At 45.8% G+C, this 141,140-nt stretch overlaps 7 protein-coding genes and 2 pseudogenes across 7 annotated transcripts in view; 2 read left to right on the top strand and 7 right to left on the bottom strand.

Moving 5' to 3' along the window:
* PIFO (primary cilia formation) overlaps positions 1-5,604 on the bottom strand; it is a 5,858-nt gene extending 254 nt beyond the window's left edge. The window contains exons 1-5 of the mRNA XM_034768984.1: positions 5,528-5,604; positions 5,072-5,214; positions 4,390-4,488; positions 2,993-3,126; positions 761-878 (exon numbers count right to left, since the gene is read on the bottom strand). Of these exons, the coding sequence (XP_034624875.1) occupies positions 761-878; positions 2,993-3,126; positions 4,390-4,488; positions 5,072-5,214; positions 5,528-5,552 (519 nt within the window). The 5' untranslated portion in view covers positions 5,553-5,604. The remainder of the gene's footprint in view (positions 1-760; positions 879-2,992; positions 3,127-4,389; positions 4,489-5,071; positions 5,215-5,527) is intronic.
* A 2,400-nt stretch (positions 5,605-8,004) lies between these two features.
* Positions 8,005-16,185, bottom strand: LOC117875826 (acidic mammalian chitinase-like). Its single transcript, XM_034767314.1, has 11 exons — positions 16,161-16,185; positions 15,225-15,254; positions 13,464-13,665; positions 12,474-12,530; positions 12,202-12,367; positions 11,166-11,290; positions 10,574-10,697; positions 10,184-10,369; positions 9,437-9,556; positions 9,173-9,314; positions 8,005-8,354 (listed from the first exon to the last, which is right to left on the bottom strand). The coding sequence occupies exons 1-11, from the start codon at positions 16,183-16,185 to the stop codon at positions 8,062-8,064; spliced, it is 1,470 nt and encodes a 489-aa protein (XP_034623205.1). The 3' UTR covers positions 8,005-8,061.
* A 10,254-nt stretch (positions 16,186-26,439) lies between these two features.
* Positions 26,440-34,531, bottom strand: LOC117875828 (acidic mammalian chitinase-like). Its single transcript, XM_034767315.1, has 11 exons — positions 34,485-34,531; positions 32,713-32,742; positions 31,253-31,454; positions 30,668-30,724; positions 30,395-30,560; positions 29,670-29,794; positions 28,981-29,104; positions 28,659-28,844; positions 27,938-28,057; positions 27,699-27,840; positions 26,440-26,803 (listed from the first exon to the last, which is right to left on the bottom strand). Exons 1-11 carry the CDS (start codon positions 34,507-34,509, stop codon positions 26,520-26,522), a joined length of 1,461 nt encoding a protein of 486 aa, XP_034623206.1. The 5' UTR covers positions 34,510-34,531; the 3' UTR covers positions 26,440-26,519.
* Positions 34,532-46,865: 12,334 nt separating this feature from the next.
* Positions 46,866-54,425, bottom strand: LOC117876470 (acidic mammalian chitinase-like). The gene is made up of 11 exons (XM_034768698.1): positions 54,168-54,425; positions 52,632-52,661; positions 52,291-52,492; positions 51,816-51,872; positions 50,997-51,162; positions 50,646-50,770; positions 49,789-49,912; positions 49,338-49,523; positions 48,396-48,515; positions 47,671-47,812; positions 46,866-47,120 (listed from the first exon to the last, which is right to left on the bottom strand). Exons 1-11 carry the CDS (start codon positions 54,190-54,192, stop codon positions 46,867-46,869), a joined length of 1,431 nt encoding a protein of 476 aa, XP_034624589.1. The 5' UTR covers positions 54,193-54,425; the 3' UTR covers position 46,866.
* A 2,407-nt stretch (positions 54,426-56,832) lies between these two features.
* Positions 56,833-64,007, bottom strand: LOC117876537 (annotated as a pseudogene).
* Positions 64,008-76,959: 12,952 nt separating this feature from the next.
* LOC117875825 (chitotriosidase-1-like) lies at positions 76,960-89,945 on the bottom strand. Its single transcript, XM_034767313.1, has 10 exons — positions 89,800-89,945; positions 89,186-89,215; positions 87,640-87,841; positions 87,001-87,057; positions 86,502-86,652; positions 85,659-85,783; positions 82,587-82,713; positions 79,780-79,962; positions 79,438-79,554; positions 76,960-77,335 (listed from the first exon to the last, which is right to left on the bottom strand). The coding sequence occupies exons 1-10, from the start codon at positions 89,822-89,824 to the stop codon at positions 77,195-77,197; spliced, it is 1,158 nt and encodes a 385-aa protein (XP_034623204.1). The 5' UTR covers positions 89,825-89,945; the 3' UTR covers positions 76,960-77,194.
* A 2,362-nt stretch (positions 89,946-92,307) lies between these two features.
* On the bottom strand, positions 92,308-104,035 carry LOC117875824 (chitotriosidase-1-like). The gene is made up of 13 exons (XM_034767312.1): positions 103,924-104,035; positions 103,555-103,700; positions 102,551-102,952; positions 101,353-101,382; positions 100,234-100,435; positions 99,140-99,196; positions 97,260-97,425; positions 96,426-96,550; positions 96,164-96,287; positions 95,723-95,905; positions 95,407-95,523; positions 94,328-94,460; positions 92,308-92,944 (listed from the first exon to the last, which is right to left on the bottom strand). Exons 3-13 carry the CDS (start codon positions 102,573-102,575, stop codon positions 92,661-92,663), a joined length of 1,446 nt encoding a protein of 481 aa, XP_034623203.1. The 5' UTR covers positions 102,576-102,952; positions 103,555-103,700; positions 103,924-104,035; the 3' UTR covers positions 92,308-92,660.
* A 32,710-nt stretch (positions 104,036-136,745) lies between these two features.
* BTG2 (BTG anti-proliferation factor 2) overlaps positions 136,746-141,140 on the top strand; it is a 4,604-nt gene continuing 209 nt past the window's right edge. Inside the window, exons 1-2 of the mRNA XM_034767311.1 lie at positions 136,746-136,973; positions 138,859-141,140. The exon at positions 138,859-141,140 is cut by the window's right edge and continues 209 nt beyond it. Of these exons, the coding sequence (XP_034623202.1) occupies positions 136,817-136,973; positions 138,859-139,199 (498 nt within the window). The 5' untranslated portion in view covers positions 136,746-136,816 and the 3' untranslated portion in view covers positions 139,200-141,140. The remainder of the gene's footprint in view (positions 136,974-138,858) is intronic.
* Positions 138,195-138,396, top strand: LOC117877520 (annotated as a pseudogene).

Here is a 141,140-nt window from a genome sequence, read left to right as displayed (position 1 = left end):
GGATGTAACAGCTTTTAAAAGTCGAGCACATTGTAAAACAGCGTTGAAAGCAATAGGCAAGTTTAAGAAGTCCCAGTGTGGGTCACGAGTGCGGTTTGAACATTGAATCTCTATCACTTGAGTTACAGGACTAACTCTCATTAGCTGCTAGCAGTATTAGCCTCTATGTGGATTAGCATTAGAGGAAACATGAGACATTGCACTAGCATATAATTAAAAAAAATATATATATATGGAGGTATACCTATCTCAGAACTGGAAGGGACCAGTGAAAGGTTATGGAGTCCAGTCCCCTTCCTTCACTAGGAGGCCTAAGTACTGATTTTGCCCCAGATCCCTAAATGGCCCCCTCAAGGGCTGAACTCACAACGCTGGGTTTAGCAGGCTAATGCTCAAACCACTGAGCTATCCCTCCCCCCCTTTATGAGGTTCCTTATTTCCTTAGCCCAGAATTGTCCTGTCCTAGATAACTTACAGTTTACTGTTTCAGTCCTCTCTGCAGACCCATTCTTCATAAATTAGTCCCTGCATGCCCAACTGTAACTTCATTAACAGTCATGTTTCCTTCCCACTGCTTCCAAGCCCCTTGGATTTCTAGCAATTTTCCTCTCTTTCTGTACGTACAGCATGCTGCACAGGGAGAATGACATTAGTCCCTCTGGGTATCCATACGATTTCCTTTGTCTGATGCCTTGATCAACCAAGTCCCATCTCAAGAGTAAAGAATAATTATGTGGATACCTATACATAAATTCCATACCTCTGTTCTCAGAGTCCTCCTCTCCGGCATTGGTACTAAAGACCAATCTGGAGACCCAAACTTCATTGGCCAGGTGATTTTCTTATGTGGCAGCTTGTCTGCTTCATAAGTTCCAGGTCTAAAGGAAGATGAACACAAAATATATCTCATTTCTGCAACTGATTTAGACATGGAGTTTATACTCCGCTGATTTACAAGTGCCACATTGATCCACTGGGAGATGTGTATGATACAGTCTTTGGTTCATCATACTGGGATTCTAAATCTTGGGTAGTCATTACATAAGAATGGCCATACTGGGTCAGACCAAAGATCCATCTAGCTCAGGATCCTGTCTTCTGACAGTGGCCAATGCCAGGTGCTTTAGAGGGAATGAACAGAGCAGGTAATCATCAAGTAATCCGCCCCGTCATCCACTCTCAGCTTCTGGCAAACAGAGGCTAGGGACACCATCCTTGCCCATCCTGGCTAATAGCCATTGATGGGCCTATTCTCCATGAACTTATCTAGTTCTTTTTTGAACCCTGTAATAGTCTTGGCCTTCACAACATCCTCTGGCAAAGAGTTCCACAGGTTAACTGTGCGTTGTGTGAAAAAATACTTCCTTTTGTTTGTTTTAAACCTTCTGCTTATTAATTTCATTTGGTGACCCCTGGTTCTTGTGTTATGAGTAAATAACATTTCCTTATTTACTTTCTCCACATCAGTCATGATTTTATAGACCCCTATCATATGCCCCCTCGGTCATCTCTTTTCCAAGCTGAAAAGTCCAAGTTTTTTTAATCTCTCCTCATACGGAAGCCGTTCCATGCCCCTAATCATTTTTGTTACCTTTTTCTGACCCTTTTCCAATTCCAATATATCTTTTTTGAGATGGGGTGACCACATCTGCATGCAGTATTCAAGATGTGGGCATACTATGGATTTATATAGAGGCAATATAATATTTTCTGTATCTCTTTCTTAATGATTCCCAACATTCTGTTCATTTTTTTTGACTGCCGCGGATAGAAGTGTGGATGTTTTCAGAGAACTATCCACAATGACTCCAAGATCCCTTTCTTGAATGGTAATAGCTAATTTAGACCCCAACATTTTATATGTATAGTTGGGATTATGTTTTCCAATGTGCATTTATCAACATTGAATTTCATCTGCCATTTTGTTGCCCAGTCACCCAGTTTTGTGAAATCCTTTTGTAACTCTTTGCAGTCTGCCTGGGACTTAACCATCTTGAGTAGTTTTGGATTATCTGCAAATTTTGCCACCTCACTGTTTACCCCTTTTTCCAGATCATTTATGAAATATATTAGGCATTGCTATTGGGGCAGTCCCTGGTTACATTTCTGCTCTATGTATTTGACCTCTATGTATTCGATCTAGTCCTTCCACCAGACTCAAGGTACACTGCAAACATGTCAAAAGATGAAAAAAAATGAGGGATCCCTGCAACAAATTCATAGTGGAGAGAGGTTCATGGATGCTGATTTCTAACGGCATGCTTCTAAACATGCCATGTGAAAAGGAGATATGTAAAACAGACAACACAGTGTCTCTCTTTTGCTGTGAATATTTATTGTCTGACTATGATCTAAATAAAGCAACAGAAATCAGACTGTTCCGCTGCAGATTGTGGCTACAACCCACAAAAGCTGACTTTGTCCACTAAAATATATATATATGCAATAGCAGCTTTAACTTTAATCTTTTTCTGGTGCATAGTGTTTCTGTTTCCAGAAGTATTTTTTGGAGATCACCATAACCTTGCTATTTTTTCCCAATCTATTGGTGAATATGGGGCAGTTTTTTAATGCTCATGCAAATGAAGAACTTAAGACACTCACTAGAGCCTGATGTAGGTCAGTACTGATGCTGTGCAATTTCCTCTATCGTGCTCAATCAGTGGGCTTTAATGCTAACATGTTTAGCACCCTTGCTATTCGAGCCCTGAGCTTATCTTGAGTGGAGACTCGGTTTCACCAAGTTGTGCCAAAAGATTTTGTGGTTTTGTTCTGTGGTTAAATTGAAATTTACATTCTATTTTATGAAAGCAGGATTTTGGGCCTCATTCTCCACTGCTTTGCTCCTTGTAGGATTTTCAAGATACACAACACAAGGCAGTTCAAGCACGCAGTTGCCTACCTCCCATTTGTGCCTCTGCAATGCTATCCCTTAATGTCTAGGCGGGCTTTTACCTTGCTACTAAAGGAGTGAGAAACAGATTTATGGTACCCAGGGAAAAGCTCTCTATCCAGAGCCTTCTGTGGAAATCGTGATGACTTGACGGAAAATGGGGCGTAGGCAGGCTGGAACTTTCGGTCTTTGCCCCATGCTGATTGGTGTGTTCCAGGGCCAGGAGTCTCAGTCTATTTATAAGGCAGCAGATTAAAAAAGAAAAGAAAAAAAAAGTTAGCACCGGGGGCCTGATGCTCATTTACGGTCTGGCTGCTCTGACAATGTCAAGGGGCCTTAAAGTGATTGTAAATGTAAGTGTACGCACACTGCTAAAGCAGTTTAAAGTGATTTGAGTGTAAATAAGAATCAGGACAGGACCCATATATTTTGGGAATTCTGTAATTTTGTTCTGTTTTTGGATTGCTAGAGATGCTTTGGCCAAAAAGCACAAACCTTAAAGCCGGGCAGTTTTCTTGGGGGCATCTATGAAATTTTCCTACTAATCTTATATCGGTATGTGCCCTATCGCTCCTAAAATTATTATCTTCTGGGAGCAATGAAGGGATCTGAAGGTATGTAGGATATTTCTGTGGAAACCTGCAATTACCGAGCATCCAGAGTTTGGTCTGTGTTTGTCCCTTTAACTGAGCCACTCTATTTCTGAAGTGCCCATCACCATTGGTTCTAGACACCATCTGTAATTCATAAACAGCATCTATTTCTGATAAACATTCTCTTGGTTGAGGAAGGTAAGAACACAGAGCTACTTCAGCAGGTTAAGAAGTTCATGCAATCAAGGGGACAGAAGATTTCCTTGTATTTGGTTACTTTATCAGCTGTAGAGAGGGGATAGTTGAATAATTTCCCCACACTTCAGCATATCAGAGTAATCTATAATGAAATATATATATGCAACCGAGGGAGAAATTCAACACTGGGCAGAGGGTCAGCATAAGATCCATCCATCACTTAATTTCTGTTTCTTAGGTGGAATTTAAGTGGTGAATGGAGCTAGCCTTCAGCACAAGGGTGAATTTCACTCAGAGTGAATAAATTTCTAAACTAGCAATCCTTGTAGAACTCTCTCTTATTTTTATAGAGCTGTGACTAGTAAATGAAAATGTATTTTCTCCCCCCAAAATTTCAGAGACTCCTTTTAAATTTGGGTGAACCAGGGACCAGAATTGCCAAAGAGCTCAGCATTCAATGCGCACCCAGCATGCTCAGTGATTCTGAAAATTGGGCCACTTATTTAGGTGCTTAAATGGATGGAGGGATGCTTTGGAAAATCTGGTCCTACGTGCTTAATTCTGTCATCAAATATCTGCAGTAGCCAGCAAAGTGAATGGAAATTGGGCATACATATTGCAGGTACTTGTGATGGAATTACAGTGCATTCATTTTTTTAACCACCCACAGCAGCCTTGACGCACAGTAGAGAGTGCTTTCCTTACCTTGCAATCTGGTGGGAAACGTAGGGATGTTCTTGCTCCCAGTACGTAACCTTTGATGCTCTCTGGTTTATGAGTCAAGGCATATACCATGGTACTCCTCTGTATGTAAAAAGCAGAAGCGTGCTTAGTGCCAGTTACGATGTGATTCACATCAGTTTAAGGTTTAATGCGTTTGAGCAGCTAGAGACCAAATTGTTGTTAAAGTCTCTTATCTCAAGAAAAGGCCTTTTTTCAATTTTCACTGTCACAGGTGGGATGGTCTTGTGATTAAAGCAGGAGGCAGGGAATCAGATGTGGATTCAATTCCTGGCTGTGTCACAGCCTCTGTGTGTGACTCAGGGGAAGTCACTTAATTCTGCGCCTCCGCTGGAAAATAAGGGATAATAATGCCTTCTTTTGTTTCTATTGGGTACAATTTTTTAAAGTGTTTGACTTTCAGTGAGACTTAGGCTCCTTAAGTCACATTTGATTTGAAAATGGGACTTAGGAGTCTAAGTCACTTATGTGCTCTTGAAAAAAATTCCCCTTGTCTCTATAGACAGTTTTCCAGGGCCGGGACTGTCTAATTAAATATATGTGCAGCCCCCCAGCCCACGTGAGCCTCAATCTTGGTTCGTGACACAAGCTGCTACTTCATCCTACTACCCTGGGATGGGAATAGCTCTATTGCAGAACGACTCACCTCTTCATTGTCGTAACTCCCGGGCCCACGATAGGGGTCCCCAAGGATGGGGACCAGCTGGTTCCCCAATCTGTCTGGGGCATGGTGAAAGGGGAAAATTTTCCTCCCTTGACATGATCCAAACGAGTTTCGCTTCTGCACAGCTACAGATGCAAGAAACAACAAAGATGAAGTTAGAACAAGCAAGTGGGGACCTGCCTCCACTGCATGGGGTGTGATCTGCTCAGCAGTGACAGGGGAGCCCATGCTGGGCACTGCCAGGGGAGCCCCCCCGGGAATTGCCCAGGGCGGAGGTGGGCAGGGGAGCCCGTGCTGGGCATGGCCAGGGGAGCCCCCCCGGGGAGGTGCCAGGGCGGAGGCGGGCAGGGGAGCCCCCCGGCAGTGGCCAGCCCGGAGGTGGGCAGGGGAGCCGCACCCCGCCCCGGAGGTGCCCTGGCTGGACACGGCTCTGCTCACCTGTCAGCTCCCACTCCCAGATCATGCCGCGTGCCCGTGTGTACGGCCCGTTACCATGGACACGGGAGGGGGCGGGGCCCGCGCGAGCCGGCGGGCGGAGAATCCCGGGATCCGCGATCGGCTGGGACCGCGCGCGCGCGCGCCCCCCCCCCCCCCCCCCCGCGCTCCTGCAAGCGGGCGCCTAATGCCTCCACTCAGCGGCGCGCTGCAGCCCCAGGGACCGGGGGGCAACTAGCCGCGGCGCCCTGCTCGCAGCAGATCCGTCCCGCAGGGATGCACCGCAGACAGCAGATATTTGCAGGCGGAGCTGGGTCATTCATTCTCTGCCAGAGCCAAAAACAACGGCAGCCCCGGCGGGGCCCTGCAGCTCGGGGGCTGCCTACCCTCGGGGCACTGGTGCAGGTTCTGAGCTGAGGCAAGGCGTGTTTTGTGGCCCCCTGGTCCTGTCGTTAATTGGGTCGCTGCGCTGGTCTGGCGCTCGCAGTGAGGCTGGAGATGATGGGAGGCTGCTCTGACCTGACCCATTCGGATCCCCAGTCCGCAGCGTGCAGGGTTAGGCTGAGGTTACCCAGCAAAAAGGGACTCTCAATGAAGGGTCTGAATAATATGCATCCAAGCCACAAAACATTCAGATGAGAAATACCACATGAGGCCAGTTCCTATCAGCATAAAGCAAAGGTCCTGGAACAATGTGTGTAGTGTGGGGTGTGTGTGTGTGCTGAGAGCCATTGAACCATACTGTAAACCCTGTGTGTAATGGAAACCACTTCAAGCCAGGAGATGCAGCACCTATGTTTAAAAACATCCCTATCTGACACGTCTAACCCCCTGGCACACACAGTGTTGTAGATGCTTTCTGGATAGATAGAATCATAGAATATCAGGGTTGGAAAGGACCTAATGACCTCCTGAGGTCCCTTCCAACCCTGATATTCTATGATTCTATGATTCAGGAGGTCATCTAGTCCAACCCCCTGCTCAAAGCAGGACCAATTCCCAACTAAATCATCCCAGCCAGGGCTTTGTCAAGCCCGACCTTAAAAACCTCTAAGGAAGGAGATTCCACCACCTCCCTAGGTAACCCATTCCAGTGCTTCATCACCCTCTTAGTGAAAAAGTTTTTCCTAATATCCAACCTGAACCTCCCCCACTGCAACTTGAGACCATTGCTCCTTGTTCTGTTATCTGGTACCACTGAGAGCAGTCTAGATCCATCCTCTAGATCCATCCAATTGGTCTGGGGGGAGGGAGATTCTCCTCTTTTCTTCCCACCCCCAAGCCACTTTTAACTGGCAGTAGTTAGGCAGCTGGCATACTAAGACCACTGCCTATAATTCCAACCAATGTTGTTTCATTGTTTCCTTGTGCTTCCCCCACCTGGCTTTGTCTCCAGCTGCTGTCTCTTGTTTTATTAGATGGTCATCTCTCTGGGGGGAGGGGCAAGAATCGTCTTTTGGTTCTGTGTTTGTACAGCCCCTAGCACAATAGGGTCCCGGTCCATGCCCAGGGGTCCTAGGTGCTATCACAATACAAAAAAATAATGATAAAAGCAGAGCAGAATAGAATAGCACACCCCCAGCATGTCTTTTTTCCCCCAAGCACCAAAATAAATCTCAGTTCTTTCAAATTTTCTCATGTTTTCCCATCCCCCATGCTTAAAAATCCACCTTAGTCTGGGTTAACTCTGCCAGCATCTTATTTCTTATCTCACCTATGTTTGAGGCACTAGGAGCTGCTGTCATGGTTGTCAACGTGTGCAGTTGGGAGTAGTGGGCAGAATGCTGGATTTGGCTCCTTTTGGGAGGATTTCTTCACTCGACTTATTGGCCCAGAAATTTCCCACTGTTGTTAATGTGGGTGCTGCTCCATTGCTGGGAGCAACTATGGGAGAGCTAGACAAGACTCTCACGGCCTCTGGTGTTTTTACTGTTGTGTTTCGTTCTGCTCAGCAAAGGTCTAGCTGACAGTGTGATTAAAAAACACTGTTTTAAATGGCACATTTCACACTTTGGGACACACGCATTGTTCCTTGAGAACCATATTGGTTGATTGGTTTGTGATTAAGTCTTTGGTTTGGTATCTAAATACCAGTTCATTCCCGACTTTGCTATAGACTCCACTGTGTGACCTTGGGCATGTCACTCTGTCTCTCTAAGCTCCCCAAAATGGGGATAATAAACCTTCCTTTATCTTGTCTTGTGTGCTTGGCAGCTTGACTGTAAACTCTTCAGGGGCAGGGACTGTCTCTTATTGTGTACATGTACAGCGCCTACCACAATAGGGCCCCGATCTCAGTTGGTGATCCTTTAATATAAAGAATAAAATTTCTGTCCCTGGGGGCAAATTAAAAATGCCGCATTATCTAAGAAGAAATCTAAAACAATAAAAAGTGATGCTGAAGTCACTGTCCAGCAAAACAGACAAACACACTAGAGCTTATGCTACCGGCTTTTATTTCAGAATTTTGGGGCTTCGGGGATATGCATAAAGCAATAGGGAATTTGGATCGAGTTCATCTGCTTGGAGATCCTGGTTTATGCCCAGTTGCAGCAGCTGCAGCTCGTATCAAAGACCAGGCCGGTTTGGCAGTACTGCTCATAAGTGATGCCGTTCAGACAGTGCCAGAAAGCATTCCTGTTGTTGGCAACAGGGTAGAGGCCATTGGCTTTGCCAGCACAGTACCCACTGCCACCGGAGCTGCTGCCACTACCGGAGCTGCTGCCGCTACCGGAGTTGCTGCTGCCACTACCAGAGCTTCCACTGCCACTTCCTCCGCTACTGGGAGCCTCTGTGATTGGAGCAATGGGCTGAGCAGGAGCAGTGCAGCCTGAAACAGAAAATGATGATACTGAATACAGATCGGTCTATAACGATCCATTATTTTATAACATGCCCAATCACTCTAGTATGTGACCAGGGTATTAGATGCAGTGCTTAGAAGCAGGGCACTACCATGTACAGCCTGCTGTCTTTGAGAGGTACAAGTTTCAGAGTACAGTGTGCTGGCTGAGCCTCATGGTGACTGCATCAAAAACTGGAAGAAGGGCTTGATCCAATTCCCACTGAGATCCATGGGAATTTTTTCATTGGCGGAAGCGGGTTTTGGATTGGGTGATAAGTGGGTACCTCCGTGATGGATTCAGAGGTTCAGACTCATCTCTGTTGTAAACCTGTTGCAACTGATGGAATTACTGGGCAATCAGGGCCCAGAAATGTAAAATAATCAAACTTCAAGTAAAAGGAGATTGATCTCCAAGGGGACCCACTAGAACAGCTGTTAATTTTTTTCCAGAGTGGGCTGTTGTTTAGAACACAGATCTTTAAAAGGGACTGCCAGATGGCAGGGGCATCTGTAAACTAGCTCAGGCTATTTTAGCAACAGCAGTGAGTTCCCTTAGTAAACTAGTTTGTTTGTATCCCAGCAAATTTGGTCTCTCTAAAGAGCCATGATTTGACTGGAAGGTGGGGTGGGGAGTCACAAAAGGAGAACTTAATGGAGGGTGAATTGTGGGCAGGGATATAAAGTTGCTTCTCTTGAGAGGGTGTAGCTCAGCATTATATACACCAGTGGGAGTATTCAAATTCTCATCTACATCTGAGGGAAGGGTGTTAATTCTGGGAGCCCATCCTGCTGGAGTCACTCACTAGTGCTCTGCAGTCCAAGAACGTTCTTCAGCGTGTTGATCAAGGGGAATTTGCCCTGGTTGCAGAACGTGCCAGTGAAGTCATCCAGGTCAATTGTCCACACCATAGCACCACCAAAGTTGTTCTTCATTAACCACTGAGCCTGTTAAGGGCCAGGAAAGAAGCCAAGATCAGTCCAAACCCAACAAAAAAGGGACTCAGGGAACTACAGTGATGCAGAATGGGATCCTACTGGTTTTGATAGGTGAGAAGGTCCCATCGTACCTTGAGGTTGAAGCTCTTGATGTTGTCATATCCTACCCACTCAGTGCTTTGGTATGCATAGGGGACATCCTGAGGGGTATCCCATGCTTGAGTGGCTCCATTATTCAGGAAAGTGCAGATCTAAAAACAGTGAGGGTGAAACAGAAACAGAATCTTCCATCACTGCTGCAACCACATCGCCAATGGACAGAAAACGGAACAGCAGTTTTGAAGCAACAACTCTTGTACAAAGTAGATTCACTTGTTTTCATCTCATACTTTATCGGTGGCCTTGTGGGCTCCTATACTCTGGTGTCTGTTCTCTAGCACACAGTAAACAGATGTCAGCTTTTTATTGTCAATCAATGAGGAGCTAAGCTACGAAATTTAAATTCATGTTTCATACTCTGCTTCTAGAGGTCTGGGGTGTATGGTTCCTGAGTTTTGGTTTGGGCCTAATTCTAGCAGTAACTAAGCAGAAAGAGGAAAAACAGTTAATCCATGATTGATTAAGTATTCATTAATATTAGATGTCACAATTGATTTTCTGTATACTCAGTTACAATTATTCCAAGAGAAGTATTTATACTCTGATTTATATGCATTGTGGTGGCCTGAGATTGTTTTAACAAGCAGATACTTTTATTCAGTTGTGCACTGCAACTGCATAGCACACAAACCTTGTGGGCTGTAGTCCACGAAAGCTTATGCTCTAATAAATTTGTTAGTCTCTAAGGTGCCACAAGTACTCCTGTTCTTTTTACAAACCTCATAGTAAGCCCAGAACCCAGACTGTTTTGTGTAAGGTCCAGCAGGCCCGGGTCCTGAGGCTGGAGCACCGACAGCAGTGTTGGATGGGTTGCTCAGGATGAAGGTGTGTCCATAGGCTGGGAATCCAACAATGAGCTTTTCAGCTGGGGCACCGTTGTTCTTCCAGTAATTCATGGCATATTCCTATAAAAACAGTCAGTGAGTTATGGACTCTGGATCACAAGTGGCAGGTAAATTCTTCCATCACTGCAGTTTTCAAGGATCAGTTCTTTGTTATTAATTTCCTATCAGAAACCTTTGGATCCATTTAATTAAAATGTTGGGTTTTGGGCTTAGTTCAGTTATGTCATTATAGGCCTTAAAGGATCTTGGTCAAGATATACTTACAATATTGAGATAGATATTGCTGCCAGTGTCAGCGGGGCCTTGAAACAGGGGGCTGTTCTCTCCAGTGTACCCCTCCCAAGAGCCGTGGAAGTCGTAGGTCATCACGTGGAAATAGTCCAGATACCTGAGGAGATAAAATTACCGTCATTATTGTCTTCATCTTGGAATGGTTCATTTTCTCATCAACGGTGGCTTTTCAAAACCCGATAAGAAGCAGTGATCTAAACAGCCCCTGTATTTTTAGCATCTACTTTAAAGATTCTTTGTAGATAAAGGATGGATTTTGCTTTAAGTGCCAGAAGTTCACTACAGATGCCAAATTTTTCAAAATTTAGTGGCTTAAGTCTAGCACCTAAATCCATATTGGTCTGAGTTTTCAGAGGTGCTGAGCCCCAGAGCTCCCATAGGTTTTAGTGGGTGCCCAGCACCTTTGAAAATCAGGGCTTTCTTTATTTAGGTGCCTAATTCGGCAGCCAGGCTTGAGGCTTTTGGACGTGAAGCTGGTTTTCACAGTGAAATATATTCATTGTCTCGAATGTGGCCTGTGCTTTAAGCTAGGGATGATGAGTACATCTGAAAGCATGGTACTCACTGGCCGAGCTGAGGAATCTGGTAGCCTGACTCAATGTTAGAGAGCCCTGCAGCCACAGCAGCGGTGACCAGGAGCCTGGGTTTGTTAACCTGCTTGGCTTCCTGCTCGAAGGCTTCCAGCATTTCCTAAGGCAGATTAAAAAAACGACCCCATAATTGGTTAGGAGCAGCAACGCTGAGCACTGGTCACCCTCAATGTGCACCTGGTGAATTAGAAATGGCCCCGTTCCCTCCTTGAGAATTCTTACTGCAATAACTAGGCCCATTAGACTGCTCGGTTTTGTCCACCCATGTTTTGTTAATTCTGTCTGGCAATGTGAAGAAGACGGGTAAAATTTTCAAAAGTGTCTAAGTGAGTTAGGCTCCTAAGTTCCACTTTCAAAAGTGACTTAGGCACTTGAAAGCCCAAGTCCCATTGGTTTTTAAATGACATTTAGACTCCTAAGGGCAGATTTTCAAAGGCACTTAAGCACCTAAAGATGCAAATAGTTGCCTAGTCAGATTTTCAAAAGCACCTAAGTGGGTTAGGTGCATAATTCCCATTTAAATTAAGAGGAGTTAGATGTCTAATGTGCTCAGGTGTTTCTGAAAATCACACTAGGCACCTGTCGGCATTTTTACACACCTAGATACTTTTGAAAATTTGGGTCTAAGTGTTTAGGTCACCTTTGAAAATGGGGCTTTAGCTTCTAAGTCACTTACACACTTTTGAAAATGTCACCCCCCACCTTTAATATTCATCAGCTGTGAAATTACAAGTACTAAGGGCTCTTCCATATGATCATAAACCTACAGCTGATTTATGGTCAGATCCTGCATTCTTATCTATCCTATAGAATCCCATGCACATTTGCTGAGCTGAATATTAATTAATGAATAAATAATTATGCTAATATCACCAGCAGTTGGTATTATATATGCTTTTACATTTTACATGCATCTCTGGAGCATTTGTAGTGCATTGTACAAACAATGTGACTTTTTTCTTCTTCTTACTGAGGTTTCTTTCAGCACCGAGGAGCTGGCTTCCTCCTTACCTGAACAAGGACGGTGAAGAGGCTCTTATCCTGAGCTGTGCTGCCTCTGGAGCCAGGGTATTCCCAATCAAAGTCTATCCCATCGAATTCATACTGGCGCAGGAATGTGATGACGGAGCTGATGAAGGTCTGGCGAGTCTCAGGAGTGGAAACCATCGCAGTAAATCTAGGGAGGAAAAAAGGGAAAGGAGTCAGGTTGCTGCATGGCTCACTCCCTCAAGTGTTCAAAATACCAGGATGTAGTCAGAGAGAAAGGGATGGGTTGGACTTACGGAGCTGTTCCAAAATTCCATCCTCCGATAGCCAAGAGGGTCTTCAGTTGTCCGTTCCTACAAAGATTGAGATGGGGGGTATGAATAAAGAACAAACGGAGGAAGTCTGGTTTGGTATTTCCCACTGTATTGTAATTGCTGTCCTGAGACAGAAGAGAGACCAGTGTGCTCTGAGATTCGTTGTGTTGCCTTGCCTTACTCAGTAATACTTAGCTCTTTATAGTAGTTCTTTTATAGCCATAGAGCTCAACATACTTTACAGAGAGATAAGCATCTCATTATCCCTGTTTTACAGATGGGGACAATGAGGCAAAGAGAGTGGAAGTGACTTGCCCAAGGTCATACAGCACGTTATTGGCAGAGCCGGGAAAGGACCCCAGGCCTGATTCCTCTCCACTGTGTCACATTTTACCCCTAAGTGAGCCTTAGAAATTGATAGGCCATCTCCCACTTGATCACTCATTGTTGAAATTAGCTCCATTTGATTTAGATCTGTATTTAATGGGAACATATGATATATAATATACATAAATAGAATATACACTTGGGTATATTGCTTTAAGTTCCCAGAAATCTATTTTGGATATAGGTTCATAGTAACTGAAGGTAAATAATGATTTAGACATGGATTCTCTTGAGCTGCTGTACCATCTCCCTCTACAACAATACCTCAAATCTTCCAGGGCGGTTACTATGGTGTTTTGGGACTATATCTAGCACTTTGGAGCAGCCAAAGAAGACACTGTCTCTAGGTTTCATGCTGAGCCCAGTGCAGGCTGGTCAGGACTTTGGGGACTTAGCCAGCATTGTGCAGATGCCCCTGCAGTGCAGACATGATCCATAAAGCTAACAGTCATGTGTGCTTCACTCTGGAGTCTCAGTGCCTTGTTCATAATAATGCAGAGGTTTTCAAGGATCTCTAGTATATACAGTCAGGTGTTCGTTAACGCACAAATCTCTCTTTAGTCTCTTGCCATTTGGGTTACTCACTGGTTTTTCAAACCGTTGAAGGATTTGTAGAGAGTCAGGTCGTTCCATTCAATGGTAGTGATCTGATTGTTCTTCATGCCCGCAAAGGCATAGATCAGGTGAGTACAGAGGCATGGGTCGATGTTATCAGGCATGAAGCGCCCAAGGCCTGGTCTGTACTGGGCCCAGTTGGTGAAGTAGCATGTCAGCAGATAGGCAGAACCTGTTTTTGGCCGAGAGGAGGGGGAGATGTCACAGGGATATTTGTCATAATAAACTACCCCGGTTCATGAAAATGAAGCATGGCCACCAACTGGGACCTCAGGGTAGAGATGATGCTGATGTTCTAAAGAGGAGCATTCTAATCCTTTAAGACCCAACTCTGAAAACCAGACACAGTGATTACTACTTTAGTTTCAGTAAAGTCAATGCTGACAAAATAAACCCTCAGGAAAAATGCAGCATTTTTGCACAGCGTAGAAACATAGGAATAGAAGACAAGGAAGGATGCTGCATAGTTCCTTCAAACTCCCCCATTTAGGCCTGGTACCAGCGTTTGTGGAACCACAATTAATAAAATGTAGACGCTATGAATGAGCCCATGAATGTACAGTTAATGTCTGGATGATATAATCCAGATATCCTGATTTAACCCACTGAGGATACTAATGATGGAAGCAACCAAGCTCCTAATGGCAAGGTTGGATAACATTGCTAATTATGACAGGCAAACAGTATTATTTGAATTCTTAGGCACTGGTCTATTCTATTAATATGAGAGCTGATAAAAAAGGAGGGAATTAAAAAAAAACAGTTTTCCCCCTTTATTCAAATCTGAACATTTATCATTTTGAAAAGTCAACATTTTCAATTTCAAAAAGTGTCACCAGCTGTTTGGGTGATTTAAAAAACAACAACAACCCAAAAACAAAACTTTAAAATTTCAACCAGCTCTAGTCAATATCAATTATGGGCCCAATTCTCCGCTCACTCACAAGGGTGTAAATCAGAAGTGATGCCACTGAAGTTAGTAGTGTTACACTATTAGTAAAACTAGTGTAAGTGACAGGAGAATCAGAGCCTGTCAATTTTATGTGGATTTTATACCTTTACCTTTAAAACAACAGAACAGCTCATCAGTTTTGTCCGGTGGAGGAGGAAAATGGAGCTTGGTCACTGATTGAATGTGGTGGCTTAACGCACTGTTCTGAGTGCACTGATTAAATTATGAATGCCATGCATTTGAATTTTGAGCTCTCCTTAAAGCCCATCTTGCTCCTCATACAATTTAGGTCTGTAAGGAACCACGGGTTGGGTTATATCTAAGTGTTTATATTTATTTTATGCTTTCCTGTTTTTCTGTACTTGGCATTGTGGATGAGCTATCCTAAGAACATAAGCATGGCCATACTGGGTCAGACCAATGGGTCCTTCTAGCCCAGTATCCTGTCTTCCAACAGTGGCCAATACCAGGTGCCCCAGAGGGAATGAACAGAGCAGGTAATCATCAAGTGATCCATCCCCTGTCGCCCATTCCCAGCTTCACAGAATTGTTTGTTCACCATGCTCTGTGTATCTCTATCTGTTCAACTGCTATCTCCTGTAGAGGGGCTATGTGAGTGGGATGTAGACGGGACATCACTGCTTTGTTTGGATCCATTTTAAATGGGCCTCAGACATTGAAAATAGTTACATGGGGCTTAATTCATGGGTGGGCCACAATACAAGTAAGATATGGTAAATACCAAAGAAAGAGCAAAGCCATTTAAGAAAAATACTCACCCAGCTGAGCATTCAGCAAAAGTGCCAGACCTGTCAAGAAAAGCAAAAGTAAAGAAACTATCTGAATAAAATGCAAAATGCACAAACAGTTCACAAGCCTAGGGCTCAAATGCCTCCAATCAGTCCCAGTCATAAGATGCCATATTGCATTCATGAATAAGACCTTCCCAAGGACTTATCTTGCAAATAAGTGGTCAAATCCGGCCTATGAATAAGTAATATCAATGGAAGTGTAGATATTCAGGGATTGAATTTAGCAGGCGTCATTCACGGAAGATTGAATCAAATACTGTAGCTTTATTTATAAAGAAAGTCAGATAATTGACCGATAAGTCCTGAGGATAGGAGTGATCAAATATCATGTCTCAGGCTGTTAAACTGATGCCTTAGGTGGTCAGGAAGGAATTTTCCATCCTATGCACAGCATTGCGCAATTGGTTGGTGCATCATTGGGAAACTCTTTGACCTTCTTCCAAGCACAGGCATTGTCCACTGCTATGGGCAAAGTACTAGCCTAGATCAGTGGTTTTCAACCCTTTTGCATTTGCGGACCCCTAAAAAATTTTGAATGGAGGTGTGGACGCCTTTGGAAATCTTAGACGTAGTCTGTGCACCACAGATTGAAAACCACTGTTATAAGGGAATGACAACCTTTTGCAGACCCCTTAGACATAGTCTGCGAACCCCCAGGGATCCGCGGACCACAGGTTGAAAACCACTGGTCTAGATGGACTAAATGGCTTAATTTAGTATGGTGAATCTGATCTTTGGCACATGCTTGTATGCAGCACAGAATGAGTGCTCCATAAGGATCTACTGATGTGCTAAGTCGCTTTGCAGAATAGAACTGCAGCTTAAAGTGATCAAAAATATAGCTGCACAGTTCTTGTGAAAATAAGGTTACGCACCAATATAAAATAATATGCATGGACTTACCGGTGAGGAGGATCAGCTTGGCCATGATTTACTTCTGTACTGATCCAATGACGTTTCTCTTGTCCTTTTATACCATGTGCCTCCTTCTTTATCACACGGCCACCTTATCACCAAAGAGACCCGAATGATGCGGTATCTAACAAAGTTTAATGGTTAGCTAATGGATAAATCAACAAAACTTTCCAACCTCCCTTTGTAATACAATAGATGCCATTTTCTAAGTAACCTATATTATATAATAGTCCTGCCAACGTGGAAAGGGCAGACCTAAGGAGATATAAAAGATAAGCATCAATTTTCCAGTGCGCTGGTTCTTATACTATTTTAATGTCCCTAATTAAAATGTATTGTAATGTATTATTTGCAATGCAAACAACCTTTTAATAGGTTTGTTGAATGTTACTAGATAAAACAACTGTAAATATGGTTATTTGAATGAGATTGGGCATGCCAAGAGAACCAAAGCCTTTACGTAACTATTGTGGTGTATTTAAACACTGTTAAAATCATAGGCTGTCACTCTAAATGTCAGGGTTTTTCCCTAGTCCTGCTTACAAGCTAGGGGGCTCTGTAGGAAATGTGCAAACTAGGTCTAGCAGCAGTCAGTTTGCAACCAGCCAGCCTAAAGTAAGGTGGAGTGAGCTGAACATTGCTGTTTTAGGGAGCAGCCTGCTTTGTCTCTCTCTAGTGTTGGGTTCTTGTGTGTTATTGTTTTGAATTCTAAAAAATAAAGTCATGTTACGTTGCAACCTTCCAGCAAGAGTACTTATGTTTTTATATAACTTCTCTGTGTGTGTGCTATGGCATCTGCTAAGCCATCCTGCTTCCTTTAAGTGGGAGTGGGACTTGAGTCCCACTTCAGCCCAGAAATCAATGGAGTTAAGCAATTTACTAATTGTAAAATGAGATCAGAATTGGGCCCAGTATCTCCATCTCTTGTGCAAAGTGAATGGTCTCCCCATGTATTATATTTGGCTGAGTTAGAGTGTAGAAATAGGCAAAAACCAAAATGTGAACTGGATTAATAGATTATAAACCCACAAGGGACCATTGTGATTAGTCTGACTTCCTGTCTCACACAGGCCATTACACTGCCTTGAATTAATTCCTGTTTGAACTAGAGCAGATCTTCTAGAAAAACATCCAGTCTTGATTTAAATTTTGCCAGTGATGGAGAATCTATCACAGCCCTGGATAAATTGTTCCAATGGTTAATTACCCTCACCGTTAAAAATTTGCACCCTTATTTCTAATCTGAATTTGTCTGGCTTCAACTTCCAGCCATTTACCCTTGTTATAACTTTGTTTGCTGCACTGGTATTTATAAAGTGTGATTAAGTCACTCCTTAACTTTCTTGTTGATAAGTTAAATAGATCAAGCTCCATGAGTCTTTCACTCTATGGCTGGCATATATTCCAATCCTTTAATCAGTCTTGTGGCTCTTCTCTGAACCCTCTCCGATTTTTCAACATCCTTCTCGAATTGTGGACACCAGAATTGGCCTCAGTATTCCAGTAGTGGTTGCACCAGTGCCAAATGCAGAGATAATATAACTTCTCTACTCTTACTTGATATTCCCGTTTATACATCCAAGGATCACATTGGCCATAGTGTTGTACTGGGAGCTCATGTTTAGCTGATTATCTACCATGACCCCCAAGTCTTTTCCAGGAGACAGTGCCCCATCCGGTAAGTATGGTCTGCATTCTTTGTTCCTAGATGTTTGACTTTACACTTGGCCATACTGAAGTGCAGGTTGTTTGCTAGCTCCCAATTTACCAAGAGATCCAGATCACTCTGAATCAGTGACCTCTCATCCTATTTATTTACCACTCCCCCAATCTTTGTGTCATCTGTAAACTTCATCAGTGATAATTTGGTGTTTCCTTCCAGGTCACTGATACAAATGTTAAATAGCATAGGGGCAAGAACTGATCCTGGTGGCACCTTACAAGAAACACACCCACTCGATGATTCCCTGTTTACAGTTAAATTTTGAGACATATCAGTTAGCCAGGTTTTAATCCATGTTGATTCTAGTTTCTTAATCAAAATGTGGTGCAGTATGAAGTCAAAAGCCTTATAGAAATCTAAGGATCTTATATTAACACTACTTCCTTTATCAACCCAATTTGTAAGTTCATCAGAAAACGATATCAATGGAGGTTTTTTGAAATCTAGATTGGACCTGAATTTTGGGGTCTCAACCCATCTGTCTTGGACTTCAAGTTTGTCATGCCTAGAGCCTTGTATTTTTATATACTCTGTTAAATGTACGCTTTCAGGGCCATATCTTCAATTGGTGTACATCTGTGTGGTTCCATTTAAGTCAGTGGAGTTTATGTCCATTTACATTAGCCGAGGATTTGGCCCACCGTGCTCTGTAAGTGATAAACATTAATCCGCTGGTGCTCAGAATTTGTCTTCATTGTGTTTCATACATTAATGGAGGCAAAGATCATGTTTGTGCCTAGACTCTAAGGTGATGGGGAAAAGGGCAGGAGTGTAGAGAGAGAGAGGGAGACTCTTCTGCATTAAATTTGCTTGATATACTAAACAGAGTTGTCGTTACAGCACAATATAGTATAGTTAATTCTGCTCCTGGACTTTAACCACTTAGACTTATTTCTGATTTATTTAAAAAACTAGCCACTGACTTTCATTCTCTCTCTCCAGATGGGCGAGGTAGGAGTGATGTTTTCCACAACCAGACCTTACAATTTCCTGAGCCCCCAAAGCTCTGGAGGGTTAGCAGTAGCTCCCCTGGGTTCTGTTCTAATGGGGGGAAAAGAGGGCTTGGAGTCTCAAGGGCTTAGGGTGACATCTGCTAATAGTTAAGGGCTCTGCTGAGCGTGATTGACAGGCCCAGCCCAGGCCTGAGGGTAGTGGAGCCAACCTGTCCCCGTGATCCCTCCTGGAGCTCCCAGAATCAAGGTGGGACATACCTGCTAGTATGGCAACATGCTCCCCTCTCTGTGCTGGCCAGCTATACTGGCCAACACAGAGGAGTTGGGGTGAGGTATTGGTCCTGTCCACCCTCTGCCCATTTTGTCTGACTTGCGCTCTCTGTGGTGCTAGGAGTGAGTGAATTCCGTGCTCTGTGGACCATGGGGACTGCAGTTGTCCCTGGCTACAGAACAAAAGGTGTAAGGACAGGAGGCTTTTTGGTGGGCACACCCACACAAAAGTCAAGTCCTGTCTAACCCTATTGATCTATCTGCATTCTCATTTTGAGCCCATTTTGCCAGAGGGTTGATGATTTACTGGGCTATAAAATTGATTTACTGGATCGATATGCACCAGAAAGGCTCCTGGTCAGATGTACATTTTCTTCCTTTTTTATTTATTCCATGGCAGGTCAGAGTGCTGCCCTACAGAAAGTCAGGTAGAGGTATTTACAGACAAGCCTCAGCATTTGCAAAGGCTGGGATTGCAGCCTCATTGAAACTCCTGTCAGCAAGTCAATACAATTAGAGTGATAGACCAGATAACATCTCCTTTATGTGTTTTCCTTTCCTGATAGCCCAAATCACTTATTTCCCTGACAATTAATTCTCCAGATATTAGAGAGACAAAGTGGGGGAGGTAATATCTTTTATTGGACCAACTCTTGTTGGTGAGAGAGACAAGCTTTTGAGTTTATACAAAGCTCGTCTCTCTCACCAACAGAAGTTGGTTCAATAAAAGACATTACCTCACCTGCCTTGACTCTCTAATATCCTGGAACCAACGCGGCTACAACAACACTGCCTACATATCTCCAGCTACTGATATTTTCCAGCTAGCAGGAATACGAATATTCACTGGCCTGTGTATGTACTGGAATTGGACGAAACTTTTGTAAGAAAGTTTGGAAGCAAGCAAAACCAATCTGTTCACCCAACAGCTCACCCACTGGATTTGCAAACCTCTTGGGGAGCTTGGGCCTGAATTTCAAGTGGCAGTTGTCTAGAACGTCTCAGTTTTGGCTGAGGTTTGCTTTGAGGTGTCAAGTTCATTTGCAACCTTAGCTCATACTGGAAACGCATTGTCACAGTTCAGGGCAACTGCACGTTATGGCCCAGCAAGGGCACCCATGCTAGGCTCCCATCTCCTCAGCCGTCACCTCTCTTGGGTGGAGACACCTGAACAGGGTTTCCCCAGGCTGCACAGTCCCTAGCGTATGCTGTGAGTTCCCTCAGCAAGGCAGACTGTCCAAAGAGGCTTTGTTCCTGCACTTTGGGTTCTCCTCAGAGCCCATAAGCAGCTAGGGTTGCCAGCCATCCAGGATTGTCCTGGAGTCTCCAGGAATTAAGATTAATCTTTAATTAAAGATTATGTCATATGACGAGATCTCCAGGAATTCGGCCAACCAAAGTTGGCAACCCTATAAACAGCCCAGGGTTCTAAGTTACCACACAGCTTTTTCTAAGCAAGCACGTTTATTGTTAAGGTGAGAACATTGCAGAGAAAACAATTCAAAACAATTAAATAACCTATATAGATGCCAATAAGCTTCCCAGAGATCACCCTCTCAGTCTCCATAAGAGCTCTGGTCAGTGTCAGTCCTTCCAACCCTTCCTTAAAAATTGGGGTCCTCTTCTTGGTCACAAGGTCCTATCTGTTTGCTGGGTCAGGAAGCAGGCCCGGAGTAAGTTTAAACTCAGGCTATTTATCCATTCTGTTGGCCTCTGGAGAATCCAGTTTGAGCCAATATAGGTGAGCCTTCTCAGAGGTGGGACCTCTCAGATGTTACAGCCTGAGTTAATTTGCCTCATCACATCCCATTGTTCTTAGTTCCTGGATGGCTGTGTTTTCCTCTCCCCTATGGAATTATGTACAAACCCTGGCCCACAATGACACACAAACTTAATACGATAAGACCTCCCAAAGATACTTCGGGAAATTGCCCTATCTGTCACACCTATGTTAACTAAAATCAAAGAAAGGATTCCCTTGAACTTCTATGAACCGCGGTTCTGCCATCAAGCAGCCAACTTAACGTTGTTCACTGCAGGGCTGTGGCTCTTTGTCATATTATAATAGACCACACTGCTGAAATAAGTCTGTTGCGGGGAATGATGGGTGTGGTGTGGGGGATCACTTGGATTTTCAGATGGGAAGGTCTCTGTCAACCTTTAAATTAACGGATTTTCTCTACCTACCTACCTATCTTCCATCACTATAGCATCTGTTGGTGAGCTTGTTGTGTGTGTATTTTACCCACAGAGCAATATGTGCTGTATAAAGCTTTGATCTCCTTGTTAGACTCCACCTTTAAACTTAACTGTGTCAGTCTATATGCCGGAGGGGTGGTTGTGAGGGGTGGGGGCAGGGCTGCAAGGCAGCTGAAGGCAGAGGATCCTGCAGTGTGAGACACTCTGCCTTCTGTCACATGTGGCGATTTTTGTTGTTGTTCTTTCTTCATTGGTAGCTTTTTTTTTTAGCCCATAATAAAAATCCTTTGAAAGTGAATGGTTTGATCATTGGTTGTATGCTGTATTGTGTTCCTCTAACTGTGGCCCAGACACCACTAGGGGGGGACAGAGCACCACACTGAGTGGTGATGGATTACCTGTGGAGCAAGCAGAACAGGTCACACATAGAATTCCTTTGGGACCAGACCAAGGTCTTCTACTGATGATTTGATTTGACTGAGGTAGTTGAAGTATTAAAATAAGATGCTTAGCACCCCTAGCAATCTGTTAAACAACAATAATCCCTGATTTATTTGAAGGTACCATCAAAAAGACGTCCCTGCACGTCCGTGGAGATAATGTCATGTATGTGACCAAAGTGCAGTCAGCTACCATGACATAGGTAGTACATTGGCAGTGCATAGCTGGAAGTTTAGTGTGAGCTTGGTGAGGATGCTAGCTTGGGTCTTGGGAGATCTGGGTTCAATTTCTGCTCCACCACAGACTTCTTGAATGATCTGGGGCCAAGTCATTTAACCTCTCTGTGCCTCAGTTTCCCATCTATAACACAGGGACAATAGCCCCACCCTGCCTCACAGGGGTGTTGTGAGGCTAGCTATATTAAAGGTTGTGAGGCGCTTGGATATTACAGTAATGTGGGCAGATTGCTTAAGGAGACCCCCACTGCTCTTAAAGAAGATGCAGTTAGTCACACAATGGGGCTTTAAAGCAAATGTGCAAATCCACAAAGCACGGACGTTGTTACAACAGTGCCCGAACCCCGAGCTCAGGCATTACAGCTTCCTAGTACCCATTAATCGAAGGTCCCACACAGCTAAGGAAAATTCCACACAGTGCTTTACCATTGAGGAAGTATTTTACCAGTGCTGGTGAGGTGCTCCCGGTGTGAAATTCACTCGTGTGCAGAAGGCCAGCACAAGGCCTCTGACAAACCCTACTTAAGCCCTATTTTGAGGATTGCAGTGATGCATAAACCTTGTGCCAGGGCTCCTTTTCGCAGGAATTCAGCCTCTGTGAATGGGACCAAACACTGCACAAGATTATTGCTGTCTATTTTAAAAAGTGGACATTTGAAGCCATGTACATTTGCTCAGTAAAGGAGAAAAAGACTTCCCCTAACGAAAGCCAAGAAAGAGAGAGAGTGGCTGCATGGTCCATGGATTGTATTCCCAACTCTGCCACTGGCCGGCTTCTGTGACTTGGGGCAAGTCACTTCACCTCTCTCTGTACATGTCTCACTTTCTCTCTCTTGTCCTTTTAGATTGTAAGCTCTCTGGGGCAGGGTCTGTCTCTTACTCTGTGTATATACAGCACCCAGCGCAATGGGGCCCTCATCTCTGATGGTGTCTCTGGATATTACAGTGACACAAATAATACATAATGAAGGTATTTCATAATGCTGAAACTGACTCTAAGGCTACATCTACACTACGAGTAAGGGGTGTGATTACATTGCTCATGTACGCATATTTGTGCTAGCTCTCATCAAGCTAGCCTGAGTATAAACAGCAGTGTAACCCCGGTAGCTCCGGGGTTGGCAGCTGAGTACCCACCTGTGTTATGCAGGTTTGTGCACTTGGCACAGCTCTGGCGTGCTACCGCTGCTACTAAGGACACACTGCTATTAATACTCAGGCTAGCTTGATGAAGAGGGGAGGGGAATCACACCCTCGCTCCTCGTGTAGACATAGCCTAAATGCTAAAAGAAACGAGAGGCCGAGAGCGCAAAGACTTAGAAAAATAAGAGTGAAACTGGAATTCGGGTACAAATTCTTCCCAGCAAGATGGGTGGACCAAGGCTGTGGGTATAAGAGTATTTAAATGTTGGGTACTATTATGGAAAGAAAAGGGACAGAAGATGAGAAAGCGGGGATGTGGGAGTGAGAAAAGGGGAACTAGCTTATTGGGCCAATCTCTTCGTGCCCAGAAAATCCTTCTGTTCTTTTTTACTTCTGATGATGAAAGCTTCTTTGAGCCTTGTGGAGAACTGGGAAATATCTGTCAGATGGTTTATGAATATTGTGCAGGTGTCGGTGTATTTGTTTGTGGGGGGATTACTCGCTCTCTGGAGTGAGATCAAAAGAGGGGGCTGGTTAAGGAGACCAAGCAGGAAAGGCAACACGTTGGGCTAGAAAAGGAGCATCCCAACCAGCACAATCACCAGGTGAATAGTTTTTAAGAGGCAACTTCTGGGCCCCAACCCTGGTTATATCATAGCTGTTTTGCCAGGGCTCAGAAACTGGAGCTCAAAAGATACCAATCCGCCCTGTAGAAAGGGAGGGGGAAGTTGCCAGCTCTTGCATGCTGACATAGCTCTGATGGAGAATCAGTCTGCAGCAAGTAGGCTGTAACATGGCCCTCAAGAAAACAGGGGGGCACCAAGCCTAAGTGATGTCTCCCTAGAGGTTTGAGGGGAATGCCAAATATAGGTAACACAATATGCATCTAGCTTGTTTTAAATCCATTTCTCTGACAGCTTTGCACTTTTTGGCCAATAAATCATACTTGGTTTTGAACAAGCTGCTAATTTGTCATTGAAAACTAGTACTGTTCCCAGGCTCCTGAAAGGAAACTCTTGCAGGTTCCAAGCCCGTCGAGTCTGTGGGGAACACATTTGGCAACTAGCGGATGTAACCTGGACATGCAGCTGGAGAGTGGCTGAATTAAGGGGTCCCACCCCAAAAAGAAGTGGAAGCATGGACTTGTCATTTGAAAGGGGTACACTTGGGACTAGAAAAGGGTCTCAGAAGGGGCAGCCTATATAGGGACTGTGACTGGCTTTACTGCCCCTTCTGCAGGACTCAGGAGTGTGTCGGGGCCTGTGAGAATATTTACTGAAAAGACAACATTCAGGGAGTGCACAGTAATAATTTAACTGTGTTTAGATTATAGGTCTCTGTGACAGAATACACCACTGTATTCACACCTTACACAGTATTGTAATAATCTTTGTACAAAGTATGCCTTTTAAGGTATCATTTGAAAACTCATAATTTGCTGATCATTATTGTCCTGGTAAAATATGTGTGGCAACATTGTATGTGAAGTTATACAATTTCTCTGTATGGTGTTATTAACTTGTGTTCCAAACCCCACAGCCTTGCCCAAACAGAAGATGGCAAACAGGTCTGTCCTAAGCAAAGGAACGTGTGCTCTGCTTAATTTACATTTAAGCAGTAAACAGGGTCATCAAGCAGGAAGGGAAGACAAAGGAAGTTCAAACAGGTGAAAAAAAAAACAGTAGGGAACATCCTTCTACACAGACTCTGTCTCTTAGTGCCCAGCTGGAAATGTTTTTCAAGAAGGGGACTGAAATAATAAAAAGGAGGGGTAAACACTCCAAGGCACCGCCCTATCTCTCCCAGCCCATTGCATTCACTGCACCTGAAGAAGCAAAGGAAGAGTATGTTGGGCACTCAGGGAGGGGCCCTGACTGGACAGTTTGGTCAGTAAGACTGCTGAAAGCATGTGGTGAGAAACTTTGCTTGAATCTGATAAAATTTGTTAAGCTAGGCATTAGTAAGCATTTTATCTTTATTTTTCTTTTAACTATTTCTGATTTTTATGCCTCATTACTTGTGCTCACTTAAAATCTATCCCTCAGTAGTTAATAAACTTGTTTTACTGTTTTATCTAATCCAGTGTGTTTAAATGGAAGTATCTGAAGAAGTATTTCAGATAATAAGCTGGCGTATTATTCCATAAAGGAATAACAGACTTAAAATAGTTGCATTGTCTAGGAGGCAGTTGGGCCGTGCAGGACATATATTTCTGGGGGGAAATCTGCGACTGGTGGTGTGTTGGGGTCACCCTGCAGTAGAACTAAGGCTGGTGAGAGCCAAAGTGTAGTCCAAGTGTGGCTGGCAGGCTGCTATTACACGCAGACTCTCAGGGCGTGGCTTGCATGCTGGAAGGCTGTTTAGGAGAGGCCCGGGTGGGAGTTACTTCAGCAAGGCATTGTAAACCACCCACGGTTGCAGGGTAGGGGTGACACAACTACTCATTAGTCTGCATTGTACCTTGGTATGTCACAGCCTCTTTCTCCTTGTCTCCAGTTATAGACTTTTTCATCCCAGGCAGGAACTGGGTTTTTTCCCCGCTACTGATCCTTGTCTGCTCTCATTAATCTTGTCTTTCCAGGTTATAGTGTTCATGCAGCTCAGTGGCCCAGTACCTTTAAAAGCCCCTTTCAAAGGCATTGCCTAGTGATATGGGAACCTAGTCACATGATTGTAAGTCTACGAATGCATCGCCCTGTGATGTAAATTTATATCCCTCTATAGGTGATTTTTCTTATACATAATAATAAATACTGTATAGGACTGTTTGATTGAACAGTCTCGCTCATGAATGCAGCCCTTCTGAGCTGTTGTAATGCTGAGCTGGTTTTGTTATGTTATCAGCAAGAATGCAACCAGCACAGGAAGTCAGCAATTTTCTTCCGATTTTATATGTTTGGTCAAACTGAAGGACTTTCCAAACCTGTTGATCAGAGGTGTTTCATCCCTGGTCTCTACGTGCAAAGGGAAGGCAAGTGACAAGGGAGGTGTTTTCAGGGGAGATCCACTTTGTTTTATTGTAATAGTTTCATGCCCTCGGTGTGACTGTCTGTCTACCTGCCTGTAAAGCGCCAGCCCAACTTTGGGTGCCATATAAATAAATATAGGAGACGTCCAGCTCCTGAACTGGGTCTGGGATCCAAATACCCTTGATGTCCGGGGCTGTGGAGATCCCATGGATGGGTTCGCAGCCATCCTTGTTTCAGGTGTCACTTCAAGTAGACCCCATAGCACTATGGAAGCACACAAAGTGCTAGAGGAGTTAACAAACCACAGAGGGGGCGGCTATTGTTTTTGCTGAATGCTTTATTTCATCATAATGAATTGGTGGAATTTTGGTCAGATTCCAGGATGGTTAATTAGTTATCATAACCTGATCGGTTCATGCCCAGTTGCAGCAGGAGCAGCTGGAGTCGAAGACCAGGCCAGCCTGGCAATTTTGCAGGTAGGTTTTCCCATTCACGCAGTGGTAGAAGCTGTTACTGTTAGATGGATCTGGATAGAGGCCACTGGCCTTGCTAGCACAGAAGCCAGTGCCACCGGAGCTGCTTGGGCTGCTGCCTGAACCACTGCTGGGGTTGCTACCGGAACTGCCACTCCCGCTTCCACTTCCGCTACTGGGAGCTTCTGTGATTGGAGAAATGGGCTGAGCAGGGGCGGTGCAGCCTGAAATAAAAGCAGATCATGACGATTCCATGATGATTCTACCAGGAAATGGGCCAGGTTTGCACTTCATTCAGGATGAGCTATCTATCTACCCACCCGTCTTCATGGCCCCCGCCATTTCAGCAGTGAAGGAGTCCCAAGAAACACATTTTAGTTCCTGAATTCATATTTGCTGAAGTTAGGTTAAAATCAGATCTGGGCTTCTGATTGCTTCATTATAAGCAGGAAACTAAACCCTTACATTCAGATTTGGATCCAGTTTCAGCTTCCCAAAGAATCCCAAAGTTTAGGTGTATTCACTCCTGATCTGCAGCAGGTCCGTCTTCCCCACTCCCACTTCCCCTCCCCACAGCTCTGTTAGTAGAGCTCAGTCTCAATCCTGCTGTGTCAGCCCCTGTCTAATCGCGGGCAGATACTAGCAATCATACTGAACTGTGAACTGTTTTTGCCCTGTGACCACATCTGAGAAGACTGAAAGCCATGTTTCCATATCATTAATCATGACGTGGATTGAACTAAGTCTCAGGGAGATGACAAGCTGTAGAGTTAGTCCCCTGTGTCACTTTACCATCTGACTTTGCACCTAACTCGATGGCATTCCCGCAAAGGGGAAAGGGTAGAAATGTTCTAAAATAAGGAGTTGTGGATGCATCTGAAGAAGTGAGTTTTTTTACCCACGAAAGCTTATGCCCAAATAAATCTGTTAGTCTTTAAGGTGCCACCGGACTCCTTGTTGTTTTATCTATATCTTATTAGTCTTGAGAAAGTGGCTATTCAGGGGTACATTGAATAAGGCCAAAAGCAATATTATACACCCCTGCTAGCGTGCAGATTCTCATCTCTATGTGTGAACAGGGAGTTAATTCTGGGAGCCCGTCCTGCTGGAGTCACTCACTAGTGCTCTGCAGTCCAAGAGCGGTCTTCAGAGTGTTGATCAGGGGGAATTTGCCCTGGTTGCAGAACGTGCCAGTGAAGTCATCCAGGTCCAGAGACCAAACCATAGCGCCTCCAAAGTTATTCTTCATCAGCCACTGAGCCTGTTAAGTGCCAGGAAAGAAGCTAAAATCAGCCCAGATGCTAATGCTGAATGGAAGCCTCACCTGGCACTAGTTACACCAGAAGGTCTCACCATACCTTGATGTTGAAGCTCTTGATGTTGTCATATCCAAGCCACTCATTGCCCTTGTAGGCATAGGGGACATCCTGAGGAGTATCCCAAGCCTGGGTGGCTCCATTCTTCAGGAAAGTGCAGATCTAAGCAAGGTGGAAGTGAGAATTTTAACAAGTGTCCCATAAAAAAAGAACAAGTCCAAAGTGTGACAATTTCTTTGACTTACTCATTAATTATGACCATAAGTATTGTCTCTAAGGATTTGTACTCCTTAATCAGCTTCATTTAAATTAATTTAAATAACGCCAAGAGGTGATGTGGAAGAATTAGACACACTGCAGGAATTAGAGTAGGCTCCCTGATTGCTTTACCTTGTGGACTCAGTAATTAATAATCAGTTAATTTACGCATTGTGTCTAATAAGGCATTTATGGTGTGCAAGGATGAGGGTGCATTTTATTCTGTTTCTGACACATTCAGCTGAAATTAGCTAGTGTAATATAGTCTATTTTTAAATCAGGCAGAATAAATCACTAAAAATAAGGTATTCTGTGAATCTAGATCCTTGTTTCTCTTCTCTTTGTCCATGAACAAACTAATTTTTTTTCATGAATTAATTAGCTAGTTGCAATTAGTCAATGGGATCTTTTGTTAGAATTCATTTCAGCCTATGACTCACTGGCTAACAGTTCTCCGTGAGTATTAGTGATTTAATATTTGTGTGAGATGAGCGAGCACACATACCTCATAGTAAGCCCAGAACCCAGATTGTCTTGTGTAAGGTCCAGCAGGCCCTGGTCCTGAGGCTGGAGCACCGACAGCAGTGTTGGATGGGTTGCTCAGGATGAAGGTGTGTCCGTAGGTTGGGAATCCAACAATGAGCTTCTCAGCTGGAGCACCGTTGTCCTTCCAGTAATTCATGGCATAATCCTATAGGCAACAGACGAGTTAGTCTCTCCAAGGAATTGCAGACTGCAATGTTAATTCCTACATCTCTGCAATTGTAAAGGCTGATGTCATTACAGACCGAAAGGACCCTGGCCCTAAGCTTTCAAGATATACTTACAACATTGAAGTAGACATTGCTACCGGTGTCAACCGGGCCTTTGTAGAGAGGGCTGTTCTCGCCAGTGTATCCTTCCCAGGAGCCATGGAAGTCGTAGGTCATCACATGGAAGTAGTCCAGATACCTGTGGGGATCATTACATACATTTATCTCCAATCCTTTTTAACCGCGGAATGGTTCATTGACCTGTTAGTGCTGGCTCCACAGTGGTGCCACTGGTCATGCTCCCACTTCCTGCATGCATGGCTTCTCCACAGCCTACCCCTCTTCTCCTGCACAGTGGTTCTACTCCTCTTTGGGTCTTGTGCGCCCTTAGGATGGGATGAGGATTTAACCCATAGTGCCAATGAGTGCTTAGAACTAGGTGGTAGGTACAATTGTGTGCTCTGAGGAAACCCTTCATAGGCTCAGTGCACATACCAAAACAGGGGTGACCCAATGACTTGCCCTGCTATTCAACATCTGAACATCAGATCCTTGTGCCGATGTCTAGGATGTTAATTTATCTTCTGAAGTGGAACTGTCCCCATAACAGTATCCAAGTGTTGGTAATGACTAAGATAGAGGCCAAGTTCTGACCTACCTCCCCCTGCTTGGGAGCAGCCATAGGATGGGTATTTGCCTTTATCAGATGTTAAAAGAAGATTTAAAAAGGAGACAACCTAGCCATCTGAGAGTGTGGTACTCACTGGCCGAGCTGAGGAATCTGGTAGCCTGACTCAATGTTAGAGAGCCCTGCAGCCACAGCAGCCGTCACCAGGAGCCTGGGTTTGTTAATCTGCTTGGCTTCCTGCTCGAAGGCTTCCAGCATTTCCTAGGAGATGGCAAGGAAAAGGTTAATGACTCCCTACCACCACCAAGGCTGAGTCCTCATGGCCTTCAAAGTTCTGAACAGAGAAGTGCGCAAACAGCCTCCAACCCCCTTTCTGTCTCCAGTTTGTGTTCTTGAGACCCTCCCATCCAGTGCATCCAAAGGAAAGCCTGTTTCATACGGTGATATTGGGGATGGAATTAAAGTAATTTGTCTGCTCTTAAGAACTTTTAATACATTAAGTGAAGGAACCTTGTTACTGTCAAATATACTGAAATTGTGACTCTCGATGCTTTCAGCTATTTTTGTTGGAGTCTCTTACACTAAGGACCAGATAGTCCGCTAATGGAAACATCAGGTGAGGATATGTTATTTGTATTGTAGTGGAGTGTGCTGCAATGAGATTGTCTCAGTGGTCTCCCTCATGAAAAGCAGATGTGTACCTTGTCTTAAATCAATAAATCTAACTCATCCAAGGTTTCTTCCGAATTAACACAGAATCTGGTTCACTGTGATTCTGATCAGCTGTGCCTTACCCTGAATGTCATTCCACATGAATTTCCTTCTGGCTTCTCATTAGCTAATATCTGATTTCCACCTTACCTGGACCAGGACGGTGAAGAGAGCCTTGTCCTGAGCTGTGCTGCCTCTGGAGCCAGGGTATTCCCAGTCAAAGTCCAGTCCGTCAAATTCATACTGGCGCAGGAATGTGATGACAGAGTTGATGAAGGTCTGGCGGTTTTGAGGTGTGGAAACCATTGCACTAAATCTAGGGAAGCAGAGGAGAAAAGGGTCAGTGGAAGAAGCTGTTGATTGTTTCCATCTATCTTTGCAATACTGTGATGCAGCCACAGGAAGTGGATGGGTTGGACTTACGGTGCTGTTCCGAAATTCCAGCCTCCGATAGCCAGGAGAGTCTTCAGTTGTCCGTTCCTGCAAAGGGAGGGATTAAAAAAAAAAAGTTTCACAACAGGTAAAAATATTTAAGCCTATTTCTAGTCATAGAGGAAGGGCCAATTTAAACGATTGCCCTCTTGCTACTCTTAATAATGAATGACCTATTTGCCGCCTTAAGCTGTATTCCCTTGTTACATGGTCTGATGACTAAACCAAGACTAGATTTAGGCCCACCCTTTAATCCACAGTGGCTCAATACTTGTGAGCTGACATGTATTCTCATCTTCGCTGCCTGCTTCTTTTCTTTGTATTCTCTCAACCAGTGCCTGAGCTAGAAATGTCATTGATCTGCACTTGGTCAAGCTGCTCTCTCTGTCTATGTGGAGAGCGGTTTGTTGCCTATGGTCCTCTAGACTTGGACCATTTTGGAACATGGATGTTGCTACATGAACTTCACTGGACATCTATGGGTGGGTATTATTGCTGTCCACTGTAGAGTTGGTCTGTGACTTGCTTGCCCCTAAGAAGCAAGACAAGGGATTCCTCTTTATTCTAGATACCTACTGGTTTTTCAAGCCATTGAAGGATTTGTAGAGTGTCACATCATTCCATTCAATGGTGGTGATCTGATTGTTGGACATTCCAGCGAAGGCATAGATCAGGTGAGTACACAGGCATGGGTCAATGTTGTCAGGTTTGAACTTCCCAAGGCCTGGTCTATATTGGCCCCAGTTGGTGAAATAACATGTCAGCAGATAAGCAGAGCCTGAAGAGAAGAGGGGGAGATGTCATAGGGGAGTTTGCCATAAAGAGCAGAACAAAATAATATGAGAAAACTCAACCCTGTAAAAAACTGTAGAGTGTTCTTCTTCACTATACTAGACAGAAGGTACCAATTGGGTCTTAGTGTATGTTGCAAATCTTCCATGATCATTTTATGTTGTACTCAGAGAGAGTGCCACTGGGGTAAGTTGTTTTAAGAATATAGTAAACAAAGATAGACAGTCCTAGCTGCAGATTATCTAAATTGACTGATGGAAAATTTCCTTGTGATCTAAGAAGTCACTCAGGCTAACCTAGGGTGTTCAACCTTACATGAGAATCGGCTTTCTGAGAAAAAGTTTTGATTTCATCTTCCTTCTACTTTTCTTTCATTAAACCCTTCAAGCTAGGAGCTTGTCAGAAATTAAGAGTGTTGGTTTGGGATTTGGAATTGACCTTTCTATGAGGCTACTGCTGAGTGGCTTAGCAAAATGCCAACTTTCTTTATTTTTTTTTTTTAAATCAGGGGTAGGCAACCTATGGCACGTGTGCCAAAGGCGGCACACGAGCTGATTTTCAGTGGCACTCACACTGCCCGGGTCCTGGTCACCGGTCCGGGGGGCTCTGCGTTTTAATTTAATTTTAAGTGAAGCTTCTTAAACATTTTAAAAACCTTATTTACTTTACATACAACAATAGTTTAGTTATATATTATAGACTTATAGAAAGAGATCTTCTAAAAACGTTAAAATGTATTACTGGCACGCGAAACCTTAAATTAAAGTGATTAAATGAAGACTTGGCACACCACTTCTGAAAGGTTGCTGACCCCTGATTTAAATGGTGGATTCCTCTTCTTGTTCTACAACGTAACAGGCCACATTCATTCCTGATGGGACACCACTGAAGCCTGCAGAGATTTGGGGAAGCCCCCTTAGTTTGTCAATGGTACCTGTTTCTTTTATACCTTTTCTTAATCTGCCTTAGAAAGAAAGCTACTCAGTACTCTAGTGTTTTATTAAAAGCTGATTAACAACCAGGTTCTAGTATGAGCCTTACATAATGCTTTAATAAGTTAAATACATTAACTTAAATAGATAGAAAGGGCATACATTGATTGTATGCTATCTATCTATCTATCTATCTACTTTAAGGCACATAAAAGAGTAAACTAAAAGAATACAGAATATATTAAAATATCCTCCGTTCCCAAAGGGGAAACAAAAATCATAATATGTTTTCAGAATAAAAAAACCTCATACCTATCTGTGCATTCAGCAGGAGTGCCAAACCTTTAAAGAAAAAGAGAATAATTACAACATTAAACCTGGGAATATGCAACTACTTGACTGGTATCAGGGCTGCACCTAAAATATCTCCTGTGTCCCATTACTGTGCATTTTAAAGAATGTGAGTAGTAAAGAAAGCAACTCTTTTTGGTTCATTGACAACTTTTGAGTCTTTGAAGTGTATTTTACATTTCAGCAGCTGTGGAAACAACACTGGGAATGCATATAAAAACAATGGGAATATCAAGAAGTGTGTTTATTTTTGCTTTCTAATGTTTGCTTTCTAACAGCAAGTGTTTAATAAATATATATAACTCATATCACAGATTATTATAAGGTATCATTATTATAATACCTAGCTCTTATAAAGCACTTTTCGTCCATAGAGCTCAAAGTGCTTTCCAAAGGTGGTCACTATAAGAGCACAGAACGAGGAGGTGACTTGCTCAAGGTCACTCAGCAGGCCATGGCAGGGCTATGAATGGAACCCAGGTCTCTTGAATGCCGTGCTGGTGCTCTATCCACTAGGAGACACTACCTCCCTCTTTGTCCCTTGCAATAGACAGTTTTCTCTCCAATTATGCATGTGAGAAAACATCTTGCTGTGTTTTTAATTAACATTTATATTTACAAACTTCCATTTTCCTTTAACTAGTCTCTTTGTAAGTCTTTTAAAACATCTCTCTCTCTCTCTCTCTTTTCACATTTTAGCTTTGCTCAGAATTTTTGCTGCACTTGTTTTTAAATTCTAGGGGTGGTGCTACTTATCATTCCTGATACAGGGGTTCTGGGCCATACATCAAATCATGTGAGTTTCCCTCCCCAGGTCAGGTAGGCCTTCTGGTTGCGGGACAGGGATGACAGATAGCCAGTGTGAAAAATCGGGACACTTTTTTTTTCCGGAAGGGTGGGGGTATAGGTAGATAAGACAAACCCCCTAATATCGGGATGCCTGGTCACCCTCGTCAGGTATCAAAAGGGGCAGACTGCTGAAAGGCAAAGGCTTAGGCCATAACATCATGGCAGGTGACACCATCATTTCCAGTGCATTGTCACTGCCTGTGACATCAAGGTGAGTGAGGCAGGACTTCCGGCTAAGGTGCTTCCAATGACATCATGCTCATTGTCTCATCCACCAATCTCCTGGTCATTTAGCGGGAGGTCAATATACTACTCACATAATAATACAATAAAACCCCAGCAGTATTAAATGAATCATTTCACAGGAACTCAGCTAGCTAGGCACCTACGGTTACTCCATCCCCCCCACCCCTTTAACTTTGTAGGAAAGACACCCGAGCCCTCTCTCAAAACCAATCAAATTGTTGTCCTTCGTGTCTCAGTATGCAGTGTTGTTGTAGCTGTGTTGGCTATTAGAGAGACAAGGTGGGTGAAGTAATATCTTTTATTGGACCAACTGCTGTTGGTGAGAGAGCCAAGCTTTTGAGCTTACACATTGCTCTTCTTCAGGACTAGGAAAGGAAAGCTTTTCTCTCTCTCTAACAGCAGCGGATCCAATAAAAGATATTACCTCACTCACCTTGTCTCTCTTTGCATCTCAGGTCATTTTGGGTGTGTCTACACTTTGAGCTGCGAGTGCGATTCTCAGCTGGAGGAGACACGCTCGTGTTCACTTGGATAGAGCGAGCACACTAAAAACAGCGCTAGCTCTATGATGAGCGGTGGGAGTGGTTAGCTGTCCCAAGTACATGCCACTACAAGAGAAGTTACAGAGCTGGACTTACCGGTAAGAAGCATCAACTTGGCCATCTTGCCTCTGTACTGATCCAGCCTTGCCTCTCTCTGGCTTTTATGTCATGCTTCCCTCTGGGCCGTGTGATCCTACTATCACCAAAGCCAGGGGAAGGTTGTGGCACTTGATGATTAGCCGCATGTAACACATTCTAAAATGGAAACCAATATCTGCGGTACAATGGACCCGTCTGAGAATCTGAGTCTAAGAAAATAGTGTTATCATTCTTTATATTTTACAGAGCTGCTGGACCCCGGTAGAAATAGATTACAGTGTTACAGTTGTTGGGAATGCTTGTTCTACTGATTAATTTTAGATTATATAAAAGATTACACAGTACTAAATAGTTACTGTACAACCACACTTTGCGCGGGTAGTAGATATTGTGTTATATAATCTGCGTATCCAAGGATTTTCTAGTCTTGGTTCTAGTCTGGCTGGAATCAAGAAGGTGTAGGATTTTTATACCCAATTTAGTTAACCAGCTCACCTGAACCATTTTTGCCAGCTAAAGGCACTTAGGGTCTGGTTCTGCTCTCAGTTATATCAATTTAAGACAAGAATAATGTTATGAGCTGGGTGACACTTTGTTGTGGGTTGAGTTAAAACCTCTCTCAAACTGATGTGTGATTGCGCCATTCATTTAAGATAGTTGTAAGAAAGCTTTGGGGGCGGGCACAGCTAAAACAAGGCCCAGAAGCTATCTCCACCTAGGTCAGCGGTTGTCAGCAGGACTGAGTGTGTGGGAGGTGTGCGAGAACACACAGAAACTGAGAACAGACAAGAAGAGAGAGAGACAAGGTGGGTGAGGGGTAATATCTTTTATTGGACCAGCTTCTGTTGGTGAGAGAGACAGAGCTCTTTGTTAGGTCTGGGAAAGGTACCCCGAGGGTCACAGCTAAATGCAAGGTGGAACAGATTGTTGAGCATACCTACTAAGCCCATATTCTAAGGGATCATTCAAGGTTAGAGTGACCAGATGTCCCGATTTTATAGGGACAGTCCTGATTTTGGGGTCTTTTTCTTATATAGGCTCCTATTACCCCCCACCCCGTCCCGATTTTTCACACTTGTTGTCTTGTCACCCTATTCAAAGTAGAGTGGCCTGTTAACACCTCTGCAGTCAAGAGGGGGTTAGTGGGTTACAGACTGTTGTAATAAGTTGTAAATCCAGTGTCTCTGTTCAATCCATGATTCTTCACGTCCCAGAGCGGAGGGAGAGCTCCGTGTGGTTCGAAAGCTTGTCTCTCTCACCAACAGAAGTTGGTTGAGTAAAAGATATTACCTCCCCCACTGTGTCTGTCTAATATCCTGGGACCCACACGGCTACAACTACACTGCATACAAGAACAGAAAGAGGCAAAAAGCAAGGAAGCCAAGCAGTAGCTCGTGAGCACAGTGGGTATGTCTACACTGGGATAATAAACCCGCAGCTGGCCCAACTCAGGTGGAGGGTCCCAAGCGTTCAGGCGCTAGCCTGAGCCTAAACATCCACACAGCTATTTCTAGCCCCACCGCCCAAGCCCCGCCAGCCTGTGTCAGCTGACCCGGGCCAGCAGCGGCCATGCCATAGATCTTTTCCAATGTGACCCTAGAAAAAGCTAGAGAGAACGCTTTGGGGTCTGTTGGCTAAAGAGGCTTGAGCCTGTGAGCTCAGAAATTGCTCCTTTCATTCGTGGTTCCTCCTGCACTCGGAGAAGCAGGACTTTGTCCATTCCGTGTGTGGGGGTGTGTGCTCCCCACACTCACCATGAAGGGGTTAACATAGGCCAGAGGGGCCAATTAACCTATTAGGCTGCAAGCTCGGGGACATTTAGGCTGAGAGTTGAGCCCTAATTAATTGAAGCTCATCTATGCAGGCACACGGGGGGCTGCTGTGAAAGCAGGGAGCTGGTAGGAGGAAAGGGGCTGCAATCACTTTTCCTACAACAAAGGAGAGAAAGGGATTTGGACCCAAAAGGAGGGGTTTGTCTAGCAGATCCAGAGGAAAGGGGATTGACCAGAATGGTGGAGAATGAGAGCCTGGAGTAAGCAAGGTTAGAAGTACTCCAGGGGAGGTGCAGGAAGGTTTGTGGTTGCCCAGACCTTTGCTGCTGGAGACAGGGCTCTGGACTGGAACCCTGAGTAGAGGATGGACCTGGGTTCCCCTACCAGCCACTGAGTGAGTGGCACAAGCTGGCCAGTGAACTTGGAGGCTGTCTGGGGCCATGCTTTCTAGCTGCTAAGGGAGTGGCCCGGCCAGGGCAGTGGGCTTAAGGACTGCCTGGGATGGCGAGGAAGATGATGATGTTCCTCTGGAAGGGGAGGAATCTTGTAACTTGGCCAGAGGGCTAAGCCATGAAGTCGAGATGCTGCAGCTCCGGAGGAGCAAGAGAGAGCCTGCAGACCGAGAAAGTGAGACGACGGGCTGAGGAACTACAAGGAGAGGGCATCAGGCAGAAAGAGCTAATCCCCAGAGTGGCCAGGAGGAGGTGCTGACAAAGCGGTGAGTAGAGGCCCCCATGACACCTTGTTAAAAAATAAGATTGCATCAAAGAGATTACCAGACTTCCAATGGGAACATCCCCATGGCCCGGAAATCTGATTAACCACTTGTGTCAAAAAAAGGGCAACAATGACTTCATTGATGTAAACAGAGCTACCCTGGTGTCAAACTGGTATAAACGTCAGCAGAATCAGGCCCTCTATTGCAGACATTAAAAAAAAATTAAAAAAATCCTTGAAAATATTTCTTTAAATGATCAATTTCTTGCTGGAGGAATGGGGACCAATTGGCAGGCCTGGAGACTGAAGTCCCGTATTGGTCCACAGACCAGGACATGGGAAGCAGCAGGGCAAGATTTAACCACATGACCCAACAGGATGCCTCAGAGCTATCCTGGACGGAGCATCTTCAGCAGCGACAGGGTAGCGTTCAAGAATGAAAAAAGAGGCTATTTTTTATTTTGTGAATGCACAAGTGATCCAATAAAGGTGAAAAATGTTTCAGAAGGCCATAAGTAGACATCACACACATTTTAGCCCTTCAACAGCATTGGGGTCAGCAGTGTGGAGTCTAGGAAGTCCTCCTGATAAACCAACACGAGATGAGCACCCAAAAGGAAGCGCCAAGTTGTGCAATGTTTGCACATCAGCTCCCCAAGTTGAGTCCACAAGATTATTTAAGAGGCCATTTCTGCTCTTAATCTTCTGAGCTACCTTGGTGAAGTGTTCTTTGTTAAGTGTATGAGCTAGATTACTCCTAAATATACTGGCTTTGGATCATAGACCAGTTGTTCTCTATTTAAGATGTTGAATTCTCATGAAGCATTGGCATGACTCAGATGGAAGCATGACAACACTGTCTTTGACACACTGGGCTTACGTCTCTGCTTCTTACAACAGCCACTGATGGCTGCTATGTCTTAGTTCAGGTTGTCTTCAATCTTTTTGAAGGCTCTGTCTCTTGAAGCTAGGCAGTTGCCTTCTGCATACTTGAATGGCCTTGAGATTGTTGAGGGCCCCTCATTCGTCAATATGTTGAAAAAAGTTGGGGCAAGAACAGATTCCGGAGGGAGTCCCTTCTTCTGGATCCTCTGTGTACTCAATTTATTATGGAGCATCTCTTGGAATTGTCTGTTTTTGAAGCATCTTTTTTGTAACTGTAACAAGCCAACTATGACATCTTGACCAGCAAGCCAGGCGGTATCATAGGTGGCGGGCAAATAAAAAAACACAGCCCTGTCTTTTCCTTTTGCTGGAAGCTGTTTTCTATACAGGTGGCAAGAGCAAGAACTTGGTCACAAGTGTTCCTATTAGGTCTAAATCCTGCCTGGTCATCACCCAGAGTCTGCTCTGCTGTGGGAAAGATTCATTGCAGAATTAGTCTCTCGAGAAGTTTGTAAGCACAGCTCAGAATTTATATCTGCCAGGAGTTAGCTGTGAGGGAATGGTCCTTTCCTAGTTTTTGGTATAGCTATTGCCCTAGTTTTCTGCCATAGCTTGGGCATCAAGTAGGGCTGGAAGGGACCTCTAAGTCATCTAGTCCAGCCCTCTGCACGGAAGAAGGACCAAGTGAACATAGACCATCCCTGACAAGTTTGTCCAACCTGTTTTTAAAAACCTCCAATGTTGGGAATTCCAAACCCTCCCTTGGAAGCCTATTCCAGCACTAAACTATCCTTATAATAGAAAGATTATCCTAATATCTATCTTCAGTCTTCCTTGCTGAAGATTGTGCCAATTTTACTACTAGTCCTACCTTCAACGTACATGGAGAACAATTGATTGCTGTCCTCTTTATAACAGCCCTTACCTTATTTCACTATCAGATCCCCCCTCAGTCTTCTTTTCTCAAGACTAAACATGCCCAGTATATTTACGCATTCCTCATTAGTCAGGTTTTTTAACCCTTTTTTTTTTTTATCATTTGGGTTGCTGTCCTCTGGACTCTTTCCGATTTTGTCCACATCTTTCTTAAGGTGTGGTGCCCCAAACAGGACACAATAACCTAGCTGAGGCCTCACCCCAGTGTGAAGTAGAGCCAGACAATTACTTCCCATGTCTTACCTACGACACGCCTGTTAATACACCCCAGAATGATATTAGTCTTTTTTACAACTGTATCACATTGCTGACTCATATTCAGTTTGTAATTTATAACCCGCAGGTCCTTTCCAGCAGTGCTAGCACCTAGCCAATTATTCCCCACTTTGTGCATTTGATTTGTCCTTCCTAAGTGTAGAATGTTGCATTTGTCTTTATTGAATGTCATTTTATTGATTTCAGACCAATTCTCCAATTTGTCAAGGTAGTTTTAAATTCTTATCCTGTCCTCTAAAGTGTTTGCCACTCCCTCTCAGCTTGGGGGTCATTCACAAATGTTATAAGCACACTCTTCGCTCCATTATCCAAGTCATTTATGAAAATATAGAATAGTACTGGATCCAGGAATGACCTCTGCAGGATCCCAATAGATACACCCTCCCAGTTTGCCAGCGAGTCAGTGATAACTACTTTGTGAGTATGGACCAGTTTTGCACCTTATAGTAATTTCATCTAGATCGCTTTCCCTAGTTTGCTCTGAGTGTGGTTTGCAGTGAAAAGATCTATTCCTACTTTGCTCCAAGGTCTGTGGGGGATGCAGTGTATTTTAATGGTCCCTTTTTGGTGCTTGGCCTGCGTTTCCCCAGATGTATCACAACTGCTCTCCAAGTGTCAGATATCCTTCATCGTGTTTGACTGGTACATGATGTCTTTGGCATCCCAGATACAGGCTGCTGGTTCAGAGTGGCTCTGGATTCTTGACAGAGTTTTTGGTCTCAAAAATCTGGGCATTATGATGCTATCTTGGATGCTCAGCTCAGCTCCTTAGCTCTAGCATTCTTGGGTGGTAGGTGGCGCTTCTCTCCTGGTGTCTGGCCATCCTGACAGAACAGCGGACATGAGTACTTCCAAGTCTTGTAAAGTTTGTTTGCCGCCTTGAAACTAACACATGCCTTGCTTGGTCAATGCTTTCTGTGTCTTTCCATGATTTTTGTATTGCTCTCAGATTGAGGATTTCACATTCTTGTTCAGTGACCATATTTTCATGCTCCAAGGCTTGCTCTGGATAAGAAGCTAGCTATAAACATCTAAGTCCCTTTCTTGTGGCTTGCAATGCTACAATTTACATGTATTTTCAGTAGCAGAGGTGAAGGCATTTTAAGGCCACTAGAAATGATTTTTTTAAAATGCTCTCCAGTGGTTTATGGTCGTTTTCTACTTGAATGGTTTCCCATCCTTGAACATACTGGTCAAACTCTCGACCCGAAAACACTATTGCAATACATTGCTTTTCAATTTAGGCACATCTCTGCTCAGTTGGGGATACTGACCATGACACAGAGCTACCAGCTGTCCCTTCTATATGTGTGATGTTCCAAGCCTCATCTCACTGGCCTCACATTGTATGGTTGCCTCTTCATTCACACTGGGGTATTTCAGGATGGGATAACTGGTCACCAACTCCTTGTGGTGACTGCAGTAGCCATGTGCATAATGTTTCCTTGCCCAATAGCCACCAATGTCCAAGCTCAGACACTGGAACACGAAACACAAGCAATAATAGTGAAAATAGTGGTGTAAAAACACAGCATAGACACTCTCAACCCTGTACTATGCAGTGTTTTGTAATAAAACGAAGTGACAGAGAATTTTCACCGGGTCACCTAGACTTAGTTTGAGACCCCGGGGGAAAAAAACACAAAGGAATTTTCAAACTATCCCATATGACACGCGATTCTGAACACACTCAAAAACACATTCATAAGATGAAGTTATTTTTATGTAACGGAGGTAAGAGAGCAGAGCGGCCTGCGAAATTTTTTCCAACATGCTTTTCGAGTAGTGCGATAACAAAAGCGATTCAGAAACAAAAATTGGGAAAATACCAGTAACCTTAGCATATACGGTCTGTTTCTTTATATAAATCCTTTGTTCTACATGCCCTTGTTACTGAGATTAGTCTGGACGTTGTGGGAAGGGACATGCAGGGAAATGTAAAGCTCAGTCACCATAGCAATGGCTTTGTTCTATGAAGGAGACGGCGTGATAGGGAATATTGTTTTTCAGACTTGAAAAGGTCAGAATGAAAAGCCAACGTATGCATTTGAAGGTGGTGTTGAAATAGGCGTCTTTCATGTTTGTAACACAGAAACTTATTGTAGAGAGATGTGACTTTTGCTTGATTTATTGGAAGCCAGATTCTCATCGACACTAAGCCCACTTGATACCACATGGCCGGTATAAAGGGGCCTTAAAGTGAGTATAAAGTAGGATGACTCGATGTCCCAATTTTATAGGGACAGTCCTGATTTTTGGATCTTTTTCTTATATAGGCTCCTATTACCCCCCACCTCCTGTCCCGATTTTTCACATTTGCAGTCTGGTCACCCTAGTATAAAGAACATTTGTATTAACTACCCTACTGGGCTAGTCCATTGCTAAATACATCTCCTTTTCTGTTCCTGTGCTCAGGGACAGGACTCTGGTATGCTGCCATGAGGATTATGATGACTTTCTCTTTGTTTGACCCCCAACACACAATATTCTATGGCTCTGATTTCATGGACCTGCAGGAGCCATCTCATTTTTGGCACCATGTTCAGTGTTCGAGCATAAAAAAAGAGAGCCAAGACAGTGCAACTTTCAGGCTTTATTTTTCTTATTGAGCATTTTCTTAAAGTTCTCTAAGTTCCTAGACATAAGCATACAGTCTTACCATAACATTCCTATTGGAAAGCGATGGAAATAGCCCTTTTCTCACATTTGAGATAGCAACATTAAACATGAACACCGTAATAGAATGTTAAATATTGATGCATAGTTTGCTTTCTTAATCTCTCTCTCATCATATATATAACTTAAAACAACTCCTTTTCTCTTAGGTTGGGAACTAAGGTATTTTCCTCTTATTGCACAAAGTCCTGTGTATACTTGCAGGCAGTTTGATGTTAGAGTCGGGGTGTGTTTTGCGATGACAAGAGATTGCCCTGCACTTGGTTCTTCTGGTGGAGTGGTGTTTTAAGAGTCTGTTCCAATACTTATTGGTCACTTGGCCTGTATTCCTCCTGATCAAGTCTCAGCTGTGTGTGTATTTCACTGTACTTTGTGTCCATTTTTATGTCTTGTGATCATAATGGGTGTATGTATTTGCAGCATCTGTGAAAGACATGCCCCTTCACTGCTATGCCATATGAACAAAGATTTACCTGCTCAACACCTGTAGCTTATTTCCAGCTTCATTATGGCCCAGTCAACCCTGGGCTAGTCTGCTAGTTAATGTTTCAGATGGTGCCATAAAAATCCACAGGACTAGAACCTGGGTCTTTAGAGCCTAGGACAGCTGATATTCCTACAGCACCACAAGGAGGCTACATAGAGCTCTCTACAAGGAGCACTATAGAATTAGGTCCCTCAGGAAGTCCCGCCCAAAGGGTTGAGAGAGACAGCACCCTGCAGCCTTCTAATTGGCCCATGCACACTATTTAACCCTGCACAGTGCTCCAGGAAGCTGTTTGGGCAGCCATACAGATCATGGGCTTGCCGTGACTTCAGAGTTCACCTTGTTTTCTGGTCTCTGACTCTTGCCTCTGATTTGAGCATGGTAACCACCTCTGGTTTCTGACCCTGGCCCTTACCTGTTGATCCTGGCTCTAGTAATTACTCTGATCCCTGCCCCTACTGCCTGGTGGCTACCCTTGACTACTTGTGGACACCAGTCCAGCTGTGACTGCTAGGCCAGACCACACCACCTATGTCCCGATACTTTACAAGTGCCAGTTGAGATGGTGCTTTTGTGAGAGGAATTAGGCTGAGACCTGCTAATTCATTTCACACAGGCTACCAAAAAACCTGTTAGAGAGGTCATACGACATACTCGATGTCACCCAGCAAATCAGTGCCAGAGCTGGAAACAGAACCAGGAGTGTAGAAGCCCAATTTTCAGCTGGTGTTATAAGTGCATTTCTATTGACTTCAGTGACGTTTTTCCCATTTGCCCCAGCAAAGAATTTGGAGTTTGACTCCTTGTCCCCTACTCCACACGTTTCCCAACATCCCCCTATTAGACCAGATGGCACCATTGGTCTTTGTTTTCTGGCCAAGTTTAGACACTGGGAGTGTGAAACACTAGCAGTGCTAGTGAAAATGGTGTTGTCAAAGCATAGCATAGAGATCCCCAAGTCCCTATGCCCCGAAACATTTTGTAACAACCTGTAAAATTAAATTACAGAGAATTTCCACCAGGTCATCTAGATTTAGTTTCATGAGACTCTGGAAAAGATCACAAAGGACCATATCACACGCTGGGTCTGAACTCACTCAAGAGCAGATGAATAAGATGTAGGCAATTGTTTCAAATTATTTTTATCTAATGGATGTGAGAGGGCAGAGCCTCCTGGGAAATTTTTCCCAACATGCTTCTCAGGCAGTGTAGTAACAAAAGCAGCGTGCAAAAAGATGTACTGGAGAAAATACCAGTAACCTTAATGTATAAGGTCTGTTGCTTTATGTAAGTCCTTTGTTCCACCTGCCCCTGGTACTGAGATTAGTCTGGGAATCCATTGATCTCCACGTCCACTGCAGGTAGAACAAGAAGTAATGGCCTTAATCTACAGCAAGGGAGACTTAGGTTAGATATTAAGAAAAGCTTTCTAGCTATCAGGGTAGTTAAGCTTTGGAATAAGCTTCCAAGGGAGGTTGTGGAATCTCTGACATTGGAGGTTAAGAACAGGTTGGACAAACACCTGTCAGGGATAGTCTAGGTTTATTTGGTCCTGCGTCAGTGCAGAGGGCTGGACTAGATGACATCTTGACGTCCCTTCCAGCCCTGCATTTCTATGATTTTATGATTGTGGGAAAGAAAATGAGGAGAGATATGAAGGTCAGTGAAGGCAACAGTGGCTTTGTACAATGAAGGATACAGAGTGATATGAAATATTGTTTTTCAGGCTTGGATAGGTCAGAATTCAAAGCCAATCTATACATGTGAAGGTGGTACTGATACAGGTGCTATCAAACAGATATAGCACAGACCAGAACTTTTACCCAAATGCCCCTATGATGAGCCCAATAACTTTAGTTAAACTAAAACTTTTTAATCCTCGGGAAATGAAACTGTGGTGTGCCACAGGCAGAGACGAAAGCATCACCATTGCCTATGATTCCTGCAACGGCAAGAAATTGATTAGGTGAGACATGCCTAGCTGTTCCCCACAGGTGATCCACACCCCATGCTGCAGAGGAAGGTGGAAATGTGAAGCATGGCTTCTACTATCAATAATATTGTAATCATGCTTAGAGGACTCAGTCAGGACTTAGGCACTGGTTGCACATTGAGGACAAAGACAAAAAGGCAGTGCTTGAATCAGTATTTAACTTTAATCCTTTTTTCCCCTTCCAAAAATAAATGGTAACAGACAGAGAACAAGTTATGTGGAGTCTTATTAAGAATGCATCCACAGTAGTTATTAGAGATCGGCCCAAGCTGTGGAGTTCAGTAACCAGACCAGAATCTAAATCTCCCCAAGGTTTAGGTGATCTTTGGAGTTCATAGCCCAGCCCAGCCCAGCAAGAGCTGAAATAAAGTCTGGGTCTGAATCTAATTTCCAACTTCCTCCGTGCTCAAAGGGTGTTCAGATCTGAAATTGCGCACACTCAGGATACACCGTTTCACTTGCAAAATAGGTCACTGCCGAGTGTGCAAAGTATTCAGCTTCTTGCACTGCAGTTACCTTTTGTCTGCCCATCTGCATTACAGGGGCCAGTGAGTACGCTGGACGGGCTGGAACGAGGCATGGGGCAAGCCAACATTTTTCTGTGTAATATGCCACTCCACTAAGAAATCCTTTTGCTTTGCTCGGGTGTTCATCTCATTTCAGATCCATCAGGCAGACTTTCTCCACGGCCCCAAAATGGTGAGGAAGAGAAACAATAAGGTGTTGGCCCTACTGAGGTACAGTATAGATAATTCTGAAGGGAAAAAGAGGAGAGATGCCACAGGACTGTTTGACTGGGCATTGAGTATTGGAACAAGGGGTACGCACTGATTCTATAAAAGGGCCAGACTTATGGAAGGAGAGTGATGTTTCTTTCCACTGAGAATAATCAAGTCATAGAGCAGAAGCTCCAAGTCAGCCAGGGAGCACATGGGGTATGTCAATGTATCTTCATAGAAAGGAGTTAAAAAATTATTGACATGATTGAAATCCTGCTTGGTACGATGGCTAGCTGCACTCGTGGAGGAGGAGCCAACATTGGTTTCCTGGTGATTTTCTGTGTTCTTGGTATAAAGACAATTGTAAGCTGCATAACTAGAGTCTGGTATGGCTTTGTGATGTACTTTTGGAGATAAGAATTCCTCTTTCTCTTTTGCACTTCTTGCCCATTCTGCCACTCTCTGCTTTCTCCCATCAATATTTCTTAGTTTTATCCATTATCTGCTGACTTTTTGCTTCATTTTTATATATAGTAGATTTCAAGCCTAGATTTTCATCAGCAAATGTACCATGCCATGGGTACATAGGGCACTATATTAATAACATGTAATAAATATTATTGCTATGCTGGGGTTTGGTTGAAATTGTTGGGTGTGATAGCAGGCTTCCATTCAGGCTAAACCAGGGAACAAATGTCCCTTTGTTTAGTGGTAGAAGGAACAATGGAAAACCAACACCCAGTGACTAGACTGCATGCTACCCTGGGCAGTGGCTGGGCCATGTGGTCCAAGGGCTTTCTCATGGATCTGAGAACAAACACAGAGTTGGAGATTACTTGGATTGCAGTTGTGTGTGAGAGAAGCAGCAGAAATACCAGTGGAGCAGACAGAGAAGGAAGCAAGGACACAGCCAGAGACACGTGTGTGCTGTGACTGTGGAAAAAGATCAGACAGCTTTTGGGCAGAGTGCTTGTTGGAAAGAGGCTTGGGACTGGGAGCAGAGAAACCGACTCATGCTGTTTTGAGTCCTACTCTATTTAAGGAAACAGAACTTTGTATATAAGCATGAAAGGTACATGACTCTATCATAAATTTCTCCTCCTAACCGAAACAACCTGTCAGACCCTGAATTTTGGCTAACTGCTTGGGCCAAAAGGAGCAACATTATTAATAATAAAGCTTTCTCTGTTCATTCCCAGGTCTAACCATATAATGGTGAAGCCTGCCAGTATTCCTAGTGTTCCAGTTCTTTAGGCAGGTAGTGTTGCATGGAGATTTCATGAACGCTTTAATTCAGCCTGGAACATACTGGGAGTAAGTGAAGAAGGACTAGTGGAATTACTTTTATTGTCTATTTCCAAGGAGGCTTTTAAAGATATAATGTTATTGTGTGCAAAGAGGGTGTCTACTTGTTCCGGGCTGAATCTTAATGCCATAATGCAAAACAACACCTAGCTCTTACATAGCACTTTTCATCTGTAGCTCTCAAAGCACTTTACAAAGGAGGCCAGGATCATTATCCCCATTTTACAGATGGCGAAATGGAGGCTGGGGGAGGTGGGGTGACTTGCCTAAGGCCACACAAAAAGTCAGTGGCAGAGCTGGAAACAGAGCCTGGCCAGTGTTATATCCAGTAGGCCAGAGTGTCTCCTTTAAGCTCCCTTCTCAGCAAGCCAGGAAAGGGGAGCAATCTCCCTCTTTCATTTCAGGTACCATAATAGTGGGAAGGTGTATTACAAAACTGTTTATCTAATGGCTGTTTAATCTATGTTGCCCAATAGGCCAAACTCTGCTCTGTTACCGCAGTGCTACCTTTGTGCGTATGCAGTGACAGAGACCACACATTGTTATTTTAATGCAATGCGCGTTTATTGATCATTCTCTCGTCTGAGGTCTGCGAATCTAGTGGGGGTTCTTTTCATGCCCAGTTGCAGCAGGAGCAGCTGGAGTCGAAGACGAGGCTGGCCTGGCAGAACTGCAGGTAGGTTTTCCCGCTCACGCAGTGGTAGAATGCGTTGTTGTTACTGGGATCTGGGTAGAGGCCATTGGCTCTGCCTGAGCAGAAGTTGCTGCTGCTACTGCCGCCGCTGGAGCTTCCGCTGCCTTTGGAAGGGGCAGCCGTGGCTGGTTGGTTAGCACTGGTACCCAGGGTGGTTGCTGGAACCTTGCAGTCTGAAAGAAATAAATGCAAAGGGAGGCATTAGAACATGCTTTTTTCTAAGCATCTGATGCATGGTGGTAGACGTACCTCTCGAGGAGGAAGTTGAAGGAGGGCAAGGTAGCAGCTTCACAAAGGTGTTTGGGAAGGTTTTTCCTTGCACGGGGGATGTGGAAGCAAGTGCAAAGGTGCATATGGGATAAGGCAGTAAGCTGGTGCTGAAGGCTGGTTTCACTGGCCGAGCAGAGGGAGCAACACAACAGGATGCGAGAGCAGATAAGAAGATGAGGAACAGAGCCGTAAAGGGCCTTCAAGTGGAGGACAAAAAGCTTGAATTTGATGTAGTGGAGAAGGAAGAACTAGAGGAGGGATTCAGAGCAGGGGGCTGGCATGGTCAGAATGACGTGCCAGGAAGATGGTCTCAACAGCAGAGAGGGAGAGGTGGGTGTCAGCATGGCCAGAGAGGAGGAGATTGCAGGAGGTGAGACAGGAGGAGATGCAGGCCTGGAGAAGAGTTCAGAAGAGTGCTGATCATCTCATTCCATGCACTGGGGTGTTACTTACTAGGGGTGGTGACGCCCAAGGCAGATTTCAAGGAGTTCATCAGAGGGTATTTGCCTTCTCCACAGAATGTGCCAGTGAAGTCGTCCAGATCAATAGCCCAAACCATGGCACCTCCAAAATTGTTCTCCAACAGCCACTTTGCCTGTGAGGGAAGATTTTTAAGCAGAGTTGTAAACGCATCAGTAAAGCTACTCTAAACCATGTCTTATCTGAAGGTTTCAGGGCCTGAGCCTACAGTCTTTGCTCACATTAAAGACCGGACGTCAATGGGAATAGAATAAGGGCAGCAAGCTAAGTCTTTAAATAGCAACAGATCCTGATGCAAAGTCTATTCAATGGGCTTTGGGTCAGGGAACTAGAGCAATATGTACTGGATGTAAATTGTGCACTTTCTCCCAAGGTGTTAACACCGTACAGTGCTGGCACCCCGATCATTTCCTGCCTGAGCCTAGGAACCTGTAAGGAATATCAAGGGTCTCGGTTCACATCCAGTCCTGAGAAGTGTGACTAAACAGAGGGGAATTCACTCTTATCTTTGTAGATATTGGGATCCTCTAGGCTGAGGAAGAAGCAGTGTGGAGATCCTGTAAGACATGAACTGGCAAGGATCAGTATGGAATAGTGGCCTCTGTCCCACTCTCCAGAGAGCAGTGTAGCTCTGTAGCCCGATACAGGCGTGAAAGCCCTGACCCGGAGCACAAAGAGACGACAGACAACAGATTTACCTTGATGGCGAAGCTCTTAGGGTTGTCATAGCCGATCCACTGATTTCCTTTGTAGGCGTAAGGGACTTTCTGGGGAGCGTTCCACACGATGGTGGCTCCACTCTTCAAGAAGGTACAGACCTGGGACATAAAAATTGTTTGTTAAGATGGTCTATCCTAACTGATCTAGAGGCCTATATCTGACTGTCTCTTTGGACTGACCCAGCACACTGCATCCCATAGGTCCGACCAGGCTAGTTTGAATGTTCAGGAATACCACCAGCTGCAGACATTGACTGGAGGTCTCCCTCCTGCTGTCAAGAAGCCACTGTGATTCAGAACCTCATGTCACTAACATTGCATTAGGAAAAGGAGAGGGTCTCTTAAAAACCCTGGGCACTGTTTCCTGTCTCTTGTTCCCTGATTCCTGCTCCAACCACTAGGCCTGACTCCTGCCCCAGTCATTAGGCCTGACCACTCTCAACCGGGTTGTGACAGGGCAACAATTCTGCAGTCTCCGGTGGAATTGCAAGGCTGCCGGTGTGAATCAAGACTGAACATTATTATTTAGTAGTAGTTGTATTGTGGTAGCACCTAGGAGCACATTCATGGACCAGGGCCCCATTGTGTTAGATGCTGTATAAACACAAAGATGGTCCCTGCCCTAAACAACTTACAGCCAAAGTAAATATGATCATGGTTCCACCCAATGAAGGGGTTACCAGTCTGCTGGCAAAACTATCCGAACTCACCAGAGCAAACAACCCCTAGAGCATCTAAGTAACATTTTTGTGATGATGGCCTAAGCTCATGTGTGTTATAAAATGTGGCTGTGTCATTCTGTTCCCGAGTGTCTCCATCAGAAACGTTGTTTTTGCAGACACGTCCTCCAATAAATATACTGTGCGAACTCCCATAGCTAACAACCATTCTGATTTGCTGCACCCATTTTCATAGTTCTACCTCAAAATAGGCCAGAGTCCCGGCTGACTGGGTGTAGGCTCCCGCGGCACCTGGGCCGGAGGTTGGGGCATCCAGACCATGGTTGGAAGGGTCGCTGAGGGTGAAGGTGCGGGCATAGGCTCCGAATCCAACCATCAGCTTCTCAGCTGGGGCACCATTGTCCTTCCAGTAGTTCATGGCATAGTCCTAGAGGAGACAGCACAGTGATCCAGTCAGAAAGATGTTTCCAAACCATGGGAATCATAGAATCATAGAATATCAGAGTTGGAAGGGATCTCAGGAGGTCATCTAGTCCAACCCCCTGCTCAAAGCAGGCCAATCCCCAACTAAATCATCCCAGCCAGGGCTGTCAGGGAGATGTTCCCAAGACATGGGAACTAACCTCCTCCCCCAGTGGAATGATGTGATGGGAGAAAGAAAACAGCACCTGCCTTTCTGTGTCATTACTCACCACATTGAAGTAAATGTAAGAGCCTTGGTCAGCAGGCCCTGCAAAGAGAGGGCTGTTTTCCCCTGTGAACCCTTCCCAGGAGCCCCTCATGTCGTAGGTCATCACATTGATCAAGTCCATGTACCTTTTGAGGAAAAGCAAGTGATCAGAAATATCATTCTCGGGGTTTATTTCCCCACCTTTGAAGGCTGTGCGCTGAATAATGACCCCATCTAATGCCGTCAGCTAGGATGAATGGCTTCAGGGCTCCCAGGCAGTTGTATTTTAAAATTACAAACAGTGCATTTCTGAGTCCGAAGTCAGACTTCTCCTGTGTGTAACTCTGCTGAAGCTAGTGGATTTTCATCGTTGGTGAAATCTGTCACAGAGTGGGCCTAAGAAATGACAGATCATGGGGGCGGCGGGGGTGTGTGTGTCACAAATTGCATAGGTGAGAGCTGCTGAAACTGGATTGTACAGCTCTGTATTTTACTGTGAAACCTTATAGAAGAAAAGTGAGCACTTGTGCTGGCTAAAACAAGCAGAAGTTTGCAATTGATAGTACAACAGGAACTTGAAGTGAGAGGTGAAAGAGCACGTGTGAACTTTTACCATTGGCCAATTCTAGCCCCACATGCCCTATTAGAATCTCCCACTTAAACCTTATGTAGAATCTTCCCTGCTGTCCCGTGTAACTGCTACTTTCTTCCGTCTGCAAGAGCTGGATGGAACTCTCTGCCTGAAGTCACATTGTGACAAAGCACACATTACTGGTGTCAGGTGCTTTTCTCCTGATTTCCACGGCACCAGTTTCCCTTCATTGTTTGGTCTTGGCTGAGTGGTTTCCCACTGGGCTTAGGAATTAACGAGCCACTTACTTGGACATCTGTGGGATCTGGTAAGCGGTTTCGATAGTGCCTTTGCCACCCGACACAGCTGCGGAAATCAACAGCCTGGGTTTGTTGCTCTGAGCAGCCTCTTGCTCGAAAGCTTCATACATTTCCTGGAATACACCACACAAGGGTCTTAGCGCTAAGGAGAGGTCGAACATCGCCAGCTTTCACATGCTGAAGGTTGCGATAAAGAACTGACTGATTTTGGAGGAAAAGATTTCCCAAGTCACTCAATATTTGTCAGAGGAATGGATTTGGGTGTGTACGTGCTGTATCACTTGCTAACTTGGATGGCCTGGGAATTGGGATGAAATGCTAGCAAAAAGAAAGGCTGACCTGCAGCAAGACGGTGAAAAGTTGCTGGGTATCAGCAGGGCTGCCTCTGTTGCCAGGGTATTCCCAGTCAATGTCCAGCCCGTCAAAGTCGTACTTGCGCAGGAAGGTGATGGCGGATTGGATGAAGGTCTGGCGGTTCTCAGCAGAGGAAACCATGTCAGAAAACCTGAAAAGACAAAAAGGCAACAGCTAAATGGTGAATTTCAAACATGTGAAACAGCAAATGACAGTGTAACATGCTTGTAAAGCATGCTAGTGGCTAGTCTACAGAGAGGATAACAGGCTACTACTGTCACCAGTTAATAGAGCTACTCATTTAGCTGAAGTGGTAGAGGTCAAAGATTTGGTGCTGAAGGTCCGAGATTCTTACCATGCAGAAAGCCCATAGTGAAAGTTGTTAAAGTAATATAGGGGCTTCACATTGCTTGGCATATTACAGCGTCCAATAAAGAATGGGTGACGAGCATCATTATTTAATGTTGAAACTTCTCCGATTGTTTCTGCCTAATCCCTCTCCTTCCCACTACAGGAGAAATGGAAATTTAGCAGAACGTGATTTGGATGCAGAACCACTGTGCAATCTGGTTGCGGATAATTCAGTGAAAGGTCATCTCCTGAATGACCCCATTCCCAACCAATGTTTCTCATGCAGCACTCCATTATGGAGTGGAAGGTAGGAAGGACCTGGTTAGAGGTACGTGCTGTGTAACTATACAGGTCAGGAAGTAGAAATTAGTGGCAAGGAGGAAGGGACTGAGGTGCAAGAGAAAAAGAAAGAAGGGGGAAAACATAAATTCAGGCTGGATACAGGGTCCTTACTTTTGGGTCCCGAAATTCCAGCCTCCGACAGACAGCAGGGTTTTCAGGTCAGGATTGCTGTGAACAAATGATTTTAAAGGACATTCAATAGCAACAGAGATTATGGTAGTTACTCACAATCCTTTGGACATAATGGACCAGATTCTGCTTCAGTTACAGCCATGAAACCCCCCAGAAACCAATGGAATTACACAGGGGAATCTGAGAGCAAATTCGGAATAGTATTTTCTTTCCACTTCCTCTCCTAATCTGTTGTCCAGTGTTGAATAGTTGTTTCATTCCATCCCACCCCACCCTTGGCTGCATTTCAGTGGTGGATGCAGCGATCCCTGTGTATCGTTCGACTTAAAAACTGCTATACAATCTGCAGAGCTCTGTGGGATCCTTTGGGAGTGGGGTGTGTGTGTGTAAAAACACTGTGTAATTATTGTCATCACTGAGAACTCACAAACTCATTGAATAAAATAGCGCTTACTAGGTCTTGAGTCCATTGATGCCAGCATAGAGGGCCACATCATTCCATTCGATGGTCTGGATCTGGTTGTTGGCCATGCCAGCAAAGGCATAGATCACGTGAGTGCATAGGCATGGATCAAGATTTTCAGGCATGTAACGTGCAATTCCAGGTCTGTACTGGCACCAGTTGGTGAAGTAGCAGACAATGTTGGTAGATGAGCCTGGAATTTAGAAGGAGAAGATTGGGGCATGTGTCTTGGTTATTAGATAACATGCAGGGTGAGCAGGTGGGGCTAAGTTTTGCAGCCCCTTGTGAGTCAGACGTGAAAATTATGAGTAAAAACACACATGTGCACTTACCCAGCTGCACGTGCAGCAGAAGGGCCAGACCTAGTGAAGGAAAGGAGAAGTTCCATCATGAATTGCTCAGACACAAAACCAAGGTAGGTGATTCTCTAGCAGCCTGCTCTTACCCCAGGGAGCAAGCTGGAGCCCTTCAGAGTTAAGCAAGAGGTGGACAAGATAAGAATTCCATCAACTTGCAGCATTTTCAGCTGCCTGTGGTCCTTCCCCTGTGTATTGTGCTGCTGAGATGATCGACTGCCTACTAATTTCCAGTTCTTTTCAGCTCTTTGGGATATAAAGAGCCATCCCACTATCAAGCCTCCTGCAATGCTGAACACTTGCCACTGTATGCTGAGATCTCAGAACACTTGTCTTGCTTGCTACTTACAGGAGGTAGGGAAGGGTGGTACTGTAAGGCAGGATAGGGTCACAAGAGTTAGTGATGGACAAGGCCTACTAGATCATCAGGTCTACTCCCCTAGCTAGAGCTAGATCTAGGGCTAAGATCAGAGATGAGTCGAAGTTTGTCTAACTTATTCTTCCAGCCTCTTAGAGTTCCACCATTTTTGACTCTCTCTAGACTCCTTGGCACTGAGCAGTCTAACTCCATTACTCCTGACTTAAATGTATGCAACTGCGAGAGGAGTCAGGCTGCCCTAGACTTGCACCTAATTACTGAGGTGTAATTTTCACCTCTCCCTAATCGCTCTTCAGTTTGGCCCAGGGAATCAAACGGAGTCTTAATGTAACAAGGCATATCTTTGTCAATAGGAGTTGCATTCATTTAAACAAGGGAAGAATGGGGTCCAGGAAGTCTAAGTTACCTAATATATCACCTCTGAATTTGGCCTGGCAGAAGAAATATCCAATATTAAACTGATGCTAGATCTTATATATGTCTCTCATTTAATCACCTCTCTGTTTCTCATGCCTTTATCCACTGCACTGTGTTACCGACCCATAGTAGTGCAAGACTTTTCTATAATAATCAATAACAATAATTTTATTCATTAAGTGTTATGTCCTCCCCAGGCCTCTCCCAACCAAGAAAGAATTTACTCTGGTCCAACGCATTTTCTCTATTTCATCTGCTTTCTAGAAGAACATATGCTCTTAAATCTACAGAAATGAGGAGTAAGTAACTAAACAGATAGATGATAATACCTAGCTCTTGTACAGCACTTCTTATCAGAAGATCTCAAAGAGCTTTACCAAGAAGGTCAGTATCAATAGCCCCATTTTACAGATGGGGAAATCAAGGCACAGAGAGATGATGTGACTTGCCCAACGTCATCCAGCAGCACAGATGGGAGTAGAACCCAGGTCTCCCGAGTTCCAGAGCAGTGTTCTACTTTATCCACTAGGCCACACTGCCTCGCATAGCTAGCTTTGTGAGACTATCTAGGGAGATAATAGCTGGATAGACAAACAGACATGGATGGGAAAGAAATCTGTTTCATTACCGGAATTATTCTGTTTCTATAAATAACAATGAGAAGTAGAAGTCCTTCTCTAGACTCACTGTGTCACTGAGTCTCTCAGGATACTCACCGATCAGAAGGAATAGCTTGCCCATTTTGTTGCCTGTGTACTAGCTCGGTTGAGCACTTGCCTTCCTTTTATAAGATGGTCTCCGCTCCTCCTCAGCTACACATGTGACACCAGTATGTGTCCCCATCCCATACATTAAACAAAAGGTTAATCTGTAACTCCAGGTGGACTAAACTGAAGTAGTTACCTCACACCACCAGCTGCCTCCCACTGAGAGTAGTCCTTTTATTTCTAATCTCCAGTAATCAAGGTTGATGGATAAGAGGGTCTGGTTTGAAAGTGAAGTGCTGGATGCCCCCCCCCCCGCCCCCACCCGCCACATCCCGCCACTGGAAATCTCAACAAACCTCAGCATGCTGGGTATTATGTAAGGAAACCATAATAACCTCACAAATATATGTTACAGCAGGGAGCTTGCCAATGTAATTATAGGGGTCAGAATATCATGTAACCCAGGAGGAATGACATTGCAAAGGGCTCCGTAAGCCGATTTTCAGAGAGGATCGATAACAGAGCAGCCCGGCAAACATGTTTGCCCTCTGCTGAATTTACTCTGTGTCTATCCCTTTTCCCATTATTTTGTGGCACTCATTGGCTCGAGGGACCACTAGCTATGAGCCATTAGTAGGCTCTGAAGGGAGACCCAGACAGAAGATGATGGTTGGCTCCTGGTGGTTGGAAGATTCCCAGGGCTCCAACATGGGGGTGGGGGAAGGATGGAAGGGAGGAAATGGGGGAATAACCAACTCTACAATAACACTGGTCAAAAATTTTCAGATGGAACATTTTTCTCTCAGATCATGCCATTTCATCAAACTCAAAGCTTTCTGTGGGAACATATCAATTTTGGTGAAATTCCATCAAGAAAAGTCGTGTTTTGAGCTTATCAGAATGGAATGTTTCAATTTTTCATTTCAAAATGACTGAAAAAAGTCAAAAATAGAATGAAATTTTATTTAAAACGCAATGTTTCGAGTGACCTGAAATGAAATTAAAAAAAAAATCATTTCACGGGAAATTTCAATTTCCTTTTTATTTCCCCCCACATTTCAGAATGAAAACAAATATAAAAATGCCAGAATTTCCTGCAAAATGGAAATTCTGAGTTTGACCAGCTCTGTCCTTCAGCCACGGTTATCACTTACTTTCAGTGAGCTTGTGGAAGAGTTTTCATGTGCCTGATTTGTTATGAGTGTTATTTTTGAGCTGAATTTCAACCTGGCTCCCAGCTAAAACAGCAAATGCTAACAGGAGTTATTCCAGAAACATGGTTCCCCGTCTTTTGTCTATTGTATGTATGTGAATCTATCTCTCACTTTACAAGAAGATAAAACATGTTGTCCATTTACTTCTAAAGAGCCTTTCCGTGCAATATCACGATCCTTGGCAGAATTCGATATTTTTAAAATCATTTTGATATATATCAACTTTTATTTTTAAGCCTTTTTGCTATTTTTATCTATTTACATTTTCACAGTCGTGCAAAATTATGGGGTTTAAGCATTTTTTATTGTTATTGGTTTAAATTTTCACAGTTGTGGGAAGTCATGGGCAGGTCAGACAATAATTACTGATGCTGAGTGAGGGTGGTGGCATTTTCCATTTAAATTTCTGTTGCAATACATTGTTTTTCTCCAAGCCTGGAGTAGTGAGTATAGTTGGGTAGATGGAGTCTGCCCATTGAAAGGAGCACACGTGGCAAACCTCCCACTCAGCAGATCCACTGGCAACCAGAAGAGGTTAATATGACATACGGTTTCCCCCAGGTGAATTATAGTTTGCTAGTGGGTGACTGCTCCATAGATCTTTGATATACTGAACACAGAGAGCCATATCCCTGTTTTACCAGTAGCCTGCTAGCTGCTTACCTCCTGAGCTCTAGAAGGAGACTGATTAGCCACTGCTTTCAATGAAGTCGGTACTGGGGAACGGGAACTGCCAACATTCCTTTGCCTTTGGAAATCTCTTCCCAAGCATTCACTGAATGGACCAGGATAAGATTATGCTGAAGACCTTGATAAGATATAGTTATGGGCCAGCTGTGGAGTAACCCCAAATTGCAGAGAGGCAATGAAGCTTATCTGCGGGGGAGGGGGCGAATAATAATGGGGCTTGGGATGTGATAATCAGACTGCTTCAGCCCTTAATGAGCTTGTGTTTACAGAGCTGGAGGTTCCTGCTCCATTTACAATTGATTCTTGTGCTTTTCTGTGTTGGAGGCTTGAGGTGGACATTTTACCCACCATTATTTCTGAGGAAGAAGGAGGGGTAGGCGGGGAGGGGGGCAGTCCATCTCCTTTCCTACTGCTTCATTTAAATAGTTTTCACTCCCACTGTTTTGGTTCACTTGGGTGACACAATTCACAGTGTAAGGTGAAAAAGAGTGAGGAGGGTGTTTGTGGTGCTCTCTGCCTTGGGCAATTCTGAGGTGAAGGGGCCCTGTTCTCCATGGCTTTATTACAAAACGAGAGGAGAGGAAACCACCAGTGGATGTGCTGGTGAAAGAGAGCGGGTATGCCACACACGAGTGTTACTTTTGAGCTGCATGAACGTTCCCCAGCATGTCTTCAAACTCTTTCCCCATCCAAAGAAAGAAAGCGAGACGGTCTTCCTCATAGTGCATTCATAGCTTCATACTCTGCCAGCTCAATTGCCGGAGCTCAGCTTTGCTTTCACAGTTCCTATTAGAGGATATGGTTTCTTCTGGCTGCAGAACAAGCCATCAAAGTCATCCAGGTCCACTGCCCAAATCATGGCACCTCCCAACTTATTCTTCAAATACTGAACCTAACAGAGGGGGCAGGGAGAAAACGCACAAAGAACCTGATTAGGTGCAGATGAGACACAATATTTGGACCCCTCTGCACTATGGGTGAAATCCACCAGCCTCAGGCCTATGCGACTCTCAAGCAGCAGCATCATTTGCTATGGGGCCCTCCCCCCAGTTCTTAGTTTTCCCACCTCCCAGACTTTTCATAGGTCCATACTCCATTCCCCCTGCCCTTGCTGGATATAATACAATCACATATAATGCTCTATATGCTGACACAACTCTTCCCATCCCCCCGCCTTCCTGCCCCCCCCCCGCCCCAAATTTTTCTGAAATGACACCTTTGCTTTCAAGTCCTACTTCAGTCTTATTTTGGGAGCTTCAATGGAGTTAAATGTTAAGCCTCGGGCTGGCTCTGTGCACTGGGCGGCATCCCCTCCTCCCCCCTCCGTTTTCCTCTCTGAACACTAACCTTTTCTCTTTACCAAGGAAGGAAGCTGCGCCACTGGCGGCACTTCCCGGGCAATGTATATTGTTGCCCAGGCGACAGCGTGTGTCCCTGTGCGGGGGTGGGGAGGTGAAGGAGTGATGGAGTAATCTCCTCCATGAGCACTTTTCTAGTGAATTCCTGTGTCAAAGGGTGTCCTGCCCCTCGAAGAGCTGGAGGCCTGGGGCCAGCCAGCACTGTTCATTAAGCAGGTGCAGGTGCAGAAGGGACAGGTGTTCCCTAGAAAAAGCTGGGATGTCCGTGAGGAAGGAGGATTAGGAGCAACATGGAGTTCTTTGGGAGGGGAGGCAGTGGGAACCGGCTAGGGGAAAATGGCCTCCGGGGAGAATGTCCTGGGATGGGGAGGTCGGCAGAGAAGAATACTGCAGAAGGCCATGAAGCAGGAAGGACTGAGAGAGGCAACAGGGAAAAGCCCCTGGGTGCTGTGTGGGCTGAGGAATTGTTTTTTGTGCTTGTCACCTATGTTTGGTAAAGAAAACTGTGCCTAGAAAGAGACGCTGGGTTTGGCAGTGGGTCCTTGATGGGCTGGGGACGAGCCAGCATTTTGCGTCCCTCAAGCTGATGCATTCCGCAACTGTTCTCCCCAACGGAGACAGGGCAGGGAGCGCCTTGGTAGGATCCAGATGTGGATCCAGGTGTGTCTGACTCCATCAGCAGCTAGAAAAACCAACCCAACCTCCCTTCAATTTGGTGATGGGTTTTTAACCAGAGCCTGGAATAGATTATGTAGAGAGGGGAACGGGGGAGGAGGGGTCACAACCGTAAGAAGAGCATACTTTACCCCGCTCCTCCTTAAACACACTTACTTTGGTTGTAATGCTTTGCTCGTCGTCATACCCTAACCACTGGTTTCCTTTGTAGGAATATGGGACCTCTTGCTCCACAATCCGCTCGGTGGTGGCACCTGGTGTAAAACAAACAAACAAAACCACACCACCAGTTGGAGAGTGGAGAAGAATGTCAATGCTGGGTCCCTCTCAAGGTGTTGTTGGAAAGCCCGAAGGTCACCCGGAAATGACAGCCATTATGCCATATTCACGGTGCCTAAGGGTGATTTCCTGGGAGCGAGGGCAAACCCCTGTGAATTACTCCCAATGGCCGGTCCCAATAGAAACAGAGACACTGATTCAGCTGCATCCCGCAAGTCAGGGCAAGATTAAATAGAGCAGCATTCTCCCTACCTCATAATAGGCCAATAATCCTGCCTCTTGAGTGAATGGGCCGGGTGATCCAAGCCCAGAGATGGGCGCACCGATGCCTGTCCTGGAGGAGGAGAGAGTGAACGACCGTCCATAGGTGGGGATTCCCATGATGAGCTTCTCAGCTGGGGCACCCTTGCTCCTCCAGTATCTCACAGCATAGTCCTGTAGGAGGGGGTATTACATGTGGTTTATTATAATATATTTTGCACTGTAAGCTGATTTTACAGTATGGTAGCATTGCTGGCATTTGCTTAATGATTGGCTTCTTGTTCCGCTATGAAAAACCTCTCTACAGATCCTAATCAGAGCTCTATGACCGCTTGCATCTTAATATTTCTGGGCATGGATCCTCTTCATGGTGACAAATGGTTCCGTGGTCTGCGAGCACATTCCCTACAGGCTGAAGTGGCAAAGGGTTTCCTGTGCAGAGAGAATCCCACTGTCTCATGTGCCAGTTTGGTCTTTTTGTGCTGTGTGTTTGCATGGCTAATTATTCATCCAGCATGTGCAAACTCATCAACTTTGCATCGGCAAATTTTGCACGTGCCTTTTTGATGGGCCACTGATAACTTGCCCCTAGATGTTAATTCCACTCTGTAATGTTTATGGGATTTCTGGTTACTGGAGATAAAGAACTATTCTGCAGATGGGTGTCTGCACCCACGGAGATGGCACAAACAAACGCAGAATTTCCTCATTCATTTCTAATTGCTTGGGGTTGTGACACACAAAGTCCTAAGGATTTTAGAAGGGGATAGTCTCATAAATGTCGATTTATTGTTGGAACACTGATCACTCACGTTCCTGATCCCTCAACCCCCTGATCCATTTGTTATGGTACCAGAAATCTCCCATGAAATTCATAACTTACAACATTATAATAAGAAGAGGATTTGGAGTCTTCTTTACCCTGGAGAAATGGGCTGACATGTCCTGTGACTTTTTGCCAGGAACGATGGAAGTCAAAGGTCAAGAGGTTAAGGAAATCTACAGCCCTGCAGAGGAGAGCACAAAATAAGAAGGTATCCTGGGGAACAGTGCAAATGCAAAGCATCTTGGATAATGACTGAACATGTGGATTAATTACTCTGTGCAGAATCCAAGTGTGGCTGCCTATTATACTCACTCTGAGATTTTGTCGATTTCATAGCTTGCATCCACTAGCTCCCTCACAGCTCCCACTGTTGCACTCAGTATAAGCTTCTGCTTCCCTGTCTTTTGAGCTTTCTCCTGAAATGCTTTTGCCATCTCCTACAAGACATTGACAAATATCTCATTTGAATATCCAAAATGCCTTACAGCTATAGTCCTGCCCTAGACTTTCGGGAATTGCAAACAATGGTGCTTTTGCACCTGCAAACAGTGATTTTTTTCTGTGAAATTTCATGATATGGGATTTTTGCATTAAAAATGCTTTCATTGCACATCTATCTTTGCTGAATAATTAGCCTAATTTTGCTTGAAATTATCCATTTTTGAACAAAAAGTATCACAGGGTTTGAATTGGATTTATTTGCCATTTTTTGCAAAATGTTTTGTGATACCATGTACCAAAGAATTTATTGAAAACATTTTTGAAATCATTTCTGAAAATATGTTTAACAAAAACCTGGTTTTCAATAAGAAAAATTTCAGTAACACTTTTGAAAGCGATTTGATAAAATCTTGGGTAAAATATTATGGAAAAATTTGCCAAAACCAGAAAATGCCAACAACTTTTTCAAAGAGTTTCATTTTTAAAAGGCCACTTTTTAACCCAAAAAAAAAAAAAAATGCAGAAAATTTTGTCTATCTCTAGCAATAATCTATGTCTAAAAAATCAACTATAAACTGTGTGTGTGCGTGTGTGTGTGGGGGTAATGTGAGATAATGTACTTCTGTATTCACACCCTACACACTATTGTAATCATTTTTGTACAAAGTACACCTTGTTAAGGTGTCATCAGGGCCGGCTCCAGGGTTTTGTCCACCCCAGGCAGCCACACACACACACAAAAAAAAAGCTGCGATTGCAATTGTGATCGCGATCTGCGGCGGCAATTCGGCGGAAGGTCTTTCGCTCCTAGCGGGAGTGAGGGACCGTCCGCCGAATTGCCGCCGAATAGCTGGACCTGCCGCCCCCCTCCGGAGTGGCCGCCCCAAGCACCTGCTTGCCAAGCTGGTGCCTGGAGCCGGCCCTGGGTATCATTTGAAAACTCGTAATTTGCTGATCAGTCTCATCCCGATAACATATGTGTGGCAACACTGTATGTGAAGTTATAAGATTCCACTGTATGATGTTATTACCACATGTTCCAAACTCAGTTTGACAAACAGGTCTGTCTCAAACAAAGGATTGTGTGCTCTGCTTACTTTGCATTTAAGCAGTAAACAGAGTTATCAAGCAGGAAGAGAAACAAAAAAAGCTCAAAAAGGTGAGTAAAAAGCAGCAGGGGGCATCTTTCCACATAGAAGTTTTTTCTCCCGGTACCCAGCTGGAAATGTTTTTCAAGGGGGGGACTGAAACTATAAAAAGGAGGAAGAAACACCCTAAGGCCCCCACCCATCTGCCCAGGGATTCACTGCACCTGAAGGGATAAAGGAAACAGCCGCTGGACAGGGAGAAGAGTCCTGACCTAAGAAATGTTGTCGGTAAGACTGCTGAAACCATGTGGTGAGAACACTTTGCTTTGAATTTAATATAGTTTGTTAAGTTAGGCACCAGTAGTGTTTTATCTTTATTTTTCTTGTAACCATTTTTTACTTTTATGCCTAATTACTTATACTCACTGAAAATCTGTCTCTTGGTAGCTATCCAATTCAGTGTGTTTAGATTGAAGTGTCTGGGAAACTCCATTTGATGTGGCAAGTTGTATGCACATTATTTCTATTAAAGAAAGAATGGACTTTATATAACTTGTCCCTATAAAATTGGGACATCTGGTCACCCTACCTGTGATAGTTAAAACAATCCCAGTGTTTGTGGTATTTCCAAGTATAGGAGATTTTGCAAATGTAGCAGTAAAGTCTAATATCTCAGTATAGTGCATTTTAATGAAGTCGATTGCTCCACCTCTTCTGTACCTGTGTCCTTACCCCTACCAAGTAGGAGCATAGTTGGGTAAAGAGGATTTGACCCCTCAATTTTAACAAACCTGGATCAAGCTAGTGAAATATCCTTTATTCTTCCCCTCTGGATAGATCCAATAGAGATTGAAGCCATCAAATTTGTTCATCTTCAGGAATTCTATCACTGAGCGAATAAATGTCCAGTGATTGGCTGGAGAAGACACCATTGTGGAAAAGCTGGTACACATATGAGATATTGTCAGAGTTAAAGGAATGTTTTGACCCTCCCAGATTCCCAAAAAACAGTCCTGTCCCTTTAGCATTCCTCCTCTCCGACAGGAACAGGAGTGGCTCTTACAGGAATCCAGTGCTATTCAATGGAATTCACCATGCATAGACGGCCTTACTTAGGTGAAGAGAAGTTTACAAGGCCAGGACCATGTTGCAGTTTATATTTTCTGCAATCAAAATATAAACACACCAGCTCAAGCTATCATAGTACAGCCATGTCAAGGTTGATTCTCCTCTCACTTGCCTTAGTGTCTCCTGACATCAGTGGCATTATACTGCTGCAGAACTAGTTAGAGCGAGAAGAGAATCAGGCCCATTCACTTTTCTACAAGTGCTGATGCATTCAGGAGCGAACCACCCTTAGAATAGCATCTGCTATTGGGAAACCAGGAGCCTGAGAGCTATGAAGTGTGGTTAGAGGGGGAAGTTATGGTGGAGAGTATCTAGAGTGGGTGGAAGTCACCCACAACAGTTCTAGAATAACCTGATAACATTTCCAGGAAGTTCCCAACTTGATCAAACCATCTGTCAGCAAGGCCTTGTTTTGCAAGTACTTTCTATCTCAGCAACAGTGGAAGCTCATAGGATCCTCCCTACAATGATTATTTTTAACCAGATAATCCACATCTGCCCCAGATAATACCAACAGCATTTGGACAATACAAGGAGCTATCTGTCATGGGAAGATGGCCATCTGGACATGGCAGTTCTAAATACTTGACTCACCTTAAACATAAGGATCCAAATTTGTCCCTTGGCACATTTTGCCCAGAGATGGCAATAACTCTTTTAAGTGTGGGACATATGCCTCCTGCCAGCTGCAGCAGCATTTGGCCTTTATCTTCCCATGGCCAGGTATATTTGGAGCATCTCCCCAAGCAGAGACAGATCATTAAAACAGTCATGGGGGATCTGTCAACAACACAGTCATCTTCCTTTTCTGCACCTCTTGACTATTCTTGGACTGATTTGTCTTTCACTAGCATGGTCTTGAGCCAAACAGGAAGGGCGATCCTAGACTTACCTGTCGGAACCTGTTTTTCCTCCATCAATGGACAGGAGGGTCTTGAGGCTAGGATTCCTGAGGAGAAAAGGGCATGAAAGGAGCAGAAGTTGGTTACACTGTCTGGCTTCCACTTCCAATAAACAGTTAGTGGATTCTAATGCTGGGCCAAGCCTGCTCAGTTATGGATGGCAAGGCCTACACAGAGAATTCGGCACTCCCACCAGCATGACTGATTATTTTGTGCTGCGCTTTCTATTCAAACAAAAGCAAAAGGAAGAGACCGAAGTCCTAGATTTTATTCTTGTGCTTGCCAAGTTTTCTCTATCACTGACTGTCTCTGATCTAGTATTTCTATGCATATCTGTTTCTCATCCATCTCGGGTAGTTTTGTTTTGCAATAATCTAAGAATAGGTGTTTCTCATCCAGGACTTATGTATTTGATGAACCTCAAAAATGTGAGGCCATTTAGATAAATGATTCCAGTTTTGGCCTGTCTCTAATCACGCTCATCTTCCGGAGTGATGGATTTTTTTCAAAGGATTTTTTTCATTCCCTTCAACAATGCTGCAAACATGACCATCTTGGCTCCTATATCCAATGGACTTAGTCCTGGCTTTTGGATGTATCTGAGTGCTGGATTTGGCTCAATGGAAGTATTCCCACTTCAAAATAAGTCCCTCCATACATCCACAGAAGTTGCCGTGGATAGAAGAACATTGTAGTCAGGAAGAAGGAATCGCCCCTGTTACCGGCCTCACCTGCTTTTCAGTCCATTGAAAGTTTCATAGTGTGTGGCGTCGTTCTATGGAGGTAGTGATCTCATTTTCGCTTATGTTGGCAAAGGCATAAATGAGGTGGGTGCAGAGATGTGGGTCGATGTAATCAGGGACAAAGTGCCCCTCGCCTGTCCTGGGCCCAGTTTGTGAAGTAACAAACCATCTTATAGGCAGAATCTGTGCAGACAGATAGGAAGGAAGCAGAGAGGGAGTCATCAAAGGGTCTGTCTTCATGGCAGAGTTAGCTCAGACTCTTACCTGGGGGTTGCATGGAACCCTGCTCCCATCCACACACCCACAACCTTCTCATGTGAGTTTGGTGGTGCTTTTTACCCAGGCTAACTGGCTTGGCTGGTGGTATACCCTATAGCTTGGGTGCTACTTTCACTCGAGCTGGTAACCCTCTCACTTTGCAGTGAGGATGCCGGCTAAACCACCTGAGTGCTCATAGTCCTCCAATGCCTTCCCACAATTCCCTCCATGTGCTCATAAGGACAGACGGGTTCTCCTACAGCTCATTGGAAAGAATGATAGAGCAGTTCAGCTTAGTGCAGCACAAAGGGCCATATCCAATTGTGGAAGAAAACAAGTCCTCACTCTGCGTTTGTTAGTGATGCGTGTTGAGGGGGCACACAAACTTGGGCAGGGCTTTGCAGTGTGACTGTTCAGACCTGGGCTAGGCTAACCTCTGCGTTCAGACCTGGCTGCCAATCATCTGTGTTAATTCTGCAGGGAGAACAGACTCAGACATTGTTAAGAGGTGGACTGTGGGCCAAATCCGGACCGCCAGATGCTTTTGAATGGACTGTGACATCTTTTTATTGACGTATTATTATCATTATTGTTGTTTCTGTATTTTCTCTGGAGTCTGGACCTTGACTATACCTTGACTGAGGAATTTGGACCTTGACAAAAAATAATTGATTATCCCTGGTTTAGGGCCTGAATCAAAGCATTCGGCAACAGGTCTGCCCCCAAACTGGGTAGCAGCAATGCGGGCCACATAGGACTTCAAAGGTCCCAGTGTGTTTCTTCAGAACAAGCATTCTCTCTCAATCCAGCCTGAGCCTTTACCATGCAGCTGAGGACATAGCAACTCATCGCACTGAAGAAAGAGGAAGGCAGCTAAACCTAAAGCAAAACAACAGGAGAGAAGTAAGTGATTATCTAATCCTCTGAGGTCTCTGAATCTCTAATTTGCTGCTCCAGCAGTTCAGCACCTTGGCGAGATGCTGCCATGCATTAGATCTCAGGTCAGATATGCTCCTAGCAGCTAGCAATGTGTTGTGGCCAACAATTCCATACCCATGAGAATGGAGCTTTCAGAATGGAGCTGGCCAAAAAGGGTCCATCAAAACTTTTTTTTTCCAATGGAAAACTGTGGGTTTTTTTCACCCAACTGTCTGCTCTCCTTGGATCCCCCCCTCCCTTTTTGAAAGCTTTTCAGTTTTAGATTTTTTTAAATTATTATTAATTTTTTTTGGCTGAAAAGTCAAAATTTTCCATCGAAAAGTCCAACAAAATGATTTTTGTTTGGTTTTGTTGACATATTCTGCAGAAGCAAAACCCATTTTCCAACCAGCTTCACTCAATATTGATCTGACTAGAGATGGAAAAAAAATATAATATTGTGCAGCCCCCAGCTGCTCCTGGACTGGGGAGTTTCATTCTCAGAGACTGATTCTGCCTTCTTTTTTACACCAGTTTTAACCTGGAATAACTCCACTGGAATGAATGGAGCTGTACTGTGTCAAACAGGTGAGAGAGGAGAATGAGATCCAGCCATGGACAAAGGACACATCTCCCTTCCAAATGTGCCTGACATCTGGGTCATTTGAGAAACAGACATCTTTTTGAACACGCATCCCTTTCCCTTTGAAAAGGGACTGGGACCGATACTTCACTACCCTGCATCTTGAGTCGTCACTTTCACCTGTACAAGAGGGTGCACTGTTGGTTTCCAAGTTACAATTCCTTCCCAGCTCCCATTTCACCCTTAGCAACATCACCAGCATGGAATCCCTCTATAACATCTGACTTATCTAAATATCCTGTATGTCAAGAACTCTCCAGTAAAACCCACAGTTCCAAACCCTACTTCACCCTCACCAGACTTACCAGTCCAAACGAAGGTGTGACCCATGCTGGTTGCAATTGTTCTGCTTGTGGTGGCCCAGAGAATGGATCTGGGTTCTTCTACATTCCTTTTATGGATCTGGCTGTTACACCCACCCCAATTTACAGGAACTCAGCAGCCATGAAATAAAATAGGAGAGACAAGTTCTTCCTCTTTGCCATGAAGGGATTTTCCGATCTGGGAATGACGGCGCAATCTCCTTTCAGGATGGGCGGAGGTGTTGCCATCCTGTTTTGTTTCCATTCTCCACGTGCCTTTTGGGAAGTCACTCCCATAGGGAAAACCTGAAACAGAACATTGGTTACCTTGCAGATCAGCACCTTGCCTTGAGGTCACATTGTTAATCAGTAGCAGAGCTACAAACAGAAGCCAGGAGTGCTGATTCCACAGTCCCCTGCTGTAACCACTACACAATATTCCCTGCACAGGATGCATTTGTTCACTGTTATCGTCAACACTTTTCACTGTATATAATATTACACGCAAAAAAATACATCAAAAGGATCCGAAGGTTGCAAAGGCAAGCACTCAAAAGTGAGGAAATGTCAGAATTAAGGTGGACCTGGCAACCTTAACTCTGCCCTCTTGTGTGTATGCATTACATATAATCCTCAATGACACGCTCACATACTATTTTTCCCCGTGCCTCATTGAGTGCACAGGATGAATGGTGCTCACTGAATGCCCAGCTATTCAATATTTTGTTTTCTCCTCCTTACTCAGAGTGCGGCCTGAAGCCTTATTTACTTACCTTGCTCTGAATAGAGAATTATTAATTTCCTCACGGCCTTTTCTATGGTGTTCATCACAATAATAGCTGAGCATGTCACAAACATTAACTGATTGATTTTCACAATACCCTGTGCAGCGAGGTGATACTATTATCCCTGATTTATAGGTCTGGAAATGAGGCACAGAGAAATTAAGGTCAAAAGTGGCCACTAATTTTGGATGACCTACTTGAGGCATGTCACACCTCATACGTCAGAGTACTTAGCATTAAAAAGCACGGTGCATGCTCAAAGCACAGCTCCCAGTGACTTCAGTGGCAGCTGGGAATGCTCGCTCCCAGGGTCTCGAGTTGGGCATCTAGAACACATCGTTAACGGAGGTGTGCAAAGTTCAGTTTAAGGGAGTTGCCCAGCAACATATGGGAACTCTGTGGCAGAAGCAGGGATAGAGCCCAATTCTGCAGGGCAGCATACAGTTGACTTCCTCAAGAGACCGTCTTTTTCTCATCCTGAAGTCCCCTGCCTCATTCACACACACCTTCCGACTTCTACAACAAATGAGGCAGGGTTTCTCCAGGCATCAGCCCCCTTCACTACACCCCCAGAGCAGATCCATCCTGTGCACTGAATGAGGCAGAGGTCCTGTGGAAAATATAGTAGGTGATCATCAGGGCCGGCTCTAGGATTTTTGCCGCCCCAAGCAAAAACAATGTTGGCCGCCCTCCCCCCGCTTTTTTTCTTACCCCACCCCCGGCCCCACCTCAACTCCGCCCCTTCCCCAAATCCCCAGCCCTGCCTCCTCCTCCAGGCTCTCAAACCTGGGAGGGAGGGGGAGAAGCGGCGCGTGCGCCGTGGCCACTCAGAGTCTCCCCCTCCCTCCCAGGCTCTCAAACCTGGGAGGGAGGGTGAGCAGCGGTGCGCGAATCAGCTGTTTCACGCGCCGTGGCCGCTCGGGATCTCCCCGTCCCTTCCAGGTTTGAGAGCCTGGGAGGGAGGGCGAACAGCGGCGTGTGAGTGGCAGCAGTAGTGGAGGTGAGCTAGGGCGGCCAGGGCACATTTTTAGGGGCGGCAGGGGCAGCATTCTGACGCCAGCCATGCCGCCCCTAAAAATGTGCCGCCCCAAGCACCAGCTTGTTTTGCTGGTGCCTAGAGCCGGCCCTGGTGATCATGTCATTAAAGACTTATCATACATACAAGGGGGCCAAATTAAGGTCGCAATGGCTGCCTCTGACCATGGAGAAGTAGAACGGAGCCTTGAAAATCCCAGGGGTCCTCATTGTCAAGTAATTTAGACTGTAACATCTTTGGAGTAGGAACTAGAGCTGAGCAGGAACCAGAATTTCTGTACCGTGGACGAATCAAAGAAGGTTTGCCCAGAACTGTAACAAAACATCAGATATGCAAAAATTTTGACTGAATGGATATTTAAAAAAAAATTCTGTCTGGCCAGCCAGCTTCCGGACTCTCCTTGTGACCAGCTGCTGGGGAGCCAGTGCTCAGTAGAGCCCAGATGTCCTACATCCCTGGGCCAGCTGTAGTAGGGACCATGTCTATGTCTCCTGTAGTACAGCTCCTAGCACAATACCATAACATAGATATTTATTAATGTCACCCTAAAAGAGTGCCCCGTTAGGACCTTTGCAAATCCAGACTGCTGTCAGCGAATGCCAAAAGCACTGATGGTCTTCACATGGTATTTCCTTTACCCCAAACCATATGGGGCATATTAGTAAAATCCCTTGGGAAAATGAAGTTAGAGCCTGTTTCCTTGTTAAATCTGTTGTGGATTATTTACCAAGGGGAATCTTTACTGCGGAGATCTTAGGGTACGATCCTGAACTCAGGAGCTGCTGCCCTCTCAAGTCACAGTGCCAGCTGACAGATGTTAAAACACTGCAATCATTCCAGTTCTCCTGGAATAATGAAACAACAAAACTAGATTTTGTTCAGATCATTTCCTCTGCTGGTGTAAATGGACACAGCTACATTGAAGTCAATGGAGCACCGCCGCTGTTTGCCAGCTGAGAATCTGGCCCTTCTCATCTAACTGGCTATTTGTACGCATAAATAACCACGCTGGGAGTGTAGTCATGGCAATGACATATGCAAATTAGGTGTACACACTCACACACACTTCAGCAGTGCAATTATGCACCAACTTTTCTGGAAATCTGGCCCAGAATTTCATATGTCTATGCAACGTGACTAGACTGCAGAGCACGTAATCTAAAATATCAGACAATAATCATCACTGAGTGGTTTAGTTCATTTGAAGACACAGCTTGTTTCTTGAGAGAAAGGATTGGAAATTTCTTCTCACCATCCTACACTGCCAACCCGTGGAACCAGGAATTTTGTCTGCAAGTCCTTTAGGGGATCCAATATTAGACAGAAAGTCACAGCTCCAAGGGGTGGGTGCTTAGAAAGAGAAATCTTTTATCTGCAGCTTTTAGGATGAGACTGAGAATGCTGGTTTTGTTACCTTCTCAAAGAACAGCTTCAGCTTGCAGATTTCAACAAGTTACAGTAATTCTAGTTCTCTTGTATTCAGGAGTCCATGGAGACCTTCAGCAGCTAAATCAAATCTATTGTTCTCAGACCTTTAATTACTAACTAAAGAGCTGTGCTTGTTTACTTAGCTTGCAAACTCATCTGGAGAGGAAACTGAACAGAGCACTATACCAGATTTCATACAGGGTCCTGCAAATGACAGGGCAAGACACCCGTAAGAAATTACAGAGGAAAGTAGGCCTGGAATCCCATATCTGTCCACCCCATCACACCCTACTGAAAGCAGTTATAATTTCTCTGCGAGTATCTGCTTGTTGACTGTTGATCCCCTGACCTGATCTTGGAGGATTTATAGTTTTGGGTAACATATAATTTCTTTGCTAAGCTAGGGTTACCATATTCAAACATTTAAAAAAGAGGATACTCCACGGGGTCCCAGTCCCGCCCCAACTCCGCCCCTTCCGCGCCCCTGGCCCTGCCCCCGGCCCCGCCCCAACCCCATCCCTTCCCTGCCCCCATTCCAACCCCTTCCCCAAAGTCCCTGCCCCAACTCTGCCCCCTCCTCTGAGCACCCCGCATTCCCCCTCCTCCCTCCTGCTCTGATCTTGGTTGGGGGTTGCTAAGTGCTTTCCTGCTCCCCACTCGCCCTGCAGCCTCTGTGCCCCCTGCTCCCCACTGGCCCTGCAGCCCCTGCACCCCCCCACCCCTGCAGCCTCTGCGCCCCCTGCCTGCCCTGCCCCTGCATCCTCCTGCCCCTGCACCCTCTATGCCCCTGCCTGCCCTGCTCCTCCTCGCCCTGCAGCCTCTGCACCCCACCACCTGCCCTGTCCCTGCGTCCCCCTGCTCTTCCTCGCCCTGCAGCCCCTGCCCCCCCACCCCTGCAGCCTCTGCGCCCCCCCGCCTGCCCTGCCCCTGCACCCCCCTGCCCCTGCGCCCCCCTGCCCCTGCCTGCCCTGCTCCTCCTCGCCCTGCAGCCTCTCCCCCCTCCCGCCTGCCCTGCTCCCCTGCTCCCCTGGCAGCCTCTGCCTGGCGGGGGCTTCGGATGCTCAGCGGTGACCGGGGCAGCGCGGGTCCCTGCAGCCCCGGCACACGCCGCACTCCCTGCCCCGCTCCGCAGCCTCCTTCCTGCCGCGCGGGGTGACGGGGCCGCAGGAAGGGTCCCCCAGTGGCCGGGGAGTCCCTGCCCGCGAGGGAAGCCTGAGCCGCTGGCTGGGCCCGGCTTCCCCATGGTCCTGCGGGCTTGGTTGGGGTGTGCGGTCCGCCTGGCCTCCAGGGGCAGCAGCGGCCCCTTCACCGCCTTCTGCGGCTGCGCCCCTTCCCCCGCCCGAGCTCGCTACAATGTAGCCGGGTGGCTGGGCTGCACTGCGGACCCGACAGGTTGTGCTGGGGCCGGGCGGACCCTGGCTTATGCTGCCTCCCTATTTCCCCGGACATGTCCGGCTTTTTGGCAATTCCCCCCGGACGGGGATTTGAGCACCAAAAAGCCGGACATGTCCGGGGAAATCTGGACATATGGTAACCCTAGCTAAGCATGCTTAGCATGTTATGAAGTCTGTGACAGCAAGTAGGAGAACACACATAGTTGGGTTTTTAGGCTTTTCTATGGTTAAAGGCTTCGTTTTTTTAGTGGGAGGACTTGTGGGAGTAGTCATACCAAAGGCTGAATCTTAGCTAAAAGCTGGTAGGCCCAAGAAGATAAACCCAGATCACCAATTCTGAACTTTCATTACGAGACACAAACAAGTAACCACGAAAAATACAGTACACCACAGAATTCTGCAAGAAAGCAGTGTTGGGGGAGGCCTTTAGCAATCTGGTAACAAGGCAGTAACTAGGTAGTTAGACCACAATAACATATAGGAGTTATTAAGAAATGTGTGATGTCGTTTATCAATATTCACAATTAAAGGCATAGCTATGGAAAGCCAGAATGCCACATGTGAATAATGGGCAGGTATTAATCTTGTTATGGTCATGGAAATTGATCAGCTGTGGTTGTGTATCTGATAATGTACATAAAGGAGTATGGTATTTTCTGTATTATTAGAGCTAGTGGCTTGAGTCTATAGCAGGGGTCAGCAACTTTTCAGAAGTGGTGTGCCAAGTCTTCATTTATTCACTCTGATTTAAGGTTTCACGTGCCAGTAATACATTTTAACGTTTTTAGAAGATCTCTTTCTATAAGTCTATAATATATAACTAAACTATTGTTGTATGTAAAGTAAATAAGGTTTTTTAAATGTTTAAGAAGCTTCATTTAAAATTAAATTAAAATGCAGAGCCCCCCGGACCGGTGGCCAGGACCCGGGCAGTGTGAGTGCCACTGAAAATCAGCTCGCGTGCCGCCTTCGGCACACTCATAGACTTTAAGGTCAGAAGGGACCATTATGATCATCTGGTCTGACCCCCTGCATGCTGCAGGCCACAAAACCGTCCCTACCCCTTCCCTTGATTCTGCTGTTGAAGTCCCCAAATCCTGTGTTTTAGTGTGGGGCACATTGTGGCTCTGGCCCAAATCTACTCTCATCGGTCACTTAGAACAGTGGTTCTCAACCAGGGATACATGTACCCCTGGGGGTACGCAGAGGTCTTCCGGGGGTACATCAACTCATCTAGATATTTGCTTAGTTTTACAACAGGCTACATAAAAAGCACAAGTGAAGTCAGCCAAGCTAAAATTTGATACAGATAATGACTTATTTATTCTGCTCTATATACTATACACTGAAATGTAAGTACAATATTTATATTCCAAATTATTTATTTTTTAATTATATGGTAAAAATCCAAAAGTCAGCAATTTTTCAGTAATAGTGGCTGTGGCACTTTTGTATCTTTATGTCTGATTTTGTAAGCAAGTAGTTTTTAATTGAAGTGAAACTTGGAGGTATACAAGACAAATCAGACTCCTGAAGGCGGTACAGAAGTCTGGAAAAGTTGAGAGCCACTGACTTAGAAAATACTATTTCTCTAATTTACTTTTCACTTGTGTGTGTGTGTCTCTGTGTGTGCACACAGGCTTGAAGTGAGTGCCAGAGACCCTAATGGAAAACACCTGGGGTAAGTCTCATTACCTTCCCCAGCTGCAAAGGGATGGGTGAGGAAGCAGCTTGCAAACAGTGATTGGTGGAGAAGGTGGGTGTGTGAAATCATGGGCCCTTAAACACTGCATGTGGGGTGGGTGTGTCTTTTCTTCCTCCACATAGGTAGCCTGTTAGGGAAGCTTAGGGCAAGAGGTTGGAGCTGTGTTGCCCACAGCAAAATGGAATGTAGTTTAATGTTGGAGAAAACAGGCTGAGTTTTATTCTCTGCATTGCCAACAGGCATTTTCTTTCTAAATGTTATGGACTAATTTGTAAGTCTAGATGCTTACTCAGTATTTGGTTGGCTAGAAGCCTTTTTCCTCTTATTTCTTAAGTCAGGAGGTGGGGAACTATAGGCAAAACTCAGAATCCTATAAAACCACTGGAATCAATACACATAAAGCTTCTAAGAAAGAGAACAAGGATGGCAGGGGGGCTAATACTCAGGGCGGAGAGACAGAATCTAGGTCTATTTAGGGTCATTGAAAAAATAAGGGGATAACAGAGTAGCTGTGAGGCTTGAATCATCTGTGGATAGTACTTTGATTTCATCAAATAGAGGAGTCCACTCAGATGGCAAAATATGACCCTCTTTCTCTTTAAATTATTGTCCTGTACTGTCACTGGGGGATGTTTCAGATGCTGGAGGCAACTTGACAGTTACTTATTGATTCAAAGATTTTCCCATCTCCATTCACAGGGGAAGTTTGTGAGGGAAAGCCAGCTATACAAAACTAATCTCATTTGTAGCCAGAGGTGTATTGAGTGCCCTGAAAACCCAGCATGATCCATCACCTGATCTAAAACCCAGGTTTGTCTGGGTTGGTGGTCTATACAAACAAAACAAGTATCCAGCTTTACTCTGTTTTATCAGTCCACTTGCAAGATAGGCTCAGCATTACTGCAAATAACAATCTCAGGGTCCACCCAACCTAATTCTAAGGGGGAAAGGGAAAGTTCCTTTGTCTGTGTGCTTCCTGGGTTTGTATTTGAAATGCATGCTGATCTATCACCACAGGAGACAAAATGAAAGCACAAATGCAGTTTGAATCTGGAGGGGGTGGTGGTATGTGTGGGGGAGGAGGATGGCGGCTTTGAAGTTGTTGAGTATGGAGATGAACAATCTGAGTCTCAAAATATGAGCAATCCATAAAACACTCTTGCAGAATGTGATTCTACTCTTGAGGGACATCCCCAGAATCTGGGGCAAGGGACCCCACATTTTCCTAAATTACACAGATTTCAGAGTAGCAGCTGTGTTAGTCTGTATCCTCAAAAAGAACAGGAGTACTTGTGGCACCTTAGAGACTAACAAATTTATTAGAGCATACGCTTTCGTGGGCTACAACCCACTTCTTCTGATGCATCTGAAGAAGTGGGTTGTAGCCCACGAAAGCTTACGCTCTAATAAATTTGTTAGTCTCTAAGGTGCCACAAGTACTCCTGTTCTAAATTACACAAACACTTTTAAATTGACTTTAAAAAAAATTGGGTCTCTTTTAAAAGCTAGGGAAGGGGGGGAAATAACTGGATAAAACAGGGAGGACTCACTGCCAGGGGGAGGATTTAAGACTCCTGTGAACACTTGGAGAAAGAAGCAAGGAAAAGGAATGTTTCTATGTGCATAGGGGAAGTAAACTATCTACCAACAAGCCGGTGAAAAGGTTGATGTTGCCACAATGATGAAGAATCATAAAGCCACTTTTTTATAACCCTAAACAGACACACTTACTGGGATAAGGAAAACAGTATTATTCCTAGAGACTTATTTTTCTTTTTCTTTCACTTAACTGTAAAGTTTCTGCCTTCAACCCTCCCCAGTCCCCGCCTGCCTGGCTTTTGCTACAGATTGAAAGAAATGGAAAACAGATGGGTCTATCCATGCAATTCAAGTCACCAACCAGTAGGTGTCAGTGTTGCTTGCTTTTCTATATCAATGTGGCAAAGAGGTGCTTCCCTAGCAGGTAGAAGAAATGTTCTGTAATATACTAGAAACAGTGGTTCAAGTCCTAGCTTTGGCTCCCTGGAAGCTGCACCTCTAGAGGTTGCTAACTATTCATTGTTCCAAAGCAAATCAAGATCTTGAAGTTGTCCAGGGCCCTCTGTAGATTTACAAATGCCAAGTTGTGTATATTAGTCTTTATAAAAGATCAGTGGGACAAGACAAATGCAAGTCACATCTAGGTCAGTAATAATCTATTTATTACTGACCTCGGAACCAATTGTAGGAGTGGGCTGATAAAGTTTGTGGATGACACAAAGCTGGGAGGTATTGCCAATTCGGAGGAGGATCGGGATATTCTGCAGGGAGACTTGAATGACCTTGTGAATTGGAGTAACAGAAATAGGATGAAATTTAATAGTGAAAAGTGTAAGGTGATGCATTTAGGGATGACTAACAACAATTTTAGTTACAAGCTGGGGACGCATTGGTTAGAAGTAACGAAAGAGGAGAAGGACCTAGGGGTCCTTGTAGACCGCAGGATGACTATGAGTCGACAATGTGACGTGGCGGTGAAAAAAGCCAATGTGGTCTTGGGATGCATTAGGCGAGGTATATCTAGTAGGGATAAGGAGGTCCTGCTTCCGTTGTACAAGGCGCTGGTGAGACCTCATTTGGAGTACTGTGTGCAGTTCTGGTCTCCCATGTTTAAAAAAGATGAACTCAAACTGGAACGGGTACAGAGAAGGGCCACTAGGATGATCTGAGGAATGGAAAACCTGTCGTATGAAAGGAGACTCGAGGAGCTCGGGTTGTTTAGCCTGACCAAACGAAGGCTGAGGGGGGATATGATTGCTCTCTTTAAATATATCAGAGGGATAAACACCAGGGAGGGAGAGGAATTATTCCAGCTCAGTACTAATGTGGACATGAGAACGAATGGATATAAACTGGCCGTGGGGAAGTTTAGGCTTGAAATTAGCTGAAGGTTTCTGACCGTCAGAGGGGTGAAATATTGGAACAGCCTTCCGAGGGAAACGGTGGGGGCGAAGGACCTGTCTGATTTTAAGATTAAGCTAGATAAGTTTATGGAGAGAATGGTTTAATGGGATAACATGATTTTAGTCAAAGGAACAGCGTGCCATGGCAGGTAAATAGTATAATGGCTAATGAGGGTCAGGCTGGAGAATCTTGCCTACGTGCTCGGGGTTTTACTGATCGCTATATTTGGGGTCGGGAAGGAATTTTCCTCCAGGGTAGATTGGCAGAGGCCCTGGAGGTTTTTCGCCTTCCTCTGCAGCATGGGGCAGGGATCGCTAGCTGGAGGATTCTCTGCTAATTGAAGTCTCTAAACCACAGGATTTGGGGACTTCAACAGCAGAGTCAAGGGAAAGGGTAGGGATGGCTTTGTGGCCTGCATCATGCGGGAGGTCAGACCAGATGATCATAATGGTCCCTTCTGACCTTAAAGTCTATGAGTCTATGAGAATGCAGTGTCAGTAGGCAGCTATAGTACCATGTGAACTTTATCCATAGTTGATATAAGGGAAACGAAGAGCTACCAAATGGACCTTATCTCCCAGCCAGATCCTGAGTTTTGTCTCCTTCAGAAATACAGTCATGATATGAGGCCCCTAATGTTTATACTTGACCTAATTTCTCTCATAAAATGGCCTGCAGAATGAAAACTCTGGAAAATAGCTATGCTAAGCCATTGACTAGAGATGAGACATAAATCTTGAAATATTAAGCTGTTAGTTTTAGCAGCCGTGATAAGGGCCGGACTTCTTTGTAATCCGTGAATGTTTCTCTTTCTAGGCTAGATCCTCAAAATGTGTTTGAGGAAATGCAGGTACAGACAGGAAACCTACATGGCCTAATAAACTTATCATTGGCACAACCGACTGTATTCACGGCCAATTGCACCAGTTAGGAATGAAAAGGTTTTCCTTTGGACAATCACTCCTTTGATATATTGGACAAAGTTTGTGATGGGGAGAGTGTCAATTGTAATAGCATCAGATTATTACAAACACTGACTTCTGTGTCATGTTTCCTGTGAGCCATAAAAAAAGTGTCTTTTGTGGCATATCTCTGTACGTCCCGCCTCTTAATCTACCAATGTTTGTAAAGTACCTATCATCCTATCCGTGCAATACGAAGGAGCAGTGAAAGTCGGTCAGAAGGGACAGTCAGTTTTCTCTTTATCCTGCTTTGTGACATGGTCACTGGCTTCTACCTTAGAGTGCATTGCAAGATATTCTGTTTCATGGAAGAATGGTTTGATGAAGAGAGGTGTGTGTGTGTGTGTGTGTCTCATTCTTGTAACCTTCAGTTCAAAGTGCAAGGGTCACCTTGCAAGTGTGCAAGGATCATCCTATCTCCTATTAGTGAGTTCAGCGCCTAGGACTTGCTACTGAGAAGGCTCCTCTGGCTTCGTTAAATCTTTGACAGCTGCATCCATCATGAGTTAGATTTTTAATCCCCCAAAGGAAATTTTGTCCTATGGGAAATTGTGCTCAGTTGATCAGATCGGATAAGAGGCAAAGTCTCTATCTCTGATCCCATTTTGTGGGTGTGGCCTTCAGATGCTGATTTTTACTCAAGTGGTTCTGTGTTAAGCAAGTATAGATCTTTGGGCTTCTTAGCATATAGTTTATTAATCTATATAAGTAGGAAAATGTAAACCCAGATTCAGTGTTTGTGGTCCCCACCTTTCTCTTTATGGTGGATAGTTTTAGCTGTAAAGCAACCCCTTAACACTTAAAAATATGAAAATAAGCAGCCACTCGTACACATATTTAATAACAAATGTTACTGTCTCTGGTTAACAGGGTTTTTTTCTCATGTCCCGAGGAGACTGCTGCTGCCATTCGAGTTTTATACAATTGTTATCTTAACGACACCCAAGCAAAGCTAACTCAGATCTACTGTCAAAGTAAATCAATATGCTTCCAAAACCTACAGTGATCACTTCCCTTGTATATATTGGAAACTTTTGCACTTCAATGCAATCACTCATTATCTACCAGCATTCAGCTCACTCTTCAGTGTCTGTGTGAGAGGGTAAGCTCCTTGATGGCAGAAAGAGCCGCTGAAATCATCCAGATCAAGGGACCAAACCATGGCCCCTCCCAAAGCACCACGCTTCAAATATTTAACCTAAACGAGGGAAAGGGAAAAAACAGATGGCGTGAAATGAGGCACAGACATTTAAATGCCCCTGTGCTATTTGAGCTCCGTCAGTGGGCATCTCCTTTCAACATGTTACTAAAGTGAGAAATAGCCCCGAAGAGGCAAGAGGGGTGAACGGGACAGCTTCTCTCCAAACTTTTTCTAAGATCTTGAACTCTCTTTCTATTTGGGCAACAGGCTTTCTTGTGAATCGTATTTAACACTTGTTCCCTGCTTGACCTTCCTCTGGGACCTAAGGGAGGGATTTCATTGTGTTAGTGCAGGGAGTCTCAAACTTGACTGCACCGTGACCCCCTTCTGACAAAAATTACCACATGACCCCAGGATGGGGGACCAAAGCCCAAGCCCCACCGCCCCAAGTGTGTGTATGTGCGGGGGGGAGGGGGAGGCAAGCCCAAGGGCCTCAGCCCCAGCCAGGGGGCCTGTAACCTGAGCCCCGCCACCTAGGGCTGAAACCCAAGGGTTTCAGCTTCGGCCCCCGGGGAATGGGGCTCAGGCTTTGGCTTCAGCCCTGGGCCGCAGCAAATCTAAGCCAGCCTTGGCAACCCCATTAAAACAGGGTCATGACCCACTTTGGGGTCCCGACCCACAGTTTGAGAACCCCTGTGTTAGTGAGTACTCAGCATAAGAACGGCCATACTGGGTCAGACCAATGGTCCATCCAGCCCGGTATCTTGTCTTCTGAGAGCAGCCAGTGGCAGATGCTTCCGAGAGAATGAACAGAACAGGGAAATTATCGAGTGATCCCCCTGTTGTTCAGTCCCAGCCTCTGGCAGTCAGAGACTTAGGGACACCCAGAGCATGGGGTTGCATCCCCGACCATCTTGGCTGGGTCCTGTCTGGTACCCACATGTTGCGGGGGGTATTGGGAGCTGTCTCCAGCATCTGCTTTTTATGCTTAAACACCGGCTCTGAGAGCTGCATTATTTCCCTGGGCAATTTATCTTGTAAAATAGGGCTTCCGATCCCAGATCCCAGTGTGGTGGTGGGGCCTGGCTACAGCACAACGTCCCTTGGCAAAACACAACGGAGAGCTCCAAAGTGCAGTCTGGAGTGTGATCCCGGTTTAATTGACTGGGAAAAAGAATATTCCCCCTAAACGTAATGGGTGGAAATACATAGCTCAGTCTGACACTGATCCTAAGCAGTCACTGCTGCACTGTGTGTGTGTGTGTGTGTGTGTGTGTGTGTGGTGGGAGACTAACTCCTCATTCAGTGGAGAGTTGCCTTCTCTCAGGACAGCAAGAAAAGAATGACCCTTCCTCCCTGCATGGCTCTCAGCTGACCTATCTGTGGTAGGTGTAGCCTACTTTTCATCAAGCTAGGCTGTTTTTTTGTTGCCTGTCCTTAGAGAGCTGTGTGGCCTCATACTTGATACTGACAGTCCTCCTCATGTTGCACTGTGTGTGTCATGCACACAGCCACCCCTGCCGTTCCCTTGCCCCAGATGCTTAGAACTTGTTTCCTCAGTTCTGATTTGAATACTCGATCCAAGGCAAGTTGGAAGATTTAGAAGTATTCATGCCTGCGAGCACCTGCACAATTTTTACGATATGTTTTGGGGAGGAGGGTGCTGACAATTCTTTCTCCCCCCTGCAGAATTCAAACAGGTAAACTCTTGATTTCTGTTCGTTTTTATGCTGCCTTTTGGGCTGAGAACACAAGAAGCTGTGGCCCAGAAGAACAACATTTTCCCTGAAATGCGTTGTAAGCACATGAAAGCTTAGAATGGAAAAGTGGGAACGGGCAGCTTCCACCACCCCAATGGTGTTTGCTTGTCGTAGCAATAGAGCTATGATAATACAGCTGTTCAAATAGTCACATTCCTCCAGCTACTTTTGTTTAATGTTCCCATATAGAATTGGCTGGGAGAACCTCAGCCTGAGTGGCGATGGGAGCCAGATACGGTGGATGAAACCCCATGCACGTTTCCCAAAATGAAGCTGTTACTCTTGCCATATGACTTGGGCGAGTGGCCATACCTCTCAGCGGAAAGTAGGTGTCATGCTTATTGGCGCCAGACGTTGGGTCGTTCTCGGCCCAAAGCAAATGGTTGAGACCCTCCTTACCTTGGCTTTAATGCTCTCCGTGTCATCGTACCCTACCCACTGGTTCCCTTTATAGGAGTAAGGAACCTTCTGCTCCTCGATCAGCTCCGTGGTGGCACCTTGTTTAAAGGTGCAGATCTAAAACAAAACACATTGGAGGTAGGATGAGGCTATGGGTATTGGTCGGAGCCAGTGTGATCGGGATGAAATGAAAAGTAGCCTTTTTCTCCTTGGCATGCAGACTGAAACCATTTTCATGTTAGAAAACTGAGCACGGCTTCCCTTTGATTATGCAAAATCACAGATTATTCTTATGGCTGCTTCCCCCAAAGTAAGCCCAGATGGAACAAATATGCTCCTTACCTCATAATAGGCTAAAAATCCTGCTTCTGAAGTGAAAGGGCCTGGCAGTCCTGCCTTGGAAGCCTGGGCCCCAACGCCTGTATCCAGCGTGTCAAGGGTGAAGCTCCGCCCATAGGTTGGGATTCCCATGATGATCTTCTCCCCTGGGGCGCCCTTTCGCTTCCAGTGTCTCACGGCGTTGTCCTGTTCGAAGGAAATATTAAATGTGTGTTTGGCAGCTTAAACGGAGACCTGGTTTTTATACCGCCCTGCAGTGCTTTGGTACAAATTCTAAGGCTTCCCAAGATATGGCTGCCTACATGTCTCCATTTTTCCAGCAACATGCTTCTGGACATTGAACATCTCTATGCAAAGGATCCGGGTCAGTTCCAGCCTGCTCCATGGCTACAGGGGACTCCGTTCCTGGGGCCAGGAAACCATCCTGCAGATAGTATGATAGCCAGTGAGAGGGCACAAGGAACCCCAATTTTCCAAGTGATCAGACACTTCACGAGCTATTGGGCTGGCCCTAGAGTGGGCCAGAAATGGGTGACAGCTGTTGAAGGTTGTAGGAAATATGGGGCTCTTCACCATCAGGCTAAGACGCATCCGTTCCCCCCGTTATTTCTGTCGTTAGGGTGACAAACCTAAGCCTGAACTTCTGAAAGGGGAGACAAAGACATGGGCTCAGTTCTATTGGTTAGTGTCTTCATGCTCAGGGCACTGATAAAAACTAACCAGAGCCCCCCAAAAGATGCAGGCCGGAGCTGTGTCAGCCGGAGTGACACCGCTCTGCTGAAAGCAACAGAGGGTCCTGTGGCACCTTTAAGACTAACAGAATCTGCTGAAGAATCAGCCATTGGGGTCCTAGATCTTGCCTAAGAGAGTTCTACATTAGTTTACATTCAGTAATGGAGTTACTCCTGGATCTTATTGATGGGAGATGAGAATGTTCTTTCTTGCCACCCTGTCATCTCCTCTTTCTGGCCTCACCATTTGGATTGCTACATTGTGTATTAGAACAGTGGTTCTCAAACTTTAGCAACCTGAGGATCCCCATTTTGATTTAAAAATTTTCTTGGACCTAGAGTTACCAACCATCCTGGTTTTGCCGGAAGTCTCCTGGAATCAGGCCTTATCTCCTGGAGGCTACTGAAGCCAAAGTGGGATATTTTAGGCACTGAAACTCTGTCAGCACAGTGGGGCTAAGGCAGGCTCCCTGCCTGCCCTGGCCCCGTGCTGCTCCTGGAAGCAGCTGGCACATTCCTGTGGCCCCTAGGGGAGGGCCGGGGGTGCCGTGTGCTGCCCCCGTCCCCAGCGCTGACGCCGCATCTCCCATTGGCCAGGAACTGCAGCCAATGGGAACTGTGGGGGCGGTGTTTGCGGGCGCGGGCAGTGCGCAGAGCCCCCTAACCCTTCCCTCAGGGGCTGCAGGAATGTGCCAGCTGCTTCCAGGAGTGGCACGGGCCAGGGCAGGCAGTGAGCCTGCCTTAGCCCCACTCCGCCACCGCCTGGGAGCTGCCCAAGGTAAGTGCCTCCTGGCCAGAGCCTGCACCCCCCCAATCTCCTTCCCCAGCCATGAGCCCCCTTCTGCACCCAAACTTCCTCCCAGAGCCTGCACCTCACCCCCTCCCGCACCCAATCCCCTTTCCCCAGACTTGAGCCTCCTCCCGCACCCAAACTCCTTCCCAGAGCCTGCCCCCCTCACCTCCTCCAGTACCCCAACCCCCTGTCCCAGCCCGGTGAAAGTGAGTGAGGGTGGGGGAAAGCGAGCAACGGAGGGAGGGGGGATGGAGTGAGTGGGGGGGGGCTTGGAGAAAGGGCAAGGCAGGGGGAGCCTTGGGGGAAGGGGCGGGGCAGGGGCCGGGCAAGGGTATTTGGGTTTGTGTGATTAGACAGTTGGCAACCCTACTTGGTTCCCCAAGCCTGCTGCTCAGCCCCAGGCCCTGCCCCCACTCCACCTCTTCCCATCCCTGCTCCACCCCTGCCCCTCCTCTTCCCCGCCTCTTTCCACCCACTTCCCTGAGCGCACCCAGTCCCCGCTCCTCTCCCTCCCTCCCTCCCTCCCAGTGCCTCTTGGACGCTGCGGGACAGCTGTTCCCCAGCGTGCAGGAGGCGCTGGGAGGGAGGGGGAAGAGTTGATCAGCAGGGTCTGGGGACCCCCTGGAATACCCTCATGGACCCCAGTTTGAGAAACACTGTATTAGAACAAAGGGGCCAGATTTCTTCTCTTGCTTAAAGCTGTTTTGACACAACTGCAACTCTTGGGCTTCAACGGAGTTACTCGTGACTTTCAGCTCGCATCTATGCTGGGACTGCCAAACTCCTCTCTGGTGTGATCCAAGCCAGACTTAAATCCCAGACCACACCGGACTTACCTGGAGATACTAAATACAGTTTTTAAAAAAGACACATTGCTGTCCTACACTATCTGCCATCAAGTAACTTTGGGCAGCAGGTTTTAGCCCAACACCAGCATCTGAATGTCTTCAGGAGAGCTGGAAGGATATGGTCGTACTGTTGATGAACTTCATCCCATGTGCCCCGTCATCTGTCAGCACTGAAAATACCCCTTGACCTGCCTTACTGTGTTGTAGGAATGTTGGCAAAGTACAAGGCTGTTTGTACTGAGGCATGTGGAGGAGTCGGGGAGTGGTGTCTGTCAAGCATCGCTCACAATCATGAGTTTCTCTAACTACTTGGTAGCTAGCTCAGTTACTGTGGAAACAGTTCCAAAGCAAGTCACTTCCTCACTTTCAGAACTTGTGTTGCTTGTAAAACTTTAGGTGGCTATGGGGAGGAGAGACACAAGGATCTTTGTCACTTACAACATTGTTGTATGCAGCAGTTCTAAGGTCTTTCTTTCCCTTGTGAAGAGGACTGACGTGTCCTGTAGTCTTCTCCCAGGAGGCCCCATGGAAGTCATAGGACATGAGGTTAATAAAATCCACAATCCTGCAGGAAAAGAAAAAGAGAATGAGATAAGTTACATAACCCAAAATAAACATCCCAAAAATGGCACGCAGGAATAATATGTGGCGAGGGATCGACAACCTAATATTTACATTTGGATCTGGGTTAGGTTTAATAGTTTTGAGGCTGAACTGGAATCATAGAAGATTAGAGTTGGAAGAGACCTCAGGAGGTCATCTAGTCCAACGCTCTGCTCAAAGCAGGACCACTCCAAATAAATCATCCCAGCCAGGGCTTTGTCAAGCCGGGCCTTAAAAACCTCTAAGGATGGTGATTCCGCCACCTCCCTAGGTAACCCATTCCAGTGCTTCATCACCCTCCTAGTGAAATAGTGTTTCCTAATATCCAACCTNCATCCTCTTTGGAACCCCCCACCCCCTGCAGGTAGTTGAAGGCTGCTGTCAAATCCCCCCTCACTCTTCTCTTCTGCAGACTAAATAGACCCAGTTCCCTGAGCCTCTCACACAATGAGTGTGTGGGTTTGGATTCACTGATAAGGTGTAATCTCTTGCAAACTGTCTTCATAAGATTTCAGCCCAACATGTCTCATCTAACAAGATCTGCTGACTTTCTCTGTTGGTGAGACTTCTGCTATCTTGAGAGGTAGAAATAGTGTGAGGTCATTCTGCCACGAACTCAGCTGTACCCAAAAGAAAAAAAGAACATGGACCATTTCTGGTTCTGGCTTGAAACATAAGAACGGCCGTACTGGGTCAGACCAAAGGTCCATCCAGCCCAGTATCCTGTCTACTGACAGTGGCCAATGCCAGGTGCCCCAGAGGGAGTGAACCTAACAGGTAATGATCAAGTGATCTCTCCCCTGCCATCCATCTCCACCCTCTGACAAACAGAGGCTAGGGACACCATTCCTTACCCATCCTGCCTAATAGCCATTAATGGACTTAACCACCATAAATTTATCCAGTTCTCTTTTAAACCCTGTTATAGTCCTAGCCTTCACAACCTCCTCAGGCCAGGAGTTCCAAAGGTTGACTGTGCGCTGTGTGAAGAAGAACTTCCTTTTATTTGTTTTAAACCTGCTGCCCATTAATTTCATTTGGTGGCCCCAAGTTCTTATATTATGGGAACAAGTAAATAACTTTTCCTATTCACTTTCTCCACACTACTCATGATTTTATATAACTCTATCATATTCCCTCTTAGTTTCCTCTATTCCAAGCTGAAAAGTCCTAGCCTCTTTAATCTCTCCTCATATGGGACCCATTCCAAACCCCTAATCATTTTAGTTGACCTTTTCTGAACTTTTTCTAATGCCAGTATATCTTTTTTGAGATGAGGAGACCACATCAGTACAGAGTATTCAAGATGTGGGCACATCATGGATTTACATAAGGGCAATAAGATCTTCTTCTCTATCCCCTTTTTAATGATTCCTAACATCCTGTTCGCTTTTTTGACTGCTGCTGCACACTGTGTGGACATCTTCAGAGAACTATCCACGATGACTCCAAGATCTCTTTCCTGATTCGTTGTAGCTAAATTAGCCCCCATCATATTGTATGTGTAGTTGGGGTTATTTTTTCCAATCTGCATTACTTTATATTTATCCACATTAAATTTCATTTGCCATTTTGTTGCCCAATCACTTAGTTTTGTGAGATCTTTTTGAAGTTCTTCACAGTCTGCTTTGGTCTTAACTATCTTGAGCAGTTTAGTATCATCTGCAAACTTTGTCACCTAGCTGTTTACCCCTTTCTCCAGATCATTTATGAGTAAGTTGAATAGGATTGGTCCTAGGACTGACCCTTGGGGGTCCGTTCCATGTTCCATTGAACATGGAAACAAAACTCTTGTGGCAGGAGCATTCCTAATATGTGATTGAGTTTCAGAATCCAGGTTCTAGTTTTAGCGCCTCTAACAGCAGACAATGATATGGAACATTCTGGGTAACTGTACATGGCCAAGTATATTGATTATGTACCTTAAGAACTGTCATATTGAATCAGACTCAGGATCCATCTAGTCACTATCCTGTCTGATAGCGGTCAGCACCAGATATTTTAAGGAAAATCCATTGGGGACATTTGTGGAATGAATCTGCTCTAAGGGAAGTTTCTGTCTAACCTTGTCAATTGATGACTGGATGATGGCCTGAGCTGTGAAGATTTATAGCTCTTAAAATAAAAAGCTAAACTAATGTAGTCTAATCCTTGTCCTTTATCTTGTGGCAATGAGTTCCACCGGCTAATCTCTATTGTAAAATTTCCAGTGGCATTCATGTGATTTCATGTTCCCCTTCTGTTGCATGATGAGATGGTAAATAGGAGCTGGCAATTTCACCTTTTCTATACCATTCACTATTTTATTTCTCTTTCATAACCCGTTACTCATCTCTCTAAGCCAGTCTCCAATGTCTCTTTATGGAACTCTCTCCAGGTGTCTAGTTTTTTGTTGCCTATCTCTTTATATATAAATATTTGTATGCGTATGTATCCATAGATCTCAAAGCACTTTCCAAAGGAGGTCAATATTGTTATATGCCCATTTTACCCATTGGGAATCTGAGGCATAAGAAGGCAGTGACTTGCCCAAGGTCACCCAGCAAACCAGTGGCAGTGCTGGGAATTGACCCGAGCTCTCCTGAGTCCCCGTCCAGTGCCCTACCCACTAGGCAATACTGCCTGCCAGAACCCCGCTGTTTCTGCTGTATCCTTTTTTGAAAGAAGGTGACCAGCATTGAACATAGTAGTGTGGATGAGGATGTACCACTGAATTATATGACATCACTGGAGCAGTTTCAGGATGATTCTCTTCCTCATTCGTCCTAACTTTGTTTTCCTTTTTTTGACAGCTGCTACCCGAGCAGATATTTTCACTGAGCTGTTCACGATGATGCTCAGGTATTTTTCCTGATTGGTTACAGCTTCTCTAGAAGCCTTTAAAATAGTATCACTGGATACACTTACTTGGAGATTTTGTCGACTTCATAGCCTGTGTCAATATTTATCCTTCCAGAGGACACTGCAGTACTAAGTAGAAGTTTCTCTTTTCCGGTTTTCTGAGCTTCCTTCTCAAATGCTGTTGCTAGATCCTAGAGGGTATAAGAAAGCAGTTCACCTGAATATCTGAATTAACATAGGAACTTCCCACATTGGATTACACCGGGGGAACATCTAGCCCAGCATCCTGTCTGACACTGGTCAGTACCAGCTGCTGCAGAGGAAGGTGCAAGGAACCCTGCAGTGACAGTTCCATGGGTGTTCCTATCTAGCCTCTCTGAGGTTAGCTTCTGATTTGAAGTTAGGAGTGTTTAGATCCTTTCTGAAACTCCTGGTGGGTTCTTTTAAAGCTGGTTAGTTTACTTCTGGATGTTCTTAGGATCAGGATCAGCGTGCCAACACTTTTGTACTAAGCCCACATTTCTCCATCTCCCCAGGCTGAAGCACATGGGTTGTAGTGAAAATGAGACACGGGAGGGTCCCCGCACCAGTGTGCCTGGAGGAAAAGGAACTGAGCTATGTTCCTCATGGGGATTGTTCAGACCTTCCAAAGTCTGACACAGCATGACTGTGTTGTTGCTCTTCCTAAATGTTCATGTGCCTCTGAATTCCCCTTATGTCCAAACTCTTTCTGAAAGTGGTTCCATCTCTATGAAAGACGGACAAAATTCACCTCCCCAGAGATCTAGCTCCACTGGGTGTGTGATGTGCTGTTCTGGGTGCAGCAGGCTGTGAGCTTGACATGTATGTTCTGCCATTGTTGGGTAGCCCTTTTTCAGACGGTGATCGCACCCTCTGGTTTTATTGTACCTGAATCAGAGAAGTGAAATGTCTCTTATCCTTCCTCCCTGGGTAAATCCAGGCTACGTCTAATCCGTCAAACTCATGCGTCCGGAGGAACTGTACCACAGAGCGGACAAATGTCCAGCGATTAGCAGCCGAAGAAGCCATGTTGGAGAAGCTAGAATGAAAGTGACATGCCTCCTGTATTCATGTATATCACAGTATAGATCCCCAGTACTGTTTGAACTGGCTACACTCAATATGCACACTTCACAGCTGCAAACTGTCCATTACAGGGACAATAATAACGCAGCAGCGAAGCACACTAGACATACCCATACTCCTTTACATCTGCTCTTGGGGGAACCAATTTCCCTCTTCCTCCACCTCCATGTTTATAAGCTAAAACTTTCCCAGAGCTGGAGGTGGTGGGTTCGAGCCCGTCGCTGTTCCGAGCAGGTGTGTCACGAGGGTCTATTAACTTCCACACTCAGAAGTGGAACAATACTGCAGATCCCAGTATTACCGTTCGGTTCCCATGCTTGATCCTCCAATGGACAACAGGGTCTTCAGGTTCTGATTCCTGAGGGGTGAAAAGTGCATTTAAACGATGGACGCTTGGCTTGGCTATCTTATGGGGAATCTTTCACTCGACAGACTTAGTTCCCTTCCCACCGACTCCCCCTGTCTGCATGGAGGTGGGTGTCGGGGGGAAGGAAGGGAGAGCACGGCATTCGGATCCAGCTAGCACAGCGGGCCCTGTGTGACTGCCATAGCTAATGTAGTTTGGAGAGCTTTGGATGATCTAAACTAGGCCTGGGGCGGTTTCAGGCCGGGCCTACCCAGGATGAGTGGAATGCTGGCTGACTTGCTTGCTCAGGCTCTGCTTAGCTGTGAATCCAGCTCCGAACCAGCTGCTGGCGAGACGTGTGGAGCAGCTGCTCCCCTCATCCTCTGTCACGGAACTGGGTTTGACGTGAATGCTCAGCAGTGGAGCTTTGTTTAATTCCCCGCCCCTGGATGCTTCCTGTTGCTTTCTGGCTACATGCACTAGCCCCTCTTTTCCCCCGAGGATGACACGATGCTCCCTGGGAAAACTCTCACCCTTCGAACTGAGGGTGAGCCTTCCCTCCCACAGCTGGGGCGCGCTCCACATGTTACTCACTTGGCTTTAAGGCCATTGAAAGCCTCGTAAAGTGTCACATCGTTCCACTCCACGGTGGTGATCTCGTGGTCGCTCATGCTGGCAAAGGCATAAATGAGGTGGGTGCAGAGATGGGGGTCGATGTCATCGGGGAGGAAGCTCCCCTCCCCAGGCCTGTACTGGGCCCAGTTGGTGAAGTAACAAACCAGCTTAGAGGCAGAACCTGGGGAGACAGCGAGAGGACTGGGTCCCATGTAAACCTGAGATCGCTGTGCTATCTCTGCCACCTCCCAGGGATCTCCCAACAAGACAAAAGCCAATGGGCCCGAATGGCCTCTGAGTCCTCTAATATCAATACAACTTTGTGAGTCCATTGCGGTTTCTGTTGCATTTACTTTGGGGCCTCGGGTAGACAGTGCTCTATAATGAGAGGCCGTAACATGGCACGACCCTTACAGGGCAGTGCCATGATAGAATCTTCCTGGGGGCGCCCAGGCCCCACCTGATAAAATAACCAAGCTGTGATCCGCAGGATGAATCAAAATGTACTAAGCCTTATCGTGCCTACGGCAGCTTGCGATGCTAGAAGGTGCATCTCCCGTAATGCGAGAGCCAGGTAAAGGAAAGCCAAAGGAGGAGGAATCTTGACTTGAGTTCTGAAGGATGAAAGCAGCTCTGTGATCCATTCCCCCCGTCCGTGACTCAGCATCATGGTGCACCTTTGTGCAATTCTAACAGACAGGACTGTAGCCTGCAGAGATCGGGGATTTATACCTGAAAGCCATAGATGGAGCAGTCGATATTAACCACAGAGCACTGAAGTGGGGACACTAGACTGCCCATGCTCTACAGTAAAACACCTAATCACTGGAAGAAGTGGGTTGCCTCTGTCTCTCTGCCATGGGAGTAGCTGAGGGTACATCTACACTACAGGGGGGAGTCGATTTAAGATACGCAAACTCAGCTACGTGAATAGCATAGCTGAATTCGACGTATCGCAGCCGACTTACCCCACTGTGAGGACGGCGGCAAAATCGACTTCTGCGGCTTTCTGTCGGCGGCGCTTACAACCACCTCTGCTGGTGGAGTAAGAGCGCCGATTCGGGGATCGATTGTCGCGTCCCGATGGGACGCGATAAATCGATCCCCGAGAGGTCGATTTCTACCCGCCGATTCAGGCGGGTAGTATAGACCTAGGGATTGAAGGGGATGCAGAGAAGGGGCAGTTTTGGCTGGTGGTGGTCTCAGGCAGGGAGGCAGTGGACATGCAGCCAGAATGACCCCTGCAGTTCCTCCTAACCTTGCAACTTCCCTCCTTCCTTTTCAAATGATTCTATGCCTTTGCAGGATGCGAATAGGTCTGGCACAGTTGTTTGGGAGCTGTTTTGAAGGAGAAGGACTTTCTTCTTCCGCTTTTGAATTCCAGGGCCCAGTACAAGCATCAAAAATCCCACCCACACTGGAGCACTTACTAAAACCCAGCAACTTTTCTTCCCCATCCCCTGTGATCAATCACGTTTCTATTGGCCTCTGTAAAACCAGGTGATAATGTAAGCTGGCTACTTACTGCATTGTAGAGACAGCAAGAGAGTGAAACCTAGAGAAATACAAGAACAAGGGTAAAGTGTACTATTGACCTATCTTTGAGATCCTGTGGACTGCATGAGAATAAAGTAATATTGGTGCTTTGGATGATAAATCCCCCACCTCCCTACTCCCAAAGAGGCATATGCACATGTCTAAGAAATCTTCACAAAGGCCTTAACCACACCTTATTTTGCACCTGCAGTTTGGTGCCTACAATTATTTGTGGGTGCAATTTAGGCCACTTAAATGTTGAAGCACTTGATTGCAAGCACAAATTGAAAGCCAGAATTTGGAAATCTCTTCTTTTTAAAATCTCTTCTGAACGTTTAAGAACTTTTCTGCTTGACCCTTCACAAAATTTTAGATTTTTTTGAAGCATCTTCAATTACTGTCTTGCTTTAAAATTTGCTTTGTGGTGACCTTTGTCACAAGCCATTAACAAATGAGTCTCCAAAATACATCCACCCCAAGTGCCTGTTTCATTGAGATTTCCCCAGCCGGGAATCCCATTGCGTCCATTTCACCAAACTGCCGTACAACTTAGGAGCTATTCAATGACACCCGTTACAAGAGTTAAACTATCCCCAGTCTTACCAGCCCAAATGATTGCCTGTCCCATGCTGGGTCATACAGCTGTGCTCTGGATTCTGTCACTGGGGTATGGAGGAAACAGTATCTGACTGCCAAATGGTTGGTCTCTGCTTTTCATTGTCACTTTTTATACCTGTCTTTCACAATAACCCTGATTTACAAGAACTCAGCATGTTCTTTTTCACAAAGGAACAGTCTTATTTACTCTGTCTCTCTGAGAACTCAACTGGCTATTTTTAGCGAAGGAATTCTTGTGCAATTTTAGCATGCGCTGTTTGTGCGCTTGTGTAGATTTTGCAATACCTACCATCAGCCTGGCTCTGGCCTGATGTGCAAACACAAATGGTGCCGAGGCAAGGAGCGGGAGACCTTGGGTACACATTTCTGGGATTTATTACTGTTCTTGAAGATGTAGAGCAAAGACTCTTTAAATAGTGTCATTGTACTGGAGAGACTTGCGTAATCTCCAAGCCTCATTCTCTTATCATTGCCTGCAAGCTCCCACTGCAGCGAGATTGGCCCCAAAGGGGCTCAGACCCTGATAAGCTTTGTTGTTTTTTTCACTTCTGCTATTGTGGTTACTTCGCCAAGGGATGGGTGTTACGAGAAACTGTTTGGCTCGCTTTGATTCCCAGCATGACCTGGGTCAAATCACTTCCTCTGTGCTGCTGAGGTCCCGGCAGTAAAATGGGGATCATGCTTCACAGAGCAGTGAGAATGTTTTAATGCATTTATATTTGTCTACCCATAGCACCTTCGGGGCCAGGCTCTCCAAGGATGGAGGAATGGCCGCTCCGGACCAGACCATGGGTCCATCTAGCTCAGTGTCCTGTCTCCAGCAATGGTCAACACCTGCTCCTTCAGAGGAAGGTGTGAGAAACCCTGCAGTTATGGGATAACCTGTCCCTGGGGGAAGTTGTTTTATCTTTTCCCCATAACTCTCCATTCAAGGTCAGCTTGTTCCTTGAAGCAGGAAGGTTTATGTTCCTTCCAAAATTCCTGTTTGGTTTTTAAGATGAGCAGCAACTGAGCCAAGTCTGTCTGTAGGATAACTCTGTTTGCTTGAATGGTCTTAGGCCAGGAATGAATTTACTCCATGGATGAATCCTCACAAGAGCGGTGGAGACCAAATGCATTTGGAGTCACTTACTCCAGCACTTGCTGACAGTTGCTGCCTGCATTTCTAATCATTCAGAAAGATCCCTGCCCCACTAATGTGACCACCTTAGCATGTAGGTAAGGCCTAAACTTCAGTTCATCTGGGTCAGTCCACGTGGGCAATGATGGATGACCTGTGTTGGATTCTGCAGGCTGGTCTGTTGGTGCCTCTCTGTTCTCTTCAGGAAGTGAATTTGTGAAGGCTTCGTGATTAGATACCAAGTTACATGCCTCCGAAATATCAAAGACAAATAAAAACCACAGCCCTTGGACTCCTTGGAGAGGAAGAAATCGGATGCTTTTTATGTATTCGGAGTCCCAGGCAGTTAAAGTCATTCCCATAGCAGATGTAAGGCCACCTTTATTATCTGGTGGAAATATTGTGAATCTATCCCTAAGTTTAATGGCCCAGAGATCTGCACTTGTGACAGGATTTCTGCTTTTGAGAGGGTCACTGGCCCAGTGGGAACAGCAAAGTCCTGGCCAATGGAAGACCTAGGTTTGGGGGGGGGGGCTGGGTCTCTGGTATCAGAAAGATCACTTGACCTTCCTGTGCATGATTTGAAAACCATATAACCAGGGCCGGTGCAAGGAAGTTTCACGCCCTAGGCGAAACTTCCACCTTGCACCCCACCCCCCAGCCCTGCGGCAGCTTCCCGCCCCCCCCTGCCCTGAGACGCCCTCCCCCACCCCGCAGCAGCTCTCCCCCCCCCCAGGGAGCCATGCGGCAGCTCCCCACCCCAGCTCACCTCTGCTCCGCCTCCTCTCTGAGCAGGCTGCCCCTGCTCTAATTCTCCTCCCAGGCTTGTGGCGCCAAACAGCTGATTGGCGCTGCAAACCTGGGAGGCGGGAAAAGTGGAGCAGCAACAGTGTGCTCGGGGAGGAACACTGTAAAAAAAAATTGGGGGCACCGCTTTTTGGTGCCCCCAATTCTTGGCGCCCTAGGCAACCGCCTAGTTCGCCTTAATGGTAGCACCGGCCCTGAGTGTCTGAGTCGAACCTTCCTGGGTAAGCACGCAAGATGAAGAAACAACTTTGACACCTGTGGCAGACTGGACTAATAGCAGATGGTGTTCTCCTACAGACACTCCAGTACATCTTGAATTTATCTTGCTGAGCTCTCCAAGAGGGATAATATGGAGCTGAGATAATGCATGATGCTTCTGTCCTGTCTAGTGAACCACACATCAAACTCTAGGATACTATATTGATGTAAGGATGTAAAGAGGCCATAAATCTCCTCATTCCTTCCTGCCTCCCTGCCCCATTTTTCAGTAGCTTATAGGGCCTGACACTTCTACCCAATAGAAGAAAAGTACAACAACTTCATTTACAAATGAAAGCTTTATTTTCTTGGAGCAAACAAACATGAAATAAGGACAGAGGATGAAGCCAGACTCTAAAAGAGACCAATGCAAAATGAAGAAATAAATGCACGACAGTTTGAAAATCCATCAGCCCTGCTTGTCAGTGCCAATATTCTGCTTCCGCTCACTCTCCTCCCTAACTCTGACCTGTATTACTGCGATGGTTGTTGCCCCTGAAAGTAACTCACCCAGGACAGAGAAGAAGGTTGCTGGAGACACTTGCAATATAGACCATCTCCTAAGCTCGGATTTGATGGCAGAGGAAACTAAACTATCTGAGCTGATACGAATCTATCTCTTATTTCATTCTCCTTGAAGGTGATTTGAGGCTCTTTGCTTTTAAGGCCAGTTGCAACATTTGCATAAGTAGTCGAAAATCAACCCTTCCGGGCAGGACATTCGGAAGGTGCGCCTGTTGGCACATATGTAGAACATGGCGTGGGCCTCGGGGACCGGGTAGATCCCATTGGCCTTATGGAGGCAAAACCTGCTGGTCGTGGAGTTGGTACTTGTCGCAGGGATGGATGGTAGTGTAGTGAAGCTGAGGGTTGAGGATGAAACAGTTGGCGGTGATGTAGTGGTGCTGACGGTGGTTTCTGGAACAGGCGTTGTCTGAACCGGCCCTGCGGAGGCATTAGCAGAAAGAACAATGTTATCGGCATCTACTAGTCAGAAAGAAAATGGAACGAAGGGAGACATTTTGTGGTCAATCCCTTAGACCGCTTGGTGGTGGTTTAAATGGTTGTTAGGTGACACCGGGCTTTTTATTGTGAAATATGAACGAGCGATGATGTAAAGGGGCCAATAGCTAGATCAGTGGCTCTCTAGGGCAGAACAAACCAACAGTAGGACAACCTTTTGATACGCAGCAGTTGTAGTGGACTTGGCATAAAGTCCACAAGGATTCTAACTCTGAATCAAATGCCATAGAAAGGCGATCTGGTAAATTACTGTTTGGTGCGATAAATATGGACTATGTTATGCTACACTATTTAGAGACTTTTGGGTAGAGACACCTGTAAAACTAAAGGTGACTTAATGTTGAAGCGTAAATACATGGTGGCTGGATAGATTATTGGTAGCACTCCAAAGTCTCCTAGGACCTTGCTCTGAAGAGTTTGCCCATGACATAGGGGAGGGAAACAAGGGAGGGGAATGGGATAAGTGAGGAAAAATGTTACAGCAATGCAATGTGGCTATTTACTTTAGAGATGCACAAACCATGGCAGTATTTCTGGTTGATCTTTTTTATAATGTATCTAAATAGGGTGGGGTTGAAAGTGGATTGGTTTATTGGGAGGATTGTATGAGAAATGAGTTTCCAAGAGGGATACAAATGTGTGACGGTGGTGATCTGGCAGAGCAGAGAGAACAGGGCACATGGAGAATAACATGGAAACAGGCCTGGGGGGAGAAACAAATAATGCACAAGAGGCGTGGCTTTAAACTAAATCAGCTTTGAGCTAATCAAAGACAAGCTATGATGCTGGGGAGGGGTCTCTGATGTGTAATTTCCCAGCCTGCTTTTGGCAGGTTTGGTGGCTCAGCTCATGAGCGTTAGATGCAAACTCTTCCAATTCTCTATATTTCCCTAGTGACGTGGCTTTTTCCCCAGTATTCCCAATGGGCTTGCATGAGTGAATTTTTAGGAGGCATAACAACGTGGCCTAATGCAAAGATTTCAGACAACGTTCATCAGGGTGTTTTGTGTCCCAGGCTCCCCTCTTTAGTCTGGGCACTGATGCCGCTCCAGCCTTTGCGCTCTGAACCAAAAGCTGGCCGTGGGCGTTTCAAAGAAAAGTGGTGTATTACCTAAATGTTTTTGCCATTAGGGCTTTCCCTGGAGACTCTGAGAGTGTTCAGAGGAGGCGGAGGCTGTGGTGCAAGTTTGCAATTCATTCTCTCTCCCTGCCCCCGAAAAATCTCTTGCCCAATAATAAAAAAATACATGTGTCAAGAAGATATTGCATTATCTGTATGGGGCAGACCCTTAACTCATGCTTTACCGCATCTCAGCTCTTTCTTCAGAGTTTGCAGAAGAGGGTACTTCCCCTGGCCGCAGAATGAGTCGCTGAAATCATCCAGATCAATGGCCCAGACCATGGCCCCTCCCAGACTTTTCTTCTTCAGATACTGAACCTGGGAGAGGAAAAATCTCTGAAACTGTGACATTGGGTGCCGGTGGGAGACGGAAGTTAAAACATCTCGCCTCTGTTAGAACTCCAGCAACTGTTACTCACCTAAGGAGCCTCTTGCAAGTCCAAAACAACCTGCCATGAGGTTGAGAGGTGGATGGGAGAAGGGGCAAGTGCATGCTAAAAGCTTGCCTATGCTTGAACCAATGAATCTCCATGTAGGCAGGAATCCCGTTTGGGTTAAGGGTGCTCATGTCTGGGATGTTTACAGCCCTGTGCTGCTTCCTGCTTGGTCTGAAATCTCATATGACCTTAAGAACCTGTTGCCAGGGTGGAGCCGATTGCAAGTCATGAAACTTCCCTGCCCCAGAACATTGTCTGGATCCTCTCTCCTACACTTTACACTCAAGGAAAAGATTGTGTGGGTTTGTGGGGGGCCTGTTTGCTGAATTCACCTGCTGATGGGCCAGTGTTTCCGCTCACAGCACACCACATAAGTCATCTTCTAGTCTCATCTTTTGCTGTGACTTCAAGCGAGTCACGTTCTCCTTCTGTAGGGTGACCAGATGTCCCGATTTTATAGGGACAGTCCCGATTTTGGGGTCTTTTTCTTATATAGGCTCCTATTACCTCCTATTAAATCCTGTCCTGATTTTTCACACTTGCTGTCTGGTCACCCTACCTTTCTGTGCCTTGATTTCCCCATCTGTAAAATGGGATAACACTAGCCTTCCCAGAAGGTAGGCAGGACTGGAGGCTTAACAAGTTAACTTTGGTGAAGTGCATTGAGATTCTCAGATGCACAGTCTAGGGACACACAAAGCATTGTCTGCTGATACGCACAATGCTACAAAGTGGAGCCCATCTCTCTGGGCTACGGGAAGGTTCCAATAGCCCCCCCTCCAGCCTTCCACAATGTGTGGCAAGAAGAATGCATAGGAACTGCTTACTTTGGTTTTAATGCTCTGCTGGTCGTCATACCCCACCCACTGGTTCTCCTTGAAGGAATACGGGACTTTCTGTTCCTCAATCCTTTTGGTGGTGCCATCTTTCTGGAAAGTACAGATCTGAAAAAAATATAGAAATGGAGAGATGGGAAGAGACCATTGAGATTGGCTGACTTTGAATTAATTAATAATCTTACGAATATTAGCATGTTTGCCAATAGAAGGATCAAAGGGGCAGTTTCAAGGCACCATATTTAAATCACAGTAGACCCAGGAGCATTTAATGAGCTGCTTGCAGGAAAAGTGAATTCTTTCCTACCTCATAATAGGCCCAGAATCCTGCCTCTCGAGTGAAAGGGCCGAGTGATCCAGGCCCAAAGGCAGGGGCACCAACCTCTGTCTCGGAGGAAGAGAGGGTGAAAGACCGTCCATAGATGGGGATTCCCATGATGATCTTCTCAGCTGGAGCACCCTTGTTCCTCCAGTACGTCACAGCATAGTCCTATACGGGGGGATCAGACATGAAGTCTCTCCATGTAACAGGGGTGCTGGAACAGTTTTTGGAGTTTGCAACCAAACTGTGATACAGCCACTGAATGTCTGTTGTCTGGGGCTTGTGACGCAAGTTCTGATACTTGCACCGGGGTAAGGATGATACATGCAGGTTTGTTGGAAATGTGACTTTTCAACCATTTCCTGCAGCTGAGCTCTATTTATTTGTCAGAAGGAGGGGTCACCTACAAAGTTCTTTGACACTTACAGTGTTACTGTACACAGCAGATCCAGTGTCGGTTTTCCCTTTGTAGAGAGGACTGACGTGTCCTGTGATCTTTTCCCAGGAACCGTGGAAGTCATACGTCATGAGGTTAATGAAGTCCAAGGCCCTACAAAGGGAGAATAAGGAATCAAGATGACATTGATTTTCCCTCTGCAAGAGAAGTGTTGCAAAGCATCCTGGGTAATAGAATTTGGTCCTGTAGCTTGACTGTCCTCTGTAAAACTGTGTGGCTGGATAGACTCACTTTGAGATGTTCTCGACTTCATAGGCTCCATCGATGTTTTCCTTCCCAGCTGCCACAGCAGCAGTCAACAGCAGCCGCTCTTTCCCTGTCCTCTTGGCTTCCTCCTTGAATTCTTCAGCCATTTCCTGAGGGGGAATAATAGAAAGCCCCAAACAACCATCAATTATCCCCTTTTTAATTATGCCTTCCATCTTTTTTTTCTTTCAAAAAAAGCAAATCTAAACTAAAGGAGAGACTGGACACATGTCTGACAAACACAGTTAGAGTAGGGTCCTGAGCATTCTAGTAGCTGTGGGTCATGCCAATTAGATCACATATTTGATCAATTTATTAACGTATTCAGGGCTGATGCTGTAAATGATTTGACTCTGGGAAGGCACAGGACTTGATGGTAGATTCCAGGAAGTAAATAATCAAAGTGGCTGATCAGTATCTTCTGACATTGGGGGCATTATGTGTCTGCTCATCTGGTGGGGATTCCTTGAGCCAGGTGCCAGCAGGCTAGGAAGTCCAATCCCTGACTTTACCTGTATGCCCCTTGGATACACTCTTCCCCCACTCTTTGGAGATCTGAGCTAGAGACGAGCCCAAAGCTTGGATCCAAAAAACATAGTTCAGATGCTCGAACAGTCTGGTGACTTGATTCCGTCACTTGTTTGATCCTTTCAGATGGTCGCTGTCTCTACCTTAGAGAACGCTCCAGCTTTGACTTTGACTTTGCAGACTGTGTAGTGTTTGCAGGTGAAATATGAGGACAAAACACATGTCCTGCATCCTTATAATCTCTGCCTTGGCAATGGAAGGAGGGGGCTGTACTCCTAGGTCTTACTGTACCTGGACCAGAACAGTGAAACGCTGTTTATCCTCAGGTGGGCTTCCCCTTGCACCTGGATATTCCCAGTCTAGGTCCAGACCATCAAATTCATACTTGCGCAGGAATTCAACCACAGAGAGGATGAATGTCCGCCGATTACCAGGTGTGGACACCATGCTGGAGAACCTAGCATGGAAGTGACACGTTCACTACCCTGTCTGTGCTGCTAACCACCCGCTGCAGATTTGGGGGCTAGTTTACAGTTGCTGTGTCCAGAAGATAAACTCAGCAGCACAGAGGGCTACACAGGGCTGGTGCTACCATTAAGGCGAACTAGGCGGTTGCCCAGGGCGCCAAGATTTGGGGGCGCCAAAAAGCGGTGCCCCCAATTTTTTTTACAGCGTTCCTCCCGGAGTGCGCGGTCACTGCTCCACTTCTCCCGCCTCCCAGACTTGCAGTGCCAATCAGCTATTTGGCACCGCAAGCCTGGGAGGAGAATTAGAGCAGGGGGTGGTGTGCTCGGGGAGGAGGCGGAGCAGAGGTGAGCTGGGGTGGGGAGCTGCCGCACGGCTCCCCGGGGGAGGAAGCTGCCACAGGGGTGCCTCAGGGCGGGGGGGGGAGCTACCGCAGAGCCCCATCCCTGAGCATGCCATCGCTGCTCCACTTCTCCCGCCTCCCAGGCTTGCGGCGCCAATCAGCTGTTTGGCACCACAAGCCTGGGAGGGGAGGAGAATTAGAGCGGGGGTGGCGTGCTCGGGGAGGAGGCGGAGCAGAGATGAGCTGTGGTGGGGAGCTGCCGCATGGCTCCCTGGGGTGGGGGGAGCTGCCATGGGGAGGTGCCTCAGGGCAGGGGTGGGGGAGCTGCTGCAGGTCTGGGGCGGGCGGCGCACGTGCAAAGTGGAAGTTTTGCCTAGGGCGCGAAACTTCCTTGCACCAGCCCTGGGGCTACATACAGCTGGGAGGAAAGGCTACTGGTCCTCGCAGGGTCATATTCAGCCCCACCTCACTTTAAATTCCAGCCCCACGTCACATCCAGAGCAGGAAGGAGACTCTGTCTGCAAAACACTAGTCTGAATATTGTTTGCTTTGGAGACAGCTTTCAGGGAGAGCTTCGGGTTTAACGCTTTACAAATGAATATAAAAAAATCTAAGTTGCTAAGCACTGATGAGATGAATTGTTGTCAATACCAAAGACTTCACAGCTGCTAGTAACTCTATTGCTGTCAAAGAGCACGAGAGATTTGGAAACTTCCCAAAATGTTACCACACAAATCTCAGTACCAAACACAATATTTGAGCTTCTGCCTTCCAAGACCACCTCTTCATGACAAAAAGCCCAGAATGAAAATCCTGGGGCAACCTCCTCAGTGACAAATTTTAGTCAAAAAAGGGCATAATGACCCACAGGCGAGAACTTGTTCTTAAACCAGTGTCAAGCTGAAGTGACTCCACTAACTCCAGGTTGTACTGAACATTGATGTGGGCATCACGAGGCGGTGTACACCTGATACTGATTGTCTTTGGAGACTGAGCTCTGAAATATAATACTAATGAGCTGGGCACTAGTCTAGGAATGAGGAAACCCAGATTCAGTTCCTGCTCTGTCACAGACTGGGTGCGCCTTGGGAAAGTCATGTAGTGTCTGTCTCGGTTCCCCATCTGTACAAAAACCTACCTTACAGAGGTGTTGAGGCTAACTACGGGTGTGTTATGAGGCACTCATACGACCGCCATTGCCATAGTATCTAAGTGCCTAATGTTGGTAGATAGAATGCACAGTCTCCTTCCTACATGCTACTGTTCTGACTCTCCTGGACATCACAGGATTTTGAGGTTTAGCATAATCCACTCCCCCCGCCTCACGCTTTTCATGCAGAAAACAAACATCCTCTCATCTTACTTTTCAGAGCCAAAATTCCAACCACCAATGGCCAAGAGGGTCTTCAGCCCAGGATTCCTGGGTGGGAGAAAAGGTGGCATTAAAAGCAGCTGAAAAAGCTCACTTTCATTGTGTCCCTCACACTTGGACTTGCAAGTGTTCTCCAATCTTAATAAACACAGCCATAATCTGGATCAGGGGTCGGCAACCTTTCAGAAGTGGGGTGCCGAGTCTTCATTTATTCACTCTAATTTAAGGTTTCGTGTGCCAGTAATACATTTAAACATTTTTAGAAGGTCTCTTTTTATGTGTATAATATATAACTAATCTACTGTTGTATGCAAAGTAAATAAGGTTTTTAAAATGTTTAAGGAGCTTCATTTAAAATTAAATTAAAAGGCAGAGTCTCCCCCCCCCCCCCCCCCCCCCGGACCGGTGGCCAGGACCCGGGCAGTGTGAGTGCCACTGAAAATCAGCTTGTGTGCCGCCTTCGGCACGCGTGCCATAGGTTGCCTACCCCGATCTGGACGCTTAATCTGTGGGAAAGCTTCCATACTTCTGCAATGTAAACGCCCTCAAACCTTCCTATAGATAAACAGGAGGAAGGAGAAGTTGGGACCTCCCTAAAGTTTAAGGCACTATCCCCAGATTATGCTGAGATACTGAATGGTGGGGTTTCCCCCCTTTTAGTTTAGCTCGTGCCCCAACGCTTGATAATACATTCTATTTTGCTATAACCCTACTGAAAACCCATTCGTGTACATTCTATGTCTGAGTGGATCTTTCAGAGAAGAATCCCTCTCAGATGCAAGAAGTTGGGCTTTTTAACACTTATGGTGATGTCAACATGAGTCTTCAAACTGTCACATCCACTCTTCTCATGGAGAGGATAGGTTAAACTCTAAAGTCCTTGGGCCAGGGACTGACTTGGTCTTGTACACTGCTGAGCACATGATAAATAATGATTCCAAAGGAGTTTTCTCCCTTGGTGAAGCTAGAAACAGCCTTAGCTTAAATCCCAGGTCTGCCTCCTCCTTCAGGATAAACCCAGAGCCCCATTCCCTAGGGGTGAGACCCCAGCGCTGGGAGATAGGCCCCTCTCCCCTTTGACTCACTTGCTTTTGAGTCCGTTGAAAGTCTTGTAATGCTGCTCATCGTTCCCCTCCACAGTGGTGATCCGGTTGTCGTCCATGCCAGCAAAGGCATAAATGAGATGAGTGCATAGGTTGGGGTCAATGTCCTCAGGAAGGAAGCGCCCCTGGGCTGGTCTGTACTGGGACCAGTTGGTAAAGTAACAGACCAGTTTGCAAGCAGAGACTGTGGAAATAGGAGAGAGATGTCAAGGTGCGATGAGGACTGAGGGAAGGAATCAAAATGCAATGCACCCCTTCAGTTGGCTGATAGCATAGGGCCTCACAGACTCTCTCAATTTCATTGTACAGTATTCAAGCTCTTGAGTCCATGTGGGCCATAACTGTGCTCATTTTAGCATGGTTCCCCAACCCCAGAAGGACTTGGAATGCCCTCCCAATTCCTTTCCAGTCTCTGGAGAATGGGACTGGTCGTGCTTTGGTACTGACGTGACGAAAGCTTTTGAGAATAGGTGGGTTGCACACCTGGGTGTAGAAATGGCTATGCTAGGCCTCACTGTTGTTTTGCTTTGTACTTTGTCCCACAGCGGAGGCCCCTGGCTGCCCCACTGAGAATTGTAGTACAGCAGTGATACAGGGCTTTGAACATCTAAACCATGCTCCAGAAGTGGGTCTGTTACGCCCAATCTTTGAATGGAGACAGGACAAGAGTCAGCTAAGTAGGAACAACCTCCGTTGCCTCTGTTCTCAAAGTGAATGTGTCCCACAGCCTATGGGCCACTTGTGCTCATATGGGACAGTATGGGAGGGCAGCTGTTTGTTTGCCACTGCTCTGCAAGCAGCATTGCATCTGAACGTAGCTAAGTTACACACACGCAGGCTGTGGATGGGCTCACAGAGCTTTCATACAGATAACTGACTCGAGCTTATTGGTAGCATCTAAACCCCACTGAAGTTAATGAAACTTCAGGAGGTTTTGGATCAGGCTCACAGAGACCACTTCCAAAATTAAACCTCTGACCAAGGAAACGGCTTACTGAATCCCAGCTAAACACTGGACCTTATTCTGTTATCCAAAGGGACTTCTTTTCTACTACCCATGCCTCTTTTAAGAAATGGATGGTCATGGAAAAGGTGACTTACTGCATTGGAGAAACAGCAAGACAGCTAAACCTACAGCAAAATAAAAACAGAAGAGAAGATTGTTATTTAAAAATCCCTCCCCCAGGCCTAGAATATCATAGAATATTAGGGTTGGAAGGGACCTCAGGAGGTCATCTAGTCCAACCCCCTGCTCAAAGCAGGGCCAATCCCCAACTAAATCATCCCAGCCAGGGCTTTGTCAAGCCTGACCTTAAAAACCTCTAAGGAAGGAGATTCCACCACCTCCCTAGGTAACCCATTCTAGTGCTTCACCACCCTCCTAGTGAAAAAGTTTTTCCTAATATCCAACCTAAACCTCACCCCCCTGCAACTTGAGACCATTGCTCCTTGTTCTGTCATCTGCCACCACTGAGAACAGTCTAGATCCAGCCATGCAGAAATCAGAAATTCTCCTACTAGAAATAAATTTAAAGTCCATTGCATAACTAATGACCACACATATTCTTGTGGACCCATTATTACTGAGACCATTGTGACTATCGAACGTATGCCACTGCCCCTCTGTTCTGCTTCCTAGTTCCCCACCTGGGGAAGGGGTTGTGCCTTGCCTTACTTGTTATCATGGGACCTTGGCTCCTGACGGGGGCCAGAGAGAACCACATGCTGCAAAGTCAGTTCCAAAGACAAAGTCACTCTCAGTCTCCAGTCTCGGCACATGGCAGTAAAGACTGTTGCATGTTATAGCTGAGCAGAGCTTAGGTTCTGCTCAAGAATCTTACCCAGGAGAACTACCTTGAAAAGTAAATCAACTAATGTGCAGGGAGAGGTGGATTAAGAGCACAGAACTGAGAGCTAGGAACTCCTGAGTTCTAATGCTAGCTCTAACCATCGGCCTCTACGGCCTTAAAGTTTTCCCAGCTGCAAGATGGAGGATAATACTATATTGCCTTAGGGGTTGATATTGTTCCTCTTTTCCACCAACACCACTGAAGTTAAGCATCCCAGCACTGGTTAACCCAAGAAATGTTGGGTTTCAGTTTAGACAGTTGCAACTTTTCTCTAACCCTCTTTTTAGTAGTGGGCGTTTTGTAGGATGCAATTGGCCTAACCCAATGCCTTCCATTATCCACGTCATGGGTGAAGAATACATTATACAGTCTCACATCCAAATCCCATAAAACTCAACAGTCCTATTCAGTAACATCCCACATAAATTCATCTCCAGTTGCAAACTTACCAACCCAAACGAACGTCCGGCCCATGGTGGCTGCAGATGGTCTGGGCTGGGTTCTGTAGACCTGGGTTGTGCGTCTGGCTGTAGATTGATGCTCAGCATTGACCTGGGCTCAATCTTTCTCTTTATACCTGACCACACCCATGCAGGACAGCTGTGTTGAACTGAGAGGAGTGCATGCCGCCAGTCTGTGCAGTTAAAGGATTTCGCCACATGCAGGAATTTTGCTCAATCTCCTAAATTTTCAAGGGCAGGTTTTGCAATTGCACTGGTGATCACAGAATCACAAGATTCTGAGTATCTAAAGTCATTGCTTGAGGCACATGTTCTGTTTGACTAATTATACTTTTAATTCACTGATCCTTGGCAGGAGCCCTGCTGGAGTTAAGAGCAGCCTGTAAAAAACTGCAGAATATGGTGCACAACAAAAAAAAGTTGGTTAGCCCTATAACACCCAGAAATGATGCTACATAATCTTGCGTGCTACCTACTGGCATGTTATCTAGTAATTATTTGCATACATACAGACATCTCTCTTGTACAGAGCACTCCTGTAACACTAGTAGATGATGTGGCTTTTAACGAGTTCCTACAGTACATTCTCTGAGGGAACTCACCCTTGTGTCGGATAAAGACAAAATGATCAGTGCCCCTCGGCTCCCTGCAATTAAGTCAAGCGCTCCCAAAATATTGGAAACCATGTAAAGACTTGGCTAAAAACCAGGACCTATTGATCCCATAGCTCTTTTCATAAAGGGGGATAGGAGTCTGCCACAGTGTTCCAGGCTGAAATGTGTAGCACTATGGGCCAGCTGCTGCCGTTCACCCCAGAGGTGGCTGCATTTCAGTGGTGGACTGTGCACCCTTAGTTCTAGCATGTATGCTCCCACCTGTAAAATGACACCATGAGGTCATCTATTTATTGTGCCTCAATCACTCCCAGATCAAACTTGCTCAGTTTACAAGTGAAAAGATACTTTTACTGACTGCTGGGGTCACAAACTCACTCTTGAATCTAGAAATCCGGCCGGGTTCCTGCTGTCTGACATCACAGGGAATAAGGATTCTGCAGGCGGAATTTAGCTGACCATTCTGTTGAATGATGCACAAGACAGAATAAAATCTGGATCACCCTCCCGTGGCTGCAACAGTTCTGTGGGAGGAGAGACCAAACACCTGTCAGTAAGGCCAGCAGATGTGACTTTTAAGACCCACAAGGAGCAGCTATGGGTTAAGACAGTGGCCTTTTCAGTCACTTTCCTGTTATTACACTAGTGACTCTGCTAAAGGTGGGTCTATAACCAGCTTGTGAAAGAAAATAAAGCCCTAAAATAAGTCTGGAAAGTGGAAATCTGTTTAGGACAAAAGATAATTACCATATCTTTGCTCAAAGGCAAGAAACCAGTTGACTTTATGTGAGGCTGGAGACCTTGTCACTGGATGCATCAAATAACCCATTATGCACCGTTATAGCACCAGGAATGTATACGAACCTAGGAAAAAACCCAGTCAATGGAGAACAGTGATTTGGATTGTCTTGGATATAACTAAGCAATGAGTGTCTTGCAGCCTGCCAGGGGAAAAGAGAACTTAATTTTTGATGAAAGCAAAGTATCAGATTTATCGATGGCCTCCTTTATTGTAGAATCTGAGCATCTGTGATTTTTCTTCCTAGATAGTGGTCCATAGCAAACCAAAGCCCCAGGGACTACTGCCATGTGATCAGCCTGCCTGGACTCAAGGGCAGAAGCCTCTGTAGGCTCTGGACTGTAGCTTCAGTATAAGTCCATATCCACAAGATGTTCGCTTTTCCTTGGATTTTGAATTTGCAGGAAAACTTGCATAAATTCAGAACTCACTGAGAACCCACAGGTCTGTGACTTCGACATTCATAACTCAAAAATCATTATAGATGAGCCACAAAACATAGCTCCTGACCACACATGGTCATTAAGTATTCCATTGCTCTTTCCACCAGACTGAGTACTAACTCCAGTGTCTTGACCTAACTCCAGTTCTGGTGCCTTCCATTTTACCTTCCTAAACTTCCTCTGCAGGTTCAGTGGGAGAGAGTATCTTTACACACTTTCTGTTTTGTAGTGTTGCTGTTTGCTGTTAAACATCTGCTGTCAACTGGAAGTGGCTGATTTTCAGTGAAAGGTGGAGCAGTCTGATCCTCTTTGTATAATTTGTATGTCAACTTTTGTCTAAAGCATTTCTGGATTAAAAAATAGATTTAGCAGCAGTGGTAGCATTAATGGAGAAGGGAATTCAAATACTACTTGGAGAAAACAAACCGCTGTTGTAGAAAAAATCTGTACTAAAGCTGGTCAGAGAAGGGGAACCTAATTTCACCAAAAAACCCTTGAAATTGGTTTTTGCAGGGTTCAAAATCGACCAATTTTTCATTACTTGGAATTTTTGGTGATTAAAAAAATTTTTTTTAACAAAATGAGAGGACTGGAAAATAAAATTTCAGCCATTTCTGAAAGAAAAAGAAGGGAGAAGGGCAGAAAGGAAAAGGGTAAAAACAAGAAAAGGAAGGGAAAATAGATTCCGATTTTTGTCAAAACTGTTCAAGTTTGAAAGCAAAGTTCTTAAATATTTAATTGGATAAAAAAGACCATTTGTTGACCCAATTTTTTAATGCCAAGTTCTAAGATGTATAAATAACAGAGGATTTGCACTTGATTATAGATTTTTGTTTAATATTTATAACATTGACTTGATCATAGCAGATGTATTTTCTAATCTGCTATCTTCAGTGTTTAATTATATAATTACAAAATAGAATAAGATTTAACGATAGGACCCTGTGCGTGAAATGAATGCAAATAAATAACACAACATTGGATTCTTCAGAAGATTTTAGTTCATATGTGCAAAATGCCTTGAAGCAGAGGAGCACTGTGTGGTGGATGACTTATCACTGTTTGCAGTCTCTTGCTATTTGCAATACCATACTCTTAGTTAATGCGAGGTGTCTATGAATCAGTGTTCCAAAATAGGAAAAGGCTAGTGCCTACCTTAATCTGTGTGATAAAATAAATGAATCAAGGGACTGCTCTAAAAAAAAAAAAAGTTGCAGTTCACAGCCTCTGCTATCCAGTCTTCTATCTCGGGGACCATGTATGAATTACTACAACAGGATATTTAAATTGGAATAAGTGACAGCTCTGTCCAACGCTATATGTTGTAGCCGAGACAAGGTGGGTGAGGTAATATCTTTTTCTCACCAATGGAAGTTGGTCCAACAAAAGATATGCATCCGAAGAAGTGGGCTGTAGTCCACGAAAGCTTATGCTCTAATAAATTTGTTAGTCTCTAAAGTGCCACAAGTACTCCTGTTCTTTTTGCGGATACAGACTAACAGGGCTGCTACTCTGAAACCAACAAAAGATATTATCTCACCTTAGCTCAGTCCGATGCAATCATCCAGTTTGCCAGCTGGAACTATGTATGAGAAGCACTCTGCTTTTTTCCCCTATAGCAATAGTGCCATCTATTGGGTGTTTAGGTTAGTCACAGTGAATAAAATAATCCACAATTTAAACATTGGTCAGCCGTGTGTACTTACCCAGGAGAGCGCAGCTCCGGTATAGGGTCCGTTTTCCACGGCGTTTTCTGCTTGATGCCCAGGCTTCCTGATGGACAAAGTGAGGCACAAACAAGTGATATTTTTTCAAGTCTCACTGAATGAGAAAGTGGCTCAATCTGGATTAAGAATTTTTGGAGGTTCTGCGCTGTCGCCATTTTAGGATAGATGAGCTGATCTATAAAGCAGTGCTTGCTGCTAGCGGATCCTGTAGAACAGCCTCCTCTGGTAGTTACATTTCATCCGTCTTTCTGTTTGCAAATTCTCTGAACAGGCTTTCTCCAGAGGAGGCTGCATTTCAGTGATACCAGGGTAAAGATGGCCTACCTGTGTGTGTGTGTGTGTGTGTGTGTGTCAGTGGTACTTGAGTTTGTGCACTCTTTTTGCTCTTGTGTAAAGAAGTCTGAAACGATTCTCTCCTCCTCCCTACCCCTTCCCTCATTCTGCCCCCCGCTACCCCCTGGCTTATTTTGTTAGAAATTCAGGCCTGTCCAGGAGGGCAGGACCCAAGGGATAACTGGAGAGCTAATGTAATTGGTCACAAGAGAGTGAAAGTTGAGCAATCATGAGGAGAAGGGATTATTAGTCACTGTCGCTTTGTTAGTGTAATTCGCTGGTGAGTGTTACAGTTACTCCTCTGTGCCAATGAGCAGATGAGGAGAGTTGTTGCCAGTCCATCGTTACAAAGCCTTGGCTCTTTAGTTTAAGACCATGCTGTTATCTCTGGAGGTCCCTGGTTCAATCCCTCAAGTTGACCAAAAGGGTGGCTGTCCATTAGCACCTCCTTAATGTCAACAATGAACATTTTGGATAAAAGGCTTCTCTGTTAAAACTTCAACACCCTTCAACTAAGCGGGAAAGTGTCCCATAAGTCTCCTTTGAGGTGCCCAACAAATCCTCCAGCAATAATAAGGAAGGTCCCCGCAGGACAGTCCTGATACTTCCAAACAGCTACAACTTCAGCTAGAAGGGGTGTCTCTGTCTCCCGCACACTCGGTGCAATCATGACTGTATCACAGCCATTTCCTTAAAACCCCTTGCTAAATCAGAATAAAATCCAAAGTGGGAAACTCTCCAGACCAATGCTTTGCCAGGACTTTTCCAGCGTACAGTCAATACTTAGTTTCTTTTGGATGACCCAGAAAAGTGTATGCGAGATTCTGCTTTTACTCTGAGTTTTCAGTGTAAAATTACAATCAAAAAGGGCTGAAGGGCCAGTGGCATTCAGATCAACCTGTTATTCATAGCTAGTCATATGGTGTTACTTTCACTCCTGTCTGCTTGCTATAGTGACTCATTAAACTCCCCGAGTTAAGTCTTGCCGATGAGTGACCTTGGCGCTCCTGACTCGGAGTTTGCGCACTGGGGTGACATGTCTGAGTAGCGCAAGGGGATGAGCATCAGAAACGCTGATCCTACTTCGAGACCACATTGGCGATTTATTTTTTGTGTCCCTCGGTAGCTGGGCACCGTTGTCCTCCCCTCTGCTTTGCCCATATCTGGCCTGAGCTGCGCTCTCCTGGGAAATGACTTTGATGCAATCCTTCCTGGTACAGATAAACAGTGATCCTGTTTCCCACAAAGCTTTTTCTGATCCCTGCATTAATTACCCTTATTGAATTTCAGAAGAGTAGGCTAGTTAAGACAAGCCTGTCCCGGGCATTCATGCAAACACATTGCATTCATTTCATTTGCTAATGTCATGACTTAAAGCGAGTAACTACCTAGGCCTCCTTTAGGTTTTCACTTGGTAAATATCAATAGCAGCACTAGCAGTGGTTAAGTTGCTAGCAAAGTATCAGAGAGGCCCCCGGACTTGGCTCTCATCACAGCGAACCTGATGTCTGCTTTTACTCAGCCACCAACTCGGCATAGTGTCCTCACTGATTATGGCTTTGCTTTTATATTGCCTCTTTCATGCGTGGATCTCAAAGCTTTTCATGTAGACCAGGGGTCGGCAACCTTTCAGAAGTGGTGTGCCGAGTCTTCATTTACTCACTCTAATTTAAGGTTTCGCGTGCCAGTCATACATTTTAATGTTTTTAGAAGGTCTCTTTCTATAAGTCTATAATATATAACAAAACTATTGTTGTATGTAAAGGAAATAAGGTTTTAAAAATGTTTAAGAAGCTTCATTTAAAAATAAATTAAAATGCAGAGCCCCCCGGACTGGTGGCCAGGACTCGGGCAGTGTGAGTGCCACTGAAAATCAGCTCGCGGGCCGCCTTTGGCACGCGTGCCGTAGGTTGCCTCCCCCTGATGCAGACTAATGCCTTAAGTCTTACAATGTTGGCGTGGGTAAATATCTGCCATTGCCCTTCTAATGATTAGGAAACTACACCTCTACCTTGATATAACGCTGTCCTCGGGAGCCAAAAAATCTTTCCGCGTTATAGGTGAAACTGCGTTATATCGAACTTGCTTTGATCCACTGGAGTGCGCGGCCCCGCCCCCCCCGGAGCACTGCTTTACCACGTTATATCCGAATTTGTGTTATATTGGGTCGCGTTATATCGAGGTAGAGGTGTACTGCAGAATAGCAACTTCCCCCGGGGCCGCATTGTGAGTTGGTAGCAAAACCAGGGATAGAATCTGACCGCGGATGGATATGTTAGAGATGCACTGAGCATGCTCACAGAGAACTGCATGAGCTTCTTCCAAGGTTTGTGTGGCCAGCTTGTCAAAGCCTCTCAGCCTCCGTTCTGAACATTAGCTGCTGAGCAACTCTGAAAAGCTAGTCCCAGTAGTGTGTGCCGGTCCCTTGAAAATCAGGCCCTAGATGCAATTTTTTTGTACTTGGTTCAGTTTTACTGGGGCTATAACAACTTGATGTGTAAACACAACTGGGGAGAATGATTTTCCCCGAGTCACATGACCCATCAGGCATTCTTCACTCTGCATGTGCCACAGAGATGATGGCATCTGGTGTAATGTTACTCATTGTGTGAGTAAGGCGATAGCTGAAATACCCAGGGATCTGGCATCAGCTCAGCTGCCCAGCAGCAAACTTGAGAGCAGTTAAGGGGCAGTGGTATTCAGTCTCTGGCTCTCCTTTCATGATGCAAATCATTTAGGGCTGGAGGAATGATTCAAATGGTGGGGCTTCTGGTGCGGCGATGGCAACTCCATTTCTACAGGCCAGCCAAGAAGAGCCAGCGGACCGGGCACCTGTTGTAGGTGTGATAGGAAGAAGGCTGGCCCCAAATGTGCTGAAAAAATAACTGCTTGTGGGGAAAAAAAAAATCCCTGGATCAAGGAGAGAGTGCCTGCAAATTTTACAGCCTGGTGAGTCCCCGTCCACGCACCACAGGGAGAAAAGAATGTGGTGATACTGCCGACCCATGAGACTACTACAGGGGGAGCCCAAACCCGGCTGATCCAAAACCAGCCAGGCACAACAGCCGCAAGGAGACATGGCCCATCCAGGAGCACCCAGCGCTCCAGGAGCAGAGGATGGAGGTGGAGGACTCAGTTCTGTTTCAGATCAACGGAGGGGAACCCAAAGCTTAAACACGTCTGGGTTTGCTCACCCGGAAGATAACCACGCTGAGTCTCTTCAGAGCACTTTGCCTATATAAGGCAGACAGGAGGAAGCCCTATTTCTTTTTTATTAATGTCATATGACACCTGTTGGTTTGTTTAAAGGACTCTATTTTTAAGCCCAGCTTCCGCAGCAGTAGCCCTTCGTGATGTGGGTTGGGGCTGTTCTGCTTCATGCCCATCTACCCCAGATGCTCGGTCCCTCTTCTCTGTAGATCAGAGTCGAATTAAATAGCTGCTAACTTCTTAAGATGCCAGCCATTCCTGCCTTCAAAGCACACGCTCCCATAGACATCACCTGAAATTCACCGCTCGCTACCGCACATGACTTACAAAATTCTGTGGCCATATCAGCTGCCTCCAATGGAGCTACATCTACATACACCAGCCATGGATCTGGCCCTGTGTGCATTTTATCAGACCATTGGGAAAATAATTTTATTGAAGAATCAAAGAAGCAACATAATCCCATGTCCATTTATACCCGCCCTCTGGGGCATCATTCACCTCTCCCATTCCCTGCTGGCACCAAACAGCTATCATTAGCCTATGAAAACATTATCTCCAGCTTCCTCTGAGGTCGTGGAAGGCTTTGACTCAAATTGTGACCAACCCATTCCTCAAATAAGCCTTCGCTCTGCACTGCAGGCATCGTAAGGACATTCCGCAGCGATCAGGATTGAGGTAATGTGCCCTCTTGCTCTTTGTGACAGCGGTGACCCCAGTATCATGGTCTTCAGTGAACTGGATGCCGTCTGCATCTAAGAATGTATTCCAGTGCCAGGGTCCTCCATCTGTCTCTGTATTTCTAATGGACCTATCACGTAGTATCTAGGTGCCATGTACAAACATGATACTCCTGTGGATTCTGCCTGCCCTGTCTATAGCTAAAAGCAGACCCCAGAATCAATGGCTTTGTGTCTGAGGGCTGGTCTTCACTACCCGCTCGGATCGGCGGGTAGAAATCGATCTCTCAGGGATCGATATATCGCGTCTCGTCGGGACGCGATAATCGATCCCCGAATCAACGCGCGTTCTCCACCAGCCCAGGTAGGAGTAAGCGCCGTTGACGGGGGAGCTGCGGCGGTCGATTTGCCGCTGTCCTCACAGCGGGGTAAGTCGGATCAGATACGTCGAATTCAGCTACGCTATTCCCGTAGCTGAATTTGCGTATTTGAAATCGATCCCCCCCGTAGTGTAGACGTAGCCTGAGACTTCCCTTTAGAACCAAGAATATTTTCCTTATGTGACATCAGGTAAGGGACACCTTTTGAAAGCTGTATGCAAGCCCGGGATGAGTATGCAGACTTACACATATTTACATATAGGTGCATGCACAAAAGTGCAGATGTTGCACAACTGTGCTTATATACATATGCACACAGATGCATAAAAGCTCAGGTACGGCTGCACCTGCGTGCTCAACAACACAAACGTGTACACAAACAAGTGTGTGTACACAATCAAACAAAATGTGTGCGTGCCCAACGGGAAAACCAGAAGCGTGTGCACATACACTGCAGAACATGCATGTGTTCTCTTAAGCAAAGGGGATGTCTGATGAAGAAGGTTTTGTGTTTCCACTTGCTCAGCAGCAAACGTCTAGATTTCTCTCTTCCTGCTCTTGGGTAATGTGTGAAGTCATCAGTGGGACCTGATCCCAAGATCTCTGGACTGGGAGCTCTTAGGCCACATGTTTAAAGATCCCTAGTCTGTTCACTGGAGGCACCGAGGGGGACTCAGACATTAGCTGGCCATTGTGTTATGCTTGGATCCATTTCTCTCAGATCCAAATGAGACAGTCCTTGGGTTAGCTGTAGCTCCAACTTTAAGTAAGATATACCAGGGCTTAACCAAAGAGGACCTTTCTAGGGTTCCTGGCTACCGACCCACCCTTTCTCCACTGGATACTGTAGAGGTAGCTCTGGCCCCACCACTATCCCACCTCATCTAATTACTTATTTAAGCCCTTTTTCTGCCTGGCACTTTTGCTTAGCTGACATCTGCCACTTTCCAATTAGTCCTTGTTCACAAGCTCAGTAACCTAAACCATCTGCCTAGGTAACAGAGGTAACAACTGTCTCCTATTAAACATTTACAGGACATAACAAGAAGAGTGGATCGAAGCAACAGGTGTTGAGATGCACCCGCCCGGCAGGTTAGAAGAACCGAGAGAAGTGTGCTACTTGTGGCCAAATTAGAATTGAACGTGAACAACCTGTTTCTGCCATTATTCCCCTGGCCCGATAATCCTCAACCTGCAATCTGTGGGCCATCGGACTGCAAGCAAAAGGGCAGTGGTTTCTGTTCCCTGCACTTAAAAGTGTATTGTTACCTTTGGGTCCCAGTGTGTTGAATTTCAAACAATTAAACAACACTTGGATCATAGAAGCTTGGAAAAGGAAGCCCCTTTTACTAAAATAATTAATATTAAAAGACAAACAATGCTTGATGCTAACTAGCCTGAAAAGCATTTAAATATAAAAAATAAACGTTCAACTTGAATCCTTTCCTTGAATTTTCTTGACACTAGAAAAATGTGCACTCAATTCTAGCAAAATTTACATTAGCTTCCACTCTCTATTTCACCACAAATATTACCATCCTTTTTTGTAAGTGAGTTTTGTTTCATAGGTCCCTTTTGAAAACACTAGCTAAGGTGATTTTCTTGCAGTGCCTCTTTACGTCTTACGTTGCTAATTGTTAGTTGGGATGGAAACAATGACTTGAAATGCTGAGGAAAATAGTCTTCTGATGGAGTACTTATCTATAGAAGGAAAAGAGTTTAATGGGGTGCAGGAAAATTTTAATCAACCAGCATGTGAGGTGGAATGTACACAAAATTAAAACTGAGCTCCACACAGTAAGCTACTAATGAAATGCACTTTACTAAACAATAAGCCAGTACTGCCAAGGATCCTAAAAACAAACATTTGTGGCTGTAATGAACAGTTCCATCATTGGATGATGCATGATGATCCATCCTTGGCTGTTACTGGGACATCAGGATAATGCAATGATAGTCAGTGATCTCGAAAGCAAGTTAGGGTAGAGAGGTTGTTTTGTAAGTAGTGGAGGAGGGCAATCATGTATTTTGGTACACGCTTAACGGCTCTACAGTACCTTTTTCCCTTGTCTTTGACCATCTTTCTTGGTTTAGTATCCTCTTGTTGGACAATGTCCTCATCTGAAAATTCCTGTTCCTGTTTAGAAAACAAAAAATGTCAAAAAATTATTCAATCTCATTGACTTTGGAAAATAAAGTCCTAGGTCAATTTCATTGTGTGGGATCAAGTCTTCTTCGAAACTTCCATGTACTTGGATAGCTGCCCAGGAGAAGGGAAAAGGTTGAAAGATCTGGAAGACAATACACCTTTGCTTTTACTGGGGAAGGATACTGTAATTTGAAAAGCAACTTTGAAGGGGGGGTTCCTTTGTTTGTTTGTTTTTGTCTCTTGTAAAGTTGATATACAAGGTTCTTCAGCCAATAAACTTAGAATGGAGATGTTTTGGGAGCTTTCTCCCTTCTCTATCACCAGTTTTATATGGGGTTTGGCTTTTTTTGTTTTTTTTTGTTTTTTGGTGTCTCTTCCCTTCTTGACTGGGCAGCTCTCAAAGTGTCATTCTTATGGTGGAAAGGCTTCTTCGAAGACTTCTGGACGAGATAGGACAAAGCCAGAGTCTGACCATCTTCAAGAAATGCAGCAAAACTTTTCACCTCAGACCACCTTCTTCGAAAAAGCCTTTCCACCATTAGAATGACACTCTCAACACTGACCCACCCCGTCTACCCAATGAACAGAAGCCAAAATTAATAAAATGTAAACAATCAAAAACACAACCCCCGGAAAGTTTATTTTTTAACCCCAAAAAGGGAGAAGAATCAGAGACTCCATGAAGTCCACTAGGGATTCTGCTATCAGTTTTACATGGAAAGTGCCCAGATGGTGGTGGGTGGCAGTATAAAATCCTAACATAGATTACCAGCTCCCTGAGCCATCCAGTCACGGCCCTCCTCCCCCATTCAGAGGGTGATTGGAGTCAGCGTAGATGACAGTCGATTCTCCATTGGTCATATAAGGAAAAACCCAAAGTCTTGTGTGTCTTCTCCCCAATCCTTGGCCCTTTTTACCCCATAATCTCTCTGCAGAATCTGGATCTGCAGTATATTAAGGGGGCAGGAGGAGGGAGTTGGCTCTGTGTGCTGTTCAGGGCAAAGGGGGGTCTGAGATCTGTCTTAGAATTCTAGATTTGTTCGTGTTCTTATGACCTGAACAGGGAGCTGGATAATGGCGGAGATTAGCAAAGTTACTGTTCGGGTTGTCTGCGTAGGAAACACGATGGCTCCCATGGCACAGGGAAGGAGAAGCAGCAGGAGCTGGATAAACAGCACACAGTAGGCATAATAATAAAACCACAGCTCCGCAGTTCTAGCTGACAGGAAGTAGGCTTGTGCTTTCAGAATGCCTCCCACCCTGGCCACAAGGGGGAGCGGAGAACTATGGCTCATGCACTCACTTCAGTCCCCACATTGGTGCTCCATCCTCCCACTGTCTCTATCTGAAAATCTCCTGTAACGGAGGAGGCTGCTAAGAATTAAAACCCCCGGGGGGAACAGCATCTAGACTCATACAGTTGAAGGCCAGAAGGGTCCACCCCATCCTTTGGTCTGACCTCTTGTATATTACAGGCCACCACCACCACCCAGCACCCGCACGCTAAATCCAACCACTGAAATGATACTGAAGTATTACAGCCCAGAGGAGACGATTATCTGCAACCTCTCTGAGGGTATCTGAAATCTGAAGCCTGGAATCGGATCCATGTTTTGCGAATGGCTCCTGTCTTCAAAAGGGGCTGAAATGAAATCCCAGCCCTGGATTTTGAGGCATTTGAAATCCTAGATCTGGATCTAAATGTCTGTGGTTTGAGGCCCTTCCATCAACAACCTCGCTTGCTGACAATCCACACATATATAGAGCTGTCTGGATCAAGACTGGAAGAGAGAAAAGAGACCTTTGTACCTGAACTGTTGGTTCCAAGCAGGGATATATAAACCTGAGATGTTCTGCACCAAAAACACAGGCCTATATCCCAGAGTTAAAGGAGTATCTCCATTAGCTGATAGCAGTAGGGAGGCTCTTATCCCTTGGTAGACCAACCGAGAGAGGGAGACATTGCATGCTTACTTAGAAAATGTTAAATTTTCAAACAGGGGTAGGCCCACAGTAAGCCTGATTGTAAGGATGCATTTTACTCTTGAGTTAAGTTGAGGGATGCACCCTTGAGTTACTTTAGCCTATCATGATGGAGAGCAGCTGTAAAGCCCTGCATTTTTACTGGTGCTCAAATACCTCCTGGTGCTTATCACTCATGGTGCTAAGACTTCTGGGGATACATCCCATGGCTCACATCATCACGGCAATCTCCACTGGTCTATGAATGCGTTCACGATGTATTTAATTGTGGGAAAATTTCTGTCCCTCAGGAGACCCTGGTGGTATGAACCTGTCAGTTCTTTAAAGTAAATCAGCTTCAACTTGGCAGGTTCCAGATTTCTGTTGGTGGCCTATATTATGCTTCTCCAATCAGGGAACTGAAACAATACCATGTGACCTACAATGCATGTCCACTCAGTACTAAACATAGCTTAGATTTCAAATGCTTGTGAACTGTTTGCAGACCAGAATTATTCATTGAAGTTATTTGCTGAATAATTTCTAATACCACAGACATTCATGAAATCCTATTAAACTCACAAAGGTTTACGGCCAATTTGGAAATAGTAAAAGAGGTGAAATTCATTAAAGAAACTACTGATTATTTTCTCTGTCAAGAGATATGCTCCAGGGGGCAAAGAGCTGGGTTAATAAAGAGAAACATTAACAAGTTTAGAGTTTGCAATGTTGTCATAGCTGTTTTAGTCCCAGAATTCTAGGCAGAGAAGGTGGGTGAGGTAATCTCTTTTATTAGACTAACTTCTGTTGGTGACAGACAGACAAGCTTTGGAGATTACACGGAGCTCTTCAAAAGATGAACCTGGGAGCTTAAATTCATAACTTTGCTAGACACTAAGGCTATGTCTACCCTAGCACTTTTGCTGGTAAAACTTTTGTCAGTCATGAGTGTTCAAAGAAAACCCACACACCCCCAACCAACAAAAGTGCCGGTATGGACAGCGCTATGTTGATGGGAGATGCTCTCCTGCTGTCAGAGCTGCCACTGTAAGGTCTGTAGTGTAGACATATAAAAATCATGGACTTAATAAAGACACTGGATTTATGACTCATTACAAGAAGCTGTAACCCGCTGGACCCCTTTGTCTACTGTCTGCAGGGATGTTAACTGCCCACTTCACCTTGTATAGTTCTTGCAACTGTGTTAACTCCTGCTAACCAATCTCTTCCAATTTGTCACACTTTTGAGTACCTTTCCCAGACCTGAAGATGAGTTCTATACAAGCGCAAAAGCTTGTCTCTTCCAGTAGAAGTTGGTCCAATACATTATATTACCTCATGTACCTTGTCTTGCTAAGTTCCTAATTAACAATTGCTTGCTGGATGGCTTGTTTACCAGGTACATGGAAGTTGGAAAGCAGGAACTGGGTGATGGGGACTATCTTAAGGCTGCTCCTGTTTTTCAGAACAGTTTGAAAAGCTACCCACTGTCAGATCTGGGTTGGGCACAACAGAGGAGAATCTGTCAGGAATTCATTGAGCAGGGGTTGAGTGTCTTGCTCACCTACCTTCAGGGTTTCAGCCCTTGAGTGCCATGGGGCAGTGGGGGAAATGGACCAGATTCACCTCCCTCCTTCACCAAGTCCACAGAAAAGAGACAATAACATGCCTGCAGAGACCCCAACAGGGACTTTTATCCTCTGCCCATTTGTAGCATAACTGCATGTTCTCTCCTGACTCCTGCAGATTGACCTCCCCCCCCCACACACACACTGTAGTGCACTGCAGGGAGTGTGTGTGTGTGTGTGTGGGGGGGTATTATAGCAGTGTTGCCAACTTACAATTTCACGATGAGCCTTACAATTGTTAGTGCTTATATTAAAGTCCCAGCTGCTGGAATCATGAAATTGCAAGACAAATGAAAGCTTTTACTTCTAAAAGGAAATGTGTAACCCTCATCACGATTGCAGAGAAAGGCTTTAAAATATGAAGCGAGTGCAACCTAAAAGCTCAAAACCCACAGAAAAAATAAAAAGAACCCAGTGTTTTTTCCCTCATGATTTTAAAGCCAATCAGTGTCATTTTTTGGAGCAGGGGGACTCATGATTTTTGAATGCTTGGAGTTAGCAATATGTACGTGAGAGTGTGTGTGTTGGAGTGGGGTGACTCATGATTTTTGAATGCTTGGGGTTAGCAGTGTGTGTGTGTGTGTGTGTGTTACTGTGAGCCGGAACTTATTTTGGCTTCGCTTGATGGCATTTCTGACCCTTCAGCTCTGGCCCTCCCCTAGGGCCAGCTCTGGATTTGGAGGGGTTAACAGCTTTGTGTGTGTCTGTTTGTCTCCTACGTCACATGTTTATAAGCAGCTTTCACCAGCCTCCTCGTGGGGAGCCGATTCTGCTGACGTGTGCAAGTCCGGCCACGTCAGACGCCACACAGGCAGGAAGGGAAATGCATTCCTTTTTTGGGCTCAGAGCAAAGCAAAATGCCTTGGCTGGGATGGAGGGGAGGGGCGAGATTCAGCCAACAGCTGGTCTCTGTCAGTAATCTAGTACTAATCTCTTAAACAATACTCCCCATAAACACATCCCAGGACTGGCAAATCTCTCTCCTGAGCTCAGCACAATTTTGTCCTTCTGTTATTGCTGAGAACTGCTTCGGGCAGAACGTTCTTCCTTGGGGTATTTTTAGTAGACTTCGGATTTCTCTCCAGTTTTGCTTACTGGTCTAGCTTCTCCAAAGTGGCTACAGCACGATACTTTTTGAAACAGAGCGACACCAGCTGTGCTTAGGGCATGAATCTTCCGATACCCTGAAGCAAGATCCTTTTGGAACTCAAGAGTTTATGTCTTGTAACTAGAGAAAGGGCTAGAACCTAAGCCCCAGATCTGAACACCACATAAATCCAGCTAGGGTCTTGGCTTTAAAACCGGCCAGACAAAATAACCCTGGATCAGAGCACCCCTAAACTGTCATATGGGTCTGAACTTGTCTAGAGAAGCCAGTTCAGAGCCTGGCCTCTGTCACTAAGATGGACTGGACCCAAACCTCAGAACCAACAGCCCCCTTAGTTTCAGGGAAATTCAGATGTGGACCCAAAATTCATGGTAAATGCCAATCTCTAAAACTCTCTTTCTTTCTTTCTTTCTTTCTTTACTAAAAGGTCTCTCAGGGTATCTCTACACTGCAATGTAAGACAAAGGTTGGTAGAATTTGAGTGAGCAGACTGTTGCTTTGTTAACCTACAGCTTGAGCATCTACACCCATTTGTAACCCCAGGTTAGCAACTGTTGAACACTAGGTCCCAAGCTGGGACTCCAGTGTCTACACTGCATTATCCGGGCCCATGTTCAACCACTCATAGCCCAGACTTCCTAGCGCCCTCCCAAAAGGTGGCCGCTCTAGCTGTTTGCTCCTGGTGCAGTGTGGGAAAACGTGACTGTCCACCAAACTGGACGGTCCAGAGGACAAAGAAAGTTGACCCTTGGGATAGTGTGATATTTTTGGAGGACTCCCAGAGCATGAGTTCAGTGGGGCTGTATCTACACTGCAAAGCAATAGGCAGGGCTGGCTCCAGCTTTTTTGCTGCCCCAAGCGGCGGGAAAAAAAAGAAAAAGAAAAAAGAAAAACCCGATTGAGCTGCTGCCAAAGTGCCGCCGAAGACTGAAGCGGAGCGATTGAGCTGCCACCGAAGTGCCGATGAAGAGGAAGAGAAGGACTGAAGGACCCGCCGTTGAATTGCTGCTGCAGACCTGGACATGCTGCCCCAATAACGGACGGAGTGCCGCCCCTTTCTATTGGCCACCCCAGGCACCTGCTTCCTTCACTGGTGCCTGGAGCCAGCCCTGGCAATAGGGCTTGAACCCTGGGTCCCGGCTTGACTCAGGCTCAGACCCTCCACCCCTGTGGGATCCTGGAAGCCTGAGTCTGAGCCTTGGGTTAGCGCAATTTGTGTGTTTGATCCTAAATCCAGACCCTGGCCTTACATTGCAGTGTAGACATACCCTTATTCACTACCTTCCCGATAGGTCTGACTGTGCTGTGAGCAGTGTTAAGTTCCCCCTTTAATGTGGCTTTGCAGTGAGCTAGCCTGTCTTGCACCCACCTACATAAATTTTTAAACTGCTTTGAAGGTAGCTGCTTTGAGAGCCATGTTCAAATCCTGCTGAGGGAGAAGGTAGTTAATTTTGTAAATAGTTCTCTGCCCCTCCATGCACCACATTAATTAGACCATGCTCTAAGCCAAGCCAGTTTAGTACTACCATGGGCAAACACAATTCTTACATATTGGCACAGTGGAAAGTACCTTTATTTTCCCTAAATATGATCCTGAGACCACTGAGAAATTTGGTCTGACTTGATTTTAAGGAGTGTTTTGCCATAAAGGAGGGTCACGCCCAGGTCTCTAATCTCATAGGCGCAGACTGATTAGAAACCACCACTCCAGCTAGGTTACATGGCCAGGCCCATGAAGGCTGCACTAGAAATGTTTTTCCATTGGTCGAGCCTCGATCAGAAGGTATGACCCTGTGTCCTATGCATTTATTTATAGAATTAATCATAGTGTCGTTAGGCAGCCCTGTGAAATTATAGAGCAATCATGTAGGGTAGGTACTAAGCAGTGTAATTGTGGGTGATTTTAGCATGCTCCAGGGACTGCTAAGGCCCAAGGTGTCTGATAAGTCATTTACCACCAAAATGTTGTTCTATGATGCATGGCTTAGGTGCTATTTAAAATCCATTCCACCTTAGGGCCTCTCAGCCTGTTGGCCGGCAGGGACTGAGCATGAGGAAAAGAGGAGCATCTCCTGTCGAGAGACAAGCTCGTGTCCTGAAACTGGAATCAAGATCTGAGTTTCTCCAGAGTTTGGGGTTTTTGGACCAGGGGTCTTTAGTCCAGCCCCATTCGATAATGGCCTAGCTACCAAGTCTGGCTCTGGATCTAAATTCTCCAAAGTGTGTGGGCTGGGGTGATTAGATTTAGAGGTTTTGTTTGGGCCCAGCTCTACTTTTATGTCGCACAACAGCAGGCCCCTTCAGCCAATTAAGAAGTGACAACAAGCACCAAAAGGCGTCTGCCCTCTGTCAGATGGCGGCAGGGAGGCGGTGTGAGTCAGGGAAGGGGAAGAAGCCAGGACCCTCAGGGCTGTGATCATGCCGATGACCTTGCTATACATGAAGAATCAAGGAAAATGATCCAACTCCTACACTTCTTACGGTGGTGGTGATGGTGCTACCACTAGCTGTTAGCAGTGTCGTACCCAGCGGAAAGCTCTGTTCCTGCCCAGCACTCGGTCTAAGCCCCCTTTAGCACATGATGTTTTGATGCCCGGCCCCATTCCAACGGATCATCTCTTTGAGCCTCTGCCAAACTTGCACAATGCATCAGTGGCCTTTAGACTAATCTGACGAATGCGTCTAGTCTGTTCCAAAGATCGTTCTTCCTCCCGCTGGCTTCAGGGGCTGGTAACCAAGATACGGGATCATCGGCTCCCTTTCACCCCTATAGAACCCACGTGTGGGGCAGAACAAGCTGGTTCTTTGACCTCTCTATTCTGGGTATGCACTGGACTCCTTAAGGCCTGTTTATCCCTTCCCTGCTGCTGCTTGGTAGTGATTTACCTGGGACACAAGCAGCAAAGTGGCTGGACTCCTCTGGGACAAGCGGCTTCTGCTTTGTTACGCAGCCATAAAACTGGAGTAACCCCATGGTAGCCAAAGGAAATAATGTCCAGTATCTCCGATGGCACCTGAATACTAGTGAGAGCCCTGACAATGGCCTGATGGGGAGGGACATATTTGTATTTGTTACACGGATGCCCACGAAGTACTGAAGCAGGAAGGCTTAGCTGAGCATGTGTATTCCAGAGACGATAGGCAAGAACATGGCAGCCTTGGAGCCATCTGGTTCTTTGACCAATTTCGTTGCTTTTCGAGAGCAGCAGGGGAAAGGTGCATATCTACCCAGCCACTCACTTTGTATTCGCCACCCGTGACAACGTCCAGATGCTGTGTGCAAAAACCCTCTCCAGGGCAGCATAGGACATTCCCAAGAGGAAGAAGCAGGTCTGATGGCCTGTGCGCCCACTCCTGCTTCGACAGTGGCGGCCATTTTAGCTGGGCATTCAGACAAGGATGAGCAGGATTTGGAAGAGGGGTGCCATAGACAGACCACAGGGGGCCATTGATGGTGCCGTGCACTGGAATCAGTGCAGTTGCACCAGGAATGTATTTGAACCAATTACCGAGCTGCTGGCCTATCTGAGTCCTGGGAAAGGTGGATGGAGCCCATCAGAATGAAAGCTCTGCCCAGTTCCCTCCAATGAAGGAGGGATCACAGAGCCCAGAAGTCAAAGTACAGGGACAAAAATGTAAACACAGGGATGGGCATAGGTATGGAAGGGAATCAGAAGAGGACATTGAGCAAAGAGCCCCAGACAGCCGCTGCTCCAAGAACTGACAGCGGCAGAGGAAATCTTCCATGCACACATCCAGGCAAAATGGAAAACACCTGTCATAGGGACGCTGCCCCGCCACTCCCAGTCGAGCTTCGACCTCTTTGGGCTGATGAACAGCTGCCTTGGCCACTGCCGGGAGGAGGCTGACATGGAGGTCTCGGATGGGGAGGCCTCAGCTAGAGGTTCTGGAGGAGATGGAAGAGGGGCTGCAGGCAGGTTTGCACCCGCGTCTCCCTCTCACCATAGATGGGGCAGGCCCTGGCGGTGTCTGTGAACAGTTCCAGGCTTGAATCTGGGCTCATGGCTCGTGCCAAGCATATCACACAGGAGAGAACGTGGCCCACTGGTGTCTTTAGATCCTGCAGGAAGAGGGGAGTAGGCCTGCAGGCTCTGACACAATAATTATATTACCAGGAACTTTAGCTGCCTTTCCGTTGCTGGGGTGCTCAGATGGGCACAATACTGTTCAGTGGAGGACGTTTTAACTTCTCCTTGGGCAAAATTATAGTCCACCTCAAAAAGGAACACGTCCACTTGTCCAGCAAAAACCCCCTACATCGGAGACTGCAGCCAGTTCCTTGCCAACATATGTGCCTGGTTTGGGTGGCACATATGTTGGGGTTTTGTTTTTAAACATACAAGCTCCCATCTGCTCAGAGAGACCTTTCCAGGCCTCCCATCCAGATTCGAAAGCTGAGCTGCTCAGTGTCGATGAAATCCTACCAGAATGGGGGAAGGAGGGAGTGGAGGAGAAGGGCCTAGGATAGGCACTGAGAGCTTGAATGCTGTAGTTGTATGAAGTGAGCCCATCCTCTGCATCTCGCTATCCAGAGATAGAAAAAACACTAGGCTGCATCATGTTCTGTTACACTGGTGTAAAACCAAAGTAGCTCCAGGGAAATTGGTGGAGTTATAAGTATTTCCAGCTCCTCAAGAGTTCAAAAATCACATCAACCCCCTCGCCAAAATTATGAGATTTCTTAAAACAACACATTTTGGGTTCTCTTTATTGGCCACTTGGATTTTTTGAATGTTGGGATGCGCTTGGTTCACATTGTCAAGGTTTTGTCCACAACTATGGGGGTCTAGAAATGTGTTTTAAATGAGTGCTGAGAGTCTCATGTAATAACTTGACTCCAGGAGCTGGGGCTTTAAGAAAAACATCAAATATTGTGAGGCTTGTGATGAGATCATGAGCTGGCGATACTAAATTTCTCTGCCTTTCTATGGGTGTAACTGAGAGCAGAATCTAAGTCCTCATGTCTAGCTAGCCTTGAGAGGGAGGGAAAAACCAGCCATTTATGGCAGATAAAAATGTGCCAGGCAATGTTTCCTCTGAGCTCTGGAGTGGCTAGGATAAAATACGTGGGCTATTATTAGTTCCTCTTCACCATGGAGAGCACCTGCAGTAGCCCACTTCCTGCGAAAGCTGCTCAGACCAAGAGTGCTCTTGAGAAGGGGGGGAACGGCAAACAGACATTTCAGACCCTTTTATGGTTTGTTTACTCCCCCAGTGCCAAACTCCTCCAGCCTCTGCAGATTTCAAGGACCCGTACGTGAGGCAACTCAAAAAGGTTGGTTATCCTGGCAGGAGCTGCAGGCCCGAAGCTGAGAACAAAGCAGCCGGGAGTGCTGTCTGTCAGAAACATCTAATAAAACCAGAGTCGAGACAGATCACAGAAGTTCAATATGGAAAAGGCCTCACTCAGGGAAACTATCTCCCTTTAATGTGTCAGACACTACAGTCATACTTCTCTCAATACTAGCTAAATTCTTTGCTATTTTCAGGTGCGTAGGGCTAAATCCAATGGAGCATGGCTGATTTACACCGCCTGAGGACCTGGTGTTTTACTGACCCAAACAATAATACTTTGTATTTGTCCAGCACCTTCTAACCAAGGATCTTCATAATGTTTTACAAAGCTGGCTAAGCACTACTAGACTCCATTTGAGAAGGTAATGGCCAGGTGAATGACGTGCTGAGGTGTCACACTGAGTTGGTGGCAGTCAGGAATAGCTCACAATGTCTCCTGGCTCCCTGTCTGCTGCTCTAACGCTGCCTCACGATGAATTGGTCGGAGTTGGAGAGGTTTATTTTAAAATGTAATCTCTGGCCCCATAGGTTCTACCCTGCATTCACTTTTGATCATCTAAGCCAAACTCTCATGGATAATTTTCCTGCTATGTATTAAACCTACAGAAATAGGCAAATTGTACGAGCACCTAATTACACATAACTGGAGAGGCGAGTCCACAGAGAAACATGTGCACGGCCCTGCATAGGAAACTCCCCCACAGGAGAGAACATAACAAAGCAATCCTCTACCTCTCACTTCAATTTCAGCCTCTGAACTACAGGGATGTGGGATGAAAACCCCCACCCCATGCCCTGTGCGCATACTTTTTGGTTCAGCTGCTGTGACCAGCATGCCGGGTCACCTCACTAGGGACACTCTTGCAGCTGTGTTCCCAGTCTCTACCTCTGCTGACTGGCTACATAATTCAAAATGGCCCAATGTTCATAGATCTCAGAGCACTTTACCCAAAGAAAGCCACTATCATTATTGCTGTTTTATCAGGAGAAACTGAGGCATCGATGGAGGACATGACTTGCCTGTGGTCAGACACAGGTAGACGGCAGAGTCAGGAATAGAATCTAGGTTTCATTAATGCAGTTTAATGCCCTACCCACTGGACTGTTCCACTTAGTCTTGTAACCTAGGAGACAGTTGCCTAAGAGCTGGACTGCACTGTTTGGTACCCACCATCTTCCACTCAGCTACACCTACTCTTCCAGTGGTGGTTAGGCTAGTCCAAATGCTAGGCCTGTGAAGCCTTGGCCCCAGATGTGACTCAAAGGAGAGAGACGGGGACACAGACTGATAGCAACACAAACCTGAAGTATCCAAACAGACACACAAACAACAGCATTCTTCCTTCCTGTGTGAAATACGTCCTCTGTTACAATCTTAGGGTGCAGGCTCGCATAACTAGTTGGCAGATGTCAACCCCCTCAAAAGGTCTGAGCAAAGAGAGAATCTGCCCTGAGGGTCAATGGGCTTAGACTATACTAGGCCCATGGCGGGGAATGAATTCCCAGAGTTGAGGGTCCCATCCCCATAAGACCCCCTGCCCCTCGCCAGAGGTCCCAGCTGACTTCACCTGTTATGAAGGCAGAAAGGGAGAGAGGCAGCTTTAGTGATCCAGGCCAATGTTTGTACGGCACCTACAAGCAACTGCCTCAGGAAGCCACCTCTGTGTCGAGAGCCCCATGGGGGAGGTCCAGTGACGGATGTCCCAAGCTGCTGGTATGAAGTGGCCTTCTGTTTGTTGAGCAGGATGGGGTGGGGAATCGGCGCTGCCAGGGCTCACGGGCACCCACAACTTGCATGGCTGTCACTAGAACGGCTGAGCAATTAGCTGCATTGTTGGGAGCTGCCACCTGGCGTGGCACTGTCCCTTTAAAATTTACGGCTGGTCAAACAGCACCGATGCATTTCTCCAGCGGGTGCTGCGACATTAGCAATAAGGGCTGCGTCAGGCCAGCAGGCAGAGTTGTAGGAAAGATCTTAAGTATGCTGAGAGGTCAGCGTTACATGCTGTGGCTGTAGTTTGCGATGTAGCAGCCTGGCCCCAGCTTGCATTCTTGAGCCCCTGGTCACACCAAGCAGGGGAAGAATGGGTTAGTGGTTAGAGCATCAGCCTGAGCTCTGGGACACTTGGAGTTCAATTGCTGCTCTTCCCCAATCACACTGTGTGACCCATGGGCAAGTCCCACGGTCTGTCTGTACTCAGTTCCCCATCAGTGCAATGGGGATAATAGCCTGGCCCTGCTTCACAGGGGTATGTGAAGATACATTGTAGATGGTGATGTGCTCAGATGCTGTGGTGATGGGGCTCATAAAAGTACCTCAGATCAATCCCTCCAGAAACCCAGCCCCTGTGGTTCTGGTTCTCATCATACGGGTGCAATTCACTTGTTTTCCCACTCTCATTCGGTCTCATTCAGCAAGGCCAAGTGGCGTGCCCTGGGCAAATCACTCCTTAGTCAGAAGAACGCAAATATGCCTGGTTCCCAGTCCTGGGCTCAGAGGATTAGACCACGCCCCTTTGGTGAGCATGCGTAAGGGCCTCCTAATCCTTACAAATGAAGTACTTAGTCAGAGGGGTTCATGGTGCAAAATCAGGGCAGGGCTGGCGGTGCCTGGAAACAGGGTGGGTTCTGGTCCAGCACAGGAGGTCTCTCAGTCTGTGCCCCGGCACCTCCATTTTCTCCCTGAGGCCACAACTGACATCTCAGATTCGGCAACCTGGACACCTCTTTCCCAGCTGCGATGAGGGCTTCCTGACAACGCAGCTGAGCGGTAACAGCCTCCGAGCAGCCTCAGCCAAGCCCCGTCACAGGAAGGGGAAAGTTTCTCCAAAACATCCGTTCTTTTCTAAAGAGAAAGTGCAGCAGAGCCAGTGGCTGCCAAAGGCTTTTGGACCAAGCCTGGCTCTTTCCAGATTCCTGCCTCGGAATTTAAGAGCGTGTTCCTCGCATTCCTCCGGAACAGTCACGTCCAGCTTGGGGAACGTGAGTCAAGGGGAGGCTTGTCAGGAACAACACGAATGTCACCACAGCCAAACAAACGCAAAGGAGCCACATACCCACGTGCAACCAGCTCTTGGGAGCTGTTGTATCGATTGTAACAACCTCCCTCCCAGCTGCTGTTACCTGCTCCCCATCTTCTTAGTGTTGCCTTTGCCTTCAGCCCAGATAGGGTTCCTCTTGCACCTCAGAAAAAAACGCACCCCTAGTCTGGGTTCCTTAGCTCTCTCCCCAGAGCTCATGAGCCAGGGTATTGTTCATTGTCTGCTCACCAGTAGTGGCATGTTTCATAGAGTTTAAGGCCAGAAAGGACCACCAGATCATCTAGTCCAACCTGTATATCATGGGCCCTAAACAAAACCCAGCCACTTCCACACCATGCCCAGCAACCAGAATTAGAGCCAAATATTGCAGCTCAGAAGGTTTTGCTCACCCCTTATTGTCACTGGGACAGTTTTTGGAGTGGGGGTGCTGAGCTGCACCCCTCGTGCCCCGGTCCGTACTCCTCACCGCCCCCTAGAGCTGGGGCCGGGAGCAGGGCTGTGGCTCTGGGAAGGGCGGATGCGGACAGGGGTAAGGTGGTCGAGGCTGAGACCATAGCTGGGGCAGGTGCAGAGCCCCAGGTGTGGGGCAAGCGGCCGGGTCCCCGTATGTGGGGCTGGCGGTGCAGCCCTCGAGCCGGGGCTGGCAGTCTGGCAGAACTCCGGGGCCAGCAGCAGATCTTCCGGGACCAGCAGTCAAACGGGACCCCAGGCCTGGGGCTGAGCAGGACCCAGGGCCAGCAGCAGAGCCAGCGGGCCAGTGGCCGGGACCCTGGGTGGCAGGGGCGCAGGGCCGGCGGCCGGGACACTGGGCACAAAACCTGGGGGTGCTGCAGCATCCCCACACCCAGGGGATGCGCCAGGCACTAGCGCAGCAAGCGAGTGGCTGGGGCCGCAAGCCGCGGGGGGTGGCCTCTTGGTCGCTGTGAGGCAGCAGTGAGGCCGCCTTCGGCAGCATGCCTGCGGGAGGTCTGCCGGTCCCGCAGATTTGGTGGCAATTCAGCAGTGGGGACGCCGATGGCGCGGCACCGGTGGACCTCCCGCAGGCATGCCGCTGAATCAGCGTGACCAGCAGACCGACCGCAGGGCGTGCCGTCTGACTGCCGTGCTTGGGGGGGGGGGGGGGCAAAAAACATAGAGCCACCCCAGCTCACACCCCTATTGCCATGCCTCTGTGGGCTTGGGAGCTTTGCGGATGACACTGAGGGCCTCGCAGATAGCATCAGATACACAAGCTGAACAACATGAAGACAACTTTTATATTCATCACTTGAGCTCTGCATTGGGAGGGTGTTCACGGTTGTTGAGGAAGACCTGTGGGGGTGGGGAGGAAAAGAGGGTGTAGACGCATGCCAAATTGTTCCCTTTCTTCCCCTGCAAGACTCGAAACTATCTGGAGGTTTCTGGGTTCTGTATTTTTCAGGGAGTTCATCTTGTTCCCTCAAATCAATTCCCCCCTAACATAAACTAAACCGACCGTGTTAGTAAGGAAGCCTCTCAAACAGATTTCTTCAGCTGGAGGATGAGGCTTTGATCCTGCTGTCCTTACTCATGTGAGCCATCTCTACCCTCACGAGTAATTCTATCGACTCCTTCAAAGTGCTGCAGAATTGGGCGCTGAGATATAGCAAACAAATCAAATGCCTTTCTCAAACATTCCTGAGCAAGCTGTGTCCATTTTAACCTGCTCTCCTAGGAGGTACAAATTTTCTCTGTTCAGAGGGGAGACGTTTAACCCCTTCTCTGGCAAAGTATCATCTGTTTATGGGAACATATTGTCCCGCAGCAAGCTACAGGGGAGTGGGGGTAGGGATGAAACACAGGGAAAGGTCTGGAGCAGGCTGTTCTGCTCCTGTGTATGATCCAGCAGCTGGCAGGGCAAGCCGTGTTTAACTTGAACATGTTTCACTTCCAAACTTGCCCTTTCCCTGATAACTCCTGTAACAAGCTCCTGGGCTTCAGTTAAGTGAGACTGGAGCAACGTGCAGAATTGAGCAATAGAACAAATCCTTGGAGATGTCCCAAGGTTTTGAAAATTGAAAATGGTTCAAAGTTCCCCCTCTCTCCCCTCCCACCTCCCTCCCGCCCCACACACACTCTGAGATGACAGACTAAACACTCTTCTCACTCCACTTCTAATATGGATAATATAATGCCCTCAGAAACAACACTGATGTACTAGCTTGTGCTGAAATGCACGTTCAATCCCTAATGATGAAGCTGGTTTGAGGTGCTTTGTTAGTAATAGAGAGGGGTCCAAACTGAAAGCCTGGATCCAAACTCTGTGCAGATTCAGAACCCAAATCTAGACGTTTTTGCCAATAGCCCCTACCTTTACAGTGAGCCAATCACAGCCCATGTTCCAAATACCCTGCACTCGGGGTTGAGTTCTGAATCCAAAGCTGTATGTTTTTTTCACCCTGGCCCGTCTCTGATTTATACAGCGCCCCAACTGTTTGTGGGGCTCTGCCATGGGTAGAATCTGCTAAAAGTGGACAAAAACCGCCATTGCTTTCCCTCCAAGAGCTTCCAATCCAACGGTGCGAATGGCGTCAGTGAGGAAAACCAGGGGGATGTGTCACACACTAGGGCTGTTAGGTTTAATGGTTCTGTTCTTCCCCACAGCTGGGTTGCTGTGGGTCAGCCCACACAAGCCATTTTGCTAAGAGAGCAGTTGCTGCTAGAGGGGTTTAGTCTGATTGATCCCCCAGGCCTTCCTGCGTCGCTCCTGTCTGGCTAATAAAACACCAGCTCTGTGTCTGCTGCTGCCTTCCAGCTGTATTTTTGTGTTCGCTATTAATGAGGCGGGAGCGAATGCAGAGTATTGGCTGGACCGAAGTTCACATACAGTAGAAGGCGCCGATTGCAGGGCAGGAGGAATCCAAGCAGCAACGCTTGCCCCACCCTCCTCACCCAGGTGCAAAGAATTCCAGGGCAGTGCCCGGCAGGGTGAGGAGCACTTGGGAATAGTCTCAGGGCCTCTTTCCAAGTCCACCCGCCCCCTCTGGTACTAGAAGAATCAGTTTCTAAATTTGGGATTAACCCTCTGGTCACACCCAGGTTTGGATGCCGGAGTGTTGTTCTGTCTGTTTGGTGATTCACTCTCCGCAGGGTGTTGGGAGGTTCATCCTGCACTCTCAGCGGTGAGGGGCAGAGCCCGTTTGTTCTTGGGGCTCTTGTCTCCTCTCCCTGACATCTGTCCATCTGTCACCATGGTCTCTGATCTAGATTCTCCCCCCATGCATACACTGCTCCAGTAGCATATGGGGGGCAAGTAAAGCCCCCACAATGGGTGGGGGAAGACCTCTGACAGCATAGGAACAGCATAACAGCCATTGCATCCATTGCATCCATCGCAAGCCCTGACATCAGGGGCAGGACAAGATGGGGATGGGTTAGGGGAGGAGACCCACAGCATATGGTGCTATTAGGATTCTGGCCTGGGCCAAGCTGTCATAAATTAAACCAGCCGTGGGTGGTTTCAAGCCCTGGAGCAGCCCAGAACTCGGAGGGTTTAAGGCCTCTTCTGCTCTCATCTTCCCTGGGCTGCCCCTTGTGCATTGAATCTCCTGGAGGTGCAGCACAGGCTCGGACTCTCAGACAGCAGCTGATCCCATGATCCTGCATTAAATATCCCACTTGCCCTTTTTTCCATGCATGGCGTCCCCTCGCCGTAAGTATCAGATTTCGTACGGCTCCAAGAGCCAGGTCCCCTAGAATCCAATATGAAGAGCTCTACTCGCTGGCTCTTTGGGTGTGCAGGTCTCAGTGGCCCCTATGGATTGTTCATCTTCTACTCGAAGCAATTCGTTGCAGGCCTTAAAGAAAAGATGGCATTAAAATGTGTCCCGCTCAGGAGCCCCCCTATGCCAATCAGGGTGTCAGACAGTTCTGAGCTGGTTGGTAAATTCGCTCAACTGCGCTACAGTGACTCCTGCTATTCTATTCTTCACTGACAATTGAGTTGCTATGGTGCTGAGCGACATGTTATTCCACATTAATACTCTGAATCCTGCAGCAATGTTTATTGCTGGTGTTCTGCTTTGGCAGCTTCTGTTGCGCTGGTGTGCTCTGGCCACGTTCCAGTTCAGGGGAGGTAGTTACGTTCTAACCACCTACAAATTCCCCTCCTGCAGTTTCAGTTGGAGGCGTTCTTCTTCTTCTTCTTCTTCTTTTTTTTTGTTTTTTTTTCTTAACTTCTCTTTTTCTAAGAAAAGAACAACCTTTAGGTAGCCTGGCTTTGTTTCAGGGAAGTGTGAAGTGGTTCCTATATATAGCATTCGGCCATCCCTTAGAAGGAAAGGTGCCATCAGTCAGTATATAGACAAGAGATGGACCTGAGTGGGAAGGTTTGGATTCAGACTCTGAACTCTTACAAAATTGAAGGGCGTTCTGCTTCAGCCCATTTTAAAGCTGGGTTGAAATAATGGGGCAGTGTTAGTCCGTGGATAGGGACCTGTCCTACGAGTCAGGAGATCTAGGTTCTGTTCCTAGTGCTGCTGTGAGACTTTGGACAAGCCATTTCACTGCTGTGTGCCTCAGTTTCCCCTCCCACCTGTTCTCTGCCTTTTCTATTGAGACTGTAAACTCTTTAGGACAGGGACTGCCTTTATAGTGCCTAGCACAATGGGACCCTGATCCTGGCACCGCTGTCATACTAATAATGACAAAGTTGGGTACTGGATCCAAATGTCCCCCAATTTTTTGTGGGGGGTGGGTAGGTAGAGGAAATCGGAGCTTGTGCTCTAGTTGGAGTTGCCACTAATATTTATTTATTAGGGGACTTTTCTACAGAAAGAGGAAAGGAGCAGGCCAGCTGACGTGGCAAGCCTCAGTATGACTGTAATAAGGTAGAGTTGCCTGGGGGATTGCTGGCCTTCTGCATGTGTCTGTGTTTCGAAACGCGCTGTTTATCTTGCTTGCAGGTGTCTGGGACCATGGGAAGATGTTTTTGAGAGCAAGATATTGATTTGCAGAGATTGTCAAGCATGATGGTGAAATAGTGTTGAGGAGCATGTCTTGCTGAATTGCTCTCTGCTTCACCCATCTCCCCAGCGCTTCCTTTCTCTCTCTGCTCCCCTGGCCCTCCCTCTGTTCCAGCCAGTGCTACATCCACCTCTCTCCTGCTAATTTTTGCTTGCTTCTCTTCTGTTAGAGAAAGGCCTCCACCAGGACTCTGGATCTGAACACCCCTCATCTCCTGAGTCATTAATCTAGGTCCAGGCTTTGCAGCTAGCTGCTTTCTCTATAATGGGCTGAACTAAAACCCCACATCTGAAAAACCCCGAACTCAGGGATGTTTGGCTCTGGATCCAAATTTTGCTGCTTAGGCTGATCTCTGGTTTGTTTCTGCCCATGCCACCTCCATGGGTTTTGCTCTGCAATGCGAATCACTGACACAAGCAAGGTGGGGTCGGGGGAGTTGCATTCTATAAAGAGGATGTGGAAAAACTTTAACCAGATGCGAGGAACAGGAAACCAGCTCCGAAATAGATAGTGAGATCACCAGCTCACCTTCTCTGGCAAGATTTCTGCATGGGGGTGTTTCTGCCTGGGCTTGTTCTCCTACTGGCAGTGTCACTCTTTGAACACCCAGCTTTTTCTAAGATAAGTTACTGTAAAGAGGTGAGGGAGAGCACCATCAGCACATGGGACCTGATTTTTCACCCGCAATTCTTTCTCCCTGAAGTTAGCTGGAGTTGTGGGTAGGGTGACCAGATGTCCCGATTGTATAGGGACAGTCCCGATTTTTGGGTCTTTTTCTTATATAGGCTCCTATTACCCCGCACCCCCGTCCCGATTTTTCACATTTGCTGGGTCACCCTAGTTGTGGGATGCTCATCATCTTTGAAAATCAGGCCAGAAGTCTTAAGGAAATTAGAAGAAAATTCATTCAGTTCCCCATCACCACCACTGTTCCACTGAGTACAGTAAGAAGGCAATGTCAATTGCTTAAAGTATCTCTGCATAGACCCTCATTCACGAAAAGTCAGGTATGTTTTACAAAGGGAAAAATTCCCTGTGCTAAGAAAAGTGGAGTTCAGAGGGGCAACCCTGGGAAGTTGCTCCCCTGGGAATGTTGTTTGCACTACAAAAACAACCGTGTCCAAACACAGTTGTGAAATATGGCTGTCACCCAAATGTATATAAATGCATTCTTGCCTGGGTAGTGTAATCATGTTTTAAGGGCCTGTATTCCAAGTCTAACTGTGCCGGTGCTGTGCCTAGAAATACATGTTCTCAAATGTCTTATCCACACCACAAACTCTGTGATGGAATCATGCTCCGAAATCATTGCAGCCTAAGTAAATCAACAGCACAAAGGTCCCGCTTTTCAGAAAGAGCTTCTATTTAAGCACCAGAGCCAGCGGCTAGATCTTCAGAGGAGCTCAGCACATTGGATGCATGGTGCATTCTGAACTCTTGGAAAACGTGGCCACAAGGGTCACAGTGGGAGCTACGGGTGGGCGAGTACTTGAAAATCTGGCCCTAGCTGCTAGATAACGATATGCTTTGTTTTCCATCCCCACTACTTTCCTTGCCTTTATCACAGTTAGGTGACAGCTATGATGTTTCACAACCATGTGCTTTTAAAAGAGGTTTTATGTTTGCGTAGGCAGAGCTTTGTTGTGACCTCTGTCTCTGGTGTTCAGAATCTCAACTGGCTCATTACCTACAGCTGTGTTTAAACATAGTGGTCTTGCCCACCTAGGTCCCCCCCACCCAGAAATGTGCATTGATTTGTCCTTATCGTTGGCAGCTAACAAGTTGCTGCTGGTATTATGACCATCATGGACAGACCAGTTCTGAGCAGGCCTAAACACTAGGGCTTGAAGTAGGCCAGATTGTCTGGGGTAGATAAAAATGAGATAAGGTTTGTTTCCAAGCAACAATAGTACAGAAGATTATGTGCTGATACAAAGTGACAACATAATGCATGGTGGGTTGCTGTCCCTTTAAAGAACTATGGAAAAAGTTGATTTGATTTCCTTTACATGTAGGTGGTCAGCCTGTGTAGGTACCTTGGCCTGTTGAGGCTGGGCTTTGACTGCGGTTTGAGAACCAATTGTTAATCTTTATTTAAACATGGTTCCAGCAAAACTGGTTTGAAATCTGGTTTGACTAGCTGGGATAAGCAGAGCCACACACTGGCTGAAAACACAAGTCTGAACTTGTTTCCTGCCAGACTGGTTTTAAATCTAGTTTGACTCATTGGTGTGTACAAACCCCGTTTTTAAAAATGTATTTATTAAATAACCTAACCCATTTTCCAGCCAAACCCACATCTGAAACTGGTTTAGCTGGAATGGTTTTGAAACCAAATTAAAACTGCTGATTTCAATTATTATTTTAAAATAATGACATTTTTGCTGTACGTTTGGCAAACATGTAGGACACTGCCCTGAACAGGTTACAATCTAAGGTGAGCATCCTGAAACTGGGTCAGAGGGGGGGCCAGACTCCTGTTCCCACACAGATTCCCATTGGTATCAGTGGGAATTTGCGTTGGTGTTAGGGTTCGTGTGCCACTGGAGTATAGACTCTTCCTAAATCAATGGAAGGAGTTTCTCTGCTGATTGTAGGTAATTCACCTGGCGGTAGCTAAGTCAACAGAAGAATCCTTCCAGCAATTTAGCGGCGGCTCGACTGGAGAAAAAAGTTGACCTAACTATGGTGTTGAGGGTGCAAAATCTTTCACTGCCCTGAGTGATGCAGCTAGAGTGACCTATATTTTAGGTGTTGATCAGGCCTTAGTTAGATAAGGCCAACCCACAAGGTGACAACTGGACAATAGCATGTACCTGAGACGGTGCAGGAGTATTGCTGATGAGAGAGGCAGGAAGGTTGCTGGAAGAGCTGAGGATTAAGGAGGGATATAGCAGAGAAGGTTTAGCAGGTCTGAACTGAGAAACGGTGTCATCACATAGTTTGGCTAGTTGGTGAGGAAGCGGGAGGACAAAAACCAAAACTTGTCCACCATGATCAGGGAAACAGTTGTAAGACCACTGTTAGCATCAACTTTATTAAAACATACATTTGTCGCTAGCACAGTTCTGATCCCACGGTGGGTTGAGTTTTGAGTGCAAGACCTATTGCTCTTCCCATGGTAAAGAGCAACAGAGCCCAACACTGAAGACAGCTAATGGTGAAGACACCATCAAGATAGCTTTCAATGATTTTGAACACCACAAATACTACAGAGAAAAGTCCTTATCTAAAATGTGGGTTTTAAATATTTCCTTTCTCCCAACCTTTGTCTTTTTTTTGTCTAGTTAGTTTGTAAACTGTGCAGCAGGAACTGTCTTGCAGGGCTGGTCTACACTAGAAAAGTTACATTAGTAAAATGATGCCAGTTAGGAATATGATTTTTTTATCCAATATATTTATACCAGTATAAGCCCTAGTGGGATTGCCGTTATATTGGTATAAAGGTGCCTTATACTGGTATAGCTTATTTTGCTTTCCAAACTGGAATAAACTTTAGGCACTTTTTATATTGATATAACTACGTCCACTTGGGGATAGGAGGGAGGGAGGGAGGAGAGAGGATGTTGCTGCTTTAACTACACCAATATAGTTAAAGCAGCAAAACTCTCTAGTATAGGTGTGCCCGTACATTGTGTGGGCGTTAGGCTATACAGTCACAAAGGGGGTCCTGAACCTGATCCTCGTGGGGGCCTCTAGGCATTGCAGTAATATAAATAACCTCATCCCGCGCTATCCTTACTCCTATCTCACTTGCATCCATGTGCTTCTCTAAGCGTCACTGATTAAAAAAAATAGTCCTTTAAATGACTTTAATCTCTTGGTTTATTTCAAAGCCTACAAGGACAAATCTGGTTTGTAGCAAGAGATTTGCCTGATTCCTCGTACCCACTGATGAATGCAGTGGTAGATGGGTGGGGGAGGGTAGGACGCTGCTATTACTTTGTTCCACCTTCAGGCTAGCTTGACACTCAATTGGGTGATAATTTTTACGAGGATCCCAAAGCTTTCTGAAGCGAGGACAAGCACCAAACTTTAGGTTTGTACAAAACTACAGGAGATCAATTTTTTAAAATAAACTTGTTCTAAACAGAAACAAGATTTTAAAACATTCCCCCCATCCTGATTTGTTGTGTGAATGTTGCTGTGTGCTGTAGTGTTTGTAGTGTTACACTTCAGAAATGGCTGCATTTCAGTGGCAGGCAAAGAACGTATCTCCTGATCCTATAATGGTCTGATTCCACACAAACACGCACACATTCTGCAGTGGAGGCCTCCTGCAGATCTGATTGCATAGAAATGTGTTGTTGTTTTTTTTACATCAATTTTAACAAGAAAAATATAAAAACACTTTTGAATTGCCCCACCTGGTGCTTCAAATCCTCTCTGCTGAGAATGCCAATACGAGGTGTTAGGGATAATAATGTCTGATGTGATACTTACTCCATTGAGTCAAGTTCCTTGTGTGTATTTACTCTGGAACCTTTGAAATATCAGTCAATTTGTTAACTCTCAGTGGCTGATCAAAGCAGGCAAGGAAGGAGAGAAGGCCTGAAGTTGTATTAGGTTGGGTTCCTAAAAAAAATGAAACCCCAAATAACTAGTCACGGTTGAAAATGTTGGATTTAATATTATTCTTAATGCAAGTTTAGATTCTGGAGCAGTCATTGGGGAAAAGACCAACTCTTCACATATGCCAGCCTAATCCACCCATAGTGCATAACACCAGGTACCTCACAGGGATGTCTGAGAAGCTTAGTTGAATGAAGAATATTTGTTAAATGCTCTGAGACCCTCCCAGAAAACGTTGCTTTTGCCCAAGCTGTGTATCACAGCCATCTCTGTAACATCTAAATGCCTTTCCCCATGGAGAGGATTATCATTTATTTAAATGTATGCAAATACTAAAAAGCACCTCTGTCCATATGCTCCTGGCATCCTTGACATTAGTTGAAAATTAATAAGCACAGTTCAGGAGTCCAGAGCAAAATAATCCACTACCGGCAAGTCCAACAACTCAGAACAAAAGCCTATAGAGTTGCTAGTACAGAAGACTGGGAGTCAATTTCATATAATGGTACCTTGTATAAAGCAGTGATTCGCAACCCGGGGTACACATACCCCTGGGGGAACACAGAGGTTTTCTGGAGGTAAAGCGACTCATCTAGATAGTTGCCTAGTTTTACAACAGGCTACATAAAAAATACAAACTAAAGTTTCATACAAACAATGACTTGTTTATCCTGTTCTGTATACTATACACTGAAATGTAAGTATAATATTTATATTCCAACTGATTTATTTTGTCATTATAGGGTAAAAAGAGAACGCCAGCAATGTTGCAGTACTAGTGTGCTGTGGCACTTTAGTTTTATGTCTGGTTTTGAAGTGTAACTTGGGGGTACACAAGGCAAATCGGACTGCTGGAAGGGGTGCAGTCGTCTGGAAAGGGTGAGAGCCGCTAGTATAACTATAAAGGGCTTAATAACAATGCAAACGCCAGCGGGGTGACGCTGCGGTGCCAAGGCATTCCACGTGCCAGTCTTTTCCCTCCTCCTGCAGCCCCCCTACCAGGACAGACCCTAAAAATAGCCCCCCTGGAGCTCCCCCATCCCAGCTGCTATTGTCAGGCTCGCAGAGAGCCTGACTTTCCCAGCACCCACGTCACTCCTTCCACCCTGCTGAGGTCACACCATATTAGCATAGCAAAGCAGAGCCCCAGCCAATCAGAGGCCTGGCAGCTGCTGACGCCTGTCGGGGAAGGGGTATAAAGGATCCGGCTTCGCTGCTTCCCCTCTAATATCAGCCCGGAGCGGCCGGTGAATCGCTCCCCTCCTACACCAGAGCCTTAAAGGGGCCGCGCCGCCCTCAGAGCCCAACCATGAGCCAACGCTGGAGCGGAGTCAGCAGCCGGGCGGACATGGTGCCCGAGATCGCCGCCGCCGTGGGCTTCGTGTCCAGCCTGCTCCGGACCCGGGGCTGTGTCAGCGAGCATCAGCTGCATGTCTTCAGCGGGGCCCTGCAGGAGGCGCTCACAGGTGAGGTGGGGGGAGGATACACGCATGTTGCACCCCTAGAGAGAGTGGGGGGCACCCCATTGGGTGCTTGGGGCTCCCCCTCTTGTGCCCTAGAGGGCTCCCCCTCTTGTGCCCTATTGTGTGTGGGGACCTTGTATTCTAGTGGGGTGGGGGCTTATCCACTATATCTCCAACCTTTAGGACCCCATTCTCCCTGGTTTCAGAGTGGTAGCCGTGTTAGTCTGTATCAGTAAAAAGAACAGGAGTACTTGTGGCACCTTTAGAGACTAATAAATGTATTTGAGCATAAACTTTCATGGGTGTTCATTCTGTGCCACGTAAGCTTACAGTGCTGTAGGAATTGAATGTCCATTTGCTTTTTCACACCCCTCCCTTCCCCCTCTCCCCCCTTCAGCCCGTGTAAAGGTGTAACAATACAGGGATTACTACTGCTACCTCTTTTTGAGAGAACTTGAGTGTCCTAACCCGGAACAGTTAAACTCATCTGTGACGTGGGTGTCGTCCCCTTGGCACAAATACAGTTGTTAACACAAAACACAGTCCTTCTCCCCACCATCTGTGTCCCTATAACACAAGAAACTTCTTTGGTTGGGAGGGGGGGAAGCTGCATCCTTACATCAGGAGAAGGCAGGTCTGGAAGTGCCTCCTTGCTTTGCTGGGGTAAGGGGATCCGATGGAAACAGGCTCTTGATCTTTCTGCTGCTGGGAGTTGGAGCCCCTTCGTTTCAGCCACTGGGGTCTAGCATCTTGTTTAGTTATATTGGGTTTGCTCTGAAGTCTGCAGTAGTAAACTGAAAGGGACCCTTTGATTTGAGTGGGCTTTGGATCAGGCCAACTTTGTAGGGAGGGGAGACGTTTCCTCACTTGTCTCTGGGCTATGAGACATTAGGGCTCGGCTCTAGTTCCAGTTGAACATTGATGTGGCTTCAACTTGTTGCTAACCACCCCCTATAGAAGTTTGTTCCCCTCTAGTCTTTGTTGCACACTGCTGATGTTGGATTAGATGATATCTCCTGGAGTAAGACATGTGGGTTCGTGTTTTATTATCCTGACGTGGGAGCTGGCTTTGGGGTTTATCAAAACTAAATTCATGACACTACTTGTGGAGGAACTAGGGTGACCAGATGTCCTGATTTTTATAGGGACAGTCCTGATATTTGGGGCTTTTTCTTATATAGGTACCTATTACCCCACCCCCTGTCCTGATTTTTTTTTTTTTCCACACTTTCTATCTGGTCACTCTAGGAGGAGCTAAGATCAAAGTATAGTGTCTGTTCTTATCAGTTTAATATCTAATATGTCCTTTATTTGAGGACTGTATATTAAATTGATTTTTGAAACGGGGTGGACAGAGCAAGCTCCTATTCCATCCCCCTATGCATTGACCTGGTATTGCAGTGTCTCCAGGACCAGGGAAAAAAACAAACAAAAAAACCAAACCCTAAACATTGCTCATGTACCCTGGTGTTTGAGTTTGGTAATACTGCCCTAGCCCTACCAAGCCAAAGCTTTGCATGCATATGGACTGGCCTCCAAGGCAGGCAGTTACTGTACTGCCACACAATCACAAATCAGGAGATGGAAAATATCTGCTGGGTCCCGTTTCGTGTAGTCAGTTGTAGTTTCATTCCCTATAGTAGTAGAGCAGACTGACAGGACTGGTATAGTTAAGGTTAAAATAAGATCATTCTACTGATACATTTAGAGCTAGGATTCTTCAGGTAAGAGCAAACTGCTCACGTGTAAACATGTGAGGTACTTAAGAGGGGCCTCCACGTTTTTTGGGGAGACTATTTTATAGGCAGGGTGTTCTGCAAGTGCTTGTTATCCAGTTAGCTCCAGCAGGGTGTGCATGTCCACTTAGAAATTTCTTCTCTTCTTACAGAGCATTACAAACATCATTGGTTTCCCGAGAAACCCTTCAAAGGTTCTGGGTATCGCTGCATCCGAATCAATCACAAAATGGACCCCATTATCAGCAAAGCAGCTAGCCAGATCGGACTCAACCTCCAGCAGCTCTATCAGCTCCTGCCCAGTGAACTCACGCTCTGGGTGGACCCGTATGAGGTGTCTTACCGGATCGGTGAAGATGGCTCCATCTGTGTTTTGTATGAAGCAGCGGCGGCAACACCTGTGAGCTCCTATGGGATGCTCACCTGTAAAAACCAGATGATGTTGGGTCGCACGAGCCCTTCCAAAAACTACATGATGACTGTCTCCAGCTAAATGCTCCTATTGTTCTTACATCGCTAAGACATGGGCTACTGTATACCTCACTGGAGGATCTATTTTTGAATGAAGAGCTATTTATATTTTTTAAAAAAAGCAAGAAAATCCCAAATGAAATTTAAATATCAGACACTGCTCTGTAGCGAAGCAGTGTTAGGTGCCTTTTTTCTTTTTTAAAGCTGTTGCAAGCTTATGAGTTTTTATTATGAAGCCAATATCTACCTAGTTAGTGTTGAATGACAATTTGGGAGGGCGGACTTGCCTGTCTGGGCAGCTTGGGGTGGAGGAGCCGAAGGGGGTAGGGGGAAATACAGCATTTCTAAAGAGTATTTTTAACTATGGCGTAAGCGCTGAGCAACTGTGAATGAAAAGGCTAGAATACCTAGCGAGTGGGGCTTTTAAAGATAGTTGACTGGAGTGTCATGACCCACTGAGAAGTCTATTCTGGCCTTGATTGTCAATTTAAAAAAAAATCGCCTACTCATTACACTGATAAGGGGTTGCAATTTCATCACCTCTCTGCCCCCATTTCCCCCAACAAGCCTGAGCAATTTGTGGCCTAAAGTTTCTGATCCTTAATCAGTTTTGACTGAGCCCAATGTTCAGGATTTGGCCCTGAAACTGGTTGGTAGTTCCCAACACACATTTGTAATTCGCCGAAGTGCCAGACCAATGTGAATTGATCTACCTGCTGGGGAACACGTCTTTACCAGGACTTTCTGTTCACTGCCTTTTTACTGACCAACTGTCGCCCCTGCCAGTGACCCTATAAGAGGTGATTAAAAACACAAGGCACTTAAGACTCTATTTTTAATGAAACTTCCTCAGATTAGTTTCAAAGCACATTGGGTATTTTTTGCCTTCCTGTTTTGAACTGGCAAGTGATTTGCATAACTAGAGCTGTTCCTTTCCAGCCTTTTATGACTCAAGTTCTCAGACACTGTGCAATATATTTCCAGATCTTGGGCACTCTGGAAAAGGAAGGGGATTCCTCTTTGCCACAGTTCTTTTTCCCCCCCCCCCACCCCAACCTTTTAAAAATAAGATAATTAACTATTTTTGATCACTTCCCATGTGCAAACTTGGGTTCAGGCTTTTGTAGGGTTTTTACCAGTATTTGAACTCCTGAACTGGAAAACTTCCCTTCATACTGGGCATATCATTTAAAGGGCCCAATGGCCTGTGCTTATCCCCCACACAGTTTAATCATCACTAAAGAGATCTGACTTGTAAAGCTGAAGTTGCATCACACCAGCTGTAACTTCTCCGTCAGCAAAGCAGAAGTTAGAATGAAGCGCTCTAGAGCCTTTTGTGAGCTGAATTGTGCAATATTTTGTATCACAATGAAGGGAAATACATGGAAGCTTCTGTACTGTAAATTTCCCTTCCAAGAAAAGTCTCAGTTCAAAGTGCTGTGTGGGATCCTTCTGTCTTATCTGATGTCTTGATGAAAACATATGAGTGAACTATAAAGTTCCCAGAACAAACAACATTTGCTTTTCTACACTCCCTATACTTGGAATTTCCCAAATACTGGTACTTGGTTTGTTCATCAATGTGGTGTGATGAATGCAAATCTTATCTTTATATGCTCCACTCCCTCCCTCCTACTAAAAATAGTGCTTTTGAAAAAACCAAATTCCTACACTACTGTTCCAATCATGCCCCTTCTTTTCTATTCCTTTTTTTAAAGAAAATCCTACCAAATTTCATGCTGTTAACTCTGTGCCAGGGATTAGTATTAAGTTTTGTTTGCTTTAAAACCAACCTAATTCAGACAGAATCTTTTTTTTTTTTTTTTTTTTTTTTTTTTGTAGCTTGTTATATGTATAAGCTGTGAACTGAAGCGTGTTCTCTGTCTTCTCAAGCCTGTTGCAGAGCTGAAGAATTGTATCTTAGTGTCTGTTGGGTTTTCTCCTTTCTTTTTTTTTTTTTTTT

Source organism: Trachemys scripta, chromosome 4 (genome assembly GCF_013100865.1).
Source record: "Trachemys scripta elegans isolate TJP31775 chromosome 4, CAS_Tse_1.0, whole genome shotgun sequence".
Lineage (NCBI taxonomy): Eukaryota > Metazoa > Chordata > Testudines > Emydidae > Trachemys > Trachemys scripta.
Note: the sequence above shows the minus strand (reverse complement) of the source record. Positions and strands in the feature narration are given on the sequence as shown.

Coding starts and splice junctions, on each gene's coding strand:
- LOC117875826 (XM_034767314.1), bottom strand. CDS start 16,185: ATGGCCAAGCTGATCCTCCTCACCG. Junction 12,531..13,463: donor TTCAACGGTTTGAAAAACCA/GTGAGTAACCCA, acceptor CAATCTTTGTAG/GAACGGACAACTGAAGACCC. Junction 10,370..10,573: donor GCAATATCTATCTCAATATT/GTAAGTATATCT, acceptor CTGTTTTTATAG/GAATATGCCATGAATTACTG.
- LOC117875828 (XM_034767315.1), bottom strand. CDS start 34,509: ATGGCCAAGTTGATGCTTCTTACCG. Junction 31,455..32,712: donor CCTGCTGAATGCACAGATAG/GTATGAGGTTTT, acceptor TCTTCTCTTCAG/GCTCTGCTTATCTGCTGACA. Junction 29,795..30,394: donor TCTTCACCGTCCTGGTCCAG/GTAAGGTGGAAA, acceptor GCCATCTCCTAG/GAAATGCTGGAAGCCTTCGA.
- LOC117876470 (XM_034768698.1), bottom strand. CDS start 54,192: ATGGGCAAGCTATTCCTTCTGATCG. Junction 51,163..51,815: donor TGGAATTTCGGGACCCAAAA/GTAAGGACCCTG, acceptor TTGTCTTTTCAG/GTTTTCTGACATGGTTTCCT. Junction 49,524..49,788: donor CTTACATTTACTTCAATGTG/GTGAGTAATGAC, acceptor TGTCTCCTCTAG/GACTATGCCATGAACTACTG.
- LOC117875825 (XM_034767313.1), bottom strand. CDS start 89,824: ATGGGACAGGCAATCATTTGGGCTG. Junction 87,058..87,639: donor TTCAATGGCCTTAAAGCCAA/GTGAGTAACATG, acceptor TTCACCCCTCAG/GAATCAGAACCTGAAGACCC. Junction 82,714..85,658: donor GAAGTCGACAAAATCTCCAA/GTAAGTGTATCC, acceptor CTTTTCCTGCAG/GATTGTGGATTTTATTAACC.
- LOC117875824 (XM_034767312.1), bottom strand. CDS start 102,575: ATGGGCCGGACGTTCGTTTGGGTTG. Junction 101,383..102,550: donor CCGGACGTTCGTTTGGGTTG/GTAAGTTTGCAA, acceptor ATTTTGCTGTAG/GTTTAGCTGTCTTGCTGTTT. Junction 96,551..97,259: donor GTTTCACTGTTCTGGTCCAG/GTACAGTAAGAC, acceptor ATTCCCCCTCAG/GAAATGGCTGAAGAATTCAA.